The sequence below is a fragment of the Notamacropus eugenii genome, chromosome 6 (genome assembly GCF_028372415.1).
Source record: "Notamacropus eugenii isolate mMacEug1 chromosome 6, mMacEug1.pri_v2, whole genome shotgun sequence".
NCBI classification, from domain to species: Eukaryota; Metazoa; Chordata; class Mammalia; order Diprotodontia; family Macropodidae; genus Notamacropus; species Notamacropus eugenii.
Window position 1 is genome coordinate 215,054,986 of NC_092877.1, and position 144,179 is coordinate 215,199,164.

The 144,179-nt window shown below is 37.3% G+C and overlaps 2 protein-coding genes, 1 long non-coding RNA gene and 1 pseudogene across 5 annotated transcripts; 3 read left to right on the forward strand and 1 right to left on the reverse strand.

Moving 5' to 3' along the window:
• Positions 1-18,206: 18,206 nt before the first annotated feature.
• On the reverse strand, positions 18,207-40,746 carry ABHD13 (abhydrolase domain containing 13). 2 transcript variants are annotated; one of them, XM_072621992.1, is made up of 3 exons: positions 39,753-40,746; positions 22,300-23,333; positions 18,207-19,019 (listed from the first exon to the last, which is right to left on the reverse strand). In XM_072621992.1, the coding sequence occupies exons 1-3, from the start codon at positions 40,108-40,110 to the stop codon at positions 18,999-19,001; spliced, it is 1,413 nt and encodes a 470-aa protein (XP_072478093.1). In that variant the 5' UTR covers positions 40,111-40,746; the 3' UTR covers positions 18,207-18,998. The 2 variants fall into 2 exon arrangements, with proteins under 2 accessions (XP_072478093.1, XP_072478095.1); XM_072621994.1 differs by lacking the exon at positions 18,207-19,019 and having other exon boundaries at positions 22,158-23,333.
• A 2,428-nt stretch (positions 40,747-43,174) lies between these two features.
• LIG4 (DNA ligase 4) lies at positions 43,175-58,110 on the forward strand. 2 transcript variants are annotated; one of them, XM_072621990.1, is made up of 3 exons: positions 43,175-43,289; positions 44,712-44,823; positions 54,255-58,110. In XM_072621990.1, the coding sequence occupies exon 3, from the start codon at positions 54,283-54,285 to the stop codon at positions 57,016-57,018; it is 2,736 nt and encodes a 911-aa protein (XP_072478091.1). In that variant the 5' UTR covers positions 43,175-43,289; positions 44,712-44,823; positions 54,255-54,282; the 3' UTR covers positions 57,019-58,110. The 2 variants fall into 2 exon arrangements, with proteins under 2 accessions (XP_072478091.1, XP_072478092.1); XM_072621991.1 differs by lacking the exon at positions 44,712-44,823 and having other exon boundaries at positions 43,191-43,289.
• A 5,481-nt stretch (positions 58,111-63,591) lies between these two features.
• On the forward strand, positions 63,592-65,483 carry LOC140512677 (ubiquitin domain-containing protein 2 pseudogene; annotated as a pseudogene).
• An 8,990-nt stretch (positions 65,484-74,473) lies between these two features.
• LOC140511226 (uncharacterized) lies at positions 74,474-96,997 on the forward strand. Its single transcript, XR_011969472.1, has 3 exons — positions 74,474-74,568; positions 95,063-95,183; positions 95,752-96,997. It is a non-coding gene; the product is annotated as an uncharacterized lncRNA (long non-coding RNA).
• Positions 96,998-144,179: the final 47,182 nt, after the last annotated feature.

Sequence of the window (144,179 nt, forward strand, 5' to 3'; positions counted from 1 at the left end):
AGACAGACATTAAATTGTCTATTAAATTGTCCCTGGGAGAAGGGACCATCTTTTGCTTTTCTCTGTATCCCTAGCACTACAGTAGATGCTTAATAAGTATTTGTTGACTTGACATTTAGGAGCAAAAGAAAATAAGAAGGTTAGAAGAGCCATGTTGGGAAAGGAGCATACAGAAAGAAGTCATGAGGGAGAAGGAAGAAAATGAACAAGCAGAGCCAGAGAAGCAAATTGGCTTAGTTTGGGAATCAGAGAAGGAAGCAATTTGTTTTTTGTTTTAGTTTCAGTCTCTAATCCTGTGGCTTTGTGGACAGTGAAGTGCACAAAATGACCGTGGAAGAATAACTCACACACTTTTGTTGGAGAGATAAATAAATAGGTTGGTAGAATTGATTTAACAGAAAGGCAGCATGATATGGTAGACAAAATGCTGGAAAAGGGGGTCAAGAAGGTTTCAATCTAACCCAAAATACACTAGTTGCATGACAATGAAGAAGTTAATCTCTCTGAACTTAGTTAAAATGGAGAAATAGCCCCTATCTCATAAGGTGATATGTGCAGATGAAATATGTACAAGACCATAACTTTTATAGACCTATTATCCTGCACCCATAGTCTATAAATAAATAAATACTATTTCCTGCAATACCTGGTCATCTTGCTTTGTAGTGTACATGACAAACATAAACAGAGGCTACTACAAAGGTAATGGCACCTTATGTAGCAACATCTGTTAGAGAATGAAGAAGTAAGGATCTCTGAGAAACTGATAAGATTGTACAAACTAAATCAATATATAGTTTGATTTCTGTACCACCAAATTTGTAATTTCTTTGATATAGGGTACTCCTGAGGAGAAAAATCTCTCTACAAATGCAGATTAGCACCAATTTCTACAACTTGTAGTCTTAGAGAGTTGTCTGGGGTACTGAGAGAGATACTTGGTGACATAAATGTGAAGAGGGAGACAAAACATATATACATTTATATGCATATATGGAAATATGTCTTAGTTTCAAAGAAATGAAAAGGGGTCAAAGGCATGTAGTCTACTCAGATGTCTTACACACACCATTTATACATTTTAAAGAAAGGTCAGAAGGCATTAGAAATTATAGGCACTACCCTCCCCCCGACCCCAACAGAAATAGGCTGTATTTTAATAGACAAGAAATGATCTCTGGAATAAATTCTTTTAAAAATAAGCTATATGAAGGTTAGCAAAGATCAAAATGAATATAATATTAAAAGAAAGGATAAAGATGATACTATATCACATGGAATGCGTAGCTATAAGTAGACTTGTTGAAAATAAGCTTCTGAATATTTGTAAAGATAAAGTTTTACTTTTTTTAACATGATAAAAATTTTTCCCAGTATTTCTCTACCTTCCCCTCCCTAAGGGACATTCCATATAACAAATAATGTTTTTAAAAACAGAGAGACACATACAGAGACACAGACAGAGACAGAGAGGGAGGATTTTTAAAAATCAGTCAAACATTGGTCAACAAGCATTTATTAAGCACCTACTAGCACCAAGAACACACACAATAGGCAAAAGGCAGTCACCACTCTCAAGGAGCATCCATTCTAAGGTGGAAGGCAACATACAAAACAGCTTTAAACAAAGAATTTATATAAAGGATAAATTGAAAACCCTTATGGAGAATTGGGAAAGGCCCAGTCCCACTTATAGGTGAGACTTTAGCTGAGGTTTGAAGCAAAGCAGGCCAGTCAAGAGGCAGAGATGAGGAGTCATAGGTGAGGGGACAGAGTGAAAATGCCCTAAATGAGAGATGGAGTGTCTTGTTCAAGGAACAAGTACCTGGCATATAGAAGGTGATTAATAAAGTGTTTATTCATTGATCGAAGGAACAAGGAAGTCAAAATATCACTAGATTGAAGCCTATGTGTATTTAGGGGTCGGGTGCATAAGGTGTAAGAAGACTGGAAAAGGGGCAGCGAGGTGGCACAATTGAGTAGAGCCCTGGAATCAGGAGGAACTGGGTTCAGATCCAGCCTCACTGGACACTGGACACACTAGCTGTGTGACCTTGGGCAAATCATTTAATCCCAATTGCCTTGCCTCTCCTCTTCCATTAAAAGATTGGAAAAGTAGGAAGAGTCTAGGTTATAGAGGGCTTTAAAAGCCAAAGGATTTCATATTTGGTGCCAGATGCCATAAGGAATTGATGAAATATGGAAGTAAAAAGATAAGATATGCTTTTAAAAAGATCAATTTGACAGCTGAACGGAGGATGGACTGGAATGGGGAAGGACTTGAGACAAGCAGACAAAATAACAGAGTACTGCAACAATCCAGGTGTGAAGTAATGATGGCCTTCACCACAGGGAAGTAACTTTAGGTGACAGAAGAGGATATATATTGAGAAGGCAGAAGCAATAGGACTTGGCAACTGATTGGATTTTTTTTTTAGGGGTTGGGGCAGACAGGGTGAGAAATCAAGGCTGACATCTAGGTTTTAAGTCTGGCTAACTGGGAGAGTGGTGTTTCCCTGAATAATAACGGAACTGAGGAAGAGGAGGGGATTGGGGGGGGGGGGGATAAGAGTTCAATTTTGGGTCTGCTGAGTTTAAGATGAGACATCCAGTTTGATATGTCCAGTAGACAGTTGGGGATGTGAGACTGGGAGTCAGGATAGAGGCTGGGGAGGGACAAAAAAACTCTGAGATTCAAATGCTTTGAGATAATGGTATTTCTGGGAAATGATGTGAAATAATATAGGGAGAAGAAAACAGAGCCCAGGACAAAACCCTAGGAGACACCCAAAGTTAATAGATGCAAGCAGGATAAAGATTCAGCAAAGGAAACTAAGAAAGAGTGATCAGACAGGGCAGGTTGAAAACCTCAATACATTGCAAAGGTTTTAAAACACGTGCAATGTATCCAGTGGCATTTGGGCACAACACACTTTCAAGTTTAATCTGCATTATTAACGTTCTCCCCGTCACTTTCTTAAACCCAGGCAATCAACAAAACAATAAAGAAATCCTTGATTTCTAATGCTTACCTATTTCTGAGATGTAAATGTTCACACTGGAAATCTAAAGGTCAGTAAGTAGTCTGGAAGAATGAGCAAAAAAAAAGAATCCCACCATAAAAAGCTTTTATGATGACAGGGATACTCAAGTCACAAACCCAGATGAAGAGACTGACTCTAAAATATCTACAAGCAAAACTTCAGAGGAGGGCGGAGCCAAGATGGCGTAGTAGAAAGACGCACATACACATAGCTCCGAACCCACAACCCATAGAACAACTACAAAGAAGTAACTCACGGCGAATTCTGCACCCAGAGGCCACAGAACATTGGAGCGAGGGAGATTTCTGTTCCGGAGAGACCTGCAAACCTCTCGTAAAAGGTCCTTCGTGCTGCGGACTGGGCGCCGGGACTGGGAGCTGAGTACAGCCCGGCCGCAGCACAGAGAGGAAAAGATCCGAGCGGGCTTCAGGGACGGGATCTCCAGCGGCCGCACAAGTACCTCCACCCACAGGTGACGGGGGTCTGTGAGAGAGTCCCTTTGGCGGGTCGAGGGGGGAGTGGGGTGCCCCCATGGCTTGGGCCCCCTCGGGAGACAGAAGCTGAGGGGCAGCGGCAGACCAGGGCTCCCCAAGCAGGCAGGAGCCTGGATCCATTGTTGAAGGTCTGTGCATAAACTCCCTGAGGGAACTGAGCCTGAGAGGCAGCCCTGCCCTCACCTGAGCATCTGAATTTAATCTCACACTGAATAGCAGCCCTGCCCCCGCCCAAAGCCCTGAGGCTGGAAGCAGTATTTGAATCTCAGACCCCAAACACTGGCTGGGAGGATCAGGAGGTGAGGTGGGTGTGAGGAAAATATTCAGAGGTCAAGTCACTGGCTGGGAAAATGCCCAGAAAAGGGAAAAGAAATAAGACTATAGAAGGTTACTTTCTTGGTGAACAGGCATTTCCTCCCTTCCTTTCTGATGAGGAAGAACAATGCTTACCATCAGGCAAAGACACAGAAATCAAGGCTTCTGTGTCCCAGCCCACTCAATGGGCACAGGCCATGGAAGAGCTCAAAAAGAAATTTGAAAATCAAGTTAGAGAGGTGGAGGAAAAGCTGGGAAGAGAAATGAGAGACATGAAGTCAAAGCATGAACAGCAAATCAGCTCCCTGCTAAAGGAGACCCAAAAAAATGTTGAAGAAAATAACACCTTGAAAACTAGCCTAACTCAATTGGCAAAAGAGGTTCAAAAAGCCAATGAGGAGAAGAATGCTTTCAAAAGCAGAATTAGCCAAATGGAAAAGGAGATTCAAAAGCTCACTGAAGAAAATAGTTCTTTCAAAATTAGAATGGAACAGATGGAGGCTAATGACTTTATGAGAAACCAAGAAATCACAAAACAAAACCAAAAGAATGAAAAAATGGAAGATAATGTGAAATATCTCATTGGAAAAACAACTGACCTGGAAAATAGAGCCAGGAGAGACAATTTAAAAATTATGGGCCTACCTGAAAGCCATGATCAGAAAAAGAGCCTAGACATCATCTTTCATGAAATTATCAAGGAAAACTGCCCGGAGATTCTAGAACCAGAGGGCAAAATAAATATTCAAGGAATCCACAGAACACCGCCTGAAAGAGATCCAAAAAGAGAAACTCCTAGGAACATTGTGGCCAAATTCCAGAACTCCCAGGTGAAAGAGAAAATATTGCAAGCAGCTAGAAAGAAACAATTCAAGTATTGTGGAAATACAATCAGGATAACACAAGATCTAGCAGCTTCTACATTAAGGGATCGAAGGGCATGGAATAGGATATTCCAGAAGTCAAAGGAACTAGGACTAAAACCAAGAATCACCTACCCAGCAAAACTGAGTATAATACTTCAGGGGAAAAATTGGTCTTTCAATGAAATAGAGGATTTTCAAGCATTCTTGATGAAAAGACCAGAGCTGAAAAGAAAATTTGACTTCCAAACACAAGAATGAAGAGAACCATGAAAAGGTGAACAGCAAAGAGAAGTCATAAGGGACTTACTAAAGTTGAACTGTTTACATTCCTACATGGAAAGACAATATTTGTAACTCTTGAAACATTTCAGTATCTGGGTACTGGGTGGGATTACACACACACACATGCACACACGCACACACACATAGAGACAGAGTGCACAGAGTGAATTGAAGAGGATGGGATCATATCTTAAAAAAAAATGAAATCAAGCAGTGAGAGAGAAAGATATTGGGAGGAGAAAGGGAGAATTGAATGGGGCAAATTATCTCTCATAAAAGAGGCAAGCAAAAGACTCATTAGTGGAGGGATAAAGAGGGGAGGTGAGAGAAAAACATGAAGTCTATTCTCATCACATTCCACTAAAGGAAAGAATAAAATGCCTACTCATCTTGGTATGAAAACCTATCTTACAATACAGGAAAGTGGAGGATAAGGGGATAAGCAGAGTGGGGGGGGATGATAGAAGGGAGGGCATGGGGAGGAGAGTGCAATTTGAGGTCAACACTCATGGGGAGGGATAGGATCAAAAGAGAATAGAAGTAATGGGGGACAGGATAGGATGGAGGGAAATATAGTTAGTCCTATACAACACAACTATTATGGAAGTCATTTGCAAAACTACACAGATTTGGCCTATATTGAATTGCTTGCCTTCCAAAGGGAAGGGGTGGAGAGGGAGGGAGCTAAAGAAGTTGGAACTCAAAGTGTTAGGATCAACTGTAATGTTCTTACCACTAGGAAATAAGAAATACAGGTAAAGGGGTATAGAAAGCTATCTGGCCCTACAGGACAAAAGAGAAGACAGAGACAAGGGCAGATAGGGATGATAGAAGAGAGAGCAGATTGGTCATAGGGGCAATTAGAATGCTTGGCGTTTGGGGGGGGAGGGGAGAAAAGGGGAAAAATTTGTAACCCAAAATTTTGTGAAAATGAATGTTAAAAGCTAAATAAAAAGAAAAAAAAAAAAACTTCAGAGGAAAACAAAGCTTGGGCAAATCCAACTAGAATATCTGCAAGATATGCAGCATTAAAACTGTTATTCTCCCCTCCCTCCCAAGAGAAATGAGAGTGCTAAAAATAAAATTAGAAAAGAAATGAGGGTTATCAAAGAATAGGAAAAGGAATTAACAGAGGTACCTTGCCTAAGCAACAAACTCCTTGAAAATTAGAATAGACCAAGTAGAAGCAAATTACTCCATAAGACAAAAAAAAAAAATACTTAAAGCCAAAAGACTGGAAAAAATAGAAGAAAATCTAATTAATATCATAGCAAAATCAACTGATCTGGAAAACAGATTGTGAAGAAAAAAATAAGAATTACTAAACTTCCTCAATGATATGGCCAAATAATAATAATGATAATAAAAGGCTAAACACCATATTTCATGACATCTATTAGAACAAGATGACAAAATGGAAATAGAAAGAATTCATCAGTTACCTTCTGAGAGAAACCTCAAAATGAAAATTCTCATGAACATTATAACCATAATCTAAAGCTTCCAGATCAAACTAAAAATACCATCAGTAATCAAAAAGAAATATTTTGAATATCAAGAAGCCAAGTAGATCAAGACTATACATGATTTTTAGCAGCTACCACTATAAAGGAGTAGAAATCTTATGAAAAGATATTCCAGAAGGCAAAAAGGATAAAAGTTTACAGTCAAGAATAAAGTACTCAGAAAAACTGAGTATAAGCATTCAAAGGAAAAAACAGATCTTTAGTAGAGGACTTCCAAGTCTTCCTGATGAAAAGACCAGAGCTGTGCAGAAACTTTGAAGTTCAAACACAGGAATTAAGAGAAACAAAACATAAATACCAATGAACAATTAGAAAGAACTACACAAGGATAAATTGCTTACGAATTTGTTAGTACACAACTGTAACATAAGAAATTATGAAAAGGGGTTGGTTTCAGAGAAACCTGAGAAAAATTGTATGAACTGATTTAGAGTGAAGTGAATAGAAAAAGAGAATAATTTATAAAATGACTTAACATTTAAAAGATAAAGACCTTTGAAATAATTAAGAACTCTAATCAGTATAATGACCAACCATGATTCAAGAGGATTAATAATGAAATGCTACCCACTATATAAGACATTACATATGCAACTACAATGCATTGTCTTTTGAACTACTTATGTTCATAATAGAGTTTTTATTTTTCTTCTTCTCAATTAGGGGTGGATGGGTACCAGAGATGGGAAGAAGACAAAATGTATATACGTGTGTGTGTGTATGTATGTATATATATAAAATGTGTGTGTGCATGTTAGTGTGTGTGTGTGTGTGTGTGTGTAGTATGTATATGTATATATATGCATATATATGTAATTTTAACAAAATGCATTTGATTAAGTAGAGCAAAAAAGACTTATAGGCTCTCTTTCAATGAGAGTACATACCAAAATTACACAAAATTCTGTAAAATATATGGCAGAAACAACGTGGTCCAATGTTCCTTTAAATGTAAGACAGATACATTCTCCCTAGAAGTGTTGGTCACATGTATAGAAGAAATCCAATACAACATCCAAGTTAAGGTCAATTGTAAGGTTCTTCACAAGCCCTTTTTGCAGATGACATTGTATTGGTTGCATTAAGCTCCAGAATACTGCAGTCTCCTAAATAAGGTCTTAAAATATTCTAAAGATTTTGACCTAAGTATCAACACAAGAAAATCAAAGTGAGTGAAAACTATTATCTGTATCAATGTAAGTAATTCAATGGACAACCATAAAAAACCTTGTCCATTCATGAGCATGTGTGTTATAACAGCAGTGTGGGTTGTGATGGGCCTAATGTACTAGGTCTACACTCAAAAGTTCAAATAACATTAGAAAATAAAATCTTTTATATTTTATTTGTGAATGCAACAGAGAGGATTTAAACTTAGCTAATAGTTCTACCTTAATACCATAGGCATACGTGAGACCCTGAGTTCTCAAGGTATTACATATATACATATATGTATACATGGGTGTACATAGATACATGCTGGGGATACTAAGTACAAATAGGAAATTAGCAGGCCCAGAATTTAACTGCAATAGAGCAAACTGTATTGTCTTTGGACAACTGTAAAGCTATTTTAAGGACCCTAAGCTTTTTCTTGAAACAAAAGTGGGTTAGATCACATTTAGAGAATTTTGTAGCATTTTCAGTGCTCTCAAGCTGTTTACTGCCAAACCACTCAGTTTTTTTAATATTCTCATTCTGCTGCTGATACACGATAGCTGTGAAATCTAAAACCAAACAGAACCAATCGGTAATAGGCATCTACTTAGTGATTAGAAGCCATGTCATATTACTGATGACTTACACATCATACTAAGGACACTGTACGTACAGAAAAGGAGGTGGACAATCATGTAACAACAGCAAGGGATAATATGATATAAAACTGAAGCAAAGCACTAGTAATAACAAAAGAGCCTCTAGAAAGTTGAGTAGATCCTAAAGGGAAATTTATAGAAAGAAAGAATGAACAAGGATCATACAGACGGACTAAGATGCCAAAGGATTGTTCTGTAAACCAGTGGAAAAAATATTCAGCATAAGAGCACAGATATCACATCGGAGAGGCAATTATTTGAAATTAGGTAATTAATTCAGTAGAATGAGGAAGTTAACATAATATGCAAGAGCTATAGTGTTTGAGGGTAAAGTTTTCACTGTGAAATTGAACAGTGAAAAAAATATTTTCAGTTTTTAACATTTACTTCCACAAAATTTTTAATTTCAAATTTTCTCCCCATCTCCCCCCAACCCCCACCCCAGGACATCATGATTACCCTTTCCTCCCATCTACTCTTCCTTCTATCATTCACACACCCACCTCTCTTATCCCCTTCCCTTTTATTTTCCTGTAGGGCAAGACAGATGTCTATACCCCATTGCCTATATATCTTATTTCCTAGTAGCGTGCAAAAAGAATTTTTAACATTCATTTTTAAAGCTTTGAGTTCCATATTCTTTCCCTTCCACCCCTTCCCATCCATCCTCATTGAGAAGGCAAGCAATTCAATATAGGTTATACATGTGCAGTCATGCAAAATACTTCCATAAGTCATGTTGTGAAAGACTATATTTCCCTCTATCCTGTCCCACCCTCCATTTATTCTGTTCTCTTCTTTGACCTGTCCCTCTGCAAAAGTGTTTGCTTCTGATTACTCTTTCCCCCAATCTGCCATTCCTTTTATTATCCCCCCGCCCCATTTTCTTGAGGGGTAAGACAAATTTCCATACCCAATTGAGAGTGTATGTTACTCCTTCCTGAAGCCAAATCCAAAGAAAGGAAGGCTAATTTATTCCCTCTCATTTACTCTTCTTCCCTTCCATTTTAAGAGCTCTTTCTTGCCTCCTTTATGTGAGATGATTTATGACATTCTACCTCTCCCTTTCTCTTTCTCCTAGTACATTCCTCTCAACACTTCTTTTTAAGATATCATCCCTTCATATTTAGCTTACCCTGTGCCCTCTGCCTGTCTGTCTCTCTATATACATATACATGCATACACACACACACACACACACACACACACACAGATTCCCTCCAACTATCCTAAAACTGAGAAATGTCTCATGAGTTACAAATATCATCTTTTCATGTAGGATGTAACTAGTTCAACTTTAATAAGTCCCTTATGGCTTCTCTTTCCTATTTACCTTTTCATGTTACTCTTGATTCTTGTATTAGAAAGTCAGTTTTTCTATTCAGCTTTGATCTTTTCAACAAGAATGCTTGGAAGTCCTCTATTTCACTGAAGTTCCATTTTTTTCCCCTTGAAGTATTATACTCAGTTTTGCTGGGTAGGTGATTCCTGGTTTTAATCCTATCTCCTTTGACCTCTGGAATATCATATTCCAAGCCCCCCAATTCCTTAGAGTAGAAGCTGCTAAATCTTGTGTTATCCTGATTGTGTCTCCACAATACTTGAATTGTTTCTTTCTGGATGCTTATAATAGTTTCTCCTTGAGCTGGGAGTTCTGGAATTTGGCTACAACATTCTTAGGAGTTTTCTTTTTGGGATCACTTTCAGGAGGTGATCAGAGGACTCTTTTCGTTTCAATTTACCCTCTGGTACTAGAATATCAGGGCAGTTTTCCTTAATAATTTCTTGAAAGATGATGTCTAGGCTCTTTTTGATCGTGGCATTCATGTAGTTGAATAATTTTTGCATTCTCTCTTGTGAATCTATTTCTAATGGTCAGTTCTTTTTTCAATGAGATACTTCAACACTATCTTCTATGTTTTCATTCTTTTGGTTTTGTTTTATAGTTTCTTAATTTTTCATAAAGTCATTAGTTTCTATTTGTTCCAATCTAATTTTTACAGAATTATTTTCTTCAGTGAGCTTCTGGACCTCTTTTTTCCATATGGCCCATTCTGCTCTTTAAGGCATTCTCCTCATTGGCTTTTTGGACCTCTTTTGCTATTTGGGTTAGTCTAATTTTAAGGTGCTATTTTCTATAGCATTTTTGGGGGTTTCCTTTAGCAAATTGTTGACTCCTTTTTCATGATTTTCTTGCATCACTCTCATTTCTCTTCCCAATTTTTTCCTACTTCTCTTACTTGATTTTCAAAATCCTTTTTGAGCTCTTCCATGGCCTGAGACCAGTTCATATTTTTCTTGGAAGTTTTGGGACAGGAACTTTGGCTTTGTTGTCTTCTTCTGGTTGTATGTTTTGATCTTCCTCGTCAGCAACGATGTAAGAAAATATCTCTTCACCAAGAAAGTAAGAATGTATAGTCTGTTTCTTTTTCTGCCTTTGCTCAGTTTCCCAGCCAATTAGTTGGCTTTTTGAGCTCTTCATTATGTGGAGGGCTCCTGAGGCAGCCTCCACTTCAGAATTAGCTATCACTGCTCTGGGGCTGGGGTTCAACCAATCTCCCCTCTGTCAGGTGAAGAGAATGACCTTTGAAGCTGTCTTTAGAGTTTGTGGGTTGAAAAATCTAAAAACTGCAGTAGCTGCCAGTGATTCAGTCCCAAGGCCTGCTCCAGCTCCATCCACAAAGCCCATGCTGAACTGTGTTCCACTTCCAACCTGATGCAATTGACCCATCAACCTTCCACATTATCTTGGCTGGAAATTTGCTTCAATATGTCATTTTGTGGCTTCCGCTGCTCCAGAATTTGCTTAGAATCATTTTTGGAGGTTTTTCGAGGGGTTTGGGGGGAGAGCTCCAGCAAGTTCCTGCTTTTACCCCATCATCTTGGCTCTGCCCAGTGAAAATTTTTTTTGACTTTTTGATAGGCAAACACTTTGATGATTTCCCAAACAGAAAACCTAACACTTCAAGCAAAAAATTTAACAACAAATAGAACATAATAAAATCCTATATCAAAGACTTTGTTTGTGATTGACACTTGTAGAAGTTTACAATTATTACAGGGTTGTATATACAAAGGGGAATCACTATAGGAATCATTTTAGGTAATAGACATTTGATTCCATTAACCATCCAATTCAATGAAAAGGATTTTTTTTTCTTTTAAAGGGAATTGCTGAATTTCCAACTCATGGTGAACAGCTGGAAATTGCTATCTGATCGCAAGTTATGCAAACCCAGATCTTTTAAAATTACTATGCCATTGATACTTGGGGTCATTCACATTTAGGGATAGGATGAAAATGAGAAGAATCAAAGGAATATAGAGGAGTTAAAGATGATAATAGAAGTGGAAGTCAAGAATCACAGTAAGGAGCAGAACACAACAAAACATGCTAGGATCTAAAGGCCAGGTCCAAAAAAGGACCCATAAATTCTGTTACATGACTGCACAATGGGGAAGCAGTGAATGAGTGCAGGCTTCTCATTTAACTCACTGTCAAGAGCTTTACAAAGTTTAAGATGCAATATAAACATCAAGTATCCTTAGTATTCATGTTTTTAACTTCTTATTCCTTTGTTTTCTTTTCCACATATCAAGGCTGTGATAAAAGGAAAAACCCAAGCCCTTTAATAGATACTTTGAATTGCTCCTCTTGCTGGATTTTATCTTCCATTTTCTCCACTATATTTCCTTGGGGAGGGCAATAGGCACATTAAGGTACTATTGGAAATGAGTATTTATCTTACAAAATTTTTCCTAAATTTTGATTCCCCATACTAGTGATTGCAATAAGGGAGATTTTAACATAGTACAATCCAAATACTTTGGTTTTAGACTACACTTCATTACCCTGAAAGTTGAAGATAAATAAAGCAACCTTCCCTAAGATTAAACCATCCAGCACAAAGCTGGAATTACCCTCATGCTTATTCCTTATCTCAAAATGCCTATCTATATTACATTCTCTTTTCTTTTTGTTTCTTAGGAATAGGTAACTCTCCTGTCCAAAAATGAATCTTTCACTAAGCATCCAATCCTAATGTTTCATTTTGTCCGAATGATTGCTCATCTCACTCTCTTATATCTTTATTTTTTCCTTTTCCACTTCTCTCTGCCTACTAAGACATTTAGGTATCTGTAATTTAAAAAACAAAAAACAAATACAGGGGGCAGAGCCAAGATGGCGGAGTAGAAAGATGCAAATACACATAGCTCCGAACCCACAACCCATACAACATCTATATAAAGTAACTCACGGCGAATTCTGGAGCAGTGAGGCCACAGAACAGTGGAGCGAAGGAGATTTCTGTTCCAGAGGGACCTGCAAACCTCTCGCAAAAGGTCCGTCATGCTGCAGTCGCGGAGCCCAGCCCAGACCTGCCGTCGCCACGGCACGGAGAGGAACAGATCCGAGCAGGCTTCAGGGACGGGATCTCCAGCGGCCGCACAAGTCCCTTCACCCACAGGTGACGGGGGTCGGTGAGAGAGTATCTTTGGTGGGTTGAGAGGGGAGTGGGGTGTCCCCATAACTCAGGCCCCCTTGGGAGGCAGAAGCTGAGAGGCAGCGGCAGACCAGGGTTCCCCAAGGGGGCAGGAGCCTGGATCCATTGTTGAAGGTCTGTACATAAACCCTCCGAGGGAACTGAGCCTGAGAGGCGGCCCTGCCCTGACCTGACCACCTGAACTTAATCTCACACTGAATAGCAGCCCTGCCCCCGCCAAAAGCCCTAAGGCTGGAAGCAGCATTTGAATCTCAGACCCCAAACGCTGGCTGCGAGGACCAAGAGGCGAGGTGGGTGTGAGGAGAATATTCAGAGGTCAAGTCACTGGCTGGGAAAATGCCCAGAAAAGGGAAAAGAAATAAGACTATAGAAGGTTACTTTCTTGGTGAACAGGCATTTCCTCCCTTCCTTTCTGATGAGGAAGAACAATGCTTACCATCAGGCAAAGACACAGAAGTCAAGGCTTCTATATCCCAGCCCACTCAATGGGCACAGGCCATGGAAGAGCTCAAAAAGAAATTTGAAAATCAAGTTAGAGAGGTGGAGGAAAAGCTGGGAAGAGAAATGAGAGACATGAAGTCAAAGCATGAACAGCAAATCAGCTCCCTGCTAAAGGAGACCCAAAAAAATATTGAAGAAAATAACACCTTGAAAAATAGGCTAACTCAATTGGCAAAAGAGGTTCAAGAAGCCAATGAGGAGAAGAATGCTTTCAAAAACAGAATTAGCCAGATGGAAAAGGAAATTCAAAAGCTCACTGAAGAAAATAGTTCTTTCAAAATTAGAATGGCACAGATGGAGGCTAAGGACTTTATGAGAAACCAAGAAATCACAAAACAAAACCAAAAGAATGGAAAAATGGAAGATAATGTGAAATATCTCATTGGAAAAACAACTGACCTGGAAAATAGATCCAGGAGAGACAATTTAAAAATTATGGGCCTACCTGAAAGCCATGATCAAAAAAAGAGCCTAGACATCATCTTCCATGAAATTATCAAGGAAAACTGCCCGGAGATTCTAGAACCAGAGGGCAAAATAAATATTCAAGGAATGCACAGAACACCGCCTGAAAGAGATCCAAAAAGAGAAACTCCTAGGAACATTGTGGCCAAATTCCAGAGTTCCCAGGTCAAGGAGAAAATATTGCAAGCAGCTAGAAAGAAACAATTCAAGTATTGTGGAAATACAATCAGGATAACACAAGATCTAGCAGCCTCTACATTAAGGGATCGAAGGGCATGGAATAGGATATTCCAGAAGTCAAAGGAACTAGGACTAAAACCAGGAATCACCTACCCAGCAAAACTGAGTATAATACTTCAGGGGAAAAATTGGTCTTTCAATGAAATAGAGGATTTTCAAGCATTCTTGATGAAAAGACCAGAGCTGAAAAGAAAATTTGACTTTCAAACACAAGAATGAAGAGAAGAATGAAAAGGTGAACAGCAAAGAGAAGTCATAAGGGACTTACTAAAGTTGAACTGTTTACATTCCTACATGGAAAGACAATATTTGTAACTCTTGAAACTTTTCAGTATCTGGGTATTGGGTGGGATTACACACACACACATGCACACACGCACACACACACAGAGACAGAGTGCACAGAGTGAATTGAAGAGGATGGGATCATATCTTAAAAAAAAATGAAATCAAGCAGTGAGAGAGAAATATATTGGGAGGAGAAAGGGAGAAATTGAATGGGGCAAATTATCTCTCATAAAAGAGGCAAGCAAAAGACTCATTAGTGGAGGGATAAAGAGGGGAGGTGAGAGAAAAACATGAAGTCTACTCTCATCACATTCCACTAAAGGAAAGAATAAAATGCACACTCATTTTGGTATGCAAACCTATCTTACAATACAGGAAAGTGGGGGATAAGGGGATAAGCAGGGTGGGGGAGATGATAGAAGGGAGGGCATGGGGAGGAGGGTGCAATTTGAGGTCAACACTCATGGGGAGGGATAGGATCAAAAGAGAATAGAAGTAATGGGGGACAGGATAGGATGGAGGGAAATATAGCTAGTCTTATACAACACAACTATTATGGAAGTCATTTGCAAAACTACACAGATTTGGCCTATACTGAATTGCTTGCCTTCCAAAGGGAAGGGGTGGAGAGGGAGGGAGGTAAAGAAGTTGCAACTCCAAGTGTTAGGATCAACTGTCAAGTAATGTTCTTGCCACTAGGAAACAAGAAATATAGGTAAAGGGGTATAGAAAGGTATCTGGCCCTACAGGACAAAAGAGAAGATGGAGACAAGGGCAGAGAGGGATGATAGAAGAGAGAGCAGATTGGTCATAGGGACAATTAGAATGCTTGGTGTTTGGGGGGGGGGGAGGGGATAAAAGGGGAGAAAATTTGTAACCCAAAATTTTGTGAAAATGAATGTTAAAAGTTAAATAAATAAATTTAATATAAAAGAAATAAATAAAAATATAGAAAAAAAATACAAAAATTTTTTTTTACCTTTTTTATCCCTACCATGTCATTCATTCTTCATCTCCTCTTTCAAATTCAAATTCATTGCCTATTCTTTTGCTCCCATTTCCTTACTGCATCCTTACTTTTGCAATAAATTGCAATATAATTACCATCCCCTAGATTTTTTTTCTATAATCACCAAATTAATTTGACTTTTATCAGCCTTCCTCCACCATGACCTCTGAATTTTTGATCAATGAATAAACCTGTGTAGCATAGACTACCACACAGTAGATCCTGTGCTAAGTGATAAGAATACAAAGATAAAAATGAACACACTATATACACACTTTCTACTTACTACTCATTCTTTATCTACTTGGTTTTCATAAAAAAAAAAAATTCATGGCCTCTGTTTTTTTTCCTATTAATTTATATATTCTTAAATAAAATAAAGTATTTTCCAAGAATCTGTCCCTTGGCTATTCTCACTACTCTTAAAAATACTTTCTTTCCAGAACTCAACTACCATCTTGACATGGATCAAGTCTCTCTTACTGTGATTGCTGTCCAGAATAGTATTTCTGTTGTCTATTGTTTATTTCTAATTGGATATTCCAAGCAGCACCTCACGCGCCATATGCCCAAAATGAACTCACTGAGTGACTCCAGGGCTCTTTCTAACTTCCCTCAATAACACCAGTCACCTATGTTAATAACCTTGAAGTCATTACTGAACACAGAATGACAGATGGTGCAATATGGAAGGACTTTAAAGGCCATCTGCTGTAACCTCCTCATTTGGTAGACAAGGAAAGTATGGCCCAGAAAGTTAAGTGACTTGTCCAAGGTCAGAGGTAATAGCCAGCAAAGATGGAATTGGAACCCAAGTTCTCTGAATCTCATCAGTGTTCTCTCCACTGTACAATTCTGCCCAAATCTTAAATTCAGGACATCCAAAATGAAACCTGATGTTGCTAGTACACTGGTGCAGGTCCTTATCACATTACACCTGCTTTTTGTACAAGCCTGCTAGACTCTATCCAGTCTCTCCCCACTCAAGTTCATCTTCAACTCCACTATTTAATGATCTTGCTGAAGTGCACCGTCGCCACTCCCTCTTACCAATTCAATCAACTCCAGAGGCTCCCGATTGACTTCAGGATGATATAAAATATTCCTTGGCTTTTAAAGCCCTCCATAACTTGGCCCCTTCCTACATTTTCATTCTTACATCTTACACCTCTCATCCTCACCCCACTCCCTAACCTCATACACATACATTTCCCTTAGTTTGTGATCCGGACACGGGACTCTTCACTGTTCGTAGCACAAGTATCTTTCAACTTAAAATACATTCTTCACTGGCTTCTATCCATTCCTAGAGTTCTCTCTCTTCATTTTCTGCCTCCAATTCCCTGGCTTTCTTCAAGTTCCAGAAAACCCTACTTTCTACAAGAAGCTTTTCCTGGTGCAACTTACAGCTGATACAGTACTTTCTGTATACTGACCTCTCCAATTTATTACAGGTACCATGAAGACCTATTATCTAGATATATCTTGATTGTACATAGTTGCTGGCCATGTTGTCTCCTCCATTCCACTGTAAGTTCCTTGAGAGCAGGGGCTGTCTTGTCTTTCTTGGCATCCCCAGTGTTTAGCACAGTGCTGGGAACATGATGACTCATGTCATGCTCTGTCCTGAAATAAGTTTCCAAGTCCTGCCAATACCTTTAACCTCCATCTACTCATCATTCCCAATGCCACCACTTTGAATCAATGCCATATCTACCACTTGGACTAAAGAATGGTCTATTAAGACTTCCCTATTTCTAGTCTTTTTCCCTTCTCAATTCAATTTATGGATCTTCCTGGTACACAAGTACTTTCATGTGATTCCACTACTTAAAAATCTTGAATATGTGCTCATCACATTACCCAGTGAAGCTCTCCACAATCTACCTTATAGATTGACTTCATACTATTCTACTTCCCAACTAAACTGGATTATTTGAAACCATACAAATGCATCCCATGCTTTACTCATTTTTTACTGTATTTGGCTCATTTTCTATACCTAAAATGCTTTCTATCCTCCACTCAATCTCAAATCTCTATCATCCTTTTATATTATTAGGGCATTTTGTATGACTTTTTTGATGTACTTGTAGTATCTCCTTCAAGATTGTCAACTCTAATTAGAACATGAGAATTCTTTATCTACATTCATCCAAGAATATCCTAAAACTGCACAAAGAGGTTTTTGCAGCTTTAGGAATTCTGAGGCAAGTCCTCTAGGAAAAAGGATAAATGGTAGGGATGGATTAATTGCCCTCTAACAATGAAAGGCCAAGTTATCTCAGGTGTGGCACTAAATGAGCTTCAACTTAGAAATAAATGTAGTCTTGCTGCAGGGAAGTAACAGAAATCATTCTAGGCCAGCTAACTACTATCTGTCTGGGGATTTCTTTACCCTCTAGCATTTTCAGGGCTTCCATTGCCCAGTAAGTACCTAATTTGGCCTGTCCACAGCAAATGTCTCTACTAGGGAGAGTTGGGATAAAACCCCAAAGGCTTGATGAATTACTGTACATTAAAAAACAAATTTAATGATTCCTTTCATAAGCATAATTAAGTGAACAAGAAGGAATTCTTAGAAAATATTTTTAAAAAGCTGTTAGTCAATTTGTCAACATATTTACAATATTCCAATCCCAGGTTCACTCTTCTCAAATACTGAAAATGCTTCAAGGTTTTCTCCTATTACTATCATTTAACTAACTTCTAGATTAAAACATTATAATGCCAGAACAGAATGCTAAATTGTTTTGATAAACTTGAAACTTTTTTTTTTTATCATTAACTCAAGACATGACTTAGTATGGAATTTAAAATGCATTAGCAGGAAATGAAAACAACCAACTACAGATTTTTTAGACATTACTCAAACTTTTAATGTATCAATTTATTGCATATGTCAGTACAGAAAAATAGAAAGTGTTTTTTAAAATAAATTTATTGTAAAAAATCAAAATGTAAATGTTTAAGACTGCCATGGTTAGCACATAAATATACTGCAATGTTTAAATTTAATTTATAAAATGCATTACACCACTATTTCAAATAAGAATGGCTAGGAAATGAAAAAATATATGACTTACATTATGAATTCAGAATACCATTTTTTTTACATCCTGAATTTACTTTACGTATAGAATTTAATTTTCAGTATACACTGTACTGACGGGAATTCTGCTAGCATTATAAATCATTTTCAACATCACATACCACTCTTTCCTATTAAATGCGTATTTATATATGGCACTTTTGTAAAGTGTCTATTTTAAAGTATACATAGTTCTAAAAATATGAAATATAAATGGAGGTATTTGTGTCACTTGGCCAAGATGGACTGATTCATGGGTAAGATGACAGTTTGCATTAATTTCATCATATGAATGAATGTATGACATTTTTGATTAGCCAAGAGATGCTGATGTGCATATATTATATATAAACAAACAGAAGTGCATTTCACTGACTACCCTTTTAACTGGGAGATTTATAAATAGATGCTTGTGCTATGTCATTTTGTAACTTTACCTGAGTGATATGAAGGAAGATAGCTCAATTTAACTGGATAATCTGAAAGCACTATTTGCATTTTTTTCAAAATTTCATAAAAGATGCCAAAAATAACGAGGGTGTCGTAGAATCCTTATTAGTAGTCTCCATTCATGACCTAGAAAAAAAAGTGATTTCTGAGAGACATGCTTATGATCTTATCCCAAATTCACATCCAACTGGAGTGGAATGCAATTCAAAATAGTACTACAAAATATAATTTTGTTTGACAGATTTTACAAGATAAAGATTTACATAAAATTGGTTATGGCCTTAATTCTTGTAAACCACAAAATAAATCTATTCCCTCCACTGCTATTGACCAAAGGTATTGACAAGTAAATATTAAATAGAACAACAGCCAAATGAACTGAATATAAGCCAGTTCTAGCAAGCCAGAACACAGTAAAGGAACTAGTAAATAGCAGAGAGATGCATAAAACTAAAGCTGGAAAATATATGAATATCTGATTATCAAGTGCCCAAAATATCCACTGAAAACAAGTTAAACTTCTCTAGATATTAAAATCCAAGTTCCATCCCCGATTTTTTAAGCAACAGTAAAAACAACATAATTTCAAAACCACTTGTTGCCCAGGGTGTGACAGCATCAACGAGTGCCTCAAGGACCTTTATGCATTTCAAAAGTGCTTTAACTGCATGAATTTCTATTGTGTGCTGGTCAAGTTTCTTATCAAACTCATTTTATTGCATCCAACATGATGAAGTCTATTTAGATTTCCCTTTCTAGGTATGTGTCTCCCATGTCCTCAGGTGTGACATAATTTCCACTGTTGCAGTGTTTTGTCTGAGTACAATTGCAAATTTGGTTTCTTCTTATAATTCTTAATGGAATATCCTTATCTTGACATGATCCATAAAAATGGGATTTTGCTATATTTCAGGGTAATTTCTCCCCAAATAACAACTGCTTACTAAATTTAAGTTTCTATGGGAGAACATTCTTATGGCCAACTATTACATAATTAAATCAGAAAACGTATACATGCATTTCTATTGTTTCTGACAGATGGTCTGAAAAAGAAAAAGTGAATTTATTAATTCCGTCATGACCAGATGATCAATTTTGGCCACACAAATTGAAATATGTTTGAAAACAGGTTGCCATGACTTTCATAGTCCTCGGATGTACTACTAAAGACTGTTTCCCGTCCCCCCCACCATCTGACTAGAGGAGGCCTTCCCAAATACCTAGTAAAGAAAGACACAGCAGACTCCATACACAAATTGCTCAGTACATCACGGAAGTCAGAGGCGCTTTTCCTCCAAAAGACAGAGGACACAATATACTAGCACCCTTAAAAAATTGTTTTTTTAGCAATTTTTATGATCTAACAAAAAGTTGGGAAGAGGAGAGGAATAACATTTACCATAAATGAAAAAGCTTTGTTTTCAACACAAAATTCCTACACAGTGTTTACAATTAAGTGTTGGTGTATAAATCTGGACATCACTTCTTGTTCATAGTTTTCTAGAATCAACTTATGTAATAATGTTAGAGCTTGATGAAAATGTATGTATTCTTTTGAGTGACATTAAAAATATGAAACTTATTGGAGCACGTGAATATGATACTATGTAAATTTTTATGGTGGAAAATTTATTCATACAGATTATTTTCTAAAACCAGGGAGCTTCTCTTATAAGAGCATTTTTCTCCATTCAGTTATGTAAAAAAAAAAAAGTACTCCTAATAACTCTCAATAACTTTATATCTTTAATGGTGAAGTGAATAGTACTATAAAAATGTGATTTGTGAAAAATATTTCTGGTCCAAACTTCACAGAACAATAAGGCCAAAATTATTACTGATTTACTGAATCTTTACACTATGGCTGCTTTTATTAAGTCAAGGAATGCAAATTGAAAAGGTACGAACTTAATGAGAACCATGTTTAAAAAAAAATTGTACTGAAAAGCTGGTAATATGTACAAACCACATTTACATATAACTGTCAAACATTACTAAAAACAACTTACCGTATCTATGGCTCATCTGCTACATTTTTGGTAAGGTAGCATTATGGTATACTCCAAGAATCAAAGGGAAAATATTTCTGCAAACATATCTAAATACTACTTCCATTTAAGCCTACTAAATAGTATAGCCTAGAAACCTTAAAAAAAATACTTATTGTGAGAAAATATGCTTTATGGCAAAGTCAGGAAATTCTCTGCCCTCCAATTCTACAGAAATAAAATATTTCCTATAAAATCTACCATTTGATGTAGACGCTGTTCTCTTTATTACCAGATGAAGCAGGAAACCAAAGAACATGATGTTTTCTTTCTTTTTTTTTTCTGGTAAATCCACTGAGCTGACAGTCCTGGCTTTGGTTTGGGGTTTACATGGATATTGGGACTTAAAATTCAAATAAGGGTTAAAGATTAACTCTTCCATATAACATATACAATCACATAATGAGAAGTACTTGCAAAGACAGTTCTTTAAATTTTAAAAAGTTGAAATCTGTTATGGCTGCTATTAGTCTAGCTACAGACCGTTAATATTTACATAAGCTAAAATTCTCTTGCCACCAAAATGACTATAAATGTTTAAAAATTTAGATAAACACAATCAACCAAAACTGCAGTAAAATCCTAAATATCTATTTTTACATGCCAAGGATTTTGGTTGCACCCAACAAAAATACTATGATCACATTTGGATAAGGGGCTTCTACTTATGACTAAAGGGGGAAAAAGACCTCAGCACTCGCAGCAGCTAAGTCAATGGCACCCTGCACATAGGCCTTATGGTTTATCCTTTTGACAAATATATAATAAAATGTTCACATAAAAATAGACATAACCCAGATTATAGTATACACTAGTATACTACTGGTGCTATTTACATTAAAAATGCTGAATTGCATAATTTGGGGAATAAAATCGTATCATGCATTTTGTATTAATTCTTGAAGTGAAATATGCAGCTACAGAACAGTTTGCTAATCATGATTGTCCCAATATTTCCTAAAGTGAATATAGAAAAATGTCTTGATATCAACTTTTGCTTCCCATCTCCCTATCGTCCCTCGCAAAGTATAAGAATAGCATAGGTTATGGACTATTACCACAGCTGTAACCAGGAACTTTTGAATAGTCTCCATTATACTGGCATAATAAAATATGGATACATATCCATATTGAAAGGTTTGATGAAAATGTATGAAACGATTCTAATAATGACAGTTTTTCAAATGTAAAAACTATCTGGATCATCACAGAGAAGTATTAAAGACCTTTCAAAGTTTAATTTTACTCTTTAGGCAAGTACAGACATAATACACATTTAAAAATTAACATTCTTTATCACTATGCACAAATAAAGATACAGTGCATTAACCAGAAAAAGAATATTATATAATTGTTACATTAGATGAAGTCTTTGCCATTTCTTCAGGGGAGTGACTTTTTATAACTTCTTTGATGAACTGTTCAAGTGCAGTGAAATAACCCTGGCACTGCCATGTGTCATTATGAGTTCCATCAGGAAAAATTGCTAATCTCTTAGTCCGAGACGGGGAAAGTTCATAAAGCTGCTTCATCATTACTGGTGGAATTAACTGGTCTGAGAGCCCAGAGATGAAAAGAGAAGGCATTCTGCACTGAGAGATTTTTCTGTAGGACAGGAATTTATTTTTGTAGCACCACAAAGGAAGATATCGCATTGGAAAGAAAGAAAATAAAGTAGTGGCCATATGTGGTATGCTTAGAAATGTGTTCTCTACCATGATGGCTGAAATCCTATGAGAATTTTCAGAAGCTAAGTGAATGGCCACTGCTCCCCCCAAGGAACGGCCAAAAAGAAAAATTTTTGTTTTATCAAGGTCAGGTCTGGTCATCACGTAGTCCAGTACAGCTTCAGAATCTAAGTAGAGTCCTTCTTCATTTGCTTCGCCTTCACTTTTTCCATAGCCTCTATAATCAACAAGTAAAAGGTTAACTTTCAGGTTAACCAGCATAAGCAAAGCATTTGGTAACCTGTGACCAATATTGCCTGCATTTCCATGAAAATAAATGATAGTTGGGGAATATGTTGAATCATCTCCAGTGTATCTCAGCAAAATAAGGTTGAGAAGCACTCCATCTTTGGTTCTGATGAAAATGTTTTCATGTGGAATGCCAGTGGGCATAGGGACATAAAGGCGGGATGATGATGGCTGTTCTGGAAAATAAAGCAATACATCCTGGAATTTATATAGAATACCTGCTATTGATACAAATATTAACACAAGTAAGGTGATGCCACCATACAGATGGAAAGTCACTATTAAAGGTAAAAGAGAAATACGACAGAGGGCCCAAGACCAGGAAGCTAAGGCTAACAGCCATCTTTCAACAAAGGTCCACAACATCCATGACTTTTCCATTGTAGGTCTCCTTGAACTATTATTCCATATGTATCCTAAAAAAAGAAAGAAGATATATACATATAACCAAAAATTCAACAAAGTATTTTATTTACTAAACAAAAAAAAACTTCCAATCACCCTTTTTATGATATATATATATATATATATATATATATATATATATAAGAATATTAAATTTTAGGTTAATATGTAGATAGGCATTAATCCAAAAAAGATCTAAAGCAAAAGGAATTTTATGGAGATTTACAATTAAGAACTTCTTAAAAATTGCATTTCAGTCACTAGAATATCAGATTAAGACAGTTACAAATATAGTTACCCAAAACTTATTCAGGGCACAGTTTCCTTTAAGTTCACCTCAGGGATCACTTAAGAGATTAATGTACATTAGAAAAAAAGAAATACTAAAACCAAGAGAACTCTATTTAAAAAGTGAGATGTTGTTATAATAAATTGGTTCCCAACATAATCTACTTCTTGCAGCTTTTAATTATCTACTTTACTTGATCAATTTTTAGACTCTGTAACCTGACTATACTCTAGCCCACACAACACATTATCTGGTTTATAACCCCCTTATTCTCACATTTGTAAAATGTACCAACTTATGAAGCCAGGTTTACTTTTACAGTGGAAGCCAAGGGTAAAAGCAGTACTACTTTTCTATTAACACCTATGAACTCATAATATAAATAATTTCTATTTTATATAAGAAAATTACGATTAAAATTAGAAAAAAATCATGAAAAAATGAAGTTCTCTTCGCTGCTTAAGGCCTAACAACTCAATTCAATAAATCTCTTTTTTAAGAGGCCTTCAAAAACAATATTTCTTGATATTTGGAGGCAATTTTTTCCCTTACAAATGAACTAAAAAGTGATAAAACTGAAAAAAAAAATCTTGATAAATTGAAAAACATTTTTCTTAAAAGGCAAGGGAAATTCAACATCTTATGATTTATATTCACCTTTCACACAAACTGTTTTTTTTGTTTCACACTACTATAGCTAACAGTGATTTATATCATACCAACAATAAATATATAGATATCATTTGATTAATAATGAAAAGTAACAAAAAATAAAATAAAAATACTGAAGAAAAACTACTAAAAATGTGAAAAAATCAATACAGATACAAAGATATTAAGAGAACAAAACCACCCCAAAAGGCTCAGAATCATACTGAAATGTAAATACGGTATTTTTAAAATACATTTGTCTTAACTTACTTTCATACTACAAATTCCATTTCACAGTAAAAGAAAACTTAGAATCTTGTGGTACTACTATTCATTTTTAGACCCTCCCAACAGTATTTTTATTTTCCTCATTTAGTATCATAAGATTATAAATTTAGACCTGGATTTTCAAGGTCACTTAGTACAACACCTTTATTTTACAGAAGAGACTTAGGGAAGTTAATTGACTTGTTCAGGGTCATACAGTAAGTGTCAGAATCATAGGTCTTCTTGACTCTTTTAAGTTCTATTCTGTTCTCTACACAACAATGACTATTTAGTCTTACATACTGCTCTCATATGGTAAAAATACAAGAACAGACTTTTAAGATGTAAAGAGTAATAGTATACATGAAGGAGCATATTTTAGTATAACAATATATGTTTAAGATGTAAAAAGTAATAGTATATATAAAAACAGCATACAAGCGATAAATATGAGGTTTAGAATTTTTTTTAAAAGCCTCACAGATATTTTTTCACTATGGGACTAATAATCAAATATTTATATAAAGTTTCTTTTCCAAAATTTTGAGTTTTACATTAAAAATATTAGTCTTTACCCATATCCCAGGAACCAACACTGCCACCAAGCTGTAGCATGCCTTACTACAATGAGCAAATCTGTTAAACCCAAATGTAGACTGTATTTAACAAAAGAAACGTACATTAGAAAATATTAAATGAAGTTCAGAAAAAGTTTATACTCATGATGAAGCTGGCTCACTTAAACTTATATAACACTAAATAACATTATACTAAAAAAGTTTCAGTCCAGAAATTTTAAATAAATAAATAAACCCTTCAGTAATCATTGCTAATATTAATAATTGGCAAGGGCCGACACTGTAAAAATTACAAAAATCTCATTGGAATGCATACCTGGTTGTTTTAAAGTGATTTCTTTTTTAAAGAGCACAAGCAAATATCTGCATTGGTATATTCAATTTATAAAGAAGCAATAAATGATTCTTTATTCTAAAATTACTCTGCCTAAAGTACAAATTGGACAAGAACTGACAGATATGATATGACAAATATTCTGACTTATTTTACAATTTTAAAATAAACCTCAAGTCTAAAAGGATAGGAGAAAGAAAGAATAATCAGATTAGGTTTAGAGTATATAATATTTTTACAAAGTAAAGGAAATGAAGGCAATTGTGAAAGAGTACTTAAAGTCAAATAACTTCTAATTTGAAAATCTAACATCAAAATCCTACTGTATTTGTTATGATCTGTAGAGAAGGTAGTTTCTTATACAGAGTAAAACTAACTTAGAACATGTATAACAGGGAAGAGTATATCAAATGTCTTGGTTTGGATAAATCCTACTGGAAATAATAAGGAGGTAAGGGTAAGAGAACTGAACTGATCCCTCCCTGGCTATTTCTAAGAGTGATGGGAAATAAGACCCTGTGAGGGCAAACAAAGTAGGATCTTTGCAGTTTTTGTTTATGTCAAGTAGTATGATGTCTCTGAATAATGTGATTAGGGAGGATCTTTCCCACCCAATGTTGGACCTGGGGAGACTTGTAGGAAGGCCCACACCTTTGTTAATGAGGCAATGGTTCTCAAGAGATGTGATGCCCTCTGGCTTTAAAAAGTGTACAATGACTCTGAGGTGCAGTTTTACTTTAGGGCTTAGTTTTTGGAAGAAGGTTTGTGTGCCAGATCAGACTCTGGGAAGCCACTAAGCAGCCTCCTGGCTTTGAAAACCCAGAGTCCTTCTCTGGCACTAAAACCTTCTCAGTTACAAAGTTAAAACCTGACCCTCAGGGTATTTATACACTTTTTGGAGCCAGAGGACATAACCCTCTGACCTAGTGCCTCAACAGAAAAAACAAAAGGTACTTGGGACCCTCCTACAAAACAACTCCCCAAATCAAACCCCGTCAATGTGTGGTAAAGATCTTCTTTAATCACATTGTTGAATCAGAGGCACTTTCACTAAAACAAAAAGAGCAAAAGATCCTAATTTGGTTGTCATCACACTCCACCCTTCCAGGATCCTTGGCCTCACAAATCTAAATGGGGAGGATCAAAGAGAGTCATTATACTTCTTGATTATACCAAAACAAAAACAACAAAAGATTCTACTTTGCTTGTCCTTACACCTACTTTCTCCATTCTGGTCTTCCATTAATACCTCTAGGTCATCCAAGAAGTCTCAAAGTGAAATCATCATCTCCCAGAAACCTATTCCATTTCCTGATTTCCCTTTGTCAAAGGCAAACATTCTCTTCACTGCCTAATACACATAATCACAAGTCATTTGTGACTACTTCTTTTCCTTTTATGAACAAATAGCCTACCTCTGAACTCTTTTTTGAAGATGTTCCTTCATCTCCATTTCTACTGCTATCAATAACATTCAGGCCTCATTTATCACTCATCTAGACTCTTTCAATAGTGTTCTGAACAGACTCCTAGTATACTATGCAACCTATCTACTGGCAGATTGACTTTTGTAATGCACAGTTCTGATTACATTACACAAGTGCTAAAAAAATTCTATTAAAAACAAAAGTCAACATTTTTCACATTCAAGACTCTGTATAATCAACTTGCAATCTATCTTGTCTTGTGCTACCAACACACAAATTTTTGTTTTAGTCAAACTGAATCAGTTACTGTACCTGGAACATTATGTCCACCTTTGATTCAGACCTAAACTTCCCAGGTTTCACTGTAACCTGACCTTTTCCCTATTCTTAAAGCTCCTACTTAAATGACTCTTTCTCCAGAAAGCCTTCCCTGATAATTAATTAGATATTAATTAGAATAGTAAATTTTGAGAAAAGCAACAGGATTAAGCTGTCTTCTCTAAGAACTACATGCAGATGTATATGGCTGGTTCTCAAAGTTTAGTAATATATTTTGGTAATAAGTTCTCAAAATTGGATTAAGAATTTGTTAAGAATTAACTGGATTTTACACAAAAAAATGCAGTGATAATGGCACAGAAAGTTAAATTCTTTTTCCATTTTGTGTCTGTCTAATAACCTTAAAGGGCAAGAGAGTTCATTTTCAGTTAGACCCTCATAAATTTTCAAAAAATTCTTATATCAGGTACAGGATTTAGGTAAGGACAGGAACAGTGAATGAGAGATAAAGTGAAATTCTTTTGGAGAACCAAACTGAAGTGACTGTAGTAAATTGAATTAAGTCACAGAATTATCTAGGAACTTCTAAATTTGGAACCACTGAAGCCCCTTTAGAGTTGTCCTGAGAATAAAGCATATAGTCCAAGAAAAGATATCTAGGGACCAGATAACTACATGAAATATCTGGGACTATTCTTTCTGTACAATTTGTCCCCCTAAGCAACTGTTCGTGCCTGCTCTGTTTTGGCTCTTTCCCCACCAGCTAAGAGAGTGTTCTGTTAGTTTGCACCCCTGTTAGAAAGTACTTGATATTAATGTTTAAATTTTCTTTGTTACCTTGGTGACATGTAAATCTCCCTTCTCAGAACTAGTCCACTGTAATTCCTCTAAGTAAGCTGATCTGTACCTGACAATGTAATTATGCAATTATGAGAATTGTGACAAAAACTTTACTGCACTGTTTAAACCTGGATCACCTGCTCCTGAGTGGAGGGACCCAGAAGCAGTTAATATCCAGATGAGGCAGCTGTCCCAAGATTCTGGACAAGTCTACTGTCTTTTTTAATCTTTCCTTTTATTAATGTACCCAACCACCAAGGCCCTGATTCAAGAAAGTGTTGGCATTTTCTCACTGACATTCAAGTATTAACGCCCCAGGGTAATATCTCATGGGATATACCTGCCTCTCCTTTATTGGCCATAAGGGTAAGAGCTCTTTCAGACACCCTCCCTTTGGCCAAAAAGGAGGAAATGTCAAAAATTTTTGGAGATACCCTGTTTCCCAGAGCTAAGACCCAGCAAGCCGGCTATTTCCTAAGCTTGGCATAACAATAACCCTTTGCACTCAGGATGATATCACCCTCTGGAAAACTGTATTGCTTGGACCAGCACCAGGTGTTCACTGAGGGATTTAGCTCCCCTTATTTCCCAGGGTCATCCATCACATATTCATAATCCCTGTTTCTTATCACTGACAGGTAGTACACTCCTATGATTCCCGTCACAGAATTCTGGTTCTCTACCCTATAGAGTAGTCATGACACCAAAGATCTGCAACAATAATGTTCCCACAAGACACACAGGAACAGTAACTCAAGATCTAAAAATTGTGGTCCAGGCCCAGGATGTATATATAACCTGCATTCAGTTTAGCATGTTAAGCCCTCCTTCTTGGGAAGTTCACATATATATGTGTGTGTATGTATATGCATGCATGTGTGTATATATGTATGTATCCACGCTTAACTGTAGCGGGGGGGAGAAAAAATAAAGCAATAAGTGCACAGCATAGAGCAAAAGAAAATCAACAAGGAAGCAATGTTGGGTAATCTTTGAAAACAATGTGTAGTATTTATCATTGTAAGTTTTCTTGAAATGAAAAATTATTTTTTTTATACTGAATCTTCTTTTATGGGCTGCTGTATGCATGGCAATGCTTTTTTTTTCTTTTCTCATTTTGTATTTAAAGTGCAAAATTAAAAAAATTTTTAAATATATAAAATCAATTAAAGTCAGGGGTCATATTTCTACCCTTAACTATATCTCTTCACAGTACCCACTATTAGGATGTATGTACTTCTGTATATCCAATGTACAGTATTTGGCAATGGCCAGTGGATACAATAAAACATCAGGGCATGATCTGCCAGACAAACTGTGTTGTATTTCTTTATTTCTTCAAACAATAATAAAATATTTCTTTAAACAATAATAAAATTGCTTAATTTAAAAATTTAATTAAATTTTTAAAAATCATATAAAATCACATAATTAAGAACCTTAAAGATGATGTAGTCCAACCCTTAAATGCTGTACATTTATGTAATATTTTATTAAGTCACAAAGCACAAGATCATAGATTGAGAGCTGAAGAGAACTGAGCGGTCATCTAGTCCAAGTTCTTCATTTTATAGATAAAGAAACTGAAGCCCAGAGTGATTAAATGATTTTCCCAGGGTCTCGGGAAGAAAGTGGCAAAGCCAGGATTCTAACCCAGGTCCTCCAATTCTATAGCCAGTACCCTTTTTACCGTAATGAAATTGACCTATTTCATATAAATACATACATAGCTCTATATTTACATACAGATATGTATGTATTATACCAGCTAATCATTATAATAACCTTTTGAAGTAGAGCAAAAACAATCATCTCCATTTTACCTAGGAAAATCAAATACTTATTAAGTAACTACGATGAGGTAACAGGGATGCAGAGGACCAGAAGAAACCATCGCTCTGTCCTCAAGGATATATGCCCATACAAGTATATACAAAATAACTATAAAGTAAGGAGGAGGAGGGAGAAATCAGGAAAGACGGCATCTAAGCTGAGCTCTGAAGGCAACTGACAATGTCAAAGAGGCACAGGTAACAAATGACAGACTGCACCAACACCTGGAGCCAGGAAATAACCTATCTAGTCACCCAACTAAGCCTTCTGACGCCACCTAGTGGTCAATGTGCTGTTCATCTCTGTAAAGGCAATATAAATATAGACTGGTTGAAAGGAAAAGTTTAAAACGTTTTCTACTTATGTAACTTCAAACTTAACTTACAAAAATTTACATTAAGCTAGTTAAAACATGAATCTTAGTTTTGTCTATAACAGCAGAACTATTAACAAAATATATCTTTACAACAAGTAATGTGCTCTATACTACCACAGATTAATGGAAATATATATGAAGTTAGGCACTGAAGATGAAAAAAATTAACAGAAAATATGACTGAAAGGACAGATATATCTTTTGTTACTAATATTCACTGGCATCCAATACTTCAACACAAGAGAGTTGACAATTTTAGGAATAGCTGTTAAAAGTTCAATGGACTGCTTAACAATCCATAAGAACAATAAATGAACAATCACAATACAGCTTTAGAAAACTCCAGTGAAAGTTACTGATCAAGAAGACAGAGCACTTAATAGAATGAATGTACCCCACATTAACAAGCAGAAATGTATTTTTTGATTCTACACTTCAATGACATTTCTTTTGGTTTATACTATACTTCTCACCTATAACATCATATTTCCCTTTGGAAAATGAAATCAAGATTATGTTTATAACATTAAAAACCTTAAGCATAGGTATTCAAGATGACAGTGAGGGTGGTAAGAAAGTACCACTATTCAATCACAGTTCCAGATGCTTCTCTCTCCTATCACACTTCAATTAAATTAAGATTGAGATTCAACATGCTCCCAACATCCAAATATTTTTTTTTCAGCAAGGACTGAAAATCTGAGAAATCATGCCATCTGGGCATCTGAAATGGAGACACAGATGTGTGTCATAAATAAGTTGGAGATAGAATGCATTACATATTTTTCTATTAATCTCACGTAAGAAAATCAAAGGAAAAAGTATGTATTAAATAATCATGTGGAGCGAATGAATAGTCACTGGCTATCAACAAGTTAAATGGCAACTTGTTATCCAAGGAAATTTCTACTGAAATGTTCTTGTGAAAAAAAATCTGAAAATGCTCAGTTTACAGTTATCAGATCCTAAACCCAAAGAGAATGGTACATGTTATATAAAATAAGTCAACTATAATCTAATATAAAAATCATATTTAAACAAAAGTTAGTGGAACGTTAAGTGCCTATTTTTAATTTTTTGCCTTTTTTTATTCCCTCCCCTAAACCCATGACTAGAACAGAGCCTTTAATATGCGTTCTTAATAACTGCTTGCTGAATAATAAACACATTTTTATGGCCAAAACCAGGGCAACAATGATGAGGAAAAATGAAAAACTATAATACTATAGTTGAGGTACTTTCTTAAGCATCTTACACACATTACTTAATTGTTCCATGGCTAAATAGACTGTGTAAAGGATTTGCTTTATATCAGTTGCATAGAATGCAGAACAGTTTCCCACAGATACAATGTTATTAAACACAGTTAAGTTCCTAGATAAAGATACAAAAATCTATTTATCCAGTAATGTAGATGAAACACTCTTAAGTTTCTAATGAAAAGAGTATTATTAAAATAGTAACAATTAAAAAGAATAAAATGTAATAAAAATAGTATTTTTAAATGGATATGAGAGTATACCGGCAGGTGGTAGAGCAGATAGAGAGAGTTGGCCTTAGAGTCAGGAAGACTTGATTTTGAATCTGATCTCAGAGACTTACTAGCTGTGTGACCCTGGGCAAGTCACTTTAATTCTATTTGCCTTAATCCACTGGAGAAGGAAATAGCAAACCACTCTTTTAGTCCAGAGGATCACAAAGAGTCAGGCACGACTGAACAATGCAAAGTACTAATAGAACACAAACTATTATTACTGTGTAAGGTTGTTTGATGACACTTTTTAGGTACCTAGGTGGCTAAGTGGATAGAGTGCTGGATCTAGAATCAGGAAGACCTAAATTCAAATCTGACCTCAGACACTTATTAGCTGTGTGACTCTGAGCAAGTTACTTAACCCTGTTTGGCTCAATTTCCTCATCTGGAAAATAAGCTGGAGAAGGAAATGGCAAACCACTCCAGTATCTTTGCCAAGAAAATAAGGTCACGAAGAGTTGGACACAACTGAACGACTAACCAACAACAGGTGAAATCTAGGACAAGGAAGCTCCTTCACCTATACAGGTTGGTCTATTTGCTGCAATTCAGTCTCAGAAAGATTCCTAGAGAGGTTAAATGACATTCCTACAGTCACAGAGCCAGTAGGGGTCAGAAGTGAGGCTTGAACCTTAGTTTTGCGGCTCTGAGGTTCACTCTCTATGCACTACAGCATGGAGTGGCAAACACAGACCTGTGCATGTAGCTCCCAAATACAAATAAATAAACAGCTGATATTACATTTTAAAACTAATATGTTGCCTAAAGGGATCTTATGTACAGATTAGCAGCCACCATTTCTATTTGAGTTTGACACCACTGCACTACAGTAGTATGTTGCCTCTCTTGAGAAAAAGAGAATTTAGTTACAGGAGAGTTAGAAACACAGAACATGAAAAAAATTTCTGAATAGTGAAGGAGTTTAAAAAGAAAAAAAATGTTTTGCTGAGGAAGCCAGGCAAGACTGGGAACAAAAGATAGGGTAACTGTGAAATCAAAATCTTCTCAGCGTTGCATTCAACTGCATGTTGTTCTTTTAAGTGGAAATAGAGAAGAGAATCAGGTAATAAAAAAGAGAATATCTTTCAGAACTCATCATCTTTATTTCAAAAAACACCTCTCAAGATTCCTTATTAGTGTTGATGGCATCACTCTCCTTTCCAGTTATCCAAGCACACGAACCTCAGAGTTATCCTTGTGCCCTTTACCATCCCTTCAGTTGCCAAATCTTGTTTCCACTTTCAGAGCACTGATCTCACAGCTGTCCCCTTTCTCTACCCTCGGCTCTCAACATCACTAGAATGGACTAATGAAATATGCTAACTGTTCTTCATACCTCAAGTCTCTCACCATTTTAATCTAACCTTCACACACCTGTCAGAGCAATTTTCTTAAAGCAAAGGTCTGATCATGTCATTTTCCCATTCAGTCACTCTCTGGAAGCAAATAAACCTCCCCTGCCTTGCACTGAAATGAAATACCTTCACAACCTGGCCTCAATCTACCTTTTCAACCTTATTACATTGACTCCCCTTCAAAAACCATACATAGTCCAGTCAGTAAATGTCTTATTATTCACTATCATACATGACTGTCCACTTACCATTCCCTTTCCATGCAGAGAATGGAATGTTCCTTCCTGGAACATGCAAGTCCCCTCACCTCCTCCTCTCAGAATCCCTAGTATGCTTTGAGACTTAACCCAACCACCACCTTCTGGATCATAGGAGCGATCCAGAGCTAGAAAGGACCTAGAAGATTCTCTAGTCTAATCATTTTATTGTACAAGTGAGGACACTGAGACCTAAGGAGGTTAAGATACTCGGCAAAAATTTAACCAAGAGAGCCAGATAGAGTGTTAAGAGTAAGAACTGAAACTCAAGGCCATCCTTGGAGCACAACCTCCACATTTAGTGCTCCTTCCTCTGTACCAACTTGCTTCCTAAAGGATTTCACACAAACTTTTCCTCATAAACAAATTTACTTTGTATATACTAATATATGCATATGTTGTATTCATACCCTTTAATTTCTCCACAAAATATAAGCTGCTTTAGGACAACATGGCACAAGAGAGTGGACTTTAGAGTTAGTAACATCTGGGTTCAAATTTTGCCTCTGATACCTACTAGCTGTGTGACCCTGAACATATAACTTGACTTTTGAGAGCCTCAGTTTTCTCATATGTAAAGTGAGAGCTGCTTCTAAGGTTCTCTCTGCTTTTTCACTTTGTGTCCCCAGCACAGGTTCTTAATAATTGTTTACTGATTGACTCTGATTACCACCGAAGAAGCAAAGCTAAAAGAAAGGCTGTACCTGGGGGCAAACACTGTGTAACTCAAACAGCCTGGGGCCACCTCAGGGGTGTGCTACAGTGGAAAGTGCACTTAACTGGGAGTCAGAGGAGCTCTGTCCAAATCCCAGCTATGCCACCTTGTGCGAATCACTTCACCTAGCTGTGCCTCAGTTTTGTCCGGCCGACACAACCATTCAAATTCCATATTTATGATCCAAAGATATGCTAGGTAGATCCAGACAAGAGGTGAGGGGAAAAATACCTTGTCCAAGCAAATGCCTTCTTTCTACGTATGTCATAAACTTTGTTGTTGTTGTTGAGTCAGATTTTTCGTGACCCCATTTGGGGTTTTCTTGGCAAAAATACTGGAGTGGTTTGCCATTTCTTTCTCCAGCTCATTTTACAAATGAGGAAACTAAGGCAAACAGGCTTAAGTGACTGGCCAGAGTCAAACAGCTAGTAAGTGTCTGAGGCTAGATCCACTGTGCCACCTGGCTACTCCTCATCAGCTCATAGGTGTCTCCAAAAATTCTGCTGAATGGTAAATTAGCATAAACATGCATATGTTTCTATTATGTATATGTATACACATATATACAGTGTATACGCAAATATATATATCGCCTCTTTCCTCCTTGTAATAAAATCTTTAAGTCAAAATACAAATAAACATATGAGGCAACTGGTGGCACGATGGATAGAATGCTGGATCTGAAATCTGGAAGACAGATACTTGCTAGATGTGTGACCCTGGACAAGTCACAACTTCTATTTGTCTGTTTCCTCAACTGTAAAACTGAGGGAATATTAGTACCTGTCTCACAAGGTTGTTGTGAGGACCAAAAGAGATAACATTTGTGAAGAGCTTAGCACAATGCCTATGACATAGTAATATATAAAGTTAGCTGTTATTAGTATTCTTAATGTTGTTGTTAATATTATAGTACCTAGCACAGTGCCTGGCACATAATGGAAGCCATATAAATGTTTATTGCTTTCCCTTTACCAAATATCTATATATTCATACACACACACAGTACACATTTGTATATATGCATATATACTATAGTAATATATATATATACATGCATGTGTAACTATCACATAACTTGTTTATTATACATAGTTATAGTATAATTGAATAAATTCAGAAACACTTAGAAATGACTGGCCTAAATATAAGGTATATTCTCTTGTTAAGGTGTGGAACCTAACAAGACATGAAAAAACCATCACTAATTAACTACACAAGGATTATACTTAGCTAATTTAGTTTATATCATTTTAATGGTCTTAGCTACATGCTTGAATAAAATTACCCCTAAACTGAAAGATGATGTCATGGAAAAAAACAACCATAATCTGCCTGGAAAAAATTAATTAGAAGATCAGATAACTTCAGTTAAAATGTAAGCTCCTTGAAGGCAAAGTGTTTTTCATTTTTCATTTAACCCCTTCTGCCTCACATCTCCCACCCCAGTCCCCAAAAACCCAGCATTCTTTCCTGCCTTCATGAAGGCCAGGATCTAACATTCAATAGATATTTTATTATGAAATGAGACATCATAATTGCATAAGGAAGATACAAAGCTAGTGATAAGAGATTTAAGGGAGAATGGATCACTATAAACCAAATGGGGGGCAGGGAGTGGAGAGATAGGGAAATATTCATAGAGAAGGTGGCATATAAGCTAAAACTTAAATCTTTAGTAGTGCCTTCTTACCTTTAAGAAAAAATACAAACTCTTCAGCTTTCTTAAAGTCCTCCATAATCTGGATTCCCCCAACTTGCCCTGATTTAATTTCCCATTATTCCTGCTCACAAACTCTATGCACTCAATATCCCAGCTAAAATAGCTTACTAGGTGGAGTAACTCCACCTTCTACCTATGCCTGGTCCCTTCAGACAGGTTGTATCTCCTCATGTCTATAATATACCACTTTTTCAGTTTCACTCCACAGAATTTCCTAGCTTACCTACAGCAAAGTTTAGCCTTCCATGATCTTTCCCCAATTGCTGGTGCTCTCTCACTGATGAACTTTCTTCCATATGTACTTATCTGTGTATAGCCCCACAGAAAAACTTACATACACTATTTAAGGGCAAGAACTTTTTCACGTTGTGTCTGTACCCCTGGTACCTAGCACAGAGACTAGATCCTAAGAGACATTTTAAAAATGTTTCCCGCATTTTATGACAACACTATTTCAAATGTGGTTGAACACTGCATACAATGGAAGCGCTACTTGTCTTCTTAAACTCTTTGCAGCCTGACTTCCAACATCATTTAACTGAAATTGCCATATGCAGTTACCAATGATATCTTAAATGCTAAATCTAATGGACTTTTCTCAACCTCGACAACCTCTGACACTATCAATGATCCTCATCTCCTTGGTATTCCATTCTCTTTACTGCTCTCTCCTGGTTCTCCCAGTACCTGTAAGATGGCTCCGTCGCTTTCTCCCTGGTTGGACCTTCATCTGCATCACACCCACTAAGAGTGGGAGTCCCCAAAGCTTTGCCTTGAGCTATTTCTCCCTTTCTTCTATAGTTTTTCACTTGGTGACCTCATAAGTTCCCATGGTTTCAATTATTATCTCAGGTGACTCTCAGATCTACTTGTCCAGCCCTAACTTCTCTCCTGACCTCCAGTCTTGCATCTTCAGCCCCCTTTTAGAGGTTTTAAACTCAACTTCTCCCCCTGACCCCAAGCCCTCCTTTCTTCCTACCTTCCTTATTACTGTCAAGGGTTCCACCATCCTCTAGTCCTACAGAATCACAATAGAGGTGTCACCCTTGACTCCTCATTCTCATTTATTCCCCATTTCCAATAAGTTAATTCCTATCCTTTTTACCTTTCTAACATTTCTCTGATACAATGGCCACCACAGTGCAGGTCCTTATCACATCAGGCTTGAACTGTTTCAGTAACTTGCTGGTTGATCTCCCTCCACTAAATCCACTAAAATCCACCTTCCACTAAGCTGTCAAATTAATCTCCCCAAAGCATAAATCTGACCGTGTCAGATTTCCTATTCAAATAACCTCCAGAGGTTATCACCTCTAGGATCAAATATAAAATCCTCTCATTGGGCACTTAAAGGTCTTATTTCATAACCTGGTCTCATCTTACCTTTCCAGTCTTCTATATCTTACTCCCCCTTCTCCATAAACTCTTCAATCCCATGACACCTGTCTCCTTTCTGTTCCTTGCACACCACACTCTATCTCCCAACACTGGCATTTTCAATGGCTGTTTTCCATGGCTGGAACTCCCACTCTCCTCATCTCTTCCTCCTAGCTTCCCTTGGGGTTTTTCAAGTCTCAGATACAATCCCAACTTCTACAAGAAGCCTTTCCCAACATATCATGCATATATCTTGTTTGTACACAGTTGTTTCCATGCTGTCTCCCCTATTAGAATGTGTGTTGCTTAACAGCAAAGGCTACTTTTTGCCTTTCTTTGTTTCTCTAGTGCTTAGCATAATGCCTGAAACATAGTAGGAGCCTGCTAGTACTATGCTACATGCTAGGTCTCTGATTGACTAAACAGTGCCATGGACAGAAATGTATGAAGGAAAGGTTAACGCAGTTTATGACAATTTGAATCTCAGGTCCTCGTAGTCCATCTATGTGGAATCCAACCTCATACTCTTATTTAACTGTGACTTTAACAAGTCACTTCACCTCTGCCAGTCTCAAGTTTCCTCACCTTTAAAATGGGGATAACAATAGCACCACCTACCTTCCAGAGCTATTGTGAGGATCAACGATATAGTATACACAAAGCACTTTTCAAACCTTCAAGTGCTACTAACTACTCCTTATTAAAGATCTAGTGAAGAGTTGGAAATGCAGAGCTGGTATTTCAGTAAGAGGTCAGGGATGGAGATTTTGGAATCATTTGTGTAAAGGTAAATGAATCCATCTAAGTGAATGAATTTGCCAAAGAAGAGTATAAAGACCAAAAAAAAAAAAAAAAAGGAAGGGGGATGTTTCAGGACAGATCCTAAAGGAAATATAAACATTAAAAAGTGCAAGAAGAAAAAAAAGAAAAGAGAAGGAACTATTAGAGAGATAAGAGAAAAAAACAACAAAAACAACCTACATACAAATATAGAAGAGTCCGTACAGACTGCTTGTAGATTGTATTGGGCAGAGAATGTATTTTATTTAAATATAATTGGTTTCCTTCATAATTCTACGTATCTTATTTTATGCATTTAAAAATATTATTTGGAAAAGGGGTGCAAAGATTTCACCAGACTGCCAAAGAGGTCCACGACACCCAAGACAAGGTTAAGAACTCCTAATCTCCATGGGTAGTTCCTAATGAAACCAATTCATGAAAGCTTACAATTATTAGAGTCAAAAAAAAGTCAGGGGTCATTCCTCCAACCTGATCGTTTTTTCACAAGTAAAACTTGTGAAAGAGGTTTTGTTTTGTTTGGGGGGAGAGGGGGAGGTGTAAGTGACTTGCTTGAAGTTACACAAATAAGTCAGGCATGGAACTTGAACCCAGGTTTCTAAATTTGAGAATCAATGATCTTTCCCTTTCAAAGCTACTTCTAGCAGAACACTATCCTCCAGAAGCATATCAAACTACCTTGCCTGGTTTCTTTTCCATCAAATCCTACCTTCTTTAAGAGGCCTTTCCTGCTACTGCTAGTATCTTCCCTCTGAGATTACCTCCACTTACAATTTAAATATATGGGATAAGGAAATAGTTGTTTACATGTTGTCTCCCCCCCTCACACTCCCCCCCTCCCATAGAATGAGTCTAGAATGTAAGGTCTTAGAGAGCAGGTACAGTTTTTTTTTTTTTAACTTTCGTTTGTATCTGCAGCTTCCATCAGTTTTTTTTTTTTTAACACAAAATGATTCAAGAACAAAGACGATCCTACTGCTACTTTAGCAATAAAATCTCCTTGAATGAAATATGAAACAAATGGCAAGTAATATGCTCTATATATGCAAGTAGTATGTTATGTGGTAGCATGGTTTATTTTGAAAGCTGAAAAAGTTACCCCTAGACTTTCTCAAATTTTTTTTTCTTATGGAATTTTTCTATTAAAACGTTTGATACATTTTTACATGACTCAAAATGACTATGTTCTCCCAGTCCACTGAAATTTTTAAGAAAACGTCATTCATACCACGACAAAAAAATGTACTGTCTTTTTTTTTTCCCTACCTCACTGTTTTTGGGGAGTTAGACTTCTAGGTGACCGGGAGGAACTCAACGAGCATTTAAGTTTTGGGCACGGGAGCGCAGCAGCAATTCAGTCTAGAGTGTTTAGGGATGCCAGGTTACAAGTGCCAAGCGAAGGGCAACACCGTCCAACGCGCTTTCTGACAACAATCTCCAAAAAAGGGCTTTTGAGCTCCTGGGCTGCGGGCTGACAGACAGACAGCCAGACAGCCGGGCGCACGGTCCCCGTGAGCGAGGCTCTCCTCCCCGCCACCCACGGCTTCCCAGCAAAGGCACCCGAGCCGAGCACCCCGCTCCCCCCGGCAGCGGGGGAGGAGGCGGGCGGGCGCTCTTCACTCCCCGGGGCCTCTCGGCCGGCTCCGACCCGGGGCCGCCGACCACGCTTCGCTCGGGGCCACCACCTGTTGCGGGCCACTTCCCTCCGGGGCCGCGGCCAAGCCCGGGGTCCGCCTGGAGGGCAGCGGAGCCGGGCCCCAGGCGCCCCGCCCGCCCCCGGGGACGCTCACTCACTCAGATACGCTCCTCGGCCGCGCAGGCAGCAGGAAGCGCCGTAGCGGGAAGCGCGCAACAGCCCCGGCCGCCGCTTCTTCCGTCCTTCTTCATCCTCCTCCTCCTCCGCCTCCGCCTCCTCGCCCCGCTCCGCTGCCGCCACCGCCGCCACCTCCTCCGGAGCTCCTACGGCGGCGCTCCAGCCACTTCCACTTCCGGCCCACGCTGCGTGTGTCACCGCCAAATGTCGTCCCGCGCTCTCACGCTCCCGACTCCTCCGCCTTCTCCTCCGCCCCCCCGCCGCGTCAGGAACCGCAGCAGCCGCAGCCTCCCGCAGCCACTTCCCCTCAATCCAGTACCTGGCTGCGCACCTGGGCATGCGCAGTGGCGTCGGCGCCCGGGGAGGCGGGGTTTGGGGCGGGCCTCCCGTCCCTGGTTCCGGGATTCCAACGGTGGCCGCCGAGGAAATAAAGCTTGTGGGATGAGAGGCGATAGAAGCCTGGGAGATTTGGGCTGCGCCGTGTTCGCCTGTGACGTCATACACGGACCTGGGAGCTCGCGCGCAAGGACCGAGGTTACCCGGCTGCGGTCAGGCTGCACTGGGTGCGAGCGCTCTAGGCAGCCCCGGGGACCAGCCCGTCATCCTCCGCAGGCTTATCTCCCCGACGCCTAAATCGTGTGGGCTGCCCCATAAAAGTTCTGTTTTATTTTGAGACGTAACCGAGTAAGAGCTACCTATAGGATGTGTTAAAACAGGTTTTCCTTCATTCGGAGAATTGAGAGAGATGTCTAGGTTTGGGGGCGGGGGGCGATAAAGGATTTTAAGTAGCTTCATTTAGTTTGTAAAAAAGAAAAAAAGTGATTGAACTCCGGATTGGGAGCCAGTAGAGAATTTAGTTTGGCAGAAGAAAATGAATTGAAATAGGCTGAGATGGGGAAGCAGGAGATAACGACTCATGTTTGTGTAGCCCTTTATGGTTTCTAAAGCTATTTTTATTAAAAAGAAACCTAGAAGGCTTGAGGTTAAGACTATTTACTACCAAAAAACAGGTAGTTGTTATGTTTGTCCTGCGTTCTCGAAGAGGACCATGACGTCAAGATGATGACCTGACTTGCAGATTACTTTGATTTGAGTGAATGAGGGCTGGCCAAAAAACTAACTGGATTCTGGAAACACCTTCGTTCTTGTCCTAATTCTGGCACTAATTGTGGCTTGGGACAGCCATTTAACCTTTCTTGGCTTCATGTAGTAAGGATAAGGTTATTATGCTAAATTATTCCAAAGGTTTCTCTTCCAGCTCTGCCATTCTATGAGTCTTTTCAACTTAATTAAGGAGGAAAGCTCTTTCCCCCAGGTACAATACAGTAAAATTTTACATACAGTCTGAGGCATGTCCTATTTTAAAACTAAATTAAAAAATCTTAAGTAAGATATAGAATTTTAGAGGTGGGAGGAATCTTAAAGGCATTCTAACTTCCTTGTTTTACAAAAACTGAGGAAGCTGAGCCTCACAAAAGGAAAGTGACTTGCACCGTGGGTACAGCTGTTAAAATTTAGACTACAATCTACATCTCAACTTCTTGTTCAGAATTTTTTCTCTTGCTGGCCATGAGCAGTTTCACCATTTTAAATTATCAGATATTATCTCATACAGGAAGCTGTCTCTGATCTCCCTAGTTGTTAGGGCTCAGTCCACCCTTGTTTTTTTATGTCAACTGGAGCACCCTTATTATATTTATTTATCTACTTAAATAAATATGTATTTGTATATATATATATTTAAATATGTATATCCTATGTGTGTATATAATATATACCCATTTAGGTAGTGCAGTGTATATGGTATATGTGTCTTTATACATTTAAGTACATGTTTAAGTATGTATGCACATATACAAATGGATATATATGTTGATATAGATACTCAGTATAATGTAAGCCCTTTAAGGGATGTGACTGATTTTCATTTGGTATTTAAGTTCCCAGTGCCCTTTAGTAAAAACTTAATAAATGTTTATTAAATTGAATTCTCCTATTTCTTTATTTTGTCTTACTGTTGCTAATTTATTTTTTGAAGCCACCAGGATTTTTATTGTTGGACAGGCTCACACTCTAGCAAAATAGCCCAAAATGTATTTTTTCTAAATACTATTATCAACATGACTGAGCAGGTCCAAACTCAGAATAATACAGATTTTTTTTCCCCATGGATACAGATGAAACAGTGTGGGACAAAATGGAGGGAAGCAACATGGGAATAAAGTAGGCCTCTATTACTAAGAGATACTAATAATGTCTTCCATTTGATTAAAAGTTTTTACTAGGTAGAATGTGAAGATAGAAATTGAAGTTTCTGAATTGAAACAACAGATGATATTTTATATATATTGTGCAAAACAAAGAACTTTTCATTATACTACTTCATTTAGACCTCAAAACAATTTTGTAAAGTAAGTACAGCTTTTATCTACAGCTATTTTTACTACAGCTATTATCCTAGTGCCTGGCGCATATTTATTGCCTAATAAATGCTTATTGATTCTGACTTATAGATGTGGAAACTGAAGCTGGAAGATGTCAAAACTTTAGTTAAGTACCAAAAAGGAAGTTTAAAACCCAATTCTTTCTTCCTCTCTCAACCTATATCTTAGTCATGTAAGCTTGATTTCCCCTGGTTAGAGTGGGTTGAGACATTTGTGAAAAGTCCCTTGTGTTATTAACAGAGCATTAGGAGACACAGTGGATAGAGCACTAGAATTGGGGTCCGGTAGACCCGAATTTGAATTTAGCTTCAGAATTCAAATTGTGATCCTGGGCAAGTCACTTAACCTTTGTGCCTCAGTTTCCTCATATGAAAGGGGGAGGATTATAATAGCACCTTCCTAACAGGCTACTGTGAACATCAAATAATACGTGAAGCCCTTCAAAAACCTTCAAGTGCTACAGTAGTAGCTACTGTTATTTTCTATTTTGCCTGCCACGAATTCTCCCTTAGAGTTCGTCAGTTTCTTTGTAAATAACAGCTGTTGCAAGAACGTTGTGTACAGTTCAGGAGTGGGGGTGGGGGAGAGGGGGAAGAGGAAGATAGGGCTTTCCCATTTAGGTGACCACTAAAAATCATCCAAGTGGGTGCTGAACCACCTCTTAAGAGTCCTGCTTTCCCAGTCCGTCCCTGCCGAGGTTCAAGTCCGTGTTCTGCCTGACTTACTGGATCTAGGACCTTGGGCGTATGTCATTTAATCTCTGCGAGCCCTTTGCTGTTCTGGCCAATGCAAAGGGGCGGGCCAGAGACGCCAAACGATTGGCCCCTTTCCCCCTTAGAACTTTCTTAACAATTCCAAACATCTTAAAGCAAGCAAGCCAAACTGGCCTTGCGAAATGCCGTGGGCATGCGCAGTAGCTCCCGTGGGTGTGCAGCCGGCATTTCTTCCCAACTGCGCCTGCGCGCGGTTCACGTTTCTGCGCAACCATCTGCCCCCAGAGGAGTCTCCAAAGCAGAGCTGGCACCTAGGTGCCTGCGGAGCCTGACAGTGCGGCGTGGCGGGGCTGGGGAGCAGGTGAGTGAGTTCAGGCTCCTTTCTCATCTACCTCTGGCCGCATAGAAGCGCAGAGGGAAAGGACTCTTGGGTCCCATAGCTGCCTCTTCCCTCTGCGCTCCTTTCCCCATCAGCAACCTCCTTAGAGCCCGCCAGCATCCCCCAGCCCAGGTACAGAATCCCGAACCTGCCTGTCCCCCCTCTGGGTGGAAGGGGGAGGGAGGAGGAGAAGCAGCCCTGGACCTGGTTCTGAGCCCTGGGTAGAAGTTCCAGCCCTGACGTTTACCAGGGTGTGTCCCCAAGTTAGTCATAGGTCATAGAACTCTAATGTAATAATGAAATTACAGATATGGAGCTAGAAAGCGATCTTAGTGGCCATGTAGTACAACAGTCCCTTCCTTTAGTTTACCGAAAAGGAAACTGAGGCCCAAGGCGGTTGAGCAACTTGACTTAGGTCACATAAGCATTAAAGGCATTCAAACTGCCTCAGTTTTCTCCTCTGGGATATGGAAATAAGGCTTCTTGTACCACATCCCTCATTGGCATGTTGTGAGAAAAACATTTGATAAACCTTAAAGCACAATGATATAAGAATTATTGATATTTTAAGAAGGACCTTGTGGGGAGCCCCAGACCTGGGTTCAAATCCCTCTCTTGACATTTATTACTTGTTCAAATTTGACTTTTGGACTTAAGTTTTTTCATTTTTAAATCAGGAGGTTGGACTTTATGGCCTCTGAAGTCCCTTCCATCTCTAGGTCTTTGATCCAATGAACTAAAATCTGTAACTTAGTAACTCTTACCCCCCTTCTCCCAAAGACTGAATCAATACTTTCCCCTTTTCCCGTCCTTTCTCTCCCTTCCACCAGTCCCTCATTCATGAAGTGTAAACTCGCTTCTTTTCAACACTTCTTTACCATTTGGAGCAAGTCAGCAGTACTCTGTCTGCCCTTTACTTATAATTTTATTTTCCTTGAAATCCTTTCTTATCATTGAGAATGTAAAATCATTCTCCTTTCCCATCTCCATCACCCCACCCCACCTCAGTTGGTTTTCCTTTTATAATAAAGTGACAGCTCCATGATTGTTCCATCAAGTAGTACAGATAAATGCCTTCTTTTTCAGTGTGATCCTTGTCCATGTCCCTACCATAAATTCTTCATAAGAGGTTCACCTAATTAGTTGGTGTTTTTTCCCCAGATCTTAACAAACGAGTACCAGTTTATCTACATTATCTTTTGTTCTTAATATTTGAGCAGCCCAACTCTTTTTTTTTGTCTGTTATCTCTTTAATGATATATTTTAGACTACTTTGGATGTGCTGATTTACATTCATCCAAATAGATATCAAATTATATTCTCCAGGTGTTCCTCATTCACTTGATTTTAACTCAGTTCATAGTTAAGACAAACTCTTTTGAATGATTTTGGATCTGATTTCAGGGAGTTCCTTAGTGTTTTCTGGATTTACATCTGAAGGACGTCACCATCCACAGGGAATCCTTCTGTTTGGACTTTGCAGTAAACATCTTCAATGACAGTGCCTATATCTTTGGTGAGCATATGTCTGCATTTTTTATGCTTGACTTGATGATCAGTGAGACAGCGAAGTTATCTCTGTTGCATCTTTCACAATATTCTGTATGATTTTAACTTAAGTGAATGAAGGAATGATTGAATGAATGAATGAAAAAAAATTTATCACTATGTGATCACTATGTGCCAAACACTATGCTAAGCACAGGGAATATAAATAAACAAGTAGGGACAATCTCTTCTCTCAGCTAATGAAAAAAACACATATATAGGAAATTTCAGTTACAAGTTAAAGAGAAAAGCCCCTTGGTCTTAAGGGTACAATGGAAAAGCAGATGGAAACATGTTGGGGGAGAGTGTTTAAAACCACATATATAGGAAATTTTAGTTACAAGTTAAAAGAGAAAAGCCCCTTGGTCTTAAGGGTACAATGGAAAAAAGCAAATGGAAACACATTGGGGGAGAGTGTTCTATCAAAAAACCATAAGGTCAATGAAATCTTATATTTCCTGCACCTTTGACTTAAGTGTATGACTGCAAAGCTAAAATAAAGTCTTTTATAGCATATTGTTTGCAAAAATCTAATGTTTACTATCTGACCTTCATTAAGTGTGTCCTCAGTAATTAAAGTTTTTTCAAGTGATCAGAAAATAAGCACAAATGTCAGTATTGTTGTATTCTCAGTGGCCATTTTTGGGTGGTAATAATATCTGATTTTTGCCAAGTAGTTGGCATTGTTCCCTCTTTAGACATCTTGGTGATTAATTCCTCAGGGTCATCAAAATTTCATGATTTTAGCAAGAACCACTTCTGTGCCTTCTTATTTTGTTCTAGCTGTTCTTTCCATCTTTAGTGCTATTTTTACAGCAAATTAGAGTTTGTGATCTTAGAGGTCAAATATGTTGGCCTATTTGGCATTGATTGAGAGAGTAGTTTTACTGTAGTAACTTGGACACATCTTTTCACTTTTATGTCTATCACTTGACCTTCAAGTTTCATATTTAAATGTCTTCGGGATGATGGTTTAATTGAATTCCTCATCAGGCTTTTTTGTAACATATTTTTTCCTTTTATGGTTCCTTGATGTTTTGTGGAGCAATACTTCTTAACGTCTTTTGTCCTTTCCCTGCAAACAAATTTATATTCTAAGCTGCCATTGTCTTAATTGTCATCTTGTTCTTCTTAGCACAGATATCAAGTGTGTATTGGCAAAAGTTTCTGCATTCTTTTAGTCTCCTTTTACAAGAGTTTATTAACATGAGTAAAATTCCTTAAGAGATGATAATAATCTATGTTGATATTTGTTCTTTTGTCTTTTCCCATGGCAGGTGAGATCAATGTCTTGTTTAAATAGGTCAGGTTAAAGCTCTTTTAATTATATATTATGTCTTCTCATTTTTATTCTTACGTGATATTAATTTTCATCTTTACTCTAAAAAAGTTAATGGTCTGACTTTAAAAATGCAAGTTAATTCAGAAATTACTCTAGCTTTGTTAACCAGGTGTTTCCTGTCTGTTAAGAGATAATCTGCTTCCTTTGTGTGTGTGTGTGTGTGTGTGTGTGTGTGTGTGTGCGCACGTGTGTATGTGATGTTACCTGATCATCAACATGTCCGTTGCTTCCCAGGTCTCTGTTGAATAAAATATGGTTGATATTATAGGTCTAAGGATTCAATTAAAGTGTATTTGATCACTTTTGTATCTTTCTCCTGAGTTATAGTTTCCAACAGCTTTTCTGCTACCCTCTTCTTTGCCATTTTTTGGTGGGGAAGGGAGTCACTGAGTATTAAGACAAAGGTTAATTTTATTTGGAGGGTGTTAGCTATTTTTTCATAGAATTTCTCTTCCTCCCTCTCTGAACAGGTGCTGGCATATAAGCTACAACTGTTTTCTTTTTTGTCCTTTTGCAAATACTTTTCATGGGCACTGGAATGTGAAATTTCAAAGTAAAGTTTCTTGTTGCTGAATGTTTCTTGTTGTCTCTGACATAATATATATATGTCTATTATATAGTCTTCAGAAATTTCCTGCATTGGTAACTTCCATGTGTTCCAAAACACTCTTACTCTATTTTCCAAGTGAGACAGTAAGTAGTGCATTGGAAAGAGCTCTGTATTTAAGGATCATTAGATCTGGTTCATATCTGCTCTGTTGCTTATTACCAATATGACTTTAGTAAAGTCACAGTGCCTCAGTTTTCTCATCTGTAAAATGAGAGGGTTGAACCAGATGGTCTCTGAAGTCCCTTTTAAGTCTATGATCCTCTGCCAGGCCTGAGGATAATGTTATATTTTATCAGGAGGAATAATTTATACATAGATAAGTAAATACAGAAGAGATTGAAAATAATTTCTGATGGAGAACAGTCTAGCAACCATAGGTGTAACAGGGGTTAGGCTGTTTCCTGTAGGAGATGGCATTTGAATTGAGATTTGAAGGATACCAGGTATTCTGTTCTACAGAGTGGAGATGATGTGAAAGTATATTTTAGGCAGGGAGGATTGTCTGTGCAAAGGCACATAGATGAAATATCATGTATAGAGATTAGCATGTAGACCAGTTTCATAGAATATAGTATGTGAAGGAGAGTAATATACATTAAGTCTAGAAAAGTGGATTAAAGACAAAGTGTTGTTGGTTTGTTTTTTTTTTTTTTTATTGTAGAGAAATGAGGAGCTTCTTTAGTAGAAGAATGACATACTCATACTTGTGATTCAGGAATATTTCTTTGGCAGTCATGTGGAGTTTGGATTGGAGAGTAGAGAGACTTGAGTTAGGGAGACCAGTTAGGTTTCATAAGAATCCAGGCAAGAGATTTTGAATGCTTGAACTCTGATAGTGGCTGTGTGAGTTAGAGAGAACAGTATTAAAGTGAAACACGTTATAGAGGGTGGCTCAATAAGACATGGCACTTAACTGGATATGAAGACAAGGGAGAAGGAAAGGTCAAAGGTAACTTCAAGGTTGCAAACTCAGGTGATTAGAAAGATGGTGGTACCCTCAGCTCAAATAGAGAAGTCATGAAAGAGGGGATGAAAAGATAAGGAGTTCTCCTTTGGACATGTTGAGTTACAGTGGATTGATGGATGGTTGGATGGTTAGTTGAAAAAGTATTTGTTTATGTACTCAGCTCTGAACTAAGGACTAAAGACAGAAATACAAAAGACAATTCCTGCCATTAAGAAGCTAGTATTCTAATAGAATGAAGTGGTAACCATGTAGGGGTATTTTGGTTTGGAATGTTATAGGGATGATAACAAGAACCATAGTGGAATAGATGGATATACCCTTCCAGGAGCAATGGCAGTATTGATTTATTTGATTGTGGTTCTAGAGCTTGAAGGAGGAGGGAATAATGCTGATGATATCTTTTGAGGAGATTGCCAGGAAATGATGTTCATCGTCAGAAACGCCCATTGGTCATCTAGCTGCTACTGAGACTTTCAGTATTGATTTGGTTCAGGCTATCCAGTAGCATGTCAATTCCAGACATTTGAAAAGAATCCAGCCATAAATGTTTCTATCTAAAAACTGTAGTAAAAAAAAAAAAAGCATGTTGGATTTGATTATGAAATAACTGGATTCAAATCTTGCCCTTAATTCTTACTGGCTTTGTGACGATAGGCAAGTCACTTGACTTCTCTGAAATATAGAATCTCATTTATCTCATCTACAAAATGAGGGTAATGATAACTATAGTATCTTCCATCACAAGATTTTTAAGTCTCAAATAAAATAATCTGTGTAACAGTTTTGCAAATTTTAAAACATATGGATGTAAGTTGTTATTTTTAATGATAACTTTTGTACTTCTTAGGACCTTCTGTCACCTTTATGCAACTCTACCACCATTTTTGTAGCAGCAGAAGGGCAACACAAAACTGAGATTCATTTTCTTTCTCTTGGTTTTTGGGTTGTCATGACTAAAGAATAGATCACTAAATGGCCTACTCACTGTACTTAGCCAGGCTAAGCAGAAAGTAGACATTGTCTGTCATAGGGATCATAGTGTAAATGTTTCCAGCATTTTGATAAATCCTGCCATAATTTGTATTCCATTGGCATAGCCTTTGAGAGCTTAGGGTCACCTTCGTGCCACACTGAGGCACTGGCATGAACTCTCAAGACCAATTGCTTTGGGTGGTATAAAACTGGTATTATAAATGTTGCTTAGAAAAAATATTTAGCATTTTAGAATCTCAGAACTCCAAGGAAGATGAATAGTCTCCATGTTTGTGACTGTACAAAGATTCAGAAAGTTTTGTTATTTCATTGGGTTCCCTTCAAGAAAAGATAAATGAGCTGTAGTGACAGGTGTTAAAATGTCAGGCCAGAGGGAAGGAAAGGGGTAGTTAGACATCAAGGAATAACACCTTTAATGTTAGATACTTTGTGGTGATCTGCCCACCAACTGTTCTGTTATGTGTATAAAGCAAGTAAGTTCTAGAGCAGAAGAATATAATTCTTATTCATGTAAGAAGTTGACTTCCTATTCATCAGATCCCATGGGTTCAATTATTAGCTCTATGCAGATGATTCCCAAATCCGTATTTTCATCCCTGATCTCTCTCTTAAGTTCCATGTTACCAACAGCCTATTAAACATTTCAATTGAATGATCTAAACATCTCAACAAAACCTACTCAGCTTCCTAATTTCCTTCCAGTCATCCAAGTTCCTAACTTTATTGTTCCTGATTCTTCCCTCTCCCTCATCCCACATATCAAGTTTCTCATCAGTTGTCAAGTCTTGTCTGTTCTACCCTGATAAGTTCTCTTGCATTCATCTTTTCTCTCTATTCAAAAAGCTACTGTGCTTGTGTGTGCCTTCATTGTCTTACTTCTGCCTTTGCAGTAGCCTTCTATTTGCTATCTTGCCTTGAGTCTGTCCTCTATATCATTTATTCTTCATAAAACTTCCGGACGATCTTCCTAAAATACAGACCTTACTGTGCTACTCCCATACCTCGAGTGTCGTGGCTCTTTATATTCTCTAGGATCAAATACAGACTTCTGTGTTTGACTTTTAAAGCCCCTCCCAACTTGACTTCAGGCTCTCTTTCCAGCCTTGTTAGATGTTACTCTCTTTCACATACTCTGCAAGCCAGACAAACTGCCCTTCTTGCAGTCTTCCACACAACAAACATTCCATTTCCTCTCATCTATCCTTTATACAATCTATCCTTCATGCCTGGCATGCCTTTCACCATTATCTTTTATAATCTCTGATTGCCTTCAAAGCTCAGCTCAAATGATGAGTCCTCTTTGAAGTCTTACCAGATCTCCCAGCTGCTCGTTTTTTCTCAACCTCCCACAAATTCAGCCTGTGTTTCTTTTGTATATATCTTGTATATACTCACATGTGTACATATTGTCTCCCCTCTCTAGAATGTAAGTGTCTTGAGAAAGGAGGCCATTTAATTTTTGTCTTCATACCCCAAGTGTCTGGCACACAGTAAGCACCAAATACTTTTTAATTGATAGACTTCAAATCAGTTTTTAAGATCCTGAAAAAATCTTAGACATAGAGTCATAAGTTCCTTATGAAATGGGAAAAACAGAAGAATCTAATGACTGACATGAGACAAGTCATTTTAAAGGAATGCTATCAATTTTGTGTATCTTAAGAAGTGAAATAATTATATATATAAATATCAGCTATAATGTTAAAGACCAGTGACATTGTGACTATTACCCTATAAAAATATATTAAAGCACCTTACGTACTGTCAACCAGATGGAACCAGCCTCTAACCTGTGGATGGCTGGAGCCGAACAAAGCAGGCTCGAAGCAGGAGAGTCAGGAATTAAACAGAAGTTTAATTTCAAAGTGAAGGAAATGGTTTGCAAGCAAGGATGCATGTGCTGGGGCTCTGTCCTGCTAGTGGAGGGACCCACATGGTATGGAGAGATCTCAGTGCTTATACCAATGGCTGGCTACACGGTGAGCTGTAGCTCTTACAATAATGGGTAATAGCAACAATGTGAGAAGTTTGATGCATAGTAGAGCTTCGTGACCAGAAAAGGCCAAGGTCCCCTCTGCATCATGGTCCTTCTCCACTTGTCCTGATCTGTATCTGGCCACTGGATCCAGATGGCTCCAGACAAGAAAGTGAGGCTGGTGACTTCGCAGAGCCTTCCTTCATTTAAATCCAATTCACTTGACTATCATGGCATCACCTCCCTGATGTCATGGTCCTCCTCGAGAATAAAGGACAAATAGCCGCCTCTATGAGAAGAAAAAAGAGTTACCCACTGGGGACCAAACAGGAACTAGCAATGCAGCTTTCCCTTTCCTCTCCCCTCCCCTGTCCTCTCCTCCTTCTTTGTCTGTGTCCACATAGGGTATCACATCCTTATGTTTGGGTGCTCTGCCCAAAGACAATGTAAATTTTGATCTCTGAAACTTTTTTCTTTTTCTTTTTTTGCTTTCTATCTGAAGTAAGGTTTTTATTGTATTTTATATTTTATTTTATCAAGAAAAACAGCTCCTCTCTGTCCATATAGGTTGCAAATATACTTTGGATGTTCAGTATAAAATTTACCCAAATTTACAATATAAAAATTATGTAAGTAAAGGCTTTATCTCAAGTACATCAGAATGAGTAAGAACTCTAGACCCTGCTACAGCGCCATAGACATTATACCCTAATTTTAAGAGCACTGATTTTATGGTGTACCAAATTAAAGACAAATAGTATAAACACCGTAATGCAAATAAGACTTCAGTGTTTCGTATGAAATTTACAATGGGAGATTGGAATCTAAAATGTGTGCCTCATTTCATAACGAATATTTCATAATTAACGAAGAGGAATTATGTGTTCTAACAAGTATTCTTTAACCTTGAAATTTTTTTGTCAATTCATGTTATCAAACTGAAACAAAAACTTTTGAGATGTAAAAAAATAAAATTAGGTGTACAAATATAATAAAATGTGTTTAGAATTGTAACAATTACGTTACTATGACTTATATAATCTTTGTCTTGCACAGCAAAGATGTTTACAATCTACAAAAAAAAGTAGAACAGTTTAATTAGGAACATCTTAAATATACTACTACAAAGGAATTTTTAAAAATTAAAGAAAACATAACAGCAGTTATCACTTTATATCACAAAGAGATACTCAATATATGCAAAATTTCTTCTTGTATTTGGGTGAATGGACCAAAATTGATCCAGGTTTCATGAGGCAAATTTCTTTTCCTGGAAGCTAAAAATGACACAGAGTTGGGAGAGATGCACCAAAACATAGAAAGAGGAAGGGAAGAGGATCAGTAATCCCTGGAGTCTGTTCATAGAACAAGGTGTTCATTAAGCTGGGTACCTGGAGGTTCAGCTGGGTGTTTGTTTCCAGCCAGGGGCTTCATGTGGCTCATAGCTTCAGAGGAATTACAGGCCAATATTTGGGCTGGTTTTTTTTTATTACAATTCTTGTCAAAAGTGAGCTGCATGGCTGTCTCCATGGCCTAGATCTTGGCAGCACTTTCCCTATGCAATTTCTTCATTTCTACTATTTGCCTTTCTCCTGAGGGTGGCTGCACAGGGTGACCTGTGGTTAGGTGCAGGTCATGGTCAACTTCTATATAAACATTTGTCATTTTTTAAAATTTGTTTTATGATTTCTTGATTTCTCATAAAGTCATTAGCTTCCATTTGCTCCATTCTAATTTTTAAGGAATTATTTTCTTCAGTGAGGAACTCTTTTTTTTCCATTTTGCCCATTCTGCTTTTTCAGGCATTCTTCTCCTCATTGGCTTTTTGGATTTCTTTTGCCATTTAGGTTAGTCTAATTTTAAAGCTATTATTTTCTTTGGCCTTTTTTGGATTTCCTTTTACCAAGCTGTTGGCTCGTTTTTCATGATTTTCTTGCATTGTTCTCATTTCTCTTCCCAGTTTTTCCTCCACTTCTCTTACTTGATTTTCAAAATCCTTTTTGAGCTCTTCCATGACCTGAGACCAATTCACATTTTTCTTGGAGGTTTTGGATATAGGAACTTTGGCTTTGTTGTCTTTTTCTAGTTGTACATTTTGATCTTTCTTGTCACCAATGACATAAGAAAACTGCTCTTCATTGAGAAAGTCAAAATCTATAGTCTGTTTCTTTTTCTTCTGTTTGCTCATTTTCCAAGTCCATTACTTGACTTTTGAGCTTTTTTTAAAGTAGAGGGCTCCAGAAACAGCAGCTGCTTAGGCAGCTGAGGCCAGAACCAGGACAGGGACTGGTACTGGACCATGCTTCCCTCCCACTGACCTTCAGAGCTACCTTTGGTGTTTTTGAGTTGGGAAGTCTGGAACCCACAGCAGCTGCCAGCAATTCAGTCTGCTAAGGCCTGTACGTTCTCCTCTGTGCAAGTGCGGCCCACTCCAGTGTGATAGGCCCTTCCTGTGAATCTTCCAGATTGTCTTGGGCTGGAAGTTGCTTCAGTCTATCATTTTGTGGCTTCTGCTGCTCTAATTTGTTTAGAGTCATTTTTACACTTTTTGAGGGGTTTGTGGGGAGAGCCCTAGCAGGTCCTGGCTTTTACTCTGCCATCTTGGTTCCACTCCTTTTTTTTTTCTTAAAGACCAGCCTTAAGCACCAGTCACTCAGGCTCTCATTGATTGGCCAATAGCAGGTCCCAGGCTAAGTCCTACCTGGTCATTCTTTGGGCCCTAATTGTCTTAGAATGAGTGTAAATAACAATTGTTTCTGTTTTGGCCAGAAATCCTGAGAGTCTTCCCCTTCCAGATCTTTTTAATTTAATTTGTTTTTTAATAAGAAGCCATTCTTTGCCTCATATCTTATTAAGCCTTAATCACTGAACCAGAAGTTGCCTCAGTCAAACTGAAACTGTTAAAGATGTTAGTTGGGAAAAGCCAAGGTTCCCCACTGCATCCTGGGCCATCTCCAGTTGTCTTGATCTATATCTGGCCACTGGATCCAGATGGGTACAGAGGAGAAGGTGAGTCTGGTGACTTTGTACAGCCCTCCCTCACTTAAATCCAGTTCACTTGCATGTCATGGCATCACCTGCCTGATGTCATGGTCCTCTTCTAGAATGAAGGACAAATGGCAGCAGCAGTGATCATGACCAGAAATAATTCTGGGAATTTCCCGTGGCTGAGAACATCCAGAGGGTGAGTGTAAAACATTGTTATTATGCCAAGCTCAGGGTATAACCTGTTTGCTGGGTCTTAGCTCTGGAAAACAGGGTGTCTCCTAATATCTTGACACTACCAATCCTGCTGGCAATGCTTAAATCTGGGTTTTTATGTAGGCATTTGTTCATGATGTTAGAGTTGAGGTGAAACAGTTAATGATACAGACAAATTTGACTTGAGTGACTGTACTGTTATGGATAATAAGAAAGCTCATAGTGATCTTATATACTCACATATGTTGAGCCTGTGATGAACATGTAGCCTGCTTTTATCTCCTTAAAGTTGTTTCTTTTTTGTCCCCTAGGTACATCAAGGGATTTGTTAGCTTTGTAATGGCCACTTCCCAAGCTTCACAAACGGTAGCATCAAAGGTACCTTTTGCAGATTTGTGCTCAATTTTAGAGCGAATACAAAACAGTAAATCTCGTTCAGAAAAAATCAAGCACTTCAAGGAATTTTTAGATTCATGGCGGAAGTTTCATGACGCTCTTCATAAAAATGAAAAAGGAGTAACGGACTCTTTTTATCCAGCCATGAGACTTATTCTTCCACAACTGGAACGAGAGAGGATGGCCTATGGAATTAAAGAAACTATGTTTGCCAAACTCTATATTGAACTGCTTAATTTACCAAAAGAAGGAAAAGATGCTCAGAAACTTTTAAACTACAGAACACCAACTGGAACTCGTGGAGATGCTGGAGACTTTTCAATGATTGCATACTTTGTGTTGAAGCCCCGATGTCCAAAGCAAGGGAGCTTATCCATACAGCAAGTCAATGATGCTTTAGACTTGATTGCTAGCAACAATTCAGCCAGAAAAAAAGATATGGTAAAGAAGAATCTTCTTTATCTCATAACTCAGAGTTCAGCTCTTGAACAAAAGTGGCTTATCCGAATGATTATAAAGGACTTAAAACTGGGTCTTAGCCAACAAACTATATTTTCTCTTTTTCACAGAGATGCTGCTGAGTTGCATGGTGTTACAACTGATCTAGAAAAAGTCTGCAGGGAACTTCATGATCCTTCAGTTGGACTCAGTGATATTTCAATCACATTATTTTCTGCTTTTAAACCAATGCTGGCTGCTGTGGCAGATATTCAGCGAGTCGAAAAGGACATGAAACACCAAACTTTCTACATAGAGACAAAACTAGATGGTGAGCGTATGCAGATGCATAAGGATGGAGATGTTTATCAGTTCTTTTCTCGAAATGGATACGATTACACTGAACAGTTTGGTGACTCTTCCCTTAACGGTTCTTTAACACCATTTATTCATAATGCTTTCAAAACAAACATACAAAACTGTATTCTTGATGGTGAGATGATGGCCTATAATCCCAACACACAAACATTCATGCAGAAGGGAAATAAGTTTGATATTAAAAGAATGGTAGAGGATTCAGAACTACAAACTTGCTACTGTGTTTTTGATGTGTTGATGGTCAATAATAAAAAACTGGGGCATGAGACCCTGAGGAAAAGATATGAAATTATTGATAGTGTCTTTACACCAATAAAAGGTAGGCTAGAAGTGATACAGAAAGCAGAGGCTAACACCAAAAAAGAAGTCATTGATGCCTTAAATGAAGCAATAGATAAACGCGAGGAGGGAATCATGGTTAAAAATCCACTTTCCATTTACAAGCCAGACAAACGTGGCGAAGGATGGTTAAAAATTAAGCCAGAGTATATAAATGAGTTAATGGATGAACTGGACATATTAATTGTTGGTGGTTATTGGGGTAAAGGTTCACGAGGAGGAATGATGTCTCATTTTTTGTGTGCAGTAGCAGAAACACCCCCTCCTGGTGAAAAGCCATCTGTGTTTCATACTCTTTGTCGTGTTGGTTCTGGATACACTATGAAAGAATTGTATGACCTTGGTTTGAAATTATTCAAACACTGGAAACCTTTTCATAAAAGAGCTCCACCCAGTAGCATCTTGTGTGGTACAGAGAAACCAGAAGTTTATATTGAGCCTTGTAATTCAGTCATCGTTCAGATCAAAGCGGCAGAAATCGTCAGCAGCGACATGTATAAAACTGACTGTACTCTACGCTTCCCTCGAATTGAAAAGATAAGAGAAGACAAAGAGTGGTATGAGTGTATGACTCGAGATGAATTAGAAAACCTTAGAGGGAAAGCCTCTGGAAAGCTTGCTTCTAAACACCTCTATATTGGTGGTGATGATGAAGAACCACAGGAAAAAAAAAGAAAAACTTTGAAGGTTAAGAAAGCTGTTGGAATCATTGAACACTTGAAAGCTCCTGATCTTTCTAACATAAACAAAATTTCTAATGTATTTGAAGATGTGGAATTTTGTGTTATGACTGGAACAGACAGCCATTCCAAATCTGATCTGGAAAATCACATAGCAGAATTGGGTGGTTATATTGTACAGAACCCTGGCCCAGACACATATTGTGTAATTGCAGGTACTGAGAATGTGAGAGTGAAAAATATCATCTCTTCAAATGAGTATGATGTTGTAAAGGCAGAGTGGCTCTTAGATTGTTTCAGGGCCAAAGAATGTGTTCCGTGGCAGCCTCGCTTTATGATTCACATGTGTCCATCCACAAAAGAACATTTTGCCCGTGAATACGACTGCTATGGGGACAGTTACTTTGCTGATACAGATTTGGTACAACTGAAGGAAGTATTCTCAAGAATTAAAAATGTTAAGGAAAATAGTCCTAAAGAAATGTCTTCAGCAATTGCAGACTTAGAATATCGTTATTCCTGGGACAGCTACCCTCTCAGTATGTTCCGACAGTGTGTCATCTATGTGGATATGTATGCCATTATTAATGACCTCACTACACAAATCCAAGGAACCAGGTTATCCATTAAAGCCTTGGAGCTGCGGTTTCATGGAGCAAGAGTCATTTCATGTTTAGAAGAAGGAGTATCCCATGTAATCATTGGAGAGGATCACAGTCGTGTTGAGGAATTTAAAGCTTTTCGTAGAACTCTTAAGAAAAAGTATAAAATCTTGCAAGAACTTTGGGTAACTGATTCTTTGAAAAAGGGTGAGTTGCAGGAAGAAAATCATTACTTGATATGAAATTAACTTTCCTGATAAGCAAAGCCCTTCATTTTGTTCAAGAAGGCTCACTGAGGTGGGTAGCTGGCATATGCAATATATGTTTGATGTTTACAAGTTCAAAACTTTCACTTACAGAGCATTATTAGGTGTGACAAAACAATTTTAATTTTTCAGAAATTGAAAGGAAATTGGATGACTAAAAGCTGAAGGACTAAATATCTTTTCAGCAAATTAACATTTGATGGTTTTTATGGCAAAGGGAAAATAATTACTGTTTTGTGAAGCAAAGGTGATTATAGAACATAGCTCAAGAGAATTAGAAGTTTCAATGAAGTAGCCATAGAATACATTTTCAAACATTTGAAATAAGCAAGATGGCCCATTTTAATAGTAGCTCCTATGTAAAAAGCAGAACTATCTTTTCTTTTTTTAATTGGTGCTTTCAAATACACTGCTTTGGAACTAGCACATATCTCACACATGAAAGAATATAATGCTACAGATCTTCCTAATTCTAAATTGATGGTCATAGATTCTTTCTTATAGTCAGAAAGTAATACACTACTACAGTGTTAATTTTAAGTTGACAGTAAGTTATATTAATAAATTGGCAATAAGATCACTAGGTAAAGTAGGATAAGTTGAGCTAGACTTAATATTTTGGATAATTAAAGTTGAAATCTAGATATAAAATCAGCAGTTTTAAGCAAAAGTTATGTTTCATATGTTTTTAAGAAGATAGTTTTATCTGCATTGTGGATCCAAAATTGTACATGCAGATTAATTCTTCTAGAATTAATCAGATGAAAAACTCTTGTAACTTATATTTTATAGAGAAGAAAGTCATTTTATTTGCCATTTTGTTTTAAAAGCATTCATATTTAAAATATATAAGGTGGAAATTATTTATGTTTTTAAAATATATCATCAATTTTGGGAGAATGAATATTGTATTTAATATTTTGAACATCGTTCTGCAAAGCCCACTTTTCCATCACAAGATGGCTATGCAGTTTAAAAATAGGTGTCTCATAAGTATTTTAGATGAGAATAAACTGTGTGTTTTGTTGTATTTATTTTTAATAAAGTATGTGCACTTTTGCAGAAAAACGTTGTTGATACTTTGATTTAAAATGATGCATTAATTCAGAGTAATCGCTCTACTTTAGGCAACCACATGTACTATTGTCTCAAGCAAAATATTAGCCAGAGTAAGCCTTAATAATCCCAAGCCTCTTGTGTTCAAATTAGTTCAGTTCAACAAATATTTACTACATTCCTACCGTAGGCCAGAGCACTGTGCTGAGAAAAATGAAAAGATAAATAAAACATTAACATTGTCATCAAGGAGCTTACAATCTAGTAGGAAAGATGAAAATAATGAACACAAATCAATATAAATTAAAAGTGCATAGAAAAGACTTGGAGAAGAGATTACTTTTGAGTGGGGAAATGGAAGGCATCATAGGTGAGAGGTCACCTGAATTCAACCTCAGAGGCAGGATGTCAACAGATGAAGGTGGAGGGATTTGTATTGCTGGAATAGGGCATTGTGGTTAAAGGTTTTCACAGAAGTAGGTAAGGGAGTGAGGGATTGAACTCAAGTCATGCTGAGTGGTATGATTAGACTGAAATCCATAACTAAAGGGTAATAGTATAAGAAGTAATTGGTAGTTTGGAACTAAATTCTGAAGCACCTTGAGTTCCATGATAAATAATTTGAATTTTGTTCAGAAGGCTTTAAAAGGGAGCCATTATGCAGTTTTAGAGAGGAAATGCTATATAAACTATCTCTATATTTGGGCAGATTAAATCAGTGCAGTGTGTAGGATGGATTGGAGGGGAGGAAAGAAGAGACTGGAAGCAGCCAAACCAATGAGGATTCTTGGAATCCATCATCCAAGGAAGAGTTATAGGATCTAAACTAGGATGATGGGTAACGGAAATGTAAATAGAGAAATATAGTTAGCACTTTGGGGTATTACAGGAGAGCTATCTCCTGTACAAGTTCATGTGGTAAGTAACTGCTGCCAAAATATATTTATTACAACATAGAAATTAGAGGTAAAAATGTAGGTTTAATTATGCTCAAAGATAGGCCAGATCTCAGAGAAAATCTGAGCCCCCTTTAGGAGTCTAACAAGACTTCTTAAAGGCAAAATTACGTCAGAGTGGCAGGAAAAAAAAAATCTTACCTTCATCTTAGGCCATACAAGTTAAAGAAGGCAGATCATAATCCCAATGCTTTTTTCAATGTCATAAAAGCTGAGCAAATTTAGTCATAATTTCATACGTAAATCAAAAAGATTCTGTAGATCATTTAAGTCATGTTACAGATTAAACTACATTTAGGGGATTCACAAATAGGCTGATTAAGGAGGAAGATTTACATGTGCCTGCTTATCTAAGGTATTTTTAGACTTTAAGTTTTTACAATCTATGAGGCAGGTTTTGATCAGCTGAGGTTACTTTTAGTTAACCAAAATTTGCAGGAAGGATGATCCTGTGTTCTGAATAATAAAAGGAAATTAAAAATTCCCATAACAAGGGTATTTATTTTTTTTAACATAACCTTAGCTATACTGGACTTTTTCTAAAAGTAGAAAAAAAGATACTACTCTAAAGGAGCTTACATTCTAGTGGGGGGAAAACACCATATAAAAGGGAGCTATATAAAAATGAGAAAGTGGGGAAAGGGAACCCAGCATGGGGAGCATGGTAGGAGAAGTCCTAGAGGTGGGTCAGCACTGTAGTTGGTTGGTTGTTGGTTGTCCTTTTTCGAAAAGGACCAAAATGACATCACCATGATAAAGTGAAGTTTCACTGTGTATGACTGTGACTGATCAGACCAATATGAGCTCAGAATACTCTACCACAGATTGGGCACAGATAGTCCATATGAATATTTGGGGTGCATATTCCAAATCTGTGCATCCTACATTTACTTTGTGCTGTCTCAATTCTGCTTTGCTCATAGAACACAGCACTCTTTCTGATGTGGGCATGCCATGGTGAGCAGTCCCGTGCCAGTGTCTCCTGTGTTGCATAGTTAAATCCAAAGTTCTTGAGAAAGACCTTGAAAGTGTCCTTGTATCACTTCTTCTGGCCACCATATGATTGCCTGCCCCATATGAGTTCTCCATAAAATAGTCTTTTTGGCAAGCATATATTTTGCATGTGTTCGAACAATGTGGCCACCCCATTGGAGTTGTGCTCTCTGAAGCATAGTTTGAATGCTTGGCAGTTCAGCTGAAGCAAGGACTTCAGTGTCTGGTTTATCCTACCAAGTGATCCTCAGAATCTTCTTAATACAGTTCAAATGGAAGCGATTCAGTTTCCTGGAATGGCCCTGGTAGACTATACATGTTTCACAAACATAACAATGAGGTCAGCACAACAGCCATGTAGACCTTTAGTTTGGTAGTTAGTCTAATACCTCTTCTCTCCCAAACTTTTCTTCGGAGCCTCCCAAACACTGAGCTAGCTCTGGCAATGCATGCATCAACCTCATTGGCAATGTGTACATCCCTGGAAAGTACACTACCAAGGTAAGTGAACTTATCCACAGCATTCAAAACTTCTCCATTTGTTGTAACTGATGGTTCCACTCTGGATGGTGTGATGGTGGCTGATGGAACACCTGTGTTTTCTTGGTGTTAATTATTAGGCCAAAATTAGCACAGGAAGAAGAGAATTGATCCATACTTGGTTGCATCTCAGCTTTAGAGGCTTCAGTGAGTGCACAATCATCTACAAACAAAATCATGCACCAGCGCTCCCTCCACTTTGATCTTGGCTTGTAACCTTTTCAAATTGAAGAACTTACCATCAGTGTGGTAGTTGACCTTGATGCCATGTTCATCCTCATTGAAAGCATTTGTCAACATGGCTGAAAACATCATGCTAAAAAGCATGGGAGCAAGCACACAGTCCTGTTTCACTCCACTGGTGACTAGGAAGGCACGAGAGCATTGTTCATTATCCAAAACCTGGGCAAATATGCCATCATGAAATTGACGTACAATACTGATGAACTTCTCTGGGCAGCCAAATTTTGACATAATTTTCCATAAGCCCTCATGACTAAGAGTGTCAAAGTCCGTGGTCAGATCTACAAACGTTGTGTACAGACCTCTATTCTGCTCCTGGCATTTCGCTTGGAGTTGTTGGGCAGCAATCATCATATCAACTGTTCCTCTCCCCTTTCTGAAGGCACACTGGCTCTCAGGTATATGCCTATCTTCCAGGTGAAGGATCAGCCTATTAAGGAGGACTCTGACAAGAATTTTGCCAGCAATGACTTTGAGAGAGAGACCCCCCCTATGATTGTCACAGGACAATGTATTCCCTTTACCTTTATAGAGATGGACAATAGAGGTATCCTTGAACTTCTGGGGGATAGCCTCCTCTTGCCATATAACCTGGAAAATTTCAGTCAGTTTTTGTATGAGCAATGGTCTCCTACCTTGTAAATATCAGCTGCAATAGAATCAGCACCAGGTGCTGTGTCACATGAAAGGAGACTAAAGGCCCTCAAAACCTCTTCTTCAGTTGGAAGTTCAGCAAGTATGGAAAAGAATGAATATATCTTTGGCTTAGTTCTCCTTAAATGGGAGATTTGCTTCAATATTTTTCAGTGACTTAAATGAAGACTTAGATGGCAGGTTTTTCAAATTTATAGATCATAGGAAGCTGGGGGTGGGGGCCATAATAAATTGGATGTCAAAACAGACCCAAAAAGATTTTTACAAGTTAGAATGATTAGGGAAGAAATCTTATGAAAATTAATGAGGAAATTTAATAAGGAAATTATAAGGTCCTTATATTTGGGCTTTTAAAAAATTGTATAAGGACTGTATGGGAAAGATATATATATATACAGACAAAAAACCCTGTAAATTGCAAACTCATACATCATGTTCAACTAAAAATTCAAATAAAAAAATCAAATATACTCGGGTTACATTATTAAAATAAACAAAACAAGAGAGGTGATACAAGTCCAGAGTACAGATTATTGGTCAGAACACAACTTACATAAGTCTTTAGTTATAGATGCCACATTGTAGGAAAGGTTTTAACAATATGTCCAGAGAAGCGTAACCAGAATAGTAAAGAAATAAAATCATGTCATATATACATCAACTCAGATATTTGAGTTTGTTTATTCTAGAGAAGATTGAGTGAATACATAATTGCTGTCTTCAAATAATTTGAAGGGTCATTCATGCAAGCATTTATTAAGCTAGGAATGGGGAATGCAGACAAAAGCAAAATAGATCCAGCTTAGCTTGCATAGCGGTAGCTAGTAGCTAATATTTATATAGACCTTTAAGGTTTACAAAGCACTTGCACATATGTTATCTCATCTCACCCTCAACAACAACAGTAGGGGCTATTATTAGCCCCATTTCACAGATGAGGAAACAGGTTAAATGACTTGCCAAGGGCCCCATAGCTACTAAGTATCAGTCAGAATTCAAATTCAAGTCTTTCTTGGTTCCCAAGTTCAGCACTTCTATACATTGTGCACAGTCCCTTCTATTGTGGGAGGAGTGGGATTATAATGAACATAGGGTAACAAACAACCTAAACTCAAATAAATACAAATTATATAGAGTATAGGATTATATACAAAGTAAATATACAGAAAACTCTAGAGTGGGGAGAGGGAATAAGGATAGATGATATACAGAAAACTGTAGAGTGGGGAGAGGGGAATAAGGATAGATGATATACAGAAAACTGTAGAGTGGGGAGAGGGGAATAAGGATAGATGATATACAGAAAACTGTAGAGTGGGGAGAGGGGAATAAGGATAGATGATATACAGAAAACTGTAGAGTGGGGAGAGGGGAATAAGGATAGATGATATACAGAAAACTGTAGAGTGGGGAGAGGGGAATAAGGATAGATGATATACAGAAAACTGTAGAGTGGGGAGAGGGGAATAAGGATAGATGATATACAGAAAACTGTAGAGTGGGGAGAGGGGAATAAGGATAGTGTGGCAAGGAAAATGCAACAAAGAGAAACCAAGATAGCTCTCTGAACAAGATCAGTTTAACAGTGACAGATATAAAGAAGTAAGGCCGGGGAGCCCAGTGAGAAGGGGAGGACTGGGTGGTTGGGGAACGGTACAGTTGGCTACAGGTGTGGAAAGTGGGTTGGCTTTGGGTGGGAGCGAGCACTTCCCTCCCTGAGAACGAAGGAAAGTTCATTGCTGCCCGGGACGTGTCGCTCTTACTATTGTGGCTGGGAGCCCAGAGCCCAGCGGAGTGACCTTAAAGGAGAAATGGGGCTCTCCTAGATGGGAAGAGGGGGTGCTGTGAGGAAGAGGATCAATTACTCAGTGATGCGGCAATTTCCCAAGTAGACTTCATATAGGAGGTAACGTGAACTGAGACTTAAAAAGAACTCAAGGGACTCCCGGGGCAACTTCGGGTAGCGTGGTAGGGAGGCGCGAGACTGGCGGCGGGGCGGGGGCGCCGCATGCGGACCTGGAAGGGTGGGGGCTGAAGCCGGGGGTGGGGCGGAGGACGCCGAGCGCGCGCACGCCTGCCGGGACCTCGGGGGCGACGTCAAGGGGGCGGAGTCGGGGCGCGAGGCGGAGCCTCGGCGCGTCGCGTCGAGGGGGGCGGAGGAGGCCGAGCACGCGCACGCCTGCCAGGACCTCGACGGCGACGGCAGGCAGGCAAGCGGGCAGGCGGACGAGGCCTACCTCATGGGCGGCTGTGTGGGCTCCCAGCACGACTCTTCGCGCAACCTCAACGAGACCTCGGAGGGCACCAGAGTGGCCGTACGTCGTAATCAGCCTCTGAAAAAAGGGAAACCAAAATGGAAAAGCGATTACCCCATGACCGACGGACAACTGCGCAGCAAGAGAGATGAATTTTGGGACACCGCGCCAGCCTTTGAAGGCCGTGAAGAAATTTGGGACGCGCTGAAGGCCGCTGCACATGCATTTGAGAACGGCGACCACGAACTGGCCCAAGCCATCCTGGATGGTGCAAACATAACGTTACCGCGGGGCGCCCTGACGGAGTGCTATGATGAACTGGGAAACAAGTATCAGCTTCCGGTCTATTGCTTGGCCCCCCCAATCAACATGATAGAAGAAAAGAGCGACCTGGAGACTCTGGACATTCCCGACCCACCCCCGAATTCTGGATACGAGCGTCAACTCCGTTTACGCCTTTCCACGGGCAAAGATCTCAAACTTTTGGCTCGTAGTACGGACCGAGTGTACCACATGAAGAGGAGGCTGAATGCAGTGGAGGGGGTGGATCCGAGTAGTCAGCGCTGGTTCTTCTCAGGCAGTCCGCTCACCGACAGAATGAAACTGGAGGAACTGAAGATCCCAAAGGACTATGTGGTACAGGTGATTGTGAGCCAGCCTTTGCAAAATCCAACACCAGCTGACAACTGAACTGGGCTTGTTGGCTGGCCTTCTCTTCTTTTGGTTTTCCTCCCTTATGGCGTGAAATTTATTTTCACTGCCCTTATTTACCCATGAGTTCTGAGGAAAGACCAATGAAAAATTCCATATGTGATGGAGATCTACACAAAAAATCAAACACCAAGAGCCAGCCTTTGATACTTATGTGATTGCCATTTCTAATGCAAGAGTCAACGGATAAAATAGATAACCATTTATTAAAAAAAAAAAAAACAAAAACAGAAAACCAACATAAATGGCTATGTTTAAATGATTTGAACAATGAATAAAGCAGCCATCCGTGAAAAGAAAAAAAAAGAAAGAAACTAAGACTTCTAAGAGGCAGAGATCAGGAGGAAGTGCATCCCAGGAAATGGGAATAGTCTGGGGCAAAGACATGGAGATGAGAGTTGCAAAGTCATGTGCATCAAGGATTGTTACTTGTTCTAGGCTGGACTTTGTTCAGTCCCCTGGTAGTTTTTTTTAAATTCAGTACTAGAACAAAAATCAGACACTTAATAGGTCGTTCATGAGTTAATGAAAGGATTTATGTAGCCACAGTAGGAGAAGGATCTTCAGTAAGGGTAGTCGTTGTAGATATGTGAAATTGATTCAGCTGAGCTAATGCTTCCTTGCCTGAGCTACCCACAGTAATGCACCAAGTAAGCGTCAAAGTGTCCTTGAAGCTCCTTGTGACTCCTGTGTAACTCAGGTGATCAAGATGTGATGACAGCAATGTGAACCTCCAATCCCCTGAGACAACCAAGAATTGAGTCTCATCTCCATACCTTTCAAGGGAAAGAAATAGTCAAACTGCATTTTGGGGAATATTGCTCCTACCACTCTGCTATTTAAAATGACCTACTCTATGAAAATCTGAGCTAACAAAACATAAATTGTGTTGTTATTCACAGATTTAAGATTTTTCTTTTACTTCATAGAAAATTTTAGTGAACTGGAGAGCATTTAAAATATGATTTGACTTGAAAGATTAAATTTCCTAGACTGTTATCTATTGAATAAAATAAGACAACACTTCCCTACATATTTGTCTTTAGTTTTTTAAAAACCCTCTTCCTTTGCATATCCAAAGCAGGAGCAAGATGATGCCATACACATTATTGTTTTAGTGACTAAGGGGTAGCTCAATGGAGAATGAACACTGTTGCTTCCTTTGCTAAGATTGATGGACTAGCTACCTGCATGTTATTTGGAAAGGATAAAGGTAGTGCAGAAAAATAATATTAAGTGGGATGAGAAAGAAAGAAATGTATTGGAAAAAGAGAAACCTCCACTAAAAGACCAGTGGTAGAATATTTGAGAATGTTTCTTCTTTTACCACATACCATCTGGAGTGCAATGGTAAAGAGTCTTACATTACTCCTAAGCAACTAATTTAGCCTAGGTATAAACTATCATCCTTACTGCTTGTCAATTTTCTCTATAAAAGATAGGTGCTCATTATCTGCTTGCATGTATAACTGGCATATGGGTTAATTAGCATTTACAAGTTTTTGAGGCTATAAAGCACAAAATACATGTTTGTTGATTATGAATTATCATCCTGGAATGCTTTTGCTCTGGGGATACCAGCTCACTAGCACAGCCAAACCATTTATTTGAGAGATATGGATATATATTTTGATAAGTTAGGGAATTTATATAAAGAAGATAGGCATCAGGTCACATGAACCACTTCTCAACAACTGAGATCTAGCAATATATGAACTGTTTCATCAAAATATTAAAGACTTTGTTTTAAAGTTTTCCTTTAGTTTTGCAAAAGTACTTATTCCAAGGATAGAAATAGAATGAATATCCATACATAGATTTAGGACATTAGACAGAAATAAAATTAATTGGCCAAATGGAGTTTTAGTTCTTATGTCTATGCAGGTTGATTTTCTCTTTGGTCATTAAATCACTGGGTAAATGCAAGTGCATCAGATTAAAACAAATAATAAAATGATTTTCAAATCAGAAAAAACATAAGGCACTGAAAAGTACCTAACATAAGTACCTAACATAAGGTACTGAAAAGTACCTAACTTGGCATGTTCTTTTGACTTGAAATCCAAATCATGTCAAGCTAATTGAATTTCACTGTGTGGCACCTTTATGGACCTTGTAAAGATATATACAAACGTAGACTTCAGAATGACTTGTCAGCCTGATTCATGTGACTTTAAAAAGAAAAATCACAAATTAGGGTAGGCTCAATTATATGACCTTTATATGGCATTATATTCATCATGACTGGATTTTTCAGAGCTCAGTACTGCTCTGGAAAAGCATTAAGTGAAATTAGCAAGGTCAGGCCTCCATAAATTTCTCAGGTCTTCTTGTGTAAGAAAACTTCTTCAGGGACTTATCCTACCAATTCCATATTTGTCTCTTCCCCCATCCTTACCCACTAGACTCTCATCCTACTCTAAGCCAGTAGGGGAATGAGAGAACAAAGGTATTAAAGGAGGGGAGAAGTCAACCAAAGGAACAGGTTTTCTAGAGAAGGAAAGGTTCCATGTAATCAATGTGCAAATCATACAGTTCCTTGTGGAGGATGGCCTGGACTACCAGGGGAGGGATATTTAAGACAGAGGAAATTGTGTGAAATGCTACAGGATCTTGGTAAATGAAGTAAGGAAATAAAGAGGAGATGAGGGCTAAAAGATTAATCCTAAGGATGAGAAAATCATTAAGGCAAATATACAGAAAAGTACAGGGATAAAGGGCAGAAGATTTCTTTCTCAGTCCTCTACCCTTTCATTAATGGTTACTTGTAGTGAAAACACATGACAGTGTCCAGTCAAGAGATTCTAGCTGCAGAGAAATTGAGAGAGATCAACAAGAGGGACTGTAGAATCCTGCTTAGAAGACAGAAGGTCTCAGAGCAAAGGACTCTCTTGGTACTAAAGTATAAGTGCTTGGTCTTTTGAAAGTTCATATTAGAATCCTAGGATGGGGGTGGGGGTGGGGGGTTGAAGCAGCTAAGCACCTGACGTGGAGTCCGGAAGACTGGAATCCAAATGTGACTCCAGATACTAGTTGTGTGACCCTGGGCAAGTCACTTAACCCTGATTGCTTCAAATGAAAAAAAAAGAATCCAAGGACAGAATGGAGCTGGTACAGACTACAGGCAGTAAGTGTTTAGAAGCAACCATGCAGCAAAAACTGCAAGGTTGGAAGGGACAGTGAGGGAACATGTGCTACAGGACTGATGACATGAGTAGCTCCCTCCATATGAGGCTTAACCACTTAGGTTACTTACATTTGAGCCTCTCCATTTGTGAACTAATTGGTGTTTTCTACTCTTTCCACTTACACTACATGTATTTATGGGACAGTGGCTCCTCAAGTTTATGGGAGAGATATTGCTTTTGTCTTCCTATGTCATTTCAGTTAAAGTTTTTGCTAACCTAATTGCATTTTTTAGAGATAAGATAAATACACCAGAAGAGAATGGGTTTCATGCGTTATAGTTTTATGAGTTTAAATGCACTAGTGTGAATTGAAAGGAGTAGCCCCAGAGGAGATATTAAGTGATAGGAAGTTTTGGTCAATAAGAACGCTTTTGCTATATGACTTTTGACTCTAATTCACTCTCCTACTTAATAAGAGGCAATGAGGTATAGTAGAAAGAATACTAAACTAGGATTCAAGGAAAGGAGAGGGAACAAACATTTATTTAGTTCCTACCATAGGTAGTCACTATGTTAAGTGTTTTACAAATATCTCATTTGATCCTTGTAACAATCCTGTAAAGAAGGTGCTATTACTATCCTCAATTTACAGTTGAGGAAATTAAAATAAATAAAAGTTAAATGTCTCCCTCAAAGTCATACAGCTAGTAAGTGTGTGAGGCAGATTTTAACTCAGGTCTTCTGATTCCAGGCCCAGCACTCTATCCACTGCACCTCTTTTATCCTTTCAAGTCCCATCACTACCACTTTTCAGCTACCTGAATGACCATGGACAAATTGATTAACCTTTTTGAGTCTATTTTCTTTTCTGTAAAATGTTGAGATTGGATTAGATAATCCCTAAAATCCCGTCTAGCTATAACAGTATGATACTGTGCGTCTAATTCTGTGCCATGCTGAAAACTGTAGTGGAACCTGGAGAGAGAAGCAATTTAGATAATGTATAGCCCTTGTACTTACACTTTAGTAGAAAAGACAGACTTTGTATTTTTTAAAATCTGAACATGTGACTTCATTGATGTAGGAAGTGCCTGGTATAGTGAAGGATCCCATGGAACACCCAATGGAGTATGCATGGGTATATGCATGTGCACAGAGTATATGCAAGAGCTCTCCTGGTAACCTCTGGAGAAATATGTGGCTCAAAAGCTAAGCTTTAAGCAATTTTCCTTGAAGCTGCAGTGTGGGAGTGTATAGAACCAAAGAATGTAGGACCAAGCACCTTGATTTATCTTTTTAGAAGGCTGGATTCAGGTTTCCTCAGGACTAAATGGTCCATATGTGTGGGCTCAGAGCTGAGTGGGACTCCTTAGTGGAGTAATAAGAGAGGGAATGCACTACCTGTGCCCAGCAGTGAATTGTTAGAATACTAAGGACACTTTTTCTGTCTCTTTATATATGCAACTTTTCTGCAATTTATATTCTTATAGTATTGCCTAGGGCACCGTGAGGTTAAGTAATTTGTCCAAAGTCACACAGCCTGGTGTGAATCAGAAATATCACTTGAAGGCTGGTTCTCTGACAACAAAGTCAACTCTCTATCTACTACAATATTGTCACTTGAGCTCCCTTTCAAGAGAGTAACAGACATAACTATAATATACAATATTACTTGCTAAGGTTGACTTCCAGAAATCATTCTGTTCATTACAGATAAAGCTAAAAAACACAAATATTTCAAGTCTCAGGCCTACCGATGCTAAAACTCAATAAAATGTAAGTACCTGAAATCTGATTGATCTGTTATGCTAGGTAGAGATGTCATGACTTTGGGTAAAGATAAAACTCAATGGACGTGCACCCTTTTTTTAAAACTAACTGAACAATTTTACATTATATTCCTTTGAAAGATACATACATTAAAATGTCTAAGAATCATACAGGTCAATCAAAATCAAGTGCACCATCAACAAGAACAAATGACAAATTCCAAATAAAACCAAATCCTAGAATAAACAATTCCTATAAATTTAGCAAAGCAGCACAAAAGATGTTTTGGACCAATTATATATGCAATTACCAATTTGTTATTACAAATTTTTGCTTATAAAGTTTTTGAAGGCCAAATGAAAGGTAATACCAGTTTTGTCCACTATATTTACTATGAATTTTGATATTCATGATATTTTAAAAAGTCTCTACCATTGTTTTTGGATTCCATGTACTTAAGGGAGGCTTCTTCTATTCTATACATGTCCTCTCTTTCCAGATCTTTTCAAGAAATTTCTGGAAATTCCCATGTGTTGTATTTATACATTATAGAGGGTACATTACAATAGGCCTTCCCCCAACTACTCCATGATGTTTCCTAGGCTTAGGAGCATATCGGAGATGGAAAACCAAGGAGATGGGCTAAACTCAACCCTACCATCTTCCTATAAAACCTAGAGCCTTCACTTCTACCTTTACCAGAGCTACTCTGGGGCAGCAATGACAAAGGACCCAATGAATGTGAGGCTGAATTAAGTGATTCCTTCTTTTGACTGAGACCCTGAATCCTTCAATCTTTTATCCTTTGTTCCTGATCCCTCATCTCCTGCTTCTGAGAATTTCATGTTGAGCCTTGTGTTCCCCATGTGAGTTAAAATATAATCTCTAAAACCCTACTTTAAAGTATTTTTATTGGCCTGACTTTTTTTTCTTAATTTTTTAAAATAGTATTGTATTTTTCCCCCAACTGCATCTCAAGCCAATTCTAGCATTAATTTTTACAAGAGTTTCAGTTCCAAATTTTTCTTCCCTGTTCCATCCCTCCCTTCCCTTCTTCTGAAAATGATAGGCAATTTGATATGTTCCATCATGTAAAACGTATTTCCATTTTATTCACAGTTCTGAAAGAAGAAACAGATCAAAAGGGGGAAAATCACAAAAAAGAATAAAGTGAAAAAATATAATTTGATTTGCATTTGGAGTCCATTCTTTATCTGGATGTGGATAGTATATTCCTTCATGAGTCCTTTGTACTTGTCTTAGATCACTGTGTTGCTTAGAAGAGTTGACTACTTCATAGCTGATCATCCCACAGTGTTGCTGATACTGTGTACATTTTCCTGGTCCTGCATTTCACTTTGCATCAGTTCATACAAGTCTTTGGCTTTGTTTATGCAAAAGCTTTTTAATTTAATAGAATCAAAATTATCTATTTTACATTTCATAATACTCTCTATCTCTTGTTTGGTCATGATCCTATAACTCACTTAATTTCTTTAAGAATTTGGATGCCATGCCACTTTGGGCACATATGTTTAGCATTAAATTACTTCATTGTCTATGGAATCTTTTAGCAAGATGTAATTTCTTTCCTTATCTCTTTTAATTAGGCCTACTTTTGCTTTTGCTTTGTCTCAGAGCAGCATTGCTACCCCTGTTTTTTGTTTTTGTTTTTATTTTTTAACTTCAACTGAAGCATAATAGATTCTACTCCTTACCCTTTTTCTCTTTGTGTGTGTCTTCTTTAAGTGTGTTTCTTGTAAACAACATATTGTAGGATTCTGTTTTTTGATCCATTCTACTATCTGCTTCTGTTTTATGAGAGGGTTCATCCCATTCACATTCACAGTTATGATTACTAAATGCATATTTTCCTCCATCCTATTTTGTCCTCCTGTTTGTCCTCTTTCTTCTTTTGCCCTTTCTCTCCAAGACAGTGTTTTGCTTCTTTTATTGCCTCCCCGGGTCTGCTGTCTCTTCTGTCAGTTCCTTTCTTATCTCCTTCACTTACTCTCTTTATCTCCTACTTTCTTATCAGGTAAAAAAGATTTGCATGTTCAATTGATTGTGTGTATTATTGGCTCTTTGAGCCAATACTGATGAAGGTAAAGTTCAAGTGATGTCCATTGCCAACATTCCCATTTTCCCCTCCACTGTAATAGATTTTTCACACCTCTTTATGTGGAGTAAATCACCCCATTCTACTGCTCCCTTCATTCTCCTCTCAGTGTACTCCTCTTTTTTATCCCTTAATTGTTTTTTATGTCATTTCCTCAAATTTACCTTATACCCATACCCTCTATGTATATTCCTTCTAGCTACACTATTAGTGGTATAATACTTTAAAATTACAAGTATTACTTTCCCATATAGAGATATAAACAGCTCAGTTTCATTGAGTCCCTTATGTTTTCTTTTCCCTTTTTTTCTCATTTTAACCTTCTTTTGGCTCTTGATATTGGAGATCAGTGTTTTCTGTTCAATTCTGGTTTTCTTTTGAAAGTTCAAACCATTTTTTCCCTTGAAGTATTATGCTTAATTTCACTGGGTAGGTGATTTTTGGTTTTAGTCCTATTTCCTTTGCCTTCTAGAATATAATGTTCCATGACCTCTGATCCCACTTGAATTGTTTCTGGTCACTTGCAGTATTTTTTCCTTGACCTAATAGTTCTGTAATTTGGCTGTGATGTTTCTTGAAGTTTTTATTTGAGGATCTCTTTCCAGAGATGATCAGTGGATTCTTTCAATGTCCATTTTGCATCTGATTCCAGGATAATAGGGTAGTTTTCCTTGATAATTTCTTAAAGGATGCTGTCTAGGTTCTTCTTTTGATTATGGCCTTCAGATAGTCCAATAATTCTGACATTGTCTCTCCTGGATCTATTTTCCAAGTCAGTTGTTTTTCCCATGAGGTATTTATACATTTTTTTCTATTTTTTTTCATTCTTTTGAATTTGTTTGATGGATTCTTGATATCCTATAGAGTCATTAGATTCCATTTGCCTAATTCTAATTTTTAAGGAGTTGTTTTCTTTAGTTAGCTTTTATACTTCTTTTTCCATTTTGGCCAATGGTATGTTTTAAGGAGTGCTTTTCTTCAGTGAATTTTTTTGTTTCTTTTTTCATTTGGTTAGTTTTACTTTTTAAGCAGTTGTTTTCTTTTTCCAGTCTGTTGACTTTTTTTCATAATTCTCTTACATCACTTTTATTTCTTTTCCCAATTTTTCTTCTACCCCCTTTATATGATTTTTAAGCTCCCTTTTGAGCTCTTCCATGAGTTCTTTCTGGGTTTGGGATCACTTGCTGTTTTCCTTTGGAGTTTTGCCCATAGTTGTTTTGACACTGTTGTCCTTTACTGAGTTTGTGTCTTGATCTTCCCTGTCATCATAATAACTTCCTATGGTCAGATTCTTTTTTGTTGTTGTTTTCTGCTCATCTTTTTTGGCCTTTTTCCCTTCTTTTAACTTTGAGCTCTGCTCCCTGAGGTGCAAAGGGCACTGTCTTAGGTTTCTTGCTCTAGTGGCTGCAGGCCCTGACAGTTTACCTGGTGCTGGACTGATGTTGCCCTGAGGCCCACAGGGGACCCTTGTGTTTGGTGCTGCATGGAGCGGGTAAGGTAGGTGGTGGGTGGTGCTACTGGAGGCCACAGGGGTCTGTTGGTTTAGTTGGTGTTGAACTGGGGTCCCAGTGGTGGTGACTGGCATGTGCTAAGACTGAGTGGTGTGCTTTTATGTTTCCCAGGGGCTACAACTGAAGTATGTGGCATTCTTACTGCTGGAAACTGCCTATTGGACCAGGAATATGCTGAAGCACATGGAGGTTCTTGGAGCAGAGGTCTGCCCACTCACCTGGCTGTACTTGGGCATATGTAGGGTCCTGGTGTTGGTGTTTGCTTGCTCTACCACACTGGAGCTCAGGATCTCCGGTTGGTTTGCTGAGGTGGGGCTTGCTGGGATACTTCCTGTCCTGGACTGAGCTCTCCTTTGATTCAGACCTTTTTTGTCAATCTTCTAAGTTTCTTGGACTAAAAGATTGTTTTGCCCCATCTTTTTGCTGGTTTTATTGTTCCAGAATTTGTTTCGGGGCACCATATGGTGTTTAGAGGTGAATATGGGTGAGTTACTGACAATTTGCTGCTTACTCTACCATCTTTTTGTCAGTTCATATAACTCTTCCCATATTTCTCTGTTTTCTTTTTAGTCATTTCTTATGATGGATGGTTTTGTTTGGTATCTACTGCCATAAGTATATGATATGATGATGCTTACCAAGATTTAGACCTTTCATTTTGCTTCATTGGCTAGTAATGTAACTGCTTTACCTCATAACAATGACTTTCTTTGTAATTTGTGTCAGTTCTCTGTAGATTTTGAATATCCGTCTTTTGCCAAAGATATTTCATACAAAGATACTTTTCCCAAGAAAGAATCAGATTCTTATATACCATATCAATAATAAACAGTTTGTTTCTTGGTTTAGTTTTACTTCCAGATTTTTTTTTGGAGGGGGGTGTTCATTGCAAATGGTATATATACATATATATATATATATATATACATATATATACATATATATATATATATATATACCATTGTATATATACCATGTATATGTATATACATACATACATATATATATATATATATATATATATATTTACAGATAAAGTTCTCTTCACCAGCTTTCTTAGGAGTTAAAACAAAAAGTGGAATCTATAGATCTATAGATCATAGGACACAAAATTATTGTGAACTTCTTGCTTTCCAGAATAGCCACATTAATTCCTAACTCTATAGGTTTCCATGTGTGCTTTCTCAGGTTCCCACTAACGTTGAATTTGTTCATCTTTTACCTTCTTTGCCAATGTGATAGGCATAAAGTGGTACCTCTAAACTATTTTACTTTAGTTTTCTCTGGTAATATTGCTAACTTTTTAAAATGGTGTTAATAGCTTAATCTCTGTCCTAGCCTGATGGAGAAGCTGATCATGGTTCAAGTTCAAATTAAGAGATGGATAAAGAGGTATATATGCAAGCTACTTATGACCGTGGGGAAAAAGTGAGGTTTATCACAGGTAAACACAGAAGCAGCTGTCAGTCAGTAGCCACATTAACAATGATTTCAGTTTACAGGAGGCCCTGGACCCAGACTTCTGGCTATTGGTGGATCTCACTAATAAGGAACATTGAACTGAGAGACAGAAAGGCACCTCCTCCTGAGGTAAGTGGGAAAGTACCATTGCCACTGATTTTTGTTTTGTTTTGCTTAATGGTTTGTTTGCACAATCTTCCAGCCCCACTAGTTTCTGGAGGAGTGTTTTTGAGTCTATCAACCTGACTTAGAGGCTTTATCACCATTTCAAGATGGAATCTCTCCAAGTTAGCCTTACATTTAATATTTGCATAAAGTAAAATATTTAAAATATTTACATAAAATATTTGCAAGAGAGGAGGATTAATCAGTGCACATATGCATTACCTTTCTCTTCTGAGACAGTCAAAAGCCAAGAAAAAGCTAATTCCTCATAAACTGAAACAAGTTGAAGAGCAAACCCCCAAAAGAATAAGTGATAATCACATAAAAGTTAAATAAACTTAGTATGACAGCAAAAAGATCCCTAGATTTGTTATAGGTAGAGAACATGGATGCAAATCATGAATATACTATCTACTACCTCTATGGCCTTATGCTGGTCTCTTTGGACCTGAGGTTCCTCATTTGGAAAACAGGAAGTTTAGACTAGATGACCTTTTGATGACCTTTTGATGTCTCCAGCTTTAAGTCTATGATATGATGCTCCTTAGCAAGATTTAGACCTTTTAGTTTGCTTCATTGGCCATTAATATAACTGCTTTCCCTCATAACAATGACCTTCTTTATAATTTGTGTCAATTCTCTGTAGATTTTGAATGTCTGACTTTTGCCAAAGATATTTCATACAAAGAAACCTTCCCAAGAAAGGATCATATTCTTCTATAATACATCAATGACAAAACCTATAAAAATGACTATTGCAAAAAATACAAAAAAACCTTTTAATGAAATTCAACCCCAGTCCCTGCTAAAAACACCAGAAAGCATAAGAATAAATGGAACTTTCCTTAAAGTGATGAGTAATATTTATCTAATACTAAAACTTAGAATAAGCAAACAAGCGGAAAAATGAATACATGGCATAAATATTGAAAAGTTGCATGATAAATAAATTAGAAAAACAAGAAAGAAATTACCTTTCGGATTTATGGATAGGGAAGAGTTTATGGCTAAACAAGTGATACTGAAGATCATGTAAGATAAAATAGACAAACTTGATTATATAAAACTTAAAAGATTTTACATAAACAAGTCTAATTTAGTACAGATAACAGAAAAATCTTTGCAACATGTCCTTAGGAGCAGAAACTATGTTCTTCCTTTGTTTTCACAGTATTAAGTACAATGTCTGACACATAGTAGGTGCTTAATAAATATTCATTGACTGACTGACTGATAAAAGATTTAAGACCAAGATATATGAGGAATTGATAGCAAATTTAGAAGAGTAAGAGCTATTCCTCAATAATTAAGTGGACAAAGAATGTGAAAAAAAAAGCTTTTTTCAAAGGAAGAAATCCAAGCTACCAATAATCATATAAGAAAATGCTCTAAGTCAGAGGTGCCAGACATAATGTCCACTGGTCTCATTGTTGCCTACAACACTGTAGAGTATAGCCATTCTAGATTAAAATATAATTAGGACATATTTAGTAAAATAAATAATAATACAATAGAACATAGATGATGCTGATATGTGGTTTTCTAAGTCAATATATGACCTGCAGGGTTTACTGGCCCATTTCTCTTTGAGTTTCATACCGCCACTCTAAGTCAATAATAATTAGAAAAATGCAAATTAAAATAACTCTGAAGTTCCACCTAATATGTATTTGACTACCAAAGATGTTAAAAAAAAGAAAATGATGACTTTTGAAAACACAGGAAAATAGGTCCACTAATGCATTGTTGATGGTTGTGAATAGGCCCATCTATTTTGTAAACCAGTTTAGAATGAGGTCCAGAAAATAACCAATGCCTACCCTTTAACTCAGCTAAGACCTATACCCCTCAAAAATCAAAGAATTGTATTGTATTAGACCTCTTGAAGGAGAGTTGTTTTCCCTTTAGTCATCCTCAAAGGCTAGAAGTTCACTGCTCCCCCACTCCAAGGATCTAGTTTCTTTTGTCACATTATTCATCTATTATCCATTAATTTAGCTAAATTTTTTAGATAATTCTTTTGAGGGATATTCCATTTTGGTAATGATAGTAACAATTTTGTCTCCAGAGGTAGCTTTTTTGGCCTCAGAAATTGAGAATGACAATGACAGATTTATTCCAAATAAGAACTTCATGGTAAGATCTCTAAAGCTCTGGTGTGGGTTCATTAGCAGGTAATCAGTAAAACACTTTTTAAAACATTCTGTTCCAACAGCCAAACGCTAATGTCTGTACTGGTGGTAACAGCTGTCATACCACCTGATACACTGAACAGGACAATCAATTTTACCCTTATTTGGTTTTGCTAATTAGTGGAAATGAGCACACTAAAGGAACAGTTGGCAATTACCAGTTATCAGCAAATACCTGATGGAAGAGGTGGAGTTGATGTAAACAATTTGAATTATCCTCATTTATTTGAAAATAATGTGCAAATGAGGAATTTACCAGTTTTGTGATTCTATCTATGCTCATATCTTTCTTTAACAATGAAAACTGCATACCTGTGATTAGGGTAAATTTATCCTTAGAAACCTTTTATTGAAAATAATGCCACATTGGAAAACTTCTAGTATGGATACATTTTTTATGTCTTAATTTAAGTTTCATTACTTCAGAATTCTGTCCTAGTGGGTATTACATAATTTCAAAGTTTTTCAGTCACAAATGAAAATAATATTTAACTCAAACTTTTTAATGGTCAGAATTCAGAATGGCCTTTAAAGTGGTTTAGAGTTTTAAACTTTAAAAAAAAAACACTTTAAAGAGAGGATAGTTTTGGAGCTTTTGTTGTTATTGTGGTTATATTTTGTTTTGATTATTTTTTCTGTATCCCTACACAGCTAGCTGATACAATGGATAGAGAGTTGGGCCTCAAGTCAGGAAGACTTGAATTTAAAGTTAGCCTAGAATTGAAGTAGCTGTGTGACCCTGGGCAAGTCACTTAACTTCTGTCTTTGTTTCCCCAGTTGTAAAATGGGCACTATCAGTACCTGATTCCCAGGGTAGGTATTGATGTTTATAAAGCACTTTGTATACATGGCATATAGTAAGCATTATATAAATGCTAGCTATTTGTTATTATTATCAACCTAGCAAATATTCATTCAGCTTGTTGTTGTTTAGGACAGCTGAGTAGCACAGTGCTAGACCTGGAGTCAAGAAGGCTCATCTCTCTTTGTTTAAATCTTGTTCACACACTTGCTAGTTTTATGACCTGTTTGCCTCAGTTCCTCTTCTGTAAAATGGGCTGTGAAGGAAATGGTGAACCACTCCAGTATTCTTGCCAAGAAAACCCCAAATGGGGTCACGAAGTAAGCACTATATAAATACTAGGCATCATCATTGTTATTATTAGCCTGGCAAATCTTAGGTACTTAATAATGCTTGTTACCTGAGTAATTTGGAGCTAGGAAGTGACGAAATCAAGCAACAGGCATTTTAAAATGCTTGTTATTTGCCAAATAATATGTTATGAGCTGAGTTGACAAGCACAAAAGTTATTGTCCTTGACCTCAAGAAGATTATCACCTAGTGGGAAGATACACGATATTCCTAGTTAAGTAAATACAGAATAGATACAAAATAATTACAAAGTGTGTTTTTGTTTTGTTTTGTTTTGTTTGTGGGGAATGGGGGTGGGAAAGGATACTAACAGTTGGCACAATCAAAAAAAGACTCAAAAGACCCTTTAAAGAAGCTATGGATTCTAAGATACAGAGGAGGAGGGAGAACATTCCCTTTTTTTTTTTTAATGTATTTCTTTTCAGTTTTCAACATTCACTTCCAAAAAATTTTGAATTTCAAATTTTCTACACATCTCTCCCCTCCCCCTACTCCAGGACAGCTTGTATTTTGATTACCCTTTCCTCCAATCTGTCCTTCCTTCTATCACTCCCTACCCCTCCCCGCACCTTATCATTTTCCCTTCTATTTTCCTGTAGGGAAAGATATATTTCTATATGCCATTGCCTATGCATCATTTTTCTTAGTTTTATGTAAAAACAATTTTTAACATTCACTTTTAAAGCTGTAAGTTCCATATTCTCTCCCTTCTTCCCTCCACAGCTCTCTTCATTGAGAAAGCAAGCAATTCAATGTAGGTCATACTTGTGTAGCCGTGCAAAACACTCCCATAAAAGTCATGTTGTGAAAAACTAACCACATTTCCCTCTGTCCTGTCCTGCCCTTCATTTATTCCATTCTCTCCCTTGATCTGTCCCCCCACAATAGTGTTTGCTTCTGATTACCCCTTCCCCCAATCTGCCATCCCTTCTGTTATCCCTCTCTCTTATCCCCTTCCCCCTGCTTTCTGAGTGTGTATGCTATTCCCTTCTGAAGCCAAATCCAATGAAAGTAAGGCTCACTCATTCCCTCTCACATCACCCCTCTTTCCCTCCATTGTAAAAGCTCTTTCTTGACTCTTTTATGTGACATGATTTATGACATTCCACTCCTCCCTTTCTCTTTCTCCCAGTATATTCTTCTCAACATATAATTTTATTTTTTAGATATCATGCCTTCATATTCAACTCACCCTGTGCTCTCTCTCTTTCTCTCTTCCCATACATATATATGCACACACATACATACATGCACACATATATTGCCTCAAACTACCCTAATACTCAGAAAGATCTCATGAGTTACAAATATCATCTTTCCATGTAAGAATGTATACAGTTCAATTTTAATAGATCCTTTATGATTTCTCTTTCCTGTTTATTTTTTCATGCTTCTCTTGATTCTTGTATTTGAAAGTCAAATTTTCTGTTCAGCTCTGGTCTTTTCAACAAGAGTGCTTTAAAGTTCTCTATTTTATTGAAATTCCACGTTTCCCCCGAAGTATTATACTCAGTTTTTCTGGGTAGGTAATTCTTGGTTTAAATACTAACTCCTTCGACCTCTGGGATATCATATTCCAAGCCCTCTGATCCCTTAGTGTAGAAACTGCTAAATCTTGTGTTCAGTTTTGTGCTGATAGTAATAATCCAAAGTACTTTTATGATTTCCTGAAAGCTATTTATGGCCCCAAAACTTATGGTGTATCACAACTACTCACTGCTGATGGAGATAGGTTGTCTCATTATTGTCATTCTCTTGAATGAAATTGTTGATTGTTTCTGTGATTTGTTGTTTAACCCATTCATTCTTTCAGATTAGATTATTTAGTTTCCAATTAATTTTTGGTTTATCTTTACATGACCTTTTATTGCATATAATTGTTATTGCATTATGATTTGAGGAGGATGCATTAACTATCTCTATCTTTCTGCACTAGGTTGTGAGGTTTTTATGCCCTAGTATATGGTCAGTTTTTGTATATATGTCATGTACCACAGAGAAAAAGGTAAATTCCTTTCTATCCCCATTCAGTTTTCTCTAGAGATCTATCATATCTACCTCATCCAGAGTTTTATTCATCTCCTTAGCTTCTTTCTTATTTATTTTGAGGTTAGATTTATCCACTTCAGAGAGGAGGAGGTTGAAGTCCCCCACTAGCATAGTTTTGATATCTATTTCTTCCTGTAACTCCCTTAACTTCTCTAAGAATTTGGATGCTATACCACTTGAAGCATATATCATATTCCAATCCCTCTGATCTTTTCATGTAGAAGCTGCAAGGTCCTATGTGATACTGACTGTAGCTCCTCGATATCTGAATTGTTTCTGTCTGCCTGCAGTATTTTCTCCTTCACTTGGTAGTTCTGGAATTTGGCAACGAAATTCCTTGGTGATTTCAGTTTGGGATTCCTTTCAGGAGGTGGACAGTGGATTCTTTTGATGACAATTTTGCCCTCTGTATCTACAACCTCTGGGCAGTTTTCCTTGATTTCTTGGAAGATATTGTCCAGGCTCTTTTTTTCATCATGGCTTTCTGGTAGACCAAAGACTTAGACTTTCTCTCCTGGATTTATTTTCCAGGTCAGTTGTTTCTTCCAATGAGATATTTTACATATTCTTCTATTTTTTTGTTCTTTAGATTCTGTTTGACTGATTTTGGATGTCTCATAGAGTTATTAACTTCTACTTGCCCAATTCTAATTTTTAATGGATTGCTTTCTTGGTTAACATTTGTATATCCTTTTTTATCTGTCCAATTGTTCCTTTTAAGGAGTTATTTTCTCCAGTTAGTTTTTGTACTTCTTTTTTCCATTTGTCCAGTTTTCCTTTTAAATTCTTCTGTGATTTCTTTTCTCATATTTTTAAAATAATTGGCCAGTTTTTCTTCTACTTCTCTAATTTGACTTTTAAAATCCTTCTTGAGCTCTTCCAAGAATGGTCTTTGGGCTTGAGATCAGTTCATATTCCCTTCTAAAGTTTCCGATGGGAGTACAGTCTCAATGCTGACCTCTTTGGTATTTGTATTTTGGTCCTTGTCCCCATAGAAAGATTCTATGGTCTTTTCTTTTCTGATTTGCTTCTTGCTCATGATGATCACCCTTTTTCTGACTTTTAAAGTGGATCTCTGCTTCTGGGGCACGAGGGGCTCTGTCCCATGATTCTTGTGCTTAGAACTTGAGACTTTGTATACTGTAGTTTCTGATTCTGTCAGCTAGAAGCTAAAATGCTGCAGGTTATCTGGTGCTGAGCTGACTGGTGTGCCAAAGCAGAGGTCAGGTGAAGTCTTTCTGAGTTTCCCCAGAGTTACTCTGGTGCTTGCTGTGTTAAGTGTTGGGGAGGGCTGGTCTGGCCACAGGAGATTTCCTCTGCTGAGCTAGAGCATAGGCAAGCTCAGAGATTGGTGAATCTCCTCTGCGTTAGAGTCTTCTCGATTCCCCTGGCTGTGCTGAGGCATGCCTTGTGTCCTGGTGTTGGTGATTATGGGTTCCACTCCCCTGGGACTCAGGGTCTCCTCAGGATTTGCTGAGGTGTGGCTACCTGGGACAGCTTTGGTCCTATACTGGTCCCCTTCAGTTACAGCAATAGGGACCCCCCCCCCCTTGCGATTTTCCTAACCTCATGGTCTAGGAGACTATTTACCCCTTCAACTGATCTTACTGTTCCAGGATTTTTCCTGGGGAAATATTCTCTTCACTTTTCAAGATCAACAAGGGGAGGGGGTAGAGCATTTATGATCACTCTACCATCTTGGCTCCCAGAAATTCAAGTAGATGACTTACAGACATTTAATCTGCGAGCTGAAAGTCTCAGGAGCAGTTGTTGCTGTTATCTGGGGTGTTATGCTTTTCTTTCTCACTTACATCTAACTGGACTCCCATCCTGGGCTGATATGTTTGAGAATTTGCAGTGCTGCTGGGGTTTCAGACATCCCCCAGGCTTCCTGTTCATCTTTGCTATGGTGGGGTCTGTGCTGGTACAGCCTATGTGCTATGTGTTCCTCCAGCCCCATGCAGTAGATCCTTCTGTTGACTCTTCAGTCTGTCCTGGGTTGGAAATCTTCCATACTCTATCTCCTATTGGATTCTGCCACTCTAAAATTTGTTCAGATTCTCATTTTAGAGGTATCTGAAGGAGTTTGTCTTAGAGCTTAGGTGAATATTTGCTCTCAGTCCACCATCTTGGCTCCACCTACTTTCCAGTTTTCCCAGCAATTTGTGTCATATTGTGAGTCCTTACCCCCCCAGAGCCTGGATCACTGAGTTTATCAAACACTGACTTAGTTTATTACTATATACTGTGTACTTAATCTATTCCACTGATCAAGCACTATACTTAGTCTATATTAGATTATTTGATGATTACTGTTTGCAATATAGTTTGAAATCTAGTAGTGCTAGGCCACCATCCTTCATCTTTTTAAAATTCATTAATTCTCCTAATTTTCTTGACCTTTTGTTTTTCTAGATGAATTTTATTATTTTTTTCTAGTTCTATAAAATAGTTTTTGGTACTTTGGTATGGTACTGGGTAAGTTAATTATTCAACAAATTAAGTTATTAATTTTAGTCATACAATTTCCATTGTTTTTGTTATGATAAGGTTTATTATAGTTTTCTTAATCTTGAACCAGTCTTACATTCCTGATATATATTCCAGGAGGTCATGGTATATAATCTTTGTGATATATTTCTGTAATCTCCTTGCTTTTATTTTATTTAAAAATTTTGCTTCAGTATTGTAGCACCAATGTGATATCCACAATGCCAATCACAGCCTTGAATATCCCAGTACAAGTCAGAATTGCTAAATACCACAGACTCTCCACATGGAAGACAGAACCAAAACATTTATTCAGACACCAGAAAGTCAAATTCATCATAGCAACAAAAATTTATACACAATAACAATGCAGAGATTAATACCAGCCCCAAGCATTCCCCTGCAAGGCATCCCACAAACCAGGTCCATTAAACAAATCACACTCAGGACCCCTTAAACAAAATCACAAAGATCTTTCACTCACACTAGCCAGCTGCCTGCATCTTTCCTAGCTCTGACTGCTCTCAAGACTAACTTCCTCTCACCTGTGCTATAGCTCTACCTCTTCTGGCACTTCCTGTTCCACCCATTCAGCAAACTCCTCCCACCACAGGCTCCATGTGACTCAGACTTCCATGTCACCCAGGCAAGTCACATGGGCCTATTAATGAGTGAGAAAGCTCTCCCCATCTTAAATTACAGTTACAAATGTTCATTAATGAAATTGGTCTATGATTACCTTTTTCTATTTTTGCTCTCCCTGGTTTAGATATCATAACAATATTTGTGTCAGAAGAAATTTAGTGGGACTCCTTCTTTGCCCAAAATAAATTAGAGCTTATAATTTATCTTACAGAAAATAGGGAGCCACTGGATTTTATCGAATAAAGGACTAGCAGGATCAGATTTAGAAAAAAAATCTTTTTGGGTTTTAGAAAAATCACTTTGGCAACTGTTTGGAAGATGGATTGGAGAGGAGAGAGAATTAAGGCTGGCATGCCAATTAGGAGCTTTTTGAAGTCATCCAGACAATAAAGGCCTTAACTAAGCTTAGTGTGGCCCTGTGAATAGAGAGAAGACAGATATGAGAAATATTGCAGAGTAGGAAGATTTGGTAAATGATTAGATATGTGGAATGAGTAATAGTGAGGAATCAAGGATACTAATGTTATGAACCTGAGTGACATGGAGGGTGGTTATGTCCCCTAAAGAAATAAGAAAATTGGGAAGGAACACGCATCTGAGGAAAAGATAATGCATTATCTTTTGTACAAGTTGAACTTGAGATGCTTATGGCATCTCAAGTTTGAAATATCTAATAAACAGAGAAACACACCTGGAGCTCAGGAAAGAAACTAGAGATGAAGAGATAGATGATAGATAAATAGATAGATAATAGATAGATAGATTGATAGATCTGGGAGTCATCTTCATAGAGATGATAATTAGACCCATGGGAGCTGATGAGGTCACTAAAAGAGAGAGAACATAGAGTGAAAAGAAGGCCCAGGACAGAAACTTAGGGTATGGCCACACATAAGGAATGTGATATAGAAGTTGAATCATCAAAAGAAACTAAGAAAGACTTTAATAATAACAATTATTAAAAATAAGAATTGGGAGATAACAGTCATAAAAACTTGCATTCTATGGTTCCCTTCATTTTTCACAAGCCTTCTACCATCCCATCTCTACTATAGTGGGGAAATTTTATACATTTATATACATACACACGCACACACACACACACACAGATGCATACATATATCATTTACCAATTTCTTCTATGCCTTTTCTATAGACTAGGAAAAGGAACTAGACCTATGATTTCACTGATATAATGACCTCCCTGATGAGAGACTGCCCTAGTAATGCAACTAGGCACCTTCTCTAAGAGTTCTATAGACTTAAAGAATTGCAGTGAGTACTGAGAGGTTAAGTGACTTGCCTGGGGTTGCGTAGCCAGTATGTCAGAAGTAGAACTTGGACCCCAGTGTTCTTGACCATGAGACAATCTCTCTATCTACTACTCTAAGCTGGCTCTTGTCTTTTATATACTTAGTTTACTACTTCAAAGACTCATGATTTCATGTCTTTCTTTCTATGCAGACTGTACCTTGTTATGTGTCATGGAAGACAAATTTGATGAGTTGCTGTATGACAGGATATATCATCAGATAGTCAAACCCTTGGAAATGAACTTAGCTAGAATATTTTTCCAACAACAGGCATTATAAATTATGTCCCAGGGCTGTTATTCAAAGCCTTTCTAACTTTGTAATACCTGACAGATCTTGTTATTTAGAGTTATGGCCTTCATGAAATGATAAAGCCTTGGAGATAGAGAGAATGAAAGAAGGAGGTAGGGAGAAACTATAAGGAAGGAGAGCAAGAGAAGCAGTGCTTGATGTGGTGGGTAGAGAGTTAGACTGAAGACGACCTGAATTCCAAGCTGAAATATGTTGACTTTTTGATGCTAGTCAAGTCAATCCACCTTTCAATGTCCTCAGAAACAACTCCCTAAGACTAAGCAGGTGTAGGTTTGCATTGATAGTCAAACAACAAACATTTATTAGGCACCTACTATGTTCTAGAAACTGTGCTAAGCACTGGCAATAGGTTCAAGCCAAGACCTTTGCCCCTTACTCCAAAAGAATTTGGGTTCCACTTGTGTATAGGCCCTGGAAAACCCCGCCCTGACCTCTCCTTGAATTTCCCCACTTGATCTGGCCTTCTCCTGACTTTATAATCCTCTCAACTGGCCTTTCATTATCACTTTTCTCTGCCTTTCATTATCACTTTTCTCTGTTACCTTTAACCTAGCCCATCACTCCATTGTCTGTTATCTCTGAATCACCTTAGGCTACTACCCTCCCTTGATCCTGTCTATGTTCCATTCTCTAAGTTCTTGGTTTCCAACCTCTGTTCATCCTAGCCTACTAACCACTCCCATAAAGATCCTCCCTAGACCTCTCCTCCAATCAGACTTCTTGGCCAACCCTAGAGTCCTTCCACAGTCTTTCTGTATATAAGATCCATCTGTATATATTCTGTATATAAGATCCATGTTTCCGTGGAAGTGCTCAGATTCAATCTGGCCCTGCTTGTCAATACAACCATCACAAATGCTCAGATTCCATAGGAGTCTAGCCAATATGGTGGATTTTTAGAATCACTCTCTATAAATGTTTTAATAAACCTTGATTTTCTTTGGCTTGGGTCAAATTCATTTGGACAGGACCTGTGTTTCACTATTTTGAGGTCCCAGTACCCCTAAACCTCAACAACAAAACAAAGGCAAAAGAGTCCTTGTCCTTGAGTTCACAATCTAATGGTAGAGAGAATTCCATTATGGAAAGTTATTTAGAGAGAGAGAGAGAGATAGAGAGAGAGAGCAGGGGGAGGAAGGGGAGAGAGAGAGAGAGAGAGAGAGAGAGAGAGAGAGAGAGAGAGAGAGAGAGAGAGAGAGAGTAGGTTCTGGTATATTAACAACAACAAATTGTAGGAAAGCAAAAACAAAGTAGATGCTAATTGGGAAATGGATGAATAAATTGAATATAATTTAAAAAGTATATATAGTATATATGAATATAATGTACATAAATATAATACGAAATGAGTAGTGTGAAAAAATGAGTGTGAAGAACTCAAAGGAACATGGAAACACCATCCTACAGTCCAGGTACTTTTAAGGGCTATTGTTCTCCTAAAATGGAAAAGCCCCCAAGTGAAAAGCTAGTGAAGAAATTTCCTATACTTGTATATACAAATAACAAAGCAGATCTAGCTAGAAACTTAAAAGGCAAGTCACCTTAGTTTCATTTTTTCCTCTTACCCCTCCCCCCAAAAATCCGATCTCCCTCTCTGATCTGAAAAGTGCAACTCAGATAATTGTAATGATCAGTCTTAGTCCTGAATAATTTATTCCTTCTCACTAGAGAAGTGGGGAATTCCATGAATTGAAGGTTATATAAACTGTTAGATGTGATCATATTGTTGGTCAGTTTTTGCTTACCTGTTTTTTTCTTTTATTTGACTAGGGAATGTTTAATGGGGCATATAATGTTAAAAAAAAGTTGTTTTTAATTTTTAAACTATGTTTAAAGCTGCGTAAAGAACATTAAAGTTTTGTATTTTCAGAAAACAAGGTAGTCTGTTTATCTAGCAAGACTGTGATAATAAGTTGACAAGAACATGTGCTATACTGGCATCCACACAATATTAAGAAACCTGAAAGAGGTTTCTCAACAGGTTAGTTGGAGCTCTCATGCAGGATTTGTGGGAAGATGTGGATGAAAGTTACATAGGATGAGTAGGCATGGATGATGTATTCAGTACCATAGGAGGAAGTATCTACACGGATGAGATTTTATATTCATTGAAATCAGAGCATGTTTTATATGACTGGACATATATAATCAATATCATATTGTTTGTTTACTCAGGGGTGGGAGGGAGGAAGAGAATTTGGAATTCAAAATTAAAAAAATAAATGTCAAAATATTTAAATGCAATTGGGAAATATTTAAAGAAATAAAATGTACTAAGAATATTGGAGCATATTTTGTTTCATTACAATCAAGATACTATTCAAATCTGTCCCCTTTTGGGTCCTCTTCCAATACTTTATGCTTTTCAGCTTTGTGTAATAGACAGATCAATAAAAATACCGTCTTTACTTTCATTAAGGTTTCTGTTAAAAATGTTGAATGTAACAAGGCCACAGATAGATTACTGAGGAATTCCACTTGGCAGCTGATGTTGATTTATTACTCACTACTTTTTGAACTGACTCTTTCAACTAGTCTTGAGCACAACTAATTATACTATTGTCCGGCCCCTATCTCTTCAATTAGTCTACATGGGAAATTTTGCCTTTGTCTTTCTGAAATACAGGTGTACCATGTTTACTGCAGTCCTCTTATCTACCATTCTAGTGATCTTATCCTGAGAGGAAATGAGATTTGTCTGGCCTTACTCATTCTTAATGAAGCCATGTTGGCTCTTATTCCTTCACTTTCTAGAAGGTCACAAAACCTCTTGTAATATATTCCAGAGTTTTACCAAGAATCCACATTCAAGAATCCATGGCAGACCCACTCACTGGCCTTTAGTTTGTGGAATCTGACTTTTTCATCCTTCCGAAAAATTTAACAGTATTTGCTCATCTCTAGTTCTGAGGCCCCTCTCTTATTCTTCACAATAGATACAAAGATCTTGGTGGTGGTTCAGCAACTACATCTCCAATTTCTTCCAATGCCCCAGGGTTTTGTTAATTCAGACCAGGTCACTTGAATTCGTTTAGTTCCTGTCTTACCATATCCTCAGTCATCTAGGGTTTTAATTTCCTTTTAATAATGTTTGTCCTCTCCTTTCTGATGTGAAGATCATTCTTCTTGATAGAAAAAAAAACAGAAGCAAAATAGGACTTTAATAGATTCACCTTCTCTGTTATTTTTTGACATCCACCCTAATCAAAGAACTTGATTGCTCCTTGACCTTTCTCTTGCCCCACCCTGGCTCCAATATAGTTTAAAAAATGATTAAATCCAATCCATTGCCATTAGCAGATAGCATAAGCTTTAGTTCATACTGGGCTTACATACTGGGCTTACATCTTTCTAATAAGATTGGACTTTTTATCATTATGTTTCTTTTTCTCAATTACCTGCTATAACTTTCTTCTTTGTCTAGTAGAGGTGCATAAACTCTCCTGTAAGGGGAATCATTCAGTGGATCACTTATTTGCCCCTGCCCTTGTATATGCAGCTTCTCCCCCTCAGTAACTCCCCTCTGGGAAGGATTTTCTTTTCCAATCAAACTTTGAAAAAAAGAAATGAAAATAATGAAGGTTCCACCTCTAATAATATCCCAGGAAGTCACAAATATATGCTTTCTATGCCTCCCAATCATACTGGGACTTATTGTCTAGAGAGAAACCTAATTGGAACACTGTTGTCTGTCCACCTGCCTGGCCCAAATCTCCATCTGGTAGGCTGAGTGGGAAACAAGCACTATGGACTGACCTCTCTCACAACTAACTTTCTGAATAATGCAAGAACTCTACCAATGTAGGATCAAGTTCATCAATTCATTCCAGTAGAAGGCAAAAGAGTCTGCCTTGACTTTATGTCCTATAGAACTGCAGGTATAACTGTCTGACCTACCAATAGGCTCTAAGGATTCCTGGGCCTGGTCATTCACTATACATTTCCCTTTAGGATCACTGAGATTTTACATCTGCCTTAGAGTTATATTCCCTCCTATTTGTATTGTTTCTCCCATTTAGAATGTGAACTCATTGAAAGAAGGGGCTGTTTCATTTCTGCTTGTATCCATAGAACTTAGCATGGTGCTTGACACACAGTAAGCACTTGATAAATATTTTTTCATTCATTCTTTTATGTCATGACTCACATCCCATAAAAAAATGATAATTCCTGAAATGTCAGCAATACTTGAAAGAATACAATTAGTAATTAGAGTAGTATAGTAGAATGAGAAAAAAAAAGGCCTTGGATTAATAATTAAAATTGTGCTCTTGTTTCTTCTGATAACTCTTTGACCTAACTTAACCTCCTTGGGACTGGGATTTTTTTTTAACCTGTAAAATGAAAGGGTTGAACTAATTATTAATTGGTTTCTTTCAGGTTTAATTTCTATGATTTCTAAAAATAAAGTCATAGTAATCTTTTAATTTTTAAAATTATAAACCTTTTATCCTTTTCTCTCTCTCCCAGTGCTTCTACTAGGAGAAGAAGAGAAAAGAAAAAAAAAAAACCCTTTTAATTAACAATCATAGTCAATTAGACCAAATACGCATATCGACTATGTCCAATAATACATTTTGCATTCTGCATACTAGCCCATATTTTTTATCATAAGAGGTCGATATCCTTCTAATCATTAGTCCTGTGGAGTCATGATCTTTCAAAACTGCTCATTTTTACAATATTGATATAATATAAATTGTTCTCCTGGTTCTGCTCACTTTACTCTAAATCAATCATAAATATCTTCTCTGGTTTTTCTGAAACCCCTTCATAATTATAGTACAACAGTATTACATTCGTATGTCACAATTTGTTTAGCCATTCATCAATGGGCACGTTTTAGTTTCCAGGTCTTTGTCACTACAAAAACAGCTATTACACACACGCATCCACACACACACTTAAATATACATATATATATGTGTACAGGAAACTGAAAGGTTAAGTAACTTTTAATGTATATGGGACTTTTTTTTTTATGTTTGACTAAGGAGATGTAGTGTTAAAAATGAATCAATCCCTAATTTCTCAGTATTGGATTCTCAGGATTGTTTTTTATAACCAACTCTTCTTGATATCTATTTACATATATTTAACATTTACATGTATGTTTACATATAAGACCTTTTCTATTTCTTTTGTCTCCTTGGACTTACAGGTATAGTAGTGATATAACTGTATCAAAGGATTTGTACAGTTGAGTAAATGTTGGGATGTTTCTATTATAATAATCTTACTCTATTAAGAACTTTATAGTTTTTCCCTTTCCTAGAATTTTTTTGTTTTGTTTTGGTTTTTGGAAGTGTGTATACTTGTGTGTGTGTTTCTAGGAAAGAGAAGGAAAGAAGGGAGAAAGAAAAGAAGGAAAGAAGAAAGGATCACTCTGAAAGAAGGGGTTCTTTTTGATGCTAGAGAGGAATACAGTCTGGATAGTACTATGTTAAGAATGAGGATTACTTTCTTTTATTTCCTCTGCCTGCCCTCTGGTGGAGTAAATGGGAAATTTTTAAATGGCAAAATTTTTTATATATCAGGAGAAAGATGAATCAAGAAGAGTTGGTAATACAAAACAATTTTAAGGATCCAATCCTGAGAAGTCAGGGGTTGATTTTTTTTTTTAACACTACATCTCCTTAGTCAAAGATTAAATAAAGTTCCATTTACATTAAAACAAATACTTAACCTTTCTGTCCCCTAACCAAACAGCAAGTCTCTAAGTTGTAGGTGCAAGCTTACTGGTAGATGATGATATCTATACCGATCAAATCATAGGTCCAGTTGGAGAGGAAGGAAGAAAGGAAGGAAGGAAGGAAGGAAGGAAGGAAGGAAGGAAGGAAGGAAGGAAGGAAGGAAGGAAGGAAGGAAGGAAGGAAGGGAGGAAGGAAGGAAGGAAGGAAGGAAGGAAGGAAAGAAGGAAAGGAAAGAAGAGAGGGAAGGAGGGAGGAAGGAAGGAAGAAAGGAAGAAAGGAAGGAGGAGAAGTCCTTTTGCCCAGAGTAGAATCTCAATATAGATAGGGATATTCATGGTTGAACGACAAAGTGGGTGTGTAGAGAAGTATATGAGACCTCTCTCCTTCTACACCCTGTGGCAATCATCTTGGATAGGTCAAGCCTGATCCAACTAGCATACTTACCAAACATAATTAAAATAGGAAGCTATTACTTTTATTTTTCTTACAACAACTAGTGCAAAGAGCCTAAGATTTGGAGTCAGAGGACCTATGTTCAAACCTTGACTCTTCCACTTACCACCTGTATGATCTTAGACAAGTCGCTTCTCTTGATCTCCTTTTTGATGTCTATCAACAATGATACTTCAAATGATGCTTATCTTCCACAGTTTAACTCACATTAATATAAATTACATTGTTCTGCTTAAATGAAAATAGAGAGGGCAAATATCATGACCACCTCAATTAAATATACCTTTGGTACAAAGGATCTGAGTTACTTTTTAAAGGTGTCATACTTCTCTTGGCTCATGGGAAAATCTCTCTGTTGGTTAACTTAGTCAGTTGGCACTCATTTTCAATTTTTAAGCATACTGGTCACAAAATAGGAGAAAGAAATTTGATTAAAAGAAAAATCAACAAATGTTATATGTTTCCCAATGGGTGGCTAGGTAGTGAAGTGGATAGTGCATTGGTCTAGACTCAAGAAGTTCTGAGTTCAAATGTGACCTCAGATATTTATTAGCTGTGTGACCCTGGGCAAGTCCCAGTTTGCCTTTGTTTCCTCATATATAAAATGATCTGGAGAAGGAAATGGCAAGCCTCTCCTCTATCTTTGCCAAGAAAATCCCAAATGGGATCACAAAGAGTCAAATATGACTAAACAACATGAAATTTATTTTTTAGGTAAAGAACCAGTTGGCATGAATTCTGCTATCATATCCTCTGCTACTGTGGTCTTCTCAACCTCACTGTTCTCTTGTCCTCTGGCATGCTGACTTATGTCCTAACCAAATATCTTTTCCTATTTGGCACTGAATTTTAATCATGTACTGAATCCAAAGTTCTCCTGGAATGCCCTGTAAATTAGCAGAGAAATCCCAGAATTCTTTTTTTGATCTAGACAACAATAATTCTCCCAGTGGAACCCACAGCTCTAGTAAGAAACTGTCAGAATAGAATTCAATTTCTTTACAATTAGACTATCTCCAAAGTGGAGAAAATCACCCAGTAGTGAAGTTATTGTTTAGCCTTACAGAATTCAGTTTTGCTCTGGGCTGTAGGAAAATCTACTCTATTTCAAATAAGCGATTGCTTTTTACTATGGCAATTATTCCATAATTTATTCTCATTAGACACTAGGTGACAATAATAGAATCAATTAAGAAACACAGTTAAGAAACACCATAAGATCAAAGATTTAGAGGTGGAAGGGTCCTTCAAGATCATCTAGTCCAACTCTCTTAATTTTACTAATGAAGAAATAGATAAGAAGAGGTGTTACTCTTCTTGTCCAAAGTTGCAGAGCTAGTATGTAGAAGAGCCATGCAGAGGTTTAGGTCCTTTGATTCAAAATTAAGTACCCTCTTTCCTTAATACCACACTACCTTTCCCTAGATAAGTCAGTATCTGTAGTAGCTATTAGATTATGAATTGGGGATTTCTTCTTCTTAAAGTCAGCAGTTAACAGGAGTGTTGGTATGAATTAGTATGAATTACGACTCAGAAAATCTGTTCTAAATCAATGATGTCAACAAACAGAAAGAGAAACTGTTAAGCAATATGTAAGGATCCTTATAGGCCACATATTGACTTAGTTTTAAAATGAAATATTATCTATATTTTATTACATTTTTATTTATTTATTTATTTTTATTTATTTCCCAACAACATTTTAATTTGGTCTGAGTTTCACGTAGAAGTGTTGCAGTCTACATATTTGATACAGACTTCTGTGATGGGTATGTAGGGCTGCAATTAAAATTGATACCATCCATATATATATTATAAACTTTGTGTTTCCTAAATGTATCATATATATGTAGTGACTGCTACCCGACACCTGAGAGCACTGTAAGTTTCAGCTAAGCTGACTATTTCTTTATGTCAGGATTCTCAAGACAGATTCCGTGCATGAGTGACTCTGGGTTCTTTGTCTAGGGATGTGGCTGTATGTGGATAATTTCCAAATCAAATTGCTCTGCCTGGGACTCTGGCATCCATACACCCCCTTATATCTTCCCCTTGTGTGTGCCTCATTGAATAACCCTTATCAAGACCTTTATGAAATATTTAATCTGAGTGATAAAAGGAATATAAGCTTGTTAATATCAAAACATTATCCCAAATTGTACCTTAATGTAGTATCATAAACTATGATTTTCATTTAATCCCTGTTCCAGGCCCCCCGAAAAGGGAGGGAGATTCACTCGGTGTTGTCAATCCTTTGGACCACTCTAGCCTCCTATGCCAAGGTCTGGGTAAAGAATAGTAGACCCTAGTATCTGCTTAAAATGGTTCCAGGTCCCAAGAAAACTGGAGCTAGACACTTGAGGCCATTTAATTTAAAAACACCAAAGAAACTTGGGTGCCTTTTTGTGTCAAAATTCTATGGACAAAAAGAATAGAAGGAAAATGCTTTAAGTTCTCAGGATACAATTCCCCAGAATCTGAAATTTCATTGGGCTTTGGTCAGACTCTGGAATCTTAGCCTTTAAAAGGGGGTGTTGATAAGTTGTTCCCCAGGGTAAGCCTAAGTGGCTCATTTTGACTGTCACATTACAACAGTAGAGGTGATGTGATGTGTGGTGTGTTTGTCCTTTGTTGCCAAAGAAGACCATGCATATCTAATGCCGAAAGTGGCAGGGGGACAGGCATGGTTCCTGTCATGATGGACTCCTGAGTTCTTCTATTTCACTGTTAAAGAATCCCATTGCCATCTGTCTTCTGTCCCGCCAAGCTCTATGAATTCTGTGGCCAACTGTGCAAATCAAGTCATGTCAAAATGTCAGTGGCTGGCATGGGCCAGAATGTTTTATTACTATTACATAGTATTATTAAAATAGGATGCTGGGCATATTTTCAAGCATCTAAGGAAATTCTAAAACTTATGAAGGAAAACACATTATTTAAAAAATATAAATTCCATGCAGGAAATGCAATTCTTAGGTATGCTTCATTTATTTTGTCTTCAGTCAGACATAGCTGGAATTTCTGCAAAATTAGAGACCCCTCTTGAGACCAGAATAAGTCACAGTGTGCTTATGGGGTTTTTCTTTCCTTCCTTCCTCCCTCCCTCCCTTTCTTTCCTTCCTCTCTCTCTTCTCTTTTTTTCCTCTCTCCCTTCCCTTCCTTCCTTCTCTCCTTCCCTCCCTCCCTCCCTCCCTCCCTCCCTTCCTTCCTTCCTTCCTTCCTTCCTTCCTTCCTTCCTTCCTTCCTTCCTTCCTTCCTTCTTCCTTCCTTCCTTTTTCTTTCTTTTTTATTTTCAGACTCAAGTCATAGAGCTTCATAAATCAGAGGTATCAAGTTAAAACTCTATGAAGGCAATGCTTTAGAAATTTATGTTTGCTAAAAAGAAAGCTCTGTTCTTTCTTAAATCAATTAGTTCAAGTATAAAATTAATCAAAACAAATGAAACACATTGTTTCTGATTAGTTTCAAAGCAGTAGATTTTATTTTTTTCTAGGTCTTGTTTCTATGTGCATTTTGCACAGCGTAGGCCAAGGACTTCTGAGTGCTTATTAACTCACAGTGTTTGCTTATGCATGGAGTGACAATTTCACCTGTAAGCGGTAAATTGTTTACCATTCCATACTCACAAAGATACAATGTGATATTGTAAAGGAAAACCTCCTACTTGCACTACTGAAAATTATATGCCCACTAGCAAATGGGAAAATTTTTTAAAAATAAATTATGTGTTTTCTTTGATTTCTTCAATGCCTGCGTTAGTGTTTTATGCTTTGGCATATTGCAGTGAAAAGACTATCACTTGTCAAAACAATAGCAATTCTGTTGCTGAAGATAATTTATATGACAAGCCACCTTAGATTTTACTGACTGGCTTAGTCAGTGTATCCAAACTACATTATCTAAATACCTGCTTTTAAGATTTATACAAGCTTCTGAGAAGTTTTTCTTTTGGTAAGGCTGATCTTATACAACAATGAAACAGTTTACTGTTCAGATATTGTGATTTCAGGGACACTGAGAAATCCCTCCCTTTCCCCAACACCTCCCCTGCCTGCTTGCTGATGTGTGTAGTTTTACAGTCAGAAATTAGTTTATTTATCTTAAAACTTTGTCTTCTGCCCATTCTGGAATAGTACAACATTAAGTTTTGCTTCTAAGGATCATAGCAGCATTGAGAACGTGGATGAGACAACAGAAGCTTTCTTCTTCAAGTCCAACTGCTTACGTATGAGGAAACTGAAGATCAAGCTGACTGAATGACCTGCTCAAAGTTACACAGGTATGTACATGTTATTACTTGAAATGAAATTATATCAACTAAAATGCAAAGAAACAGTAGAAACTATGTAACATCACTACATATAGAAATGGTATAGAAATTTATATAGGAATTTAGGGTTACTTGAGGGGTACAACTACACATCAGAAGCTCACTATCGTGGACTGACAGATGACAAAACCCATAATACAAATAGTTAATGGTCAATAAAAATTTATTAAATACCGACTGTGTGCCAAATACTGTGCCATGCTAAGCACTGAAGATGTAAATAAAAAAAGTAAGACAGTGTCTACCCTCTAGAAACTTACAATTTAATGAGGGGAGATAGTACATACACAAAAAAAGTGAAAGGTGTGTGTGTTTGGGGGAAGGTGGGAGCTATGCCAGAAGGTATCCAGCCTAGGGAACATCATGTTCATGGAGTCAAAACCAAGCAGAGTACCAGATGTAAAATTATATTAACTGGAGAATTCTGAGCACTCTATAAAGGAAGACTCTAGGAATTTATTGCTTTTCCCTCTTTTTTCCTCCTTTCCTTTTCTCCCCACCTGAGAATGCTGAAAAGGTGTTGGATAGCAAAGCTCTATCCATCTCCATGATGACGGTATTTGAAGTGATGGATTTATCTGAGAGGAACATATTAGATGGTAACCTCAGTATATCCTGAAGAACTCAATCAATGAATTGTACTGGAATCTGAGCATTACCATAGTTTGTCACCCATAATCATCTGGACATAATGTTGATCTACAAAAGCCCAGAAACAACTTTGAAAAACTAGATGTTGGTCTATAAAATATTCATCATCCCCTAGCTCTGTGGAACAAAGAGATTTTTAAAATATATGTCATGAAGAGAAAATTAAACACTTGTGAGAACAGAGCAATGTGCATTTCCTCCCTGTTGTCCTGTCTGCTATTACAACTGTACCAAGCATACTTAGGGAGAAACTGCAGGGGATGAGTGGATATATTGGTGATGAAGTGGATAGAGGGCTGCGCCTGTCAGGAAGAGTTAAGTTCAAATCTGGCCTCGGATACTTACTTGGCTATTTGACCCTAGGTAAGTCATTTAATTACTGTTTGCCTCAGTTTCCTCATTTGTAAAATGGGAGTGATAATAGCACTTACCTCCAATGGACATCCTTTAATATGATGATCAAATGAGATAATGTTTGTAAAGGGTGTAACACAGTGCCTGGCACTGACTGTAAAAATGCCTATTTCCTTCTTCACAACCTTTCCCCCATTGATTTAACAAAAACAGTCAACTTATCCAGTTGTTCAATAGGTCTGTAGAACATATTTAAATATAAAGTAATAATATCAAGTTAGTTTCCTAGCTCAGGACATCATAAAAAAAAAAGACAAATATAGTACTATAGCTACTGTAACTGCTACCACCAGCACTAGCACCACTACCACTCCTAACACACGATCACCACCCCTTCTACTACTACCACCTCTGACACCACTGCCGCTGCTCCTTCTCCTCATACTTATTGTTGACAATACCAACAACAATCTCACAGTATCTTGAAAATGTTAACTAATAAAACTATTCTGAAATTATCAAAGAATGAACTCTTACCCATAATTACCCAGATATAACACTGATTCATACAAAGTTGAGAAAAAACATTTCAATATATGTCACCATAAAAATATTCATGATATCCAAACTATTTGGGAAAAAATAGTTTTTATAAAATGCAGAGAGCTTCTAAAGTACATCAAAATCATATGGGAATAGGATGAGGTGCGTATCATCCCTCTTGTTTTGTCTCCTACTGGATGTGGACCGAGTATACTTACTGGGAACCTAACAAAGGGTGAATTTATGTAAATCCTACTACTTTTATTAAACTATACAAAGCAGTTATTTCATCCACCCGTATTATAGCCCTCATATAAAAAAATAATGGCAGAACAGGTATTTCTCTTCGAAGCATTTCTCTGTGAACTGCATCAAAGAAGCTGAAGGTGATTGATCGGTGATGATGATAAAAATGCAATAACAATGGTAATGTTATCTATCCATCTATCTGTCTGTCTGTCTGTCTATCTGTCTATCTTTGACCACACCTATGGCTTCATAAGTGTATGCTACTCCCTTCTACTAATGCATACCAACTATTTCTTCAACCTGAATTCCTGGAGAATACCTTGAAAATGAGAGTTTAAATGGCTTGCCTAGGGTCATGAAAATCTGAGACCAGCTCTCTATTCACTATAATAAAATTCTGAGAGAAAGGAGAGACAGAAACACAGAAAAGAGTTAGTTACTATTTGTCTATATCTCATTTTAAACAAATAGAAAAAAAGGACTTTATATATTATATATATATATGTATGTATGTATGTATGTACTTTATACACATGATCTCATTTGATTTTCAAAATAATCCTTTCGGAGAGGTATTCTTAGATTTCATCTTTGTGGGTATGCCCTTCACTATTGGTGATTAAAACAATATTTTTCCTTAGTAGACATCTTCATGAATTTCTGTGCCTCCAAATTTCACTAAATGATGACTAATATTCTGGTAATGCAACTTTCAGAATGTAACTATGCTATTTCTTCAGCAAGATTCCCTGAGATAATATTCAAAAGCCTTTCCATCTCGTTAGGACCTGCCAAAACTTATTCTTTGTATAACCACTTAGAACCCAGTTGAACCCAGGTACCTCTACTCTAGAGCACCTAGGTGATTCAATAGATAAAGTGTAGGACCTGGAATCAGGAAGACTCAATTTCCCAATTTCAAATCTTACCTGAGATACTTACTAGCTGTGTGACCCTGTTTGCCTCAATTTCTTCATCTGTAAAATGAGTTAGAGAAGGAAAGGGCAAACCACTCCAGTATCTTTGCCAAGAAAACCCCAAATGGGGTGATGAAGAGTCAAACCCAAGCTGCAGAGCCAAGATGGCAGAGTAGAAAGATAGACCTGTTGTAGCTCTTCTCCCATAGACCATAAAATACCTGTAAAAAAATGACTCTAAACAAATTCTAGAGCAACAGAAGCCACAAAATGGCAGAGTGAAAGAGATTTCCAGCCCAAAGCAGCCTGGAAGGCTGACAGGAAAGGTCTATCACACTGGTCTAGGAGGGAAGTACAGCCCAGCCTTGCTGCAGCACTGACAGGACTGGAGCAGGCTTCAGGACATGGAATCATGGGCAGCAGCCATGATTCCCAGATTTCTCAACCCACAAATAGTAAAGATAACTTCAAAAGTCAGTGCAAAAGCTCTTTCACCTGGGTGAGAAGGGAGCAGGGTCCAGCCTCAGCCCTCCCCCCAGAGTGGCAACAGTCATTTTGATACAGCGTCCAGTTTTGGAAGCCTCGGCCTAAAGATCCTGGAGGAATTGAGCAACCCATCTGGGTCTCAGCACTAAGTGGTGGCCCTGGGGTGAGAAGGAGTGCTGGTGTGGTGGAGCTGGTGGAGGCTCTGGAGAGGGAATTCTACTTGCAGATCCTGGGCAGAAAACTTGTTGTAGCTTCCAGACAGAGTGCAAGCCAGGAGAGGAGGAAACTCCTTTCCCTTGTTTGTGCCACCTTGGAGGAACTGAAAACTTACAGGTCCCTAAAGTATACCCTCCACTTGACAAAGGACTCAAAAGTCAAGTAACTGGCTGGGGAAATGCCAAAAAAAGGGAAAAAAATAATCAGGCACTACTGATGAAAATGACTGATGACATCTCCCTCTATTACGAATCACTGGAAATAAAGCTTTATTGAAGCAACATAAAGTCTTTTTGCTTATCCCTGTTATTGTTTATCCTTAGTTCTTGAAGAAGACCTTTGACATCGGGAAGGTGATGCTATGATTTGCAAGTGAATTGGAGTTAAATGAGTGAGGGCTGAGCACTTTCTTCTCCAGAGCCATAAGGGTCTAATGGCAAGATATAGATCAGGACAACTGGAGATGGCCCTAGATGCAGTGGGAAAACTTACACTAAGTGCGGCTTGGCCTGGGACCTATTACTGGTCAAGCAATGAGAATCAGAGTGAATTGGGTTTAAGGAATGATCTTTAAGGAAGAAATCTAGCCTGTAAATCCCAAGATGTCTTGCTAGGTTTCAGTCATCAAAAATGTACATTCCTTTTGGCAGTGAACTACAGTTAAGGGTATGGTAACCTATATGGACAGAGGGAGAGAGAGGAGGGAAGGTAAAGTAAGGGAAGGGAAGAAAAGGGGAGGGAAGGGAAGGGGAGAGGAAAAAAGGAAAGAAGGAAGGAAGGAAAGAAGGAAGGAAGGAAGGAAGGAAGGAAGGAAGGAAGGAAGGAAGGAAGGAAGGAAGGAAGGAAGGAAGGAAGGAAAGGAGGAAAGAAATTGTGTTGCCCAACTGGAACTAGTCAGTTGAGTCCACAGTGGGGCAGCTGAAACTATTTAAAAGTTGTTGTTTGTCCTTCATTCTCAAAGAGAATGAAGAGGACCACGAAATCAGGAAAGTGATGCCATGACTTGCAAGTGAACTGGATTTAAGTGAGGGAAGACCCTGAAAAGGAAAAGACCATGTCTTTGAAAGCAACCCAGTCCCTGAATTTTCCCATACATTTCAGTAGCTCAGATTGCTGGCATCTTGCCCAAGGCATGTGGTCCACCCCAGCCCACCTAGATCCTTGATAGTCTTTTCACAGTCCTCTTGGTCCGCCCCAGGGTATTTACCACTTCTTAATCCCATCCTGATATTTTCACTGTCCTTTTTTTTTGTATGTGTATCAGTCTCACCTCCCCTTAAATTGCAGATTCACTAGGAATCTAGCATGCACTATTGGCATTACAACAAAAGTTGCTACTTTGACTGGAAGAAGTTTCCAGAGCATGAATTCTTTCCAGGAAGATGCTGCCTTGTACCCTGACATTTTGGAGTTCCCAGCCACCCTAAACCACATCTAAGTAAGACCAAATAATTCATAAATTGCATATTCAGGATTTGAAGCCAGCTCCTGATTCATCATTCTTCCCATTGGACTACATTCACAATCTGGATACCAGGATTGAATAGGGAAATGGAGAGAACATAAGTTCATCTTTTCCTGAAGAAATGGGTTGGTGCTATCCAGTGGGGTAAAGAATTGAGAGTAGAGAGACAAATGACCCAGTTGTTTAAGGCTGGTTCTACATTTTCATAATTCAGTTTTCATGATTTTAGAGACCAATTTAATTTTAAACATAAAATTAAACATGTAGTTTGCTTGATAATTTTGGTTTGCAGTTAGGGCTTAGAATTTACAAGTAGTGCCCTAATTAAGATAGCCTCAAAGTCACAATAATATTATAGAATTTTATGAATAGCTGCATTTTTTTAAAGCAAAATAAATTGTTGCCCAAAAACAATTAGAGAGTTAGAACACTAACATAACAGTAAATTTTAAATTGAGAATAGGAAGGAAAAGGATAGAGGAGAAGGAGGCAATAAACTGTTCAAGATTAATGACTTGAAAGGAGACATTAAACAAAGCTATATCCATGGTTGTAGATTTTCTTACCTTAAAGGACCAATAGAAGCAATTAAAGTGAAAAATGAAGTGGTAGAGAAATTAAATGCTTTACCTTTTTGTCTGATGTGGTGGGTGACAAGGGGAAATGTCCATGTTGTGAATCCCTTCTACTGAAAGTTTGGTAATGGCTTTAACAGAGATTGAACTCTCTCAGATTAACATTTATGGACCTACTTAAATTTGGGTACTATAAATCACTCAAAGTGATATTTATCCACGATTGGTAAAGGAAGGAGTTTGTAAAATAGTAAAGGTGTTTAGGTGTTGAATATTCAGTACCAACTCAATTTTCTTTTTTGCTTTGTTTTGTTTTTTATTATCTCTATTGAATGGATGTTGTACTATCTAAATGCAGAAGCAGAGCGTAGAAAAAAGAAGGAAAAGATTATAGTTACTGTATCAGTTAGTCTACTTGAAATTCTTTATTATTTAGCGAGAGGGAAAGGGAGAAGAGAGAGATATTTGGGGCAATTTGGCAATGTAAAAATAAAAGATATTTTTTTGAGAGAAAAGAATTAAAGATCCAGGAGTCCTAGGTTCCATCTTAGGCTCTGTGACCAATTAGTTGTACTATCCTAAGCATATATGTACATGCACATGTTTTCATTGTGTTGATCCTACAAATTGTATCTGACTTTGAACATTTCTATTATAGAAATAATATACATATTATTTTTATATTATCTATTTATTACTAGGAATCCACAGCTAAAGTAAGAGAAAAGACCATAAGTCACAATTAACATTTTCTAATCAAGTACCATGATGCCAATCTCAGATTTTCCCAAGCAAGTAGAGGGGCCAGAAGAGTTTAGGGGAAGTAAAAAAGGTTAATAGGAAAGGGTAGTTTTAGAGATATAGCAACTTTTTAGCCCAAAGATATTATAGTTTATCTCGGTGTGAAGAAAATAACCCAATCCAAGACATAAGAAGTTTTTTGGTTCAAATTGAAAAAGATATCTATAAGGTATTGATCAAATATTTGTTAGGGTTGGTATTTGTATCGCCAAGGCAATATTCACAGTACTGGTGGTGACTGTGAATGTGCTGCTGCAGTTCTCAAACACAAAATTTAGAAGACTTTTCATATAGAAGGCAGAAGAACATTTATTTAAACACCAGAAAGCAAAATCCATCATGGTGACCAAGAAATTAATAAACATGACCACAGCAGGGGGAAAACCATTCTCAAGTCTGCCCTCCCGCAGCCAGGGCCCTCCCACCATCAACTGTTACAAAGTGTCAGTCTCAAACCTCCCCTCCCCCAGCCAGGGCCTTCCCACTATTAACTGTCACAATGTGTCAATCTCAAACCTCCCCTCCCCCAGCCAGGGCCTTCCCACTATTAACTGTCACAATGTGTCAATCTCAAACCTCCCCTCCCCCAGCCAGGGCCTTCCCACTATTAACTGTCACAATGTGTCAGTCTCAAACCTCCCCTCCCCCAGCCAGGGCCTTCTCACTCTCAACTGTTGTAATGTGTCAGTTGGGCTGCACTCTATCCTCTCTGACCTGATCCCTCTCACTCACTTCCTCCCAGTTCCTCTCCACCCTTCCTGTTCTGCCTCTTCAGCAGGCTCCTCCCACCACATGTGACCCAGGCTTTCAGATCATATGGGCCTATTAATTAATGCGAAAGATCTTCCCATTTAAATGACTAGTTGGACACACTGAAATTTCACTTTACAATGGTGATGTCATTTTGGTCCTCTTGGAAGACAAAGGACAACAGCCAACAGTATTGAACTAGGAAGTTTCTTTTTGACATTTGCATTGCCTTTAATATCTCTTGAGTTTTTTCACCAGCTTAAGAATACCATAGTTCTGAGCCAGATACCTACTAGCCATAGAGCTGAGTGTAAATCTAAATGATACATACTTGTTTATTTTAATCCATAATTTTATTTACATGGGAAACTCCTGGCATGGAAATTTCCTTCACACATTTATTCTAGGAGTCAGTAAAAGCAGACTAAAGGAATACTGGTGAATGTAAATCTAACTACTGGTATAAACCCTATTGTTTTGTTATTTCGTGGTGATGGATCCTTCTCCACTGCCAACAGGCTACAAAATCCTGCTAGAAATTTCTTTCACAGTGATTGACAGTCTTTTAAAGCATCTAAAATCTATTTTATGATGGGAAATCACTGAAGGCATAGTTTATTCTAGAAGCATAAGCTGAGAATACAAGCTGATCAGCCATAACTGATGGGAAGACATTGGTTATTGTCATTAGCAAGTCACAAAAAGGTAACACATTTGGTGTTTCAGCAGATTTTTTTTTTTTTTGTAAATTTGTACTATGAAAGTCAGAAGTACAAGGATAGATCTGTTTGACAGAAAAAGAACAAATCAGTCAAATCTACCAAAAGGAATAATACTACCTCATATTTGTGTAACACTTTCCTTCCAAAGAACTCAAACTACTTTGCTAATATTAGGTTTATTTATTTTATCATTTCAGTACTCAATACATGGTTGGATTAGTTTAGTATTCCACCCGCAGTGAATTAGGGTTCCAGTTTTTCCATATGTCCTCCAGTATTTGTTGCTTTTCCCTTCAATCATTTTAGCCTATCTGGTAGCTGTAAAATGATATTTCAAGGTTGTTTTAATTTTCACTTCTCTAATCAACAATGACTTAGAGCATTTTTTCATATGACTTTTTTAAAATTTCTTTTTAATTTCTTCATTGGAAAACTTCCTGTTCATATCCCTCGACCATTTATCAATTGGGGAATGACTCATATTCTTATGAATTTTACAAAATTCTCTATGTATTTGAAATATGAGATCATTATCTGAGAAGCTGTGTATAAAATATTTTCCCCAATTTTCTGCTTTCCTTTTGATATTGGCTACATTTGTTGTATTGAACAAAGGCTCTTTAATTTAAAATAATTGAAATTATTCATTATGTACCTAATTTTGCTCTATCTCTTGTTTATTCGTAAAATATTTATTCATCCATAAGTCTGATACATAATATATTCCATGTTCTTCTAATTTTCTTGTAACATCTCTCTTTATATCTAGGTCATGTATCCATTTTGACCTTATCTGGGTATATGGTGTAAGATATTAGTCTATGCTTAGTTTTTGTCATACTGTTTTCCAGACTTTTCAACAATTTTTTTTTACCAAATAATGAATTCTTATCCCAAAATCTTAAGTCTTTATACTTGTAAAACACAAAGTTATGATGTTTATTGGTTGTTGTAAAATGTGTGTCTAATCTATTCCATTGATTTACTTTTCTATTTAGTGCCTTTTAATATAGCTTAAGATCTGTTCTTACTAAATTTCCTTCCTTTACATTTTTTTTCCAATTATTTCCTGTGATATTCTTGACTTTCTGTTCTTCCTAATGAATTTTACTATTATTTTTTCTAGTTCAGTAAAACAAATTTTTGGTAAAATAATTGGTATGGTATTGAATATATAGACTAGTTTAGATAAAATTGTCATTTTATTTTGTTGGCCCTGCCTACCCTTGAATAACTAATATTTCTGTAGTAATTTCAATCTAATTTTATTTGTATAAAAGTTTTTTTTAATATAATTTTCTTTATATAGTTTCTGGGTTTGTTTTGACAGATGTACTCTCAGGTATTTTATATTGTCTAGAGTTATTTTATAAGGGGAATTTCTCACTATCTCTTCTTGCAAAGTTTTGTTTGTGATACATAAGAATACTGATGATTTATGTGGATTTACTTTATATCCTGCTACTTTGCTAAAATGATTGTTTCAGCTAACTTTTTAGTTGAGTCTTTTGCATTTTCCAAGTAAATTAACATATCCTCTGCAAAAGATATTGTTTTATTACCTCAGTCCCTACTCTGATTCCTTCTATTTATTTTTCTTTTCTTATTGCTGTTGCTAGGATTAGGCATCCTTGTTTCACACCTGATCTTATTGGCAAATCTTTTAATTTATCCCCACTACAAATCATGCTTGCTGATGGTTTTTGATGAAGACTTTTTATCAATTTAAGAAAAAAATCCATTTATACCAATACTTTCAAGGGTTTTTCCTTAACCAAGAAGTTTTTAAACTTGACTATGGCATTCCTATAAGTTTTCTTCCTGAAGTCTCTTTCAGGTGGTGAATAGTAGATCTTCCCCCTCTATTTCTACTTTGCTCTCTTCATCTAGAACTTCAGGGCAATTTTCCTTAATAACTTCCTATAACATTATGTCCAGATTCTTTTTTTTAATCATAACTTTCATTTAGTCTGAAAATTCTTACATTGTCTCTCCTTGATCTGTTCTCCAGATCAATTGTTTTTCTAATGAAATATTTCAGATCTGCCTTTTTTTTCTAATTTTATTATTTTTTGGTGTCTTTTAACATCGTTAGATTGTGCTTTCCCAATTGTGGTTTTTCAAGGAGTTATTTTCTTCCTTAAAGTTTAGGTATTTCTTTTTTCAGTTGATTAACTTTCTTTTCATAATTTTCTTGGATTGCTTTTATTTTTTCCCCTAATTTTTTCTCTGTCTTTCTTATTTGATTTTTGAGTTCTTTTTTAAGTTCTTCCAAGTGTTCTTTTTGGGCTTGTAACCATGTGGCATTACTCTTTGGGGTAGGAGTGGCTTTTTTTAAGCCCACTATCTCCCTTTGAATATGAACCCATATCTTTAATATGATTGGGTTCTTTTTCCTTTGCTTACTCATTTTTAATTAGTTTTATTTTTAAGAGCTGAATATTATAATAAAATTTGAATCTCAAGTTGTGGGTAATGTTGTTCTAGGTCTCAGGTCCTCCTTACCATTGTTTAATGAATTCTGTCAGGAGGCTCAACCTTAGGGACTTCTCTCCTTCCCCAACCCACAGTTAGGTACCCCAGTCACACTATCCCAAAAATATTCTTGCTGCCTATGGGACCTACACTCAATGGGTGTGTGCTGAATTCTCCTAGCATGGGATCACTTGTGGCAGGACCAGTACACCTGGCTTCCAGAAACAGTGAGTAGGTCTCTCAATCTTCCCCAACTTGGTAGTCTGCGGTCCCTTAGATGAAAGTTTATGACTTAAAAGATCATGAGGTGAAAATTCTTGAGGCCTAGTCTGCCTCCTGACAGAGCTGCTTCAGGACCTGATGTGTGTTGATTCAGTGCATTTGACGTGGAGGTATCTACATTTCACTCAGGTCAGATCTCAGGCTCTGGAGTCTCTTCTATCCATAACATATTCATTCTATCCATTTCATATTCCAAAATATTATGACCATGGTTATTATAGTCAGATTTTTAAGTATTCTCCATAGATCTCTTGAGGAATAAAGTTGAGACATTTAATTAAAAAATATGCAGCACAATTTTCTAAATCTAACGTCCCCATATTTTAATGCCCCCCATAGTGCACTCCAGTAACTTACTTCCTTTCCCACCCCCACTTATTCATTAGTTTGTATTAAATCTCAGGTATTAAATCTTTTTAAAAATTAATTTATTTGTTTTGAGTTTTCAACAATCACTTCTATAAATCTTAAATTTTCTCCCCCTCCCTCTCCCTTCCATCCCTGAGATAGCATGTAGTCTTATATGGGTTCTACACATACATTTTTATTAAACACATTTTCACATTAGTCATGTTGCATAGAAGAATTAAAATGAATGGGAGAAACCATGAGGAAAACCAAACCAAAACATAAAACAAGAGAAAGCAATCTGCTTTGTTCTGCATTCCGGTTCCATAGTTATTTCTCTGATGTGGATGACATTTTGCCTCAATAGTTCTTTGGCAATGTTTTAGGTCCTTGAATTGCTGTGAAGGACCAAATCTACCAGAAACAGTCGTCGCACACAGTGACTATTACTGTGTATAATGTTCTCTTGGTTCTGTTCATTTCACTCAGAATCAGTTCATATAAATCTTTCCTCCTGAAGTCCTCCTGTTCATCATTTCTTGTAGTAAAATAGTGTTCCACTATATTCATATACCACAACTTGTTCAGCCATTCCCTAATTGATGGACATTCCCTTAATTTCCAGTTCTTTTTTTTTTTTTTAATTTTTTTATTTTTTTAATGTTTAACAATCACTGCCATACAATTGCGATTTTATCCCTCCCCACCCACCCCCCACTACCTCCCTCCCTCCCCACGACTGCATACAATTCTGTATAGATTCTACATATACTTTCCTATTGAGTATATTTTCACTATAGTCATGCTATGTAGTCAGACTAAGATAAATGAAAGAATCCGTATAACAAATCAGAACATGATACACAAACAGATACACATACACAAACATGATCTGCTACATTATGTGAGTGACTTCCATATTTCTCTCTCTGAGTGTGGAAGGCATTTTGCCTTGAGGTCCACCATTGGGATTTTTTTTTTTTTCAGGAGTTCTTGTGTTATTACAAAAATCTAAGTCTACCAGAAAAAACTCTCACACACTGTGGTTGTTGCTGTGCATAAAGTTCTCCTGGTTCTGCTCCTTTCACTCAGCATCAGGTCATATAAGTCCTTCCAGGCCTCTCTGAAGTCTTCTTGTTCATCATTTCTTATGGCACAATAGTACTCCATTACATTCATATACCATAATTTATTCAGCCATTCCCCAATTGATGGACATCCCCTTGACTTCCAGTTTTTGGCAACTACATAGAGTGCTGCTATAAGTATTTTTGTACATGTGGGACCCTTTCCCATTTTTATGATTTCTTGGGGATATAGTCCTAGTAGCGATATTGCTGGGTCAAAGGGTATGCACATTTTTGTAGCCCTTTGGGCATAGTTCCAAATTGCTCTCCAGAATGGTTGGATGCGCTCACAGCTCCACCAACAATGAATTAGTGTTCCAACTCTCCCACATCCTCTCCAGCATTTATCATTTTTTTGTTCTGTCATGTTTGCCAATCTTATAGGTGTGATGTGGTACCTCAGAGTTGTTTTGATTTGCATCTCTCTAACCAATAGTGATTTAGAGCATTTTTTCATATGATTATAGATAGCTTTAATTTCTTCCTCTGAAAATTGCCTGTTCATATCCTTTGACCATTTATCAATTGGGGAATGACTTGTATGATTATACATTTGGGTCAGTTCTCTATATATTCTAGAAATGAGGCCTTTATCCCCGAGCTTAGCTGTAAAAATTTTTTCCCAATTTACTACATCCCTCTGGATTTTGGTTGCATTGGGTTTGGTTGTGCAAAAACTTCTCAGTTTAATGTAATCAAAGTTATCCATTTTGCATTTCATAATGCATTCTATCTCTCCTTTAGTAAAGAATTCTTCCCTTCTCCATAGATCTGATAAATACACTATTCCTTGCTTCTCCAGTTTATTCATGGTATCAATCTTTATACCTAAATCATGTACCCATTTGGACTTTATTCTTGTGTACGGTGTCAGGTATGGGTCTATGCCTAATTTCCGCCACACTGTTATCCAGTTTTCCCAGCAATTTTTGTCAAACAATGAGTTCTTATCCCAGAAGCTGGGGTCCTTGGGTTTATCAAACAGAAGGTTGCTATATTCCTTGCCTACTGCATCTTGAGTGCCAAGTCTATTCCACTTGTCTACCTCTCTGTTTCTTAGCCAATACCAAGTGGTTTTGATAATTGCTGCTTTATAGTACAGTTTAAGGTCTGGTAGCGCTAGGCCACCTTCCCAAGCATTTCTTTTCATTAGTCCCTTTGATATTCTGGACCTTTTGTTTTTCCAAATGAATTTTGATATTATTTTATCCAGCTCTAGAAAGTAATTGTCTGATAGTTTAATTGGTATGGCACTAAATAAGTATACTAATTTGGGTAGAATTGTCATTTTTATTATATTAGCACGGCCTACCCATGAGCAACTAATGTTTTTCCACTTACTTAAATCTGACTTTATTTGTGCAAAAAGTGTCTTGTAATTGTGTTCATATAGTCCCTGGGTTTGTTTTGGCAGGTAGACTCCTAAGTATTTTATACTGTCTACCCTAACTTTAAATGGGATTTCTCTTTCTATCTCTTGCTGTTGAACTTTGTTGCTAATATATAGGAATGCAGAGGATTTGTGTGGGTTTATTTTGTACCCTGCAACTTTGCCAAAGTTGTTTATTAATTCAAGTAATTTTTTACTTGAATCTCTGGGATTCTCTAGGTAAATCATCATATCATCTGCAAAGAGTGATAACTTAGTTTCTTCTTTGGCTATTCTAATTCCTTGAATATCTTTATCTTGTCTAATTGCTACAGCTAACATTTCTAGTACCATATTGAATAATAGTGGTGATAATGGACAACCTTGTTTCACCCCTGATCTTATTGGGAATGCATCTAGCTTATCCCCATTGCATATAATGCTTGCTGAAGGTTTTAGATAGATACTGCTTATTGTTTTATGGAAAGTTCCCTTTATTCCTACGTTCTCCAATGTTTTTAGTAGGAATGGATGTTGTATTTTGTCAAAAGCTTTTTCTGCATCTATTGAGATAATCATGTGGTTTTTGTTAGCTTTGTTGTTGATGTGATCGATAATGCTAATAGTTTTCCTAATATTGAACCAGCCCTGTAGTCCTGGTATGAATCCTACCTGATCATAATGTATTAATCTCGTGATAAGATGCTGTATTCGTTTTGCTAAAATCTTATTTAAAATTTTTGCATCTATATTCATTAGGGCAATTGGTCTATAATTTTCTTTCTCTGTTTTGTCTCTTCCTGGTTTGGGTATCAAAACCATATTTGTATCATAGAAAGAATTTGGGAGGACTCCTTCTTCCCCAATTTTCAAGAATAGTGTATGTAGTATTGGAATTAACTGTTCTTTAAATGTTTGATAGAATTCACTTGTGAATCCATCTGGCCCTGGAGATTTTTTCCTAGGGAGTTCATTGATGGCTTGTTCAATTTCTTTTTCTGAGATGGGGTTGTTTAAGTATTCAACTTCCTCTTCTGTTAATCTGGGCAATTTGTATTTTTTAAAATATTCATCCATCTCGTTTAGATTGTCGAATTTGTGGGCATAAAGTTGGGCAAAGTAGTTTCTAATTATTGTTTTAATTTCCTCCTCATTGGAGGTGAGTTCACCCCTTTCATTTTTAATGTTAGTAATTTGGTTTTCTTCTTTCTTTTTTTTGATCAGATTAACCAAAGGTTTATCAATTTTATTAGTTTTTTCATAAAACCAACTATTGGTTTTATTTATTAATTCAATAGTTTTCTTTATTTCAATTTTATTAATCTCTCCTTTGGTTTTCAGTATTTCTAATTTGGTATTTACTTGGGGATTTTCAATTTGTTCTTTTTCTAGCTTTTTCAACTGTAAGCCTAAGTCATTGATCTCCTCTTTCTCTATTTTATTTATGTAAGCATTCAGAGATATAAAACTTCCCCTAATAACTGCTTTTGCAGTGTCCCATAAGTTTTGGTACGTTGTCTCACTATTGTCATTCTCTTGAATGAAGTTGTTGATTGTTTCTATGATTTCTTCTTTAACCCAATCCTTCTTTAGAATTAGATTATTTAGTTTCCAATTGATTTTTGGTTTCTCTTTCCATGGCCTTTTATTACATGTAATTTTTAATGCATTATGATCTGAAAAGGATGCATTGATTATGTCTACCTTTCTGCACTGGATTGTGAGATTTTTATGTCCTAGTACATGGTCAATTTTTGTAAATGTTCCATGTACCACTGAGAAAAAGGTATATTCCTTTCTATTCCCATTTAATTTTCTCCAAAGATCTATCATATCTACCTTATCCAGAGTTTTATTTACCTCCTTAACCTCTTTCTTGTTTATTTTAAGGTTGGATTTATCTAGTTCAGAGAGGGGGAGGTTGAGGTCCCCCACTAGTATAGTTTTGCTTTCAATTTCTTCCTTCAACTCCCCCAACCTCTCCTCTAAGAATCTGGATGCTATACCACTTGGAGCATACATGTTTCGTAATGATATTGCTTCATTGTCTATGGTGCCTTTTAGTAGGATATAGTTTCCATCCTTATCCCTTTTGATTAGATCTATTTCTGCTTTTGCTTTGTCTGAGATTAGGATTGCTACTCCTGCCTTTCTTACATGAGCTGAAGCACAATATATTCTGCTCCATCCTTTGACCTTTATCCTATGTGTATCCCCCCGTTTCAAATGTGTTTCTTGTAAGCAGCATATTGTTGGATTATGGCTTTTAATCCACTCTGCTATCCGTCTCCGATTTATGGGAGAGTTCATCCCATTCACATTCACAGTTATGATTACAATCTGTGTATTTCCCTCCACCCTCTTTCCCACCATTTGTGCTTTTAACTCTCCCGTCTCCCTTCCCCTCCTCAATAGTATTCACTTTTCTCCCCCTCCTCCTGCAGCCTTCCCCTCCTTCTTTTAGCCCCCCTCCCTTTTAGTCCCCTTTACTCTTATTGCTTCTTTCCTCCCTTTTAGCCACCCTCCCCTTTCTTCCCCCTTCCCCTCCTACTACCTATAGAGCTAGTTAGGATTATCTGCTTAAGGTTATTGTTCCCTCCTTTGAACAAATCAGATGAGAGTACCTCTCAAACAATGCTCATCTCCCTCCCCTCCTTCCCTCTACTATAGTTTTGTACTTCTTCCTGTGATATAATTTGCCATTTTCTGCTTCCCCCTTTCCATACCTCCTATTACATTCCCTTCTCATACTTAAATCATATTTTTGCCATGACATCATTTACTTTATGCCCGTTCCCTCTACATATATCCCTTTTATCATAATAGCTGCACAGTTCTCAAGATTAACAGGTATCATCTTCCCTTACAGGGAGGTAAACAGATTGCCCTAATTGAGTTGCAAGTTTTTGTTTTTGATTTTTCCCCTCTGTTTACCTTTTTATGATTCTCTGGAGACCTGCATTTGAAGATCAAATTGTCTATTGAGTTCTGGTGTTTTGGTCAGGAAGCTCTGGAAATCCCTTATTTCGTTGAATGACTTTCTCCTTGCCTGAAATGTTATGCTGAACTTTGCTGGGTAGTTGATCCTCGGTTGGAGTCCCAACTCCTTTGCCTTACGGAATATTGGGTTCCAATTCTTTTGATCTTTTAATGTAGAAGCTGCAAGGTCCTGTGTGATCCTGACTGTGTGACCTTGATATTTAAATTGTTTCTTTCTGGCTGCTTGTAGTATTTTCTCCTTCACTTGATAGCTCTGGAATTTGGCAACTATATTTCTTGGGGTTTTGAGTTTGGGATCCCTTTCCGGTGGGGAACGGTGGATTCTTTCGATGACTATTTTGCCCTCTGAGTCTAGTACTTCTGGGCAGTTTTCCTTGATGATTTCCTGGAAGATATTGTTCAGACTCTTTTCTTCATCATGGGTTTCTGGCAGGCCAATAATTCTTAGATTTTCTCTCCTGGATCTATTTTCCAGGTCAGTTGTTTTTCCAATTAAATATTTTAGATTTTCTTCTATCTTTTCATTCTTTAGATTTTGTTTGACTGATTCTTGTTGCCTCATTGAGTCATTAGTTTCTACTTGCCCAATTCTAATCTTGATCGTATTGTTTTCTTCAGTTAGCTTTCGCATCTCCTTTTCCATCTGGCCAATTTTTCCCTTTAAGGAGCTATTTTCTCCATTTAATTTTTGTACTTCTTTTTCCATTCGACCAATTTTCCCAGTTAGGTTTTGGGTTTCCTTTTCCATCTGATCAATTTTCCCTATTAGGTTTTGAGTTTCCTTTTCCATTTGATTAACTCTTCCTTTTAGGGAATTATTCTCTCCAGTTAATTTTTGAACTTCCTTTTCCATTTCTTCAATTTTCTTTTTCAGATTGATGTTCTCATCAGTGAATTCTTTTTTTATAGTTTTAAAATCATTGGCCCGTTTTTCTTTTATATCCTTCTTCAGACGTTCCAGGTAATCTAGTTGTGCTTGCGAGAAATTCATAGTCCCATCTGAGGTTTCAGATGGAAGTACAGTCTCAGCTCTGACCTCTTTGGTGTTTGTGTTTTGGTCCTTATCCCCATAGAAAGATTCTATGGTTTTTTCACTTTTCGTCTGCTTTTTCCGATTCATGATGTTGGCTGAGTGTTGCAGCTTTTGGTTCTTTCAGTCAGAAGATACAGATCTTTAAGTTGAGCTGATGTGTGTCTAGGCTAAAAGCAGGGTTTTTTTGTTGTTGTTGTTGTTGTTGTTGTTTCCCAAATCAACCCTGGGTTTAGCTTGATAGGTGTGTGGGAGGTGTGGTCTGGTCTCAGGATATCTCCTCAGCTGGCCTGAGGCAAAGGCAAGGTCCGGGGATGGTGATCCCAGCTTCCCTATTGTCTTCCCTTTCCCCTGGAGGGCTGGGGCACGCCTAGAGGCTAATGCGTGTTCCCGCCCCTCCTGGGGCTCGTCTCCAGGGCTGAGGCTTGCTTGGGTCTCAGTGCGAATTTTCTCTGCCCTGGGTCGTCTGTCCCTCCAGATAGCCTCCACCACGGTAGGAAGAATCCCCCTTTGCCACCTCTCCAGCCTCTGGTGTTATGAGACCACCCGCCCCCTTCTGCTGCTCCCACTGATCCAGGATCAGTCTGGGGAAGAATTTTATGGTTCCCTCACGGTCATCGGGGGGGAGGGGAGAGCACTTACTGATCACTCTGCCATCCCAGCTTCTGGATGTTCAAGTAGTGACCCACTGAAGTCCCGTCTTTAGGCTGAAGATTTCAAAGGCTGTTGCGCTGATATCGTTGGCTCGGCCTGGCTTATCTCCTGCTCTGCTGGTCTCGCCCGCCACTCTCGGGCCCCTCGGGTTGCCTCCGCCCTGCCGCGCCAACCGCGCTGCGCTGTGCGCCGGGGTCTTACCCCCGCGGAACAGATCCCTCCCGTGGACCTTCCAGTCCAGCCTGGGCTCCGAATCTATCAAAGTCCGTCTCCCACTGGATTCTACACCTCCAAAGTCTGGTCAGACTCTCCCCCCAGATATATCCAGAGGAGTTTTTCCAGGAGCTTAGGTGAGTCGTTGCTTTCACTCCGCCATCTTGGCTCCGCCCCCCCAATTTCCAGTTCTTAGCCACCACAAAGAGAGCTGCAATAAATATTTTTGTACATGTGGACCTTTTCCCTTTTTGATGATCTCTTTGGGATACAGTCCTATTTCTTAGCCAATACCAAGTAGTTTTGATGATTGCTGCTTTATAATACAATATGAGATCTGGTAAGGCTAGGCCACCTTACCTACCATTTCTTTTCATTAATTCCCTTCATATTCTGGACATTTTTTTCTTCCAAATGAATTTTAATATTATTTTTTCTATCTCTAGAAAATAATTTTCAGGTAGTTTTGATTGATGTGGCACTGAATAAGTAAATTAATTTAGGTAGAATTGTCATTTTTATTATATTAGCTCAGCCTACCCATGAGCAACTGATGTTTTTCCAATTACTTAGATCTGACTTTATTTGTGCAAAAAGTGTATTGTTATTGTGTTTGTTTTGACAAGAAGATTTCCAGATATTTTATAGTGTCTAGTATAATTTTAAATGGGATTTCTCTTTCTATCTCTTGCTGTTGGACTTTGTTAGTGATATATAAAAATGCAGATGACATGTGGGTTTATTTTGTAACCTGCAACTTTGCCAAAGTTGTTTATTATTTCAAGTAGTTTTTTACTTGATTCTATAGGCTTCTCTAAGTATATCATCATATAATATGCAAAGAATGATAACCTAGTTTCTTCTTTGCATATTGTAATTCTTTCAATTTTTTTCTTCTCTTTTTGCTAAAGCTAATATTTCTAGTACCATATTCAATAAAAGTGGTGATAATAGACATCCTTGTTTCACTCCTGATCTTACTGGAAATGCATCTAGCTTATCCCCATTTCATATAGAGCTTGCTGATGGGTTTAGGTAGATACTGCTTCTTATTTTAAGGAAGGCTCCATTTAATCCTATGCTCTTCAGTGTTTTCAATAGTAATGAGTGTTGTATTTTGTCAAAAGCTTTTTCTGCATCTATTGAGATAATCATATGGTTTCTGTAAGTTTTCTTGTTGATATGATCAATAATGCTTATAGTTTTCCTAATATTGAACCAGCCTTGCATACTTGGTATAAATCCTACTTGATAGTAATCTATTATTCTCATGATAAGTTGCTGCAATTGTTTTGCTAATATCTTAATTTAAACTTTTGCATCTATATTCATTTTCTTTCTCGGTTTTGGCTCTTGGTTTAGGTATCAGAACCATATTTGCATCATGAAAAGAATTTGGTAGGACTTCTTTGCCAGTTTTCTCCAATAGTCTATGTGCTATTGAAATTAACTGTTACTTAAGTGCTTGATAGAATTCACTTGTAAATCCATCTGGCCTTGGAAATTTTTTCCTAGGGAGTTCATTGATAATTTGTTCAAATTCTTTTTTTGAGATTTTTTTTTTTGCAGTATTTATCTTCCTCTTCTGGTAATCTAGGCAGTTTATATTTTTAAAAATGTTCATGCATTTCTCTTATATTGTCAAATTTATTAGCTTGCAGTTGGACAAATTAATTTCTAATTATTGTTTTAATTTCCTCCTCTTGGAGGTGAGTTCACCCTTTTCATTTTTGGTATTGGTAATTTGGTTTTCTTCTTTCTTTTTTAAAAATTAAATTGACCAAAGATTTATAAATTGTTTTTTTTTTTTTTATAAAAGCAGCTCTTACTTTTATTTGTTAGTTCAATAATTTTCTTAATTTCAGTTTTATTAATGTCTCCTTTGGTTTTCAGTATTTCTAATTTGGTATTTAATTGATAATTTTCTATTTGTTTTTTTTTTCTAGCTTTTTCAGTTGCATGCCCAGCTCACTGATCTCCTCTTTCTCTATTTTGTTCCTATGAGCATTGAGAGATATAAAACTTATCCTAAGAACTGTCTTTGCTGCATACCATAAGTTTTGGTATGTTGTGTCTTTATTGTCATTCTCTTGAATAAAGTTTTTGATTGTTTCTATGATTTTCTATTTGACCAATTCTTTCTTCAGGATTAGATTATTTAATTTCCAATTAATTTTTTGTCTATCTTTCCATGACCCTTTATTACATTTAATTTTTATTGCATCATGATCTGAAAAGGATGCATTTACTATTCCTGCCTTTCTGCACTGGACTTTGAGGTTCCTATGCTCTAGTACATGGTCAGTGTTTGTGTATGTGCCATGTACCACTGAGAAAAAAGTATATTCCTTTCTATCCCCATTCAATTTTTTCCAGAGATCTATCCTATCTACCTTATCCACAGTTCTATTCACCTCCTTAACTTCTTTCTTGTTTATTTTGAGGTTATATTTATTAAGTTCAGAGAGAGGGAGGTTGAGATTCCCCATTAGTATAGTTTTGCTGTCTATTTCTTCCTGTAACTCCCTTAACTTCTCCTCTAAGAATTTGGATGATTACCACTTAGTAATGATATTGTTTTGTTGTCTATGGTGCCCTTTAGCAGGATATAGTTTCCTTCCTTATCTCTTTTGATGAGCTCTATCTCTGCTTTTGCTTTGCCTGAGATTAGGATTGCTACTCCTCCTTTTTTTACATCAGTTGAAGCATAAAATATTCTGCTCCAACCTTTTGCCTTTACCCTGTGTGCATCCCCCTGTTTCAAATGTGTTTCTTGTGAACAATGTATTGTTGAATTATGGTTTTTAATTCATTCTTCTATCTGCCTCTTTTTTATGGGAGAGTTCATCCCATTCACATTCACAGTTATGATTACTATCTGTGTCTTTCTCTCCATCCTACTTTCCCCCATTTATGCTTTTATTTCTTCCTTCTCCCTTCCCTTCCACAATAGTTTTATTTTTGACCACTACCTCTCTCAGTCTTCCCTAACTTCTATCAGGCCCCTCCCTTTTACTACTCTTTTCCCTTACTACTTCTTCCCTCCCTTTTAACCACCCTTCCCTTTTCTTTCCCCTTTTCCTTCCTACTGCCTATAGGGCAATTTAGATTTCTATACTTAATTGAGTATGTTGTTCCCTCTTTGACCATATCAGATGAAAGTAAATCTCAAACATGCTCATCTCCCTCCCCTCTTTCCCTCTACTATGATATGCTTTATGCCTCTTCCTGTGATGTAATTTACATTTTTCTATCTTCTCCTTTTCTCTCATTACAATCCCTTCTTATCCTTAAATCAATTTTTTTTATCATAACATTAGTGAATTTATACTCACTCCCTCTATGTATATCCTTTTTAAATATCATAATAAATATACAGTTCTCAAGATTAGTATCATCCTCCCATATAGTGATACAAAGTTTCCCTGTATTGAATAATAATTTTTTTTCTGTTTACCTTTTTATGCCTCTCTTGAATCTTGTATTTGAAGATCAAATTTCCTAATGAGCTTGGTCTTTTTCATCAGGAAGTTCTGGAAATCCCTTATTTCATTGAATGTCCATCTCCTTGCCTGAAACATTATGCTCAGTTTTGCTGGGTGATTGATCCTTGATTGTAGTCCAAGCTCCTTTGCCTTACAGCATATCATATTCTAATCTCTCCAATCTTTTAATGTAGAAGCTGCAAGGTCCTGGTTGATCTTGACTGTGGTTCTTCTATATTTGAATTATTTCTTTCTGGCTGCTTGCAGTATTTTCTCCTTAACTTGACAGTTCTGTAATTTGGCAGCAATATTCCTTGGCATTTTCAATTTGGAGTCTTGGGAGATGATGGGTGGATTCTTTCAATGACCATTTTGCTCTCTGGATCTAGCACCTCAGGGCAGTTTTTCTTGGTGATTTCTTGGAAGACATTTTCCAAGATCTTTTTTTCATCATGGCTTTATGCTAGACCAATAATTCTTATATTTATTCTCATGGATCTATCTTCTAGGTCAGTTGTTTTTCCAATGAGATATTTTACATTTTTTCTATTTTTTATTCTTTAGATTCTGTTTGACTGATTCTTGATGTCTCACAGAGTCATTACCTTCTACTTGCCCAATTCTATTTCTAATAATTGTTTTCTTCAGTTAACTTTTGCATTTCCTTTTTCATTTGTACAATTGTTCCATTTAGGTTTTGTATCTCTTTCTCCATTTGCCCAATTTTCCTTTTTAATTCTTCAGTGAATTCTTTTATTCATATTTTTAAAATCATTGACCAATTTTTTTCTACCCCTCTAATTTGGCTTTTAAAATGTTTCTTGAGCTCTTTCAAGAATGCTCTTTGGGCTTGAGACCAGTTCATATTCCCTTCTGACGTTTCAGATGTGATTACAGTCTCAATGCTTTCCTCTTCTGTATTTGTATTTTGGTCTTTGTCTCTGCAGTAAGATTCTATGGTCTTTGCTTTTCTGGTTTGCTTCTTGCTCATGATGATTGTTTTTTTCTGGCTTTTAAAGTGAATCTCTGCTTCTGGGGCACAGGGGCTCTGTCTGATGTTTCTTGTGCTGAGAACTTGAGGCTTTGTCTGTTTTGGCCTCTGGTTCTTTCAGTTAGAAGTTTGAATGATGCAGCTTACCTGGTGCTGAGCTGGCTGGTGTGCCAAGGCAGAGGCCAGGTGAAGTCTTGCTTAGTTTCCCTGGGGTTACACTGAAGGTCACTGCAAGAGGTGTGACAGAGGGGTGGTCTGGATGCAGGAGGTCTCATCCCCTGAGCTTGAGGAGAGTCATACTTACTGGCTGGTGAACCCTTCTCTATGCTGGTGTCTACCCAATTCCCCTGGCTGTGCTAAGGCACTCCTGGTGTCCTGGTGTTGGTGCTTATGAGCTCCACCCCACTTTGGCTCTGGATCTCCCCCTGGGTCATTTAGGTGGGGCTGTCTGGTACAACTCTGGTCCTTCAGCTACAGCAAGAGGGACTCTCATTGACTGTCTTCCTTCCATCTCTACCTGAGAGATTATGTACCTCTTTGGCTGATTCCACTATTCCAGGATTTTTCCTGGGGCAGTATTCTCTGGGTTTTTCAAGGTCAGCAAGGGGCAGGAGAGAGCACTTACAAACTACTCCACTATCTTGACTCTGAGAAGTTCAAGTCTCAGATATTAAGTCTTGATAATCAATCTTAGTTGTGTTTCTGATCCCCAGTACTGAATTACAGTACAGTATAGTACAGATCACCTACCCACTGGTAATAGTCTCCAAGACTGAATTAGGGAGATTTATGAATTAATAACTAAAAAAGGTACTAAGTGCTTATTGTGATTCAGTCATGTCTGACTCTTTATGATCTCATTTGGATTTTTCTTGACAAATTTATTGGAGTTTTTTTTTTTTTTAACCATTTATTTCTCCAGGTAATTTTATAGATGAGGATACTGAAATAAACAGGTTTAAGTGACTTGCCCAGGGTCACATTCCTTATAAGTGTCCGAGGACAGATTTGAACTCAGAAAAGTGAATCTTCCTGACTCCATGCTCTGAACTCTATCCATTATGCCATCTAGCACCCCTACTCAATTCTCATTATGATTGAAGTACTCTTTTAAGTGCCAGTGATACCAAAAAAATAGTAAGACAGAAACTTTTATAAAGGAGCTCATTTTGTAATGGTGAAGACTGCACATGTAAAGGAGGTTTCATCTGTAAGTCATCTGCAAAAGGCCAAATGGTTTGTTAGGGCAAAGCAGATAGTAATGCATCTTCTTTAATGTCATTTCCATGTATAGAACTAGGTTTATTTTAGATGTTGAGACAGTTGATTGTGCCAAGGAATTTGATGATAAGAACTTTCTTCACTGAGTCTTTAGTAACTATGGTTGCAGTATCTATAGAAGCAGTTATCAGTTGACATCCATACAAGAATTATCATAGTCATATTGACATTCCTCTTCTCAGTTCAAAATCTGTGTTTGATGATCTATGCAAATTTACTTCCCTGAGCAAAAGGGGGAGACTATATGTTGGTAGTCTTAGAATCAGCCTCTTTGAGTCTGGGAAGGCTCATTCTTAGGTGGACCAGTAGATGATGCCTGTGTCAGTCATAGAATCTACTTAGCTCTAAAAGGGATTTAGAAGCTATCTCTGTGGAGTGACTACTCACACCAATAAGATCCACAAAAGCTATTTAGATATTACAAATTTTGCAAATAGATGAGGCATTAATCATCTTTGGAAATAGACCTAGCAGTAGTATAGGTAAAAGGGTATAGGCAGTTTAACAACTCTTTGGGCATAATTCCAGATTACTCTCCAAAATGGCTGGCTCATTTCACAATTTTACAAACTATGAATTAGTGTCCCAATTTTTCCACATCTCTCCAACATTTGTTACTTTCCTCTTCAATTACTTTAGCCAATCCAATAGGTGCAACATGTTATCTCAAGGTCATTTTAATTTGTATTTCTCTAATCAATAATGATTTAGAGCATTTTAAAATATGACTATAAATTGTTTTATTATAAATGTCCAAATTAACTACAAAGGACATAGGAACAAAGACACTATCTGCATCCAGAGAAAAAAATAATAAATAGAAGTATGTATGGAATAATTTTACATATAAACATTCACATACATACACACACCTTTGTACACCTATTTGTGTCTGAGGTTAGCCATCTCCAGAGAAATAAAAGAAGAGGAAAAAAAGAAAAACATATACGATAACTTTATTATATATTTAAAAAGAATAGCAAAATATATATAATAGACATAGTTTCACATGCACTCATTTTTATTGTAATATGTTATGACAAAAATAACATTAATATTAATTCTGCAGAAGAAAAATAGATAAGGCATTATTATCGTATTGTTATACTGTATGTTGATGGACAGATAAAATTGCTTTTAAAAAGTTGCCCAATGCTTTAAAAATCATTCATCGAATACTTTGCAATCTTTCTTTAGATGTTACAACCACAGAGTGAGATGAACAACTCAGCTGAAATGACCTGAATGTTTGGAATAATACATTTAATTTTCTTCATGCTCTCTAAGTGTCAAACTGTAGCATATGCTGTGGCCATTATCAACTTTGCTTCATATTCTCAAGGTGATCTCTTCATCATTTACAGCAGGTGGCAGCATTGAACATCCTAAAAGTGTATGGCATAATAAAAAGTGGACATTTTTGTGACCTATACTTTTTCCCTCTGGAGCTAAATTATCTCTCCATACACATACACATATACATACACACACATAAAGGTATATTTTTACATATACTTACATATATGTGTAATATGAATTTGGAGAACCAATATGTTCAAGAACAAAATATTTCTCAGTTTAGGAATGGTATTGCATCACCCTATCTATGATTATCACAACCTGGTAAAAGCACAACTGTTTAGGGGATGAGCAGCATATATTTCTCTTTCATGAGTGTAGGGTATATGATTAACACAATATTAAAAAAACAAATGGAATAATTTTTTTGCAAAGAGAAATAGAGTATTTGAGTAGTGTCAGAGTTCTGAAATTTAGAAAGGGTAGGAAAAGAAAGGTGGGACGAGGAATGATAGAACAAGGAGTTTTGTCTTAAGTAAGAAAGATATAAGTATAGGTGTTTTGGAGCCAGATCCAACTGGCTCCTGAGAGCCAATAATTATATTTTCAGTGTAAGCATTTCCACCTAAGAAATTGACAAATGTTACACATCAGGGTTTGATTTATTGTTTTCTTGACTATCTCTGGACTTGAGAGTGATAAAAACATTGTTAATAATAAAGAATTAAATTTAAAAATGTGGCATGTATTCATTTCCCCCTGCTTCCCCAGAGTTGGTTGTTAAACATATATCAGAACAAATTTATACAGATAAGAAGCTGCTTTTTTAAGGTTCATAAAGGCCAAATATGCACAAATGTGGCAACAGAAATCCGGAAATGATTACAAAGAGAATTGATTGTATATATATATATGTATATGTATGTATGTATGTATATATGTATACATATATACCTATATATACATAGAGAGAAAGAGAGAGAGAGAGAGAGAGAGAGAGAGAGAGAGAGAGAGAGAGAGAGAGAGAGAGAGAGAGAGAGAGATCTGGAAACATGGAAGCTCCGTGACTAAAACTGTAGCCCTTAATAAGGAGCTCACTCTAATAGCAGCAAATCCTTTTTCTATCCCTTTGATCATTAAATTTCTAATTTAAAGGCATTTCTTCCTCTTGATCTTAAATCTTAAATTCTACTTCTGTTAGTAACCACACAGCGTAAAATTTTAACTTAGGGATATATATATATATATATGTACATATGTATATATCATATATTTGAATATATATATGTTCAAATAGTTGTTTTTTTATTTTTCCATGAGAGCCAATTATTCTCTCTCTCTCTCTCTCTCTCTCTCTCTCTCTCTCTCTCTCTCCTTTCTCCCTCTCTCTCTCTCTCTCTCTGTTACACACACACACACACACACACACACACACATATACACACAATTATGTATGGGAATCTAGTGCTCTGGCTTTACAAGAAGAGTTTTAGCTTTCACCTTTGTGTCCTAGTTGCAAAAAGACATCCTAAAATGAGCTTCGTTTTAGTTAGTTAGATAGAAAGTTAGAAAGATAAAAAGATAGTGAGCAAATAAACAGCTTATCAAGAAAATGACTTCTGAAAAACCAGAGGGGGAAAGCAAACAGTACTAAAGGAGAGCTAACAGCAAGCAATGGTATCTGTACTAGTGGGCAATGGAGGGTGTGTCCATTGGGGCAGGATCTTCCTGTAGCTGCCACCACTATGCAGACGATTATTCACCAGAGCATAAAAGGCAGTACAGAGTGAATGCAATTACTAAACAGTAACTGTTTCTCTTTTACTCAGGAACCCTGAGGATCTTTCCTTCCCAGTTTGATTATTTTTTTGTTATTTTTTTCTTTTATTAAAAGGGGCATTCTTTGAGTAACTACTTAAAGAGGCCTATTCATTGAATAGGTGTATCTCACTCAAAGTGAGAATTTGATAAGACATTAGCCTAAAAGGGCATTGCTGGGCCACCTCCAGTGGTCCTGATGAATATCAGGCCACTGGACCTAGATGGCTCTGGAAAAGAAAGTGAGGCTAGTGACTTTCCACAGTCCTCCCTCACTTAAATCAAAGTCAGATGCAAGTCATCTTGATGTCATGGTCCTCTTTGAGAATAAGGGACAAACACAAAAGGCAGTGGAGATGGAGAACTTTTAATTGGAGACCACTCTTGGGGCAGTTAAGTAGTGCAGTGCATAGGGTCCTGAGCCTGAAGTCAGGAAGACTCATCCTCCTGAATGTAAATATGGCCTGAAGATACTTATCAGTTGTGTGACCCTGGGCAAGCCACTTTATCCTGTTTGGCTCAGTTTCCTCATCTGTAAAATTGAACTGGAGATGGAAATGGCAAACTACTCCAGTATCTTTTCTAAGAAAACCACTTATGGAGTCACAAAAAGTTGGACATGACTGAAAAATAACTGAACAACAACCCCTCAGCAATCAAAATCCCTTTAGCATTGAAGGATGGTTTCTTTTTTTCAACCCAAATATTTTATTTCTTAATTACATGTAAAAAAATTTTAACCTTTGTTTTCTAAAATTTTGAGTTTCAAATGTTCTCTTTTTCTCCATCTCCTCTACTGTCAATGAGAAGACAAGCATTTTGGTATAGATAATACATAAACAGTCATGCAAAACATATTTCCATATTAGTGTTGTAAAGAAAAACACAGATGAACCCCCATTACCCCCAAGAAAAATAAAGTTTAAAAAAGTATGCTTTGATGTGCATTTAGATTCCACCAATTCTTTCTCTGGAGGCAGATAACATTTTTCATTGTAAGTCCTTCAGGATTATCTTAGATCATTGAATTGCTGAGAATAGCTAAATCATTCACAGTTGATCACTGTTACAGTATTGCTGTTACTGTGTACCGTGATCCCCTGGTTCTGCTTACTTCACTTTGCATCAGTTCATATAAGTCTTCCCAGGTTTTTTTTCTGAGAGAATCTTGTTCATACTTTCTTATAGCACAACAGAATCCCATTACAATTGGGATATGCCACAACTTTTTTCAACCCTTCTCCAATTAATGGGCAACCCCTCAATTTCTAGCTCTCTGTCACTACAAAAAAAGCTGCTATAAATATTTTTGTACATATAGGTCCTTTTATACAACATGATTTCTGTCTTTCTTATAGGAGTTGTTCTCTCTTCAAGTCTGGGAACTAAACAAACTACCTTAATTCAAGCTTATTCAGGGATTCTCTTTCTACTTCTGTGAATTGTGTGTCTCTTTGAGTTACTGTAGTCTTTGATGGGACCAAGGCAAACTCTTCTAGTCTGTATATATGTATATAGTCCCTCTGCTGTGGAACTAGAACCTGTTAGGCTTGACATTTGCAGACAAGAAGTAATGGGTCCCTCAAAAGGGATTCATCCCTGGGGAGGGGAACTTGACAGCAAAGAAAAGCTTTAGGCTCTTCCCTCACATTCTGGTTCATGATACTTATTTCCAACTCAAAGTTCAAGGGAAAATCACTCAAGTAAAGCTTAGATTTAACTCCTGTCTAGGGTCTTCAAAAAGAAACTAATGGTATTCAATATTAATATACAAAGTATGGGACTTCTTTTTATTTCTTCCAACAAAAAACAAATATTTACAACAAAAGACTTATAAATACATATTAATATGAATTTAAAGTATAAATTATACAACATTACTTCCATTATATTCTGCTGAGAGGAAAGAGTCCCTGGAATGACTGAACAGATATTTCATATTTATCTCAGATTTGTAGTCTGTGAGCAATAGCTCATGATCCATTTATTGTGGCCATCCAGATGTGAATGGCTCATCCTCCTAGCTATCATCATTTTTTTTTCTCAGAGGGAAATGTTTATAGGAAATGTCTTTCTCTGAGCAGCCAGCACCCAATTCAATGACACCAGACTTTTCAACTTGACAATTTAGTTACCAAAGCTGGAAATATTCATCTCTTAGGAGTTCTGTTTAGTCACTTATGTTAAAGGAAAGAAATACAAGGACAGAAGAGGGAGAGTCATGAGTTAAAGGTCTATTCTTACATACTTGCACAGGCAAGTACATGTTCTTTCTGCTATGTACTTATACCTTCCAAAACTGATGCTTGGGAGGGAAGTGAAGAACAAACTCCTCTATTCACCTTCCCCTCCTTCCTAGTCCAAGGTCAAGCTAGCATTGTATATAACCCAACAGGGATACTTCTAAACCAAGGAACTTCTCTCCTCCCTTCTTCCTAGAACTCTTACTTAATCATCTTCAATGCAAACCCTATATGTCACAAGGACATATAAAAAGACCAAACAAGATTCATGTGTCCTTTAGCAAGGGTCAAAAAAACCCAATAAAATAAATAAAAACAAGAAGTATTCTAAGGGTCCATTTCAAACCAACAGATAACACAAAAAGCAGGGAACCTCCACCCCCACCCCACAATGATTGTTAGAGGAACTGCAGGAGAAGAAATGTACTAATACAATGTTGGTGAACTATGAATTTGTGTTGCCATTCTGGAAAGTAATTTGGAAGTACTGCCCCCAAAGTCACTAAGCACAGCTTTTCTCAAAGTCACTAATAGACTTGTATCCTCCCAAAAAATCAAAGTAAAGGGGGGAAATGTATATTAAAAATACAGGAAGAGAAAGAGGAAAATGAGGAGGAAGAGGAGGAGAAATGTTTGAAATATGTATAGTATTTCTTTCTGTTGGAAAACTTGAAAACTAAGAGTGGGATGACTGAACAAATTTTGGTATATGAATGTAATTAAATATTATTGTGCCATAAGAAATGATGAAAGGGGAAATTTCAGAGAAGCCTAGGAAAATTTGTATGAACAGATACAGTGAAGTAAACAGAATCAGGAGAACAATTTAAATACTAACAACAGCATTGTGAAAGTTTGATAGACTTAAGAATTCTGATAAATACAAAATCCAGCCAGAATACTGGAGGAGTGATAAAGCATTCTATTTCTCTCCTGACAGAGATGTGTAGGAAACAAGTTGCCAAATCAGCCAAGTCTCATGTGGGAATTTGCTTTGCTTGATATTTCTTACAAGAATTGTGGTTTTCTCTTAAATTGGGGATGGTGGGAGGGATAGGGAAAGTAGCAGTAAGTTTGGCAAAAAAAGAAAAGAAAAGAGGGCCACTGGAATGTATATGTATGTTTGCATATACTTATATAAACATACACTCATTAATATATGCATATACACATATTTTCCATGTGCATTTACATATACACACAGAGGTAAGCAAGACCCATAGTTTCCAGGGCCTCAATTTTCTCATCTGTATGTAACCTAAGGTTCAAAATTGTCATTTGCATGAGACATCTCTCCTTGGTGGACAGTATGATTGCTCCAAATTAGACTTTGTAGAAACTGAGGCCCAGGAAGGTTTATTGACTTTACCAAAGACCCAAAGGAAATATCAGAGCCAGTATTAAAATGTAGAAACTGACTTCAAATCCAGTGCTTTATTTACTATACCATGCTGTCTCTAAAGAAATTCTTTGTATTTTTCTGAGATCAGACAAGAATAATAATTAATGTAAGTAAGATTTGTAGGTGCTCAGTTGATGACTAAAAATATTATTTTTTCAATTTGCAGATATTAAAATAACTTCCAAAAATTTCTGAGTGAATTGGATTAAGAGTTTTAGTCTCAGTTCAGTATGTTTGAGCCCTGTCACTTACTTCTGTAGAGCCAACATAGAAGTCCTTTTAATTATTGATGAACTGACCATCATTACAAAATAGAACAACTGTTCTTTTCACTTGTATAGCTTGGACATGCATCTCTTTTTTAGGTAAAAAAGCCAGTTTTTTTGAAATAAAAGATGATTTTGTTATGAGACTTTGATGATTTAGTACTATGTGTAAAGGAATGAGTTTAAATTTTTAAAAATTTATTTTAGAATTTAAAAATGTCTTCAATTTGTGTGTTTATTTTCCTTATTGATGTTTATTTCTATTTGTACTTAAACACTGTCACTGATATATCCATATTTCTATATTTCTTTGAATTTTTTAATCTATCTAATTTGTTGGACAAAGGGAGGGAAATGAGTTTGATGACTTACTAGACTTTGGCTTAAACTTGTTAGCATTCTGCATGCAAATAAAGCAGAATTAATTAAAGTATAAAGATAAAAGCATACACACACATTGTCATATTGAGACAAAAGGAGGAGCTAAGTGAAGACATCCAGATCTGTGATTTTATCGATTTAGGATCCTTCTGGTGAGGAAACTCCATCTACCAAGTCAAGTAAGCAACTATTCCTTAATTTACAGTCTTAGAAAAGTGCCTAGGAAACTTGAAGATTAAAAAACTTCCCTGAAATTACATGATCAGTATATGTCAGATTCTAAACTTAAACATAGGTCTTAGGTTCCAAGTTGACTGTGAGGGCAAGTCTTTATCCATTATAACACACTTCTTTTCAAATGAAATGTTAAAACTCAAATTCTGGTAGATTCTTTTTGATATCACAGTGTATAGTTTTGGGTATTCTAAACCTTCTTTTCAAATAAAAATCCTGTGCATTGTCGTATTATTGCTTAAGCATACTCCATGTGAATGAGTATGGAAAAGTGAGATGACAATGCATTAAGAAAGGAACAGGATCTAAAGTTAGCAAAGCAAGATACTTGGTGATAGTCTCAGGTAATGGTAATTTAAGGTTAGCCTTGGATGGAGGAAAGAGTTAAAGATCATCCCTGTCCATTAATAGACCTCAATATCTTTTGTTAATTTCTATTGAGGCACTGGGTCAGAGGGTCCTGCCTTCCAGCTCTGAAGAGTATATAAGTACTCTGAAATGAGGTTTTGTTTTGGACCTTACTCATTGGAAGTGTTTGTTTGGCCAGATGAGACTCTGGGTTGCCACTAAGAAGCCCCCTGGCTTTGAAAACCTAGACGTTGGTGCTCCTTTCTGGTAACTATGTATGTGTGGTCAGACAGTTGGATGTGTCTGTTAATCTGTGATGTATGTATTGCTTATGGTCAGACAGTTGGAAGCTCTGTCTGTTGGTCTTTATTTCTCAGTATTTTCTCTGAAGTTCAGGGTGCTGACTTTTCCCCCTGAACTAAGTGAATGATATGTGTGCTTGATTAAGGTAGATTGTTGAACCCTCAAAAGTTGTATTGCTTTTAGAAAGGCAGATCTAAGAACCTGTATGGTGGGCCCTCCTGTGTATGTTGGGGTCCTTGCTATTACATTATGGTGTAGTTGGTTGGCCCTACATAAATTAAAAGGGAAGTATGAGATTTTGTGGGACTGGGATAATTGTTATTTCTCAGTTGTGGTAGCTATAGTTCTGTGGAGCCCTGGGAAATGGGGATGGCCAGAGCCAGGGCTCAGGTGGATTAGCCTAGTTCCAGACTGTGCCAAAGGGGTGAAGGCCCTGAAAGTATATTATATTCAAAGCCTAGGCAGGAGCAGTGAGAGCTTGGAATGGAGCCCTGGAGTAGGAGAAGAGCATTGCTTGCATACTTACCCAGCAGGAGTGGCCTATGGTAGGTGGGGGCAAGTGCCATGTATCCCCAAGAATCCTACCCTGATGGTTTGCATCTCAGGATCTGGCTTTCTCCCTTTTTTCTTTGTACTCCTCTTTTCCTAATTCTTTTCTTCTGCATTACTTCTTTTCATCTTTCCTCCAGTCTTTCTCTATTCTGTTTTTCTTATCTTTCTACGTTTTAAAAATATCTTTACAGAATTCTTTCCTTATCTTAACACCACCCCCATAACAACCCCACAGTCTTCCTTCTAAACTTTATTTTTCCTAAGGTGAACCTGCCCAAGCTGCAATGACTGTTCTCAAATATGATCTCTTTTTATCATCAATTATATCAATTGTCATATAGGAAAATTGTGTCAGTTACCTATTGTCAATAAGTCATATATCTCAAATTCTTTTTAAAATAGTGACTCTTCCTTCTAAGATAGCTAAGTAGACCAAGTATAAACAGTAAGAGATGGAGTCAAAATATGATGTGAACCTAGACATTGCCTTTTCTTTATTAGTAGAGCTGGTTATTTTGATTAAATAGGTGGAATTGGAGTAGATATTTTAATGAACCTGAGTATTTTTCCTTTTAAGGGGCCTTAGCTCAAATATAGCACTTTATGTGGAGGGAATTGCATACATCCTTTGAAGAGCTAGTACTCCATGGAAAGGAAGAGCTGTCTTAACTTCTTATTGGTTCAGATTTGAAACCATTATATTTTATCTATAAATGCATTTATAGTCAGAGTAGTTTACATGGGAGTTGAGGAACATTTTAACTTTTCTGTAGAGACCTATATGTGCTATATTTTAATGTTTCTGGAGGACATCTTGACCAATGACTATAGCTGGTGATATATGTATATGTGCTTATGTAAACCTAGATATTTGGTTCTAGACCATGGGTTGCATAATCAATCAGTAGTTAATGATTTAGCCTCTGTCTTGTTCAACACACCAAACTAATTGATTTGAAGGCTATAAAGAAAGAGAAGGAATGGTACCTGGTTTCAAGGATCATACAATTTATCTAGACAACAAGGTAACAAGTACTTATGCCAGGAACTATATTAAGCACTGGATATATAAATATAAGCAAGAAGGTAGTCCCTCGCCTCAAGGAGAACTTAAAATGGAACTGAGAAAGGTAGGGAGAAGATATCTATGTGGAGAGCTTGATACTCATGGAGTATGTGTCACACTTGTGGAATGCATGGCAGTAAAGTACAAAGAATCAGAGGCAAAGTCCAGAGGTGAAGGCTGATAGGCTTGGGCCATTCTCAAAATGGCAGTGTGGGAAGATCTTACCAATGAGAGAAGACAGGAGGTGGGGTAGGAGTGTCAAAGGGGAGGAAGATAAACAGTATAAAAATAAAGAAAAATAAAGAAATTTACTTGATAACTTTGTTGCATATTTAGATGGAATAGTAAGGTTGAACTAGTAGATTTGCAGTTCCATGTGCAATTATCTTTTTTTTTAAAGTTCTACTATGTTATGGAAATGCTCATTTTATTCCATAAATAAAAATAAAACCAACAAATAATAAAAAGAGAGAAAGAAAAAAGGAAGGAAGGAAGTAAAACAGAAAGGAAGAAAGAAAGAGCTACAGGAAGTAACAAAACTTCCAGGATGAGAAGTCAGCTGAAGCATGGTAGAGGTCAGAAGTAAAACCAGAAAAAGAATGTAGAAAGAAAGAAATGCAGTTAAGTGCACACATACACACACACACACACTCACACACATGACAACACAAGATAAGTCACCAAATGGAATGTGATTATCAGAGGATGGTAAAGAAAATAGATTCTTTCAGTACAGAGAAAATAAAGATCACTTTACGCTGGAATAGGCTGTGAATGCCTCTTGGAAGAAAGACCTTAACTGGACCTTAAAGAATAAGAGAATTTCCATAGGGCATTAGGAGTAGAGAGGTCATACTATGTAGAGACCATTAAGACAGAGGCATGGTCTTGAGAAAACTCTAGTTTTTAGGAAACAATTAGTAAATCCTTTCGTCTGGAGTGAAAATTTATGGAGACTAGTAAGGAATTAAAATTGCAAAGGATGGTAGAGAATAGAATATAGAAGGCTTTGAATATAAGGCTAAAGAGTTTCTCTTATAGGCAATGGGGAGCCATCAGAAAATTTTAATAGAAAAATAACATGATTAAAATCATAATTTATTAAGATTAGTTTCAAGATGGTATGTCATATGAATAGGGGTGGGGTAAAAGGCTCTAGGTAGAAAGACTTCTTAAGAACCTATTGAAGAAATTCTGGTAGTATATTATAAAGACTTGAATTGGGATAGTATTAGTGGGAATGGAAAGGGAGGTTTGGGCGTGAATTTGGGAAAAATAAAGAGATTTTGTTCAGTGATTGGAAATAGTGTGTGTGTGTGTGTGTGTGTGTGTGTGTGTGTGTGTGTGTGTGTGTTGCATGCATATATGTGTGTGTTGTGGGGTGGGGTAGAAAGAAGAGGAACTAGCCAAATAAGTTTTCACACTTGAATAACTGATAGAATAGTGATACCAAAAATACACAGACAGGTAATTCATGATAGATTTATATGCTAAGAAACTTTGACAAAGAAGGCCATGAGAAGGTGTGATGCAGTTGAAGAATTGTCTCAGGTAAGAGAAGTCAACTAGGAGTAGACAGGACTGGCTACTAATCTATAAGGTTCAATGGGAGTTCCCCTTTGAGTAGTGACACTATGCTTTACAAACGAACTTGGTGTTAAAAGTGGGTTGAGAAGAAAAAGTAAAAAAGAAAGAAAGCACTATATGTAGAATGAGAAGACCTGAGTTTGGATCCCAGTTCTCCTATCTGCTTGCTTCATCACTTTGGACAAGTGCTTTACACAGGGTCTGGCACACAGTGTACACTTAATGCTAATTGACTTGAGTTTCCCCTGAGTTCCCTTGAGAAAATTCACTTTCTCTGGGTCTCAGGCTCTCACTATAAAATGAGAGCATTTGACTACATGCCCTTCAAAGCCCCTTGCCAATGACAGCTTATGATTTCATGAGTTGAAGATATTTTCATTGCTAATGTTGTTAACTATGCATAGAAAGGAGCCTAGCCTATAATGAGCTGAAGAGTACTCTTGTCTCTGATTAATAATTGTGACATTGTTAATGGATTCTGTCACTCTTTGTATTCTCTTTCCCAATGGGTTAAGGTAACATGCTTAAGGTAGCATGTTATCTCTGATTGTTTAATTAATAAGTTGGGCTAAACTGCTTAATGTAGTGAATGAATAAATGAATGGATGGATGGATGAATGAACTAATAACTAACATTCAGTTATCATTGAACAAGACTCTGGGAATAAAAATGTAAAAATGATACAGTCCCTGACCTGAAGGAGCTTGCATTCTAAACAAGGGGATACAACACATAAAGGAAAATAAGGATCAGGGAAGAAAAGAATATTTGGGGGGAGGATAGTCACAGGGATAATGACAGAGGTATAGGGTGGCCAACAGTCACACCTTTTCTAGTAGTAATGTTATTAATTTAATTACTGTTACTAGAGCAAGAGTAAGAGGATAGAGTGAGGGAAAAGTGGACACGTAATTACACAGCATGGCAGCAAGATGGGGCAAGACCTTACCACCAGGTGTGGCCCTGGTTTCCTAATGGAGAGAGAGATGGGATGAGAAATGCAGTTTGGAGTAGACTAGATATAATAGATTAGATGAGTTTTACTTGCCCATCGAGTAGAATGGTTCTATTCCAAGGATGATCACCAAAGTTGACTGGATTAATTCTAGTATGTCAATATGTCAATATTATGCCCTCTAACCTAAACAACCCACACTGGCTAACTCGAAATTCTATATCATTTTTAACATTTAGATTGTGTTATGTCTCCTTCTTTTCTTCTTCCTCCTTAACTGGGTCTAAGGAGGTGAAGTTTATTACATAAAGTTTCAATGCCATGATGGTTCATTATTTAATAATCTTGCCTTGATGTTTCATAAAGTTAGGACTATTTCTTATTAGACTTCCTGACAAAGTTTTAATATTTGTTTTAGGTCCAAATTTAATAACTATATACACTGAAAACATCCCTGGGAATTCTCCTGATGTCCATGTCACATGATATCATAGTATAGGTAAAAATGTATTAAAAGAAAGATGCTCCTGAAAACTCCTGCAATAAAATTTCTTGACTCAGGTCTAAAGAAAAACTGGTAAATAGCAAAATCTTTGTAGTGGAATTGTATTGTAGCAAGGCACAAACACAACAAACAAGATGTTACCATTGTTTCATAGCTATTACTGTTTATTTCTAATTCCATTCCAGAATATTTTTCTTCTTATAGATATATAGTATATTCCATTATAAAAATGGATTACTGAATCAGGAAATGCCAGAGCTGAAAGGAATCTTTAAAGTTTGGGAGGAAGAGTAAAAAAGTGGGAGAATAAAAGAGCTCTGAGTATCAGAACTGATAAATTCATCAGACTATTTTGCCCCACTGTAATAAACAATTTGGAACTGAACATTTTATATTTTTATACTAAAAACACAGGGTAATGAAATGTGTCATCAAGGTAACAGAAGGACCATAGGAATTGGGAGAACCAGGTCACAAACCCAAGTCTTCTGGTTATACGTCAAATACTTTTTGGGCAGCTACGTGGTGCAGTGGATAGAGCACGAGTCAGGAGGACCTGAGTTCAAATCTCACCTCAGACACTTGATACTCACTAGCTGTGTGACCTTGGGCAAGTCACTCAACCCCAATTGACCCATTCTGAGTCATCTCCAGTCACCCTGATGAATATCTGGTCACTGGATTCAGATGGCTCTGGAGGAGAAGTGAGGCTGGTGACCTGCACAGCCTTCCCTCACTCAAAAGAAAGTGAAAGTCATGTCATTATTTCTCTGATGGCATAGTCTTCCTTGGCAACGAAGGACGAACACACAAATACTTTTTAAAGACTATCTCATATTTTACATTTCAACAAAACTTACTTTTAAAAAGGGCCATTAGATCATTTCTAAGGTAAAATCCAGTTTACATGCTGCAAGAGACTGTGACAAATTCTTTGTCAAAGAAAGTTTTATTTTGTGTTTTAAATGTACGTTTGAAGAGAGGCCTGAGGGAACCCAGCAGACTTTCTTCAGGATATGGTGCTAGCTTACTGAAAAAGAAACTTTTTAAACCACATTTTATTAAATCTGGGTTTGAATAATACCTTGGTAATAACAAATAAACTAGGTGTGAGTTATAAGGTTAACTTGTATGTATCTGAGGCCTATACTATTAGGGGTTTGGGATGTAGTTCAATTTAGCTTCCCTCAAGATCACTTCTAGCTCTTAACCTCTTAGCTACTTTAGTTTCAAAGTCAATGCAACCTGAGTATCTGCTAAAGGTCAGCGAGTCTTGTGGTTAATATCCATGATGAAATCTGTAAAGTATGCCAAAATTAATTTATTCCCCCTCTAAGCTGCCTTCCTGTGTTCCTTCTCAAATAACTAAAACAGGAGCTAATTTAAGTGCTTTCCTACTAAGCTTTTTACCTGTGAAGCTTCTGAATGAAGATCTTTGATTATCCTTTGAAAAGTCTTTTCACCTGCTAATTCTGCTGCTAGTTCAAGATATATTAACAAACGTTGGCCAATAGGACCTCTTGCTAATTTAATATCAAGGTGCCAAGCAATTTGAGATGCATGAGCACCCTACAGAAAAGCAATTATTTTCTGTTAGGATTTCATCAACCTCAGCCTTAGATAGATTCAGCACAGGGGAAACTGTCCCTTACTTGGGAAAATAAGGTTTTCTTTGCAATTAAAAAACCTAGTTACTTATATTCATTGGAGAGAAGACAGTTTCTCCTCATTTGGGGGACAAACTTCCTGCAGTTTGCAAATGGAATGAGCAGGAAAAAAATGTTTAATATTTCCCTGATTTAAATAACAAAACTTTTTGAGTAACTTTTAGTGCAGATGAAAATGAAGATTTGCCAGTATTTCTCCGATCTACCAGTTTGGTAACCTTATCAGAAAGGAGGGCACCAATGCTTCCAACACTCTGATAAAATGCAGGTAATTGATGGCAGACAAATATCCCATTATATTCTTATGAAAAAAATAGAGAAATTTGGGCTGGATGAGATACAAGTAGATGGTTTAGTAATTAGTTGATTGAATGTCTACAAAACTTGGGCATTTACTATTGTTTTCAAACTTGAGAATTCTCCAGTAGAGTTCTCCAGGGAGCTGAATTTTGTTTAGTCTCAATACTTTTACCAGTGACTTATGGGAGATAGATTAACATTTCAGAGAGAGAACTAGTATCAGAACTAGGAAGACCCACATTCAATTCCCAGCATTGCAGGTCACTTAACCCTTTCGATGGTGTAGAAAAATTTCTAAGGCTGTAAGCTGAGGAAAAAGTGCCAACATTCTGTACTAATAGAGGGAGTTACCCCATCTAGGTCACAGGTCTGGTCCCTACTCCTAACCCTATCCCTATCCCTATCCCTATCCCCATCAATGACTTGAATAAAGTCAAAAATGCCATACTTATCAGTTTTGCATGTGGCACCAAATTGAAGGGATAGCTAACATATTGGATGACAGGACAAGTTCCAAAAAGATCTTGACATCTTAAAATATTTGTGCTCTCATTTAAGAGAGATAATTGTGATGACTTACACTGAGGGGGTAGGGGAATGGTTTCAGAAATACAAGATGGTATAGGTATGACCAGATAGCAATTTGTTTATTAAAAACTTGGTGATTTACGGTAGCATGATTAGTCAGTAGTATGATGTGGCAATCAAGAAAGCTAATCTGATCTTTAATTACATTAGAAGGGTCATTGTTTCTATATATAAGAAGGTGATCATCCTTGTTTACTCTTCCTTGATCATACTTGTCTGAAGATACTAAGATACTAAAATCTGGGCACTATAAATTTAGGAGTAAAGACAGTAACAAAAGTAGTAGTATGGGTAGTAGCAATAGTAGCAGTAATTATTTTTTCATTAGTGTTATTGTTATTATTTCATTTAATCATAGGATATTGATAAACAGGAGGTCAACCAGAGAACTATGGTTACTTTGGTGAAGGGCTTTGAGTTCTTGCCACATAGTAATATGTTGAAGGTATTGAGGAAGCTTAGCCTGGACAAGATAAAAGGCTAGAGGTACATGATGGATATCTTCCAGTAGATTTTGTTGTTCCATTTAAACATCATTCCCCCATGGCTAATAAGTAGGACCACCTAGACTTAATTCTCGTTGAGTGCCTTTCTCTAAGGAGAACATATCGATCAGCTTCTGGTGCCAATCTCCTACTTCCCTTCTAGTCAGGAAGCAAATCTCCTTTCAGAAGGTTAGGCAGAGGTGACTATAGAGATATCTGTAATTGTGAGCCACATGAATACAGATCCATGTGGAAACTTAACCTACCTGGACTACACATGCTTGTGCATACACACGCTCACACACACATACACACACATGTACACACTACAGCTAATGTAGAATAACTCAGTTCTAGTAATTTGATATGAGTGAAAAAAGATGCTCCTAAAACAGTATTCAACCAGTCTCTTAACAAGGAATGTTTTTTTCCTGTCCTGATATGATCTTTATAGTTTTCAACTTAAAGTAGCCTGGAGCTAAAGACAAAGGACAAGCACCTCAGTGATAATTGCCATAGAAACATAAGAACATTTAACTAGAGTTGGAGATAGAGAATCATTTTCTCATGCTTTGCTAAATCTAAAACATAGCTGTATTTCCTGGTGCCAATTATTTAACCTGCAGCTTCTTTGCTGAGATTGAAACCTGTTAGGAAGCTAATTTGCCCTTATTTTGGTTGTATAGCACTTCTTCCAACATTTTTGACATAGTTAAAATAGAAAAGGGGCACACTCATTTCCCAATGGATGATTCAAAATTCATGGTACATTCTGGAGTCAAGCAAAATTATTATAGCTTAGACCATTAGATCCTATGACTTAAATCCCCCCTCCCATCTTGAATTTACTGGCTCATCTGGCAGTTACTTCTGACATTCCACCCTGACCCCCACCTTTCCACCACTGGCTTTTATTTTTATTGCCAGAAAAATATTGCTGATTATTTTCTTTTTTTATTCATTAATTTATTTGTTTTCAGTTTTCTACAATCACTTCCATAAATCTTAGATTTTCCTCCCCCTCTTTCTCCCTTCTTTCCCCCTTTGCTTCTCCCTCCTCCCTGAGATGGCATGCAATCTTACATGAGTCCTACACATACATTTGTACTAAAAACATTTTTACCTTAATCATGTTGCATGGAAGAATTAAAATGAATGGGAGAAATCATGAGAAAAACCAAACCAAAATAAAACATAACACAAAAGAAAATAGTCTGCTTCATTATGCAATCCAATTCCATAGTTCTTTCTCTGGATATGTATGGCATTTTGCCTCAATAGTCCACTGGGGAAGTTTTAGGTCCTTGCATTGCTGTGAACAAGTTTACCAGAAAAATTCCTCACACACTGCGAGGTTATTGCTGTGTACAAAGTTCTTCTGGTTCTGCTCCTTTCACTCAACATCAGTTCATATAAGTCCTTCCAGGCCTCTCTGAAGTCTTCCCGTTGATCATTTCTTATAGCACAATAGTATTCCGTTACAATCATATGGGGTGTAGAGTGTGTTCAGGGAGGACTGGTACCTTTGGTGTGATGGTTGCCAAGCTCTTTTTGGGGCTCTTTCCACCTTTAGTGTCCATCTGTTCCTCCTAACTCTCACTTGTGGCTCCAAGAAGCTGCACCCTGGCCACACCCCAGTAAACCATTTCAGCAGACAGGCCAAACAAGGTTGAGGGTAACCAAAGATTCTCAAAGTCATTGGTGAATTAGGCGGGGTGTCTACTTCAAGCATGTGAAGACTTCATCTGGTGGAATGGGTGGATGAGAACAATTTGTTCCAATGGCCATGAAGGCAGATGAAGCAGATGATGTGGAGCACTTAGAGCTTGGTTAGACTCCAAAGACCCCAAGGTCATCTACTGCATCCTGAGCCATTACCAGTCATCTTGACTCTGTCCCGCCAGTGGACTATGATGACTCTGGAGGAGAGTGAGGCTGACAACTTCATGCAACTCTGCCTCACTTAAATCCAATTCATGCATGAATCATCACTCATACCGTTTCACTATTATTATGCCTCAAAGTCCTGTGGCAACAGGCAAATGATGCAGCAGCAGGTGCGGATACACTGGGAGCTCTAGTAAAGACCCTGCACACAGGTGGCCCAGGCCATAGGATTGTTTCTCACTGCAAGTAGCAGTGGAACTCAACAGCCCTCTGGGAGTCTGAGCAGCCTTTTAGGGACAGCACTGCTCACCTCCTGGTGTGAGGAAGGGGCCTAGAAAAGGTGCCCCAAACATTGCCTGCTTACCGTGGCAGACAGGGAATCCCACTATGTGGTAGAAACACACAAAAAAAATGTATGAAAACATCTACAAAGATGATTCCACTCACCATCAGCACCTGGAGCATGTACACACTAATAGACAACACAAAATCCAGTAGACCTGAAAGAAGAACTGCTTTTGTTGCAAGAGAACTCAACAGGTAACACATCCAAATAGCAGCCCTGAATGAAACAAGGTTGGCAAATAAAGGCCAGCTTACTGAAGTTGGAGCTGGATTCCCCTTTTGTGGAGTGGGCACAGTGAAGGGAAGCACCATGAAGCTGGCATGGGTTTTGCAGTCAAAACTAATTTAATCAGCAGGCTGATATGCCTCCCAAAAGGAGTGAATGACAAGCTCATGACAATGTGATTGCCACTTGTAGGAAAATGCCATGCCACCATCATCAGTGCCTATGCTCCCACCATGACAAACCTTGATGAAGTCAAAGAAAAATTTTGTGAAGACCTAGAGAGCATTTTCATCAATGTGCCAAAAGAGGACAAGCTTATAATTCTGGGTGACTTTAATGCTAGAGTAGGCTCAGACTACCAAAATTGGGAGGGAGCCCTAAGGAGGAATGGAGTTGGAAACAGCAACAACAATGGTCATTTACTGCTGAAGACTTGTGCATCCCATGACCTTCTCATCACCAACACCAACATTCCATTTACCTAATCGCAATAAAACTTCATGGATGCACCCTCACAGCAAACACTGGCGTCTAATAGATTATGTGATTGTAAGGAGAAGAGACAGACAAGATGTGAGAGTGACAAAGGCAATGTGTGGTGCAGAGTACTAGACTGATCAGACTTTTCCTTTTCAACCTAAATATTCATCAAAAGTGCTGCCCCCAAGGAAAAATGACTACCAGAAGAATTAATGTCAACAAATTAGAGTTCTTCTCTGAGCGTGAACAGTTTGCTGCTGACTTGGAGGGAAAGTTGAGCCAACACACAGGTGGCAACAGTGGAGTAGAAAAGGAGTAGGCAGCTCTCAGAGATTTGGTGTACTGCACTGCATTTGCTCACCTGTGTCAGAATAGTCCAAACACCAAGACTGATTTGAAGAATATGATGGGGAAATTCAGAAGCTGCTAAATGAAAAACGAGAACTCCACAGGATTTACCAGCAGGATAGTTCATCCACCTCTAAGAAGGCAGCATTTAATTCCATCAAAAGCAAAGTACAAGCAAAGCTTAGAGAGATACAGGATTCCTGGCTCAGTAAGAAGGCAGATGAAATTCTGTTTTATGCTGATAGTAACAATCCAAAGCACTTTTATGATTCCTTGAAAGCTATGGTCCAAAAACCTATGGTGCATCACAACTACTCAGTGCTGATGGAGCCACATTGATTAGTGATAAGGACATGATCCTAGAGCGATGGGCTGAGCACTTCCATAGTGTACTCAACAGACCATCATCAATCAATGCTAAGGTCATTGAATGTTTACCTCAGGTTGAAGTCAATCCCTCCTTGGCTGAAGCTCCAAGTGAAGAAGAGGTTTTGAGAGCCATTAGGCTCCTTTCATGTGGCAAAGCACCTGGTGCTGATTCTATTCCAGCTGAGATTTACAAGGTAGGAGGACCATTGCTCATACAAAAACTTAATGAAATTTTCCAGGTTATATGGCAAGAAGAGATTATCTCCTAGGAGCTCAAGGATGCCTCTATTGTCCATCTCTATAAAGGTAAAGGGAATAGATAGTCCTGTGACAATCACAGGGGGATCTCTCTCTTAATTACTGCTGGCAAAATTCTTGCTAGAGTCCTCCTTAATAGGCTGATCCTTCACCTGGAAGATGGGCATATACTTGATAGCCAGTGTGCTTCAGGAAGGGTCAAGGAACAGTCGATATGGTGTTTGCTCCCTGACAACTCCAGGAGAAATGGCAGGAGAACTGAGGTCTGTACACAACATTTGTAGATCTGACCAAGGCCTTTGACATTGTTAGTCATGAGGGCTTATGGAAAATTATGTCTAAATTTAGTTCCCCAGAGAAGTTCATCAATATTTTACGTCAATTTCATGATGGCATGTTTGCCTGGATTCTGGATAATGGAGAAAGCTTTTGTGCCTTCCCAGTCACCAGTGGAGTGAAATAGGGCTGTGTCCTTGCTCTCATGCTTTTTAGCATGATATTTTTAGCCATGTTGACAAATGCTTTCAATGAGGATGAACATGGCATCAAGGTCAACTACTGTACTGATGGTAAGTTCTTCAATTTGAAAAGGCTACAAGCCAAGACCAAAGCAGAGGGAATGTTGGTACATGATTTTGTTTGTAGATGATTGTCCACTGACTGAAGCCTCTGAAGCTGAGATGCAACAAAGCATGGATCAATTCTCTGCTGCCTGTGCTAATTTTGGCCTAATAATTAACACCAAAAAAATAAAAATAAAAAACAACACAGGTGCCAACATCACACCATCCATATGTGGAACCATCAGTTACAATAAATGGAGAAGTTTGAGTACTGTGGATAAGTTCACTTACCTTGGCTGTGTACTTTCCAGGGATGTACACATTGACAATGAGATTGATGCACACATTGCCAGAGCTAGCTCAGTGTTTAGGAGGCTCTGAAGAAAAGTTTGGGAGAGAAGAAGTATTAGACTGACTATGAAATTGAAGGTCTACAGAGCCGTTGTGCTGACCACATTGCTATATGCTTGTGAAACATGTGCAGTCCTCCAGCACCATACCAGGAAACTGAATTGGTTCCATTTGAACTGTCTTAGGAAGATTCTGAGGATCTCCTGACAGGATAAGGTACCAGACACTGAAGTCCTTGCTCTAGCTGAACTGTCAAGTATTCAAACTGTGCTTCAGAGAGTGCAACTCTGATGGACTGGCTATGTTGTGTGAATGCAAAACATACACTTGCCAAAAAGACTATTTTGTGGAGAACTTTCATGGGTCAGGTGATCACATGGTGGCCAGAAGAAACGATACAAGAACACTCTCAAGGTCTCTCTCAAGAACTTTGTATTTGTTCAACATGGGAGACACTGGCATAGAACCGCTCAGCATGGTGTGCCCAAATAAGTAAAGGTGCCGTGCTCTTTGAGCAAAGCAGAATTGAGACAGCACAAAGTAAACACAGGATGTGCAAATTTGGGATATCCACCCCAAATATTCATTCGGCTATCTGTGCCCAACCTGTGGTAGAGCATTCCAAGCTCATATTGGTCTGATCAAGCACAGTTGGACACACTGAAATTTCACTTTACAATGGTGATATCATTTTGGTCCTCTTTGAAGATGAAGCACAACAGCTAACCAACCAATATTCATATGCTAGAATTTGTTTAGCCATTCCCCAATTGGTGGGCATTCCCTTGATTTCCAGTTCTTGGCCACCACTAAGAGAGCTGCCATAAATATTTTTCTACATGTGGAACCCTATTCCATTTTTATGATCTCTTTGGTATACTGTCCTTGAAGCAATATTGCTGAGTCAGAAGGTATGCACATTTTTGTAGACCTTTGGGCATAGTTTCAAATTGCTCTCTGGAATGGTTGGATCACCTCACTGCTCCACCAACAATGAATTAGTGTTCCAACTCTCCCACATCTTCTCCAACATTTATCATCTTCCTATCTTGTCATGTTAGACAATCTGATAGGTATGATGTGGTACCTCAGAGTAGTTTTGATTTGCATCTCTCTAATCAGTAGTGATTTAGAGCATTTTTTAATATGACTGTAGATAACTTTAACTTTATTTTCCTCTGAAAACTGCCTGTTCATATCCTTTGAACATTTATCAATTGGGGATTGACTTGTATTCTTGCACATTTGACTCAGTTATCTAAATATTTTAGAAATGAGGCCTTTGTCACAGATACTATTTGCAAAAATTCTTTCCCAGTTTTCTGCTTCCCTCCTAATCTTGGTTGCATTGGGTTTGTTTGTGCAAAAACTTTTCAATCTAATGTAATCAAAATTATCCATTTTGTACTTCATAAATATTCTCTATCTCCTGTTTGATCAAAAATTTCATTATTCTCCATAAATCTGACAAATGCACTATTCTTTGCTCCCCTAATTTGTTTATAGTATCAATCTTTATAGCTAAATCATGTGTCCATTTGGACTTCATTTTAGTGTATGATGTCAGGCATTGGTCTATGCCCAGTTTCCACCATACTGTTATCCAGTTTTCCCAGCAGTTTTTGTGAAACAGTGAGTTCTTATCCCAGAATCTGAGGTCCTTGGGTTTATCAAACAGTAGACTGCTATATTCATATACATTGGCTACTATGTCTTGAATACCTAACCTATTCCACTTGTCTACTTCTCCATTTCTTAGCCAATACCAACTGGTTTAGATGATTGGGGCTTTATCATAGAATTTGAGATCTGGCAGGGTGAGGTCACCTTACCTAGCATTTCTTTTCATTAGTTCCCTTGGTATTGTGCATCTTTTGTTCTTCCAGATTAATTTTGATATTATTTTTTTAGTTCTAGAAAATAAATTTTAGGTAATTTTGATTGATTTGGCACCGAATAAGTAAATTAATTTAATTAGAATTGTCATTTTTATTATATTAGCTCAGCCTACCCATGAGCAACTGATGTTTTCCCAATTACTTAGATCTGACTTTATTTGTGTGAAAAGTATTTTGTAATTGTGTTCATATAGTCCCTGGGTTTGTTTTGGCAGGTAGTCTCCCAGATATTTTATAGTGTCTACCCTAGCTTTAAATGGGATTTCTCTTTCTACCTTTTCATCTTGGGATTTGTTAGTAATATATAGAAATGTAGATGATTTATCTGTGTGTATTTGGTACCCTGAAATTTGGCTAAAGTTGTTTATTATTTTAAGTAGTTTTTTACTTGATTCTCTAGGATTCTCTAAGTATATCATCATATCATCTGCAAAGAGTGATAACTTAGTTTCTTCTTTGTCTATTCTAATTCCTTCAATTTCCTTTTCTTCTCTTATTGCTAAAGCCAACATTTCTAGTACCATATTGAATAACAGTGAATATAATGGCCATCCTTTCTTCACCCCTGATTTTATTGGAAATGCATCTAGCTTATCTCCATTACATATAATACTTGCTGATGGTTTTAGGTAGATACTATTTATTATTTTATGGAAGGTTCCAGTTATTCCTATGCTGACTAGTGTTTTCAACAGGAATTGGTATTGTATTTTGTCAAAAGCTTTTTCTGCATCTATTGAGATAATCATGTGGTTTCAGTTAGTTTTGTTCTTGATATGATCAATAATGCTGATAAGTTTTCCTAATATTGAACCAGTCCTGCATTCCTGGTGTAAATTCTTCCTGATCATAATGTATTATTCTTGTGATTAGTTGTAGTATCCTTTTTGCTAATATCTTATTTAAAATTTTTGCATCTATATTCATTAGAGAAATTGGTCTATAGTTTTCTTTCTCTGTTTTGGCTCTTCCTGGTTTAGGTATTAGAGCCATATTTGTGTCATAAAAAGAATTTGGTAGGATTCCTTCTTCAACAATTTTCCCAAATAGTCTATGGAGAACTGGAACTAACTATTCTTTAAATGTTTGATAGAATTCATTTGTAAATCCATCTGAACCTGGAGACTTTTTCCTTTCAATTTCGTTGATGGCTTGTTCAATTTCTTTTTCTGTGATGCAGTTATTTAAGTATTCAACTCCCTCTTCAGTTAATCTGGGCAATTTATATATTTTTAAAATATTCATCCATTTCAGATTGTCAAATTTATAGGCATACAATTGGGTAAAGTAATTTCTAGTTATTTTAATTTCCTCCTCATTGGAGGTGAGTTTACCCTTTTATTTTTTTGATATTGGTAAATTAGTTTTCTTCTTTTTTTTAATCAATTTGACCAAAGATTTATCAATTTTATTGGTTTTTTCAGAATATCAAGTCTTAGTTTTATTTACTAGTTCAATAGTTTTCTTAATTTCACTTTCATCAATCTCTCCTTTGATTTTCAGTATTTCTAATTTAGTGTTTACTTGGAGATTTTCAATTTGTTCTTTTTCTAGCTTTTTCAGCTACCTGCCCAATTCATTGATCTCCTCTTTCTCTATTTTATTCATGTAGGCATTCAATGATATAAAACTTCCCCTAAAAACTGTTTTTGCAGTGTCCTATAAGTTTTGGTACATTGTCTCATTATTGTAATTCTCTTGAATGAAGTTGTTAATTGTTTCTATGATTTGTTGTTTAACCAACTGCTTCGTTAGGATTAAATTATTTAGTTTCCAATTAATTTTTGGTCTATCTTTCCATGGCCTTTTATTGCATATAATTCTTATTGCATTACAATCTGAGAAGTATGCATTGACTATTTTTGCCTTTCTGCACTGAACTGTGAGATTTTTATTTCCTAGTACATCATCAATTTTTTTATATGTGCCATGTACTGATGAGGAAAAGGTATATTCCTTTCTATCCCAATTCAGTTTTCTCCAGAGATCTATCATATCTTCCTTATCCAGAATTCTTTTCACCTCCTTAACTTCTTCCTTGTTTATTTTGAGGCCAGATTTAACAGGTTCAGAGAGGGAGGGGTTGAGGTACCCCACTAGTATAATTTTGCTGTCTATTTCTTCCTCAGACTTCCTTATCTTCTCCTCTAAGAATTTGAATGCTATCCCACTTGGAGCATATATGTTTAGTAATGATATTGCTTTGTTGTCTATGGTGCCTGTTAGCAGGATATAG

Excerpts from the sequence above, each read along its gene's own strand:
- ABHD13 (XM_072621992.1), bottom strand. The coding sequence starts at position 40,110 with ATGCCCAGGTGCGCAGCCAGGTACTGGATTGAGGGGAAGTGGCTGCGG. Across the intron at positions 23,334-39,752 it reads CGGCCGAGGAGCGTATCTGA|GATACATATGGAATAATAGT; the intron begins GTGAGTGAGCGT and ends TTCTTTTTTTAG. Across the intron at positions 19,020-22,299 it reads TGGCAAAGACTTCATCTAAT|GTCATGAATGGAGACTACTA; the intron begins GTAACAATTATA and ends TTTTTTTTCTAG.
- LIG4 (XM_072621990.1), top strand. The coding sequence starts at position 54,283 with ATGGCCACTTCCCAAGCTTCACAAACGGTAGCATCAAAGGTACCTTTT.